Raw genomic sequence first — 144,179 nt, 5'->3', positions numbered from 1 at the left:
CTATAGACCTTACCATAACTCACACAACCTCAACCAAGACACACCACCCTCAACTATGCAACCATGTGAAATTAAGAGCAACTTTGAGAGGATGGAGGCTGCAATAGCACAACTGTCATCACAGATTACAGGGGCAGTCTCCACCCTCATGGACAAACAAGCACAAACTAAAAGAAGGATAGACGCTAATCAAGAGGAATATAGGTTAAATCTGAAAAATCAAGGTGCAGCAATCTCAAAGTTGGAAGCACAAATGGGGATTTTATCCAAGCAAACCCCACTTCCCACACACACATTTCTCAGTGATACCATGGCTAACCCAAGAGGGGAATGCAAGGCCATTACACTAAGAAGTGGGAAGGTTGTGGAGGAAGGAACTCCAAGCAAAGACAACCATGAAGAAGTTGCAGAAAAGCATGGGAATAAGGATGAAGAAGAGATCCCTGCTCCACCTCAACCAAAACCAGTCTTGAAGCCTTATGTGCCAAAAGCACCATACCCACAAAGACTGGTAAAAGGTGGCAAGGATGGCCAATTCTCTAAGTTCCTAGAGATCTTTAAGAAGCTCCAAATCAACATACCATTTGCTGAGGCATTAGAACAAATGCCACTCTATGCCAAATTTTTGAAGGAGCTTATAACAAGAAAGAGGAACTGGGAGGCAAAAGAGACCATAGTAGTGACCGAGGAATGCAGCACCATCATACAGAAGAAGCTGCCTCAAAAGTTGAAAGACCCAGGGAGTTTTCGAATCCCCTGCATCATAGGGGATATCACTATTGAGAAAGCTTTGTGTGACTTGGAAGCTAGTATAAATCTCATGTCCATAACCATGATGAGAAGGATGAAGATTGAGGAAGCCAAGCCAACAAGAATGGCACTCTAATTGGCTGACAGAACATTTAAGTTTCCACATGGGGTGGTGGAAGACTTGCTAGTGAAAGTGGAAGAATTCATTTTCCCTGCTGATTTCGTTGTGCTGGACATGGAAGAAGAGGCCAACACGTCAATTATCCTAGGAAGACCATTTCTAGCTACTGCTGGAGCCATCATTGATATGCAAAAAGGGGAACTAGTCTTGAGATTGCATGAAGAGAAAATGGTCTTCAACGTCTTTAAAGCAATGATTTACCCCAAAGAATCCATAGGAGAATGCATGCTAGTAGACACCATGGAACAAATAGTTCAAGGAGTCTTGGAAGAAGAATAATGTGGAGGAACCATTGAGCTGGAACAAGCACGAGATGGAGAACAACCAAAAGCAACCATGAGAAATTCAATCATGTCAATCACTACAGATAACAAAGATGCAGAGGCACCAAAATTAGAGCTGAAAACCTTACCACCCAACTTGAAAGATGCATATCTGGGTGCCAACAATACTCACCCAGTAATCATAAATTCAAGTCTGAGCAAAGAACAAGACGAGGAGCTTATCCAAGTGTTGAGACAACACAAGGATGCCATAGGCTGGACACTTGCATATTTAAAAGGGATCAGTCCTTCAATGTGTATGCATAAAATCTTACTTGAAGAAGAAGATGCTAAACCTTTAAGACAACAACAAAGGAGGCTGAACCCAACTATGAATGAAATGGTTCAGAAAGAAGTGTTGAAATTGTGGCAAGTAGGGGTGATCTACCCCATCTCAGATAGCCCTTGGGTAAGCCCGGTGCAAGTAGTCCTTAAGAAGGGAGGGATCACTATTGTGGCAAATGAGAAGAATGAATTGATACCCACAAGGACAGTGACCGGATGGCGTATGTGCATTGACTACCGGAAACTTAATGAAGCCACCCAGAAGGATCACTTTCCCCTACCTTTCATGGACCAGATGCTTGAAAGATTGGCAGGACATGAGTATTATTGCTTCCTAGATGGGTATTCAAGCTACAATCAATTGTTGTAGACCCCAACGATCAGGAAAAAACTTCATTTACTTGTCCATATGGTGTCTTTGCTTATAGGATAATGCCCTTTGGATTGTGCAATGCACCTGCAACATTTCAAAGGTGCATGCTCTCCATTTTTTCAGACATGATTGAGAAGTTCATAGAAGTATTCATGGATAACTTTTCTGTGTTTGGGAACTCATATTTTGATTGCCTATGCCATCTTGCTCTTGTGCTAAAAAGATGTCAAGAAACTAACCTGGTTTTAAACTGGGAGAAGTGCCATTTTATGGTAACTGAAGGGGTGGTTCTTGGTCACAAGATTTCAAAAGATGGCATAGAAGTGGACAAGGCAAAAGTGGAAGTAATTGAAAAATTACCTCCACCTTGCAATGTCAAAGCAATCAGAAGTTTTTTGGGACACGATGGGTTCTATAGGAGGTTTATCAAAGATTTTTCAAAGATTGCAAAACCCCTTAGCAACCTACTTGTCTCAAATACTCCCTTTGTTTTTGATAGAAAGTGCATGGTAGCCTTTGATGAACTTAAGAAGCTCTCCTCTGCACCTATTATAGCACCACCAAGCTGGGATCTTCCCTTTGAACTAATGTGTGATGCATCTGATTATGCTGTTGGTGCTGTTCTATGACAGAGGAAAGACAAGCTAGTACATGTTATTTACTATGCTAGCAAGGTCCTTAATGAGAATCAAAGGAACTATACCACCACGGAGAAAGAACTTTTAGCCATAGTTTTTGCTTTTGATAAGTTTAGATCATATCTTATTGCTCAAAAGTAATTGTATTCACTGATCATGCAGCACTCAAATACTTGCTTACCAAACAAGAATCTAAGCCCAGACTAATAAGATGGATTCTGCTGCTCCAAGAATTTGATATTGAGATTAAAGATAGGAGCAGAGCAGAGAACAAGGTAGCTGACCACCTCTCAAGGATCCCACAAGAAGAAGAAATGCATCAAGTAGCAGCAAATGAAAGCTTTCCTGATGAACAATTAATGATGATTCGAGTAGCCCCTTGGTTTGCAGACATAGCTAACTTCAAGGCTATTGGGGAACTACCAACTAACATCAATAAGCACATGAGGAGGAAGCTAATCAAGGATGCCAAACACTACATCTGGGATGAGACCTATTTGTTCAAAAAAGTGTGCTGATGGAATCCTAAGAAGGTGTATATCCCATGAAGAAGGGCAGGAAGTGTTATGGCAGTGCCATGGATCCGCATATGGAGGTCACTTCAGGGGAGAAAGAACAGCAGAAAAAGTGCTTCAATCCGGATTTACTGGCCAACAATGTTTAAGGATGCCAAGGAAATGATGTCAAGGTGTGATGAATGCCAAAGAGCTGGTAATCTAACCAAGAGAAATGAGATGCCACAGCAATTCATACTAGAGCTGGAGCTATTTGATGTATGGGGATTGACTTCATGGGACCCTTCCCAACCTCCTACTCAAATAGCTACATATTGGTGGCTGTTGATTATGTCTTAAGGTGGGTAGAAGCCATAGCCACTGCAACAAATGACAATAAAGTTGTGATAAGCTTCTTGAGAAGGAACATCTTCAGCAGATTTAGAGTTCCCAGAGCTCTTATTAGTGATGGAGGGACACACTTCTGCAACAAACAACTCAAGACACTCCTTCTCAAATATGGAGTCAAGCACAAAGTGCCAACTCCATACCACCCACAGACCAACGGGCAAGCTGAAATTTCCAACAGAGAGTAAAACGAATCCTTGAAAAAACTGTTGGAAGCTCAAGAAAGGATTGGTCTAAGAACCTAGATGATGCACTATGGGCCTACAGAACAGCCTATAAGACTCCCATTGGGATGTCTCCATACCAACTGGTATATGGCAAGGCTATCACTTACCAGTTGAACTTGAGCATAGAGCATTTTGGGCTCTAAAAATATTAATTTATGATGAGCAAGCTGCTGAAGAAAAGAGATTAATGCAACTCAATGAGCTGGAGGAGTTTAGAAATCAAGCATATGAGAATGCAAAAATCTACAAAGAGAACACAAAAAGGTGGCATGACCAAAAGATAGCAAGAAGGGAGTTCACTGAAGGACAGAAGGTGCTACTCTACAACTCAAGACTCAAGTTCTTCCCTGGGAAACTTAAGTCTCGATGGTCAGGACCTTTCACCATACTCAAGGTGTTTCCCTATGGTCATGTAGAGCTCATGGAGGATAAGACTCAGAGAACTTTTACTGTCAATGGCCATAGACTCAAACACTACTTGGGAGGCTCCTTAGAGGAGCAGAGAGTGAGCTACACGCTCAACTAAAGATGAAGGAATGTCAAGCTAATGACAATAAAGAAGCGCTAGTTAGGAGGCACCCCAACACTTTATCCTTTTTTTATTTAATTGCCTTTCTTAGAAGTAGTTTAAAATCTATTGCTTTAGATAGTTTAATTTTCAGTCTCACATTTGTGTTACATTACCATATTAGGATTAGATTGCAATAGTAGGTTAGAAAGTTTGATATTAGCTTTGGTAGTTAGAATATTTTTTTACACTCTTCTATTTCTTTCTATTCTGGAATTGCAACTTGATGAAGGCATAACCATTGGTGAGTAACTGGGCTGAGAACTAGCTAAATTGCTAAGTTAGGTGTGGCCACTCACCCACTTAATCTAGGCTTACAACCAATTAGTAGCTTGATTTTGAAGAGTAAGCCTAGAGATTAAGTTTGGTGTGGCCACCACCAAGGATCACCTAGCAGCCCAAGTTACCCAATTGAAAGCACTTAATGTTTTGGGCAAGAATATGAACGTGGCTTAATGAGTTCAGAGAAATTGGAATCAAAAGAAAATAAAAAGATTAGTGTTATTCCATTCTTATGAACACATTAAATACACAATGATGGAACCAATTTATTAAGATGCCAAAGGATTAAGTTTGGTGTCCCAAGGGATACCCATCATTTGCAATCCAAACTACTCTTGATGAGAAGAAATGTGAAGGGGTCTTTTGTCATTATTAATGGGTTTCAGTTTTAATTTCAGGAGAGAAGATGGGGCCCACATGGTAAACAACTCACAAAGCAAGGAAGTCAAAGTGTACTTGCACTTTGGAACTCAACACATGCAGAAGGCACAGTGAGATAAGAGTTAGCGCCTCTTCCCACGCTAGGCGCCACTCCCCAAGTGGGAAAACATTTAACCATTTTTATTTCCCACCTTTCGAACCACACCATTCATCCCTTATAAAAGCCTCACCTCCTCAACTCCTCTCCCACTTCAAAACCCCAATCACACGTGAAAAGCATACATACACCCTTCACCTTCCTTTCTCTTTTCACCTTTTACTATCTCTCTTCCCCTACTTTCTTTCTTCTTTTTCTTGATTGGGACAATCAAGTCCTAAGTTTGGTGTTGGAGCAAAACCTTGTTTTGCTTGCTCTTTCTTGCAACCCCCATTTTTTTCACAACCTCAAACACACTCTCTCAACCTAATGGCACCACCAAAAAGCTCAGCCTCAAAGAAAAGAAAAACCAAGGAACCAACCTCTGGATCCTCAAGCTATTTCAATGACTACAAGCTCCTCTCCGCATTCAACAAAAATCAATTCTATGGTTGGGTGAGTGAGAGGGAGATCATTCCAGAAGTTGGGTTCCAACTAGGGAGGAATGAGCATCCTGAGATCAACATTGAGATCAACAATAGGGGGTTGGTCACTTCTATACAACCCACCAAGGAAGGTGGTAGAGAGCTTGGTGAGGGAATTCTATGCTAATGCAGTACCTCAACCAGGACAACACTATGGCTACATTAGCTATGTAAGGGGGAAGTCCATTGACTATAGTCCCTCTAGCATAGAAAGGATGCTAATGGTGAAGAGGACAAGCTCCACCCGGAGCTATGAAGAAAGAATGAAGCAGCAAGACCCTGGATTTGATGAGATCCTGAATGAAATTTGTGTGCTAAATGTGCGTTGGATAAATGATAAGGATGGGATACCCAACCAATTGAGGAGAAGAGATTTGAGCCCCCAAGCTAGAGGGTGGCTAGAATTTGTGAGGAGGTCCCTAATCCCCACATCCAACACTTCAGAGGTGACCAAGGAGAGAGCTGTGCTCATATACAGCATCATGAAAGGTGAGAATGTCAACGTGGGGGAGATGATTGCCAATAACATCAACAAAGTGCTGAAAAGCACCAGTGACAACACAAGGTTGGCATTCCCCAGCATTATACAGAGGCTATGTGATGAGGTTGGAGTTGAAAAGATCATTGATGAGGTGTTTGTGAAGCAAGACAAATTCATAACTGCCAAGAAGATGGCCAAAGTGGTGGCTGTTAACCCACTTCAAAGGGCCAGAGAACAAAGAGCTCATACTCATGGACCACAACAACAAGAAGAGGAAGAGGCAGAAGAGCAACCTCACTTCCTGGCACTTTAACCACCACCACCACACTACCAATATCAGCAATTTTCAGAGGGATTCAACTGGGAACAATTGCAAGGAGATGTACACCAAATGAAGGGAGACCTACACCACTTGAGGGAAGATGTCAATCAACTCAAAGAAACTCAGCAACAACAATGGAGCCAAGTCAATCAAAACATTCAGCAACTCCAAGGGAATTGGGAGCATATGAGGAAGGAACAGCAAGAGCAATTTGACTGGGGAGAGGTACAAAGTGCACTAGATAAAATATTAGAACAAGGCAAATGGCAACAGAAGAACTTGGCCAAATTCAGAAATCTCTATGATGCCAGAACCATATTCAGGAGGCAGTATGACATCAATACACAAGCGAAGCTGAATCACTTGTGTAACGCCGTGGCCGCTCTAAACCCAGGATACCCAACCTTCATGCAAGGAATGGAGGAGCTAAGTGCAAGACAAGAGGAAATCCTAGCCAAACATAAGGAGGATGAAAGGAATTATATGAGGAGGGCAGGATTTTGGAAGCCCAAGGATGCCAAAGCACAAGAAGGTTCCTCCAAGCCAAATGAAGGTGGTTCCTCCCCTTCCAAGAAGAAGGACAAAGGGAAGGGGCCAATGAACTGAAGATGAAACTGCTCAAGGTTGTTGAGTCCCATGGTTGACAATTTCTAATTTCTGAAATCCTGTTTTAAGCTTTTGTTTGATTTACTCTTTGAATAAATAATCATGCTAGGATAGTTTATGTTTTATGCTTAGTTTTAATTCCTGTTTGAAGTCTTTATGAGTCTTTTAAGTTTACAAGAAAGAAAATGCCATGTATTTTAAGTTTTCATTTCAACATAAATAAAAGTAGAGCTTGTCTCCATAAGAGTTACTGTGAGTTGTGCAAAAACAATAAGAGAGACCAAGGCCAAGAGAGATCATCAAACAAACTAAGAAATAAGAAACCAAGTATAGAACCTTGGATGAACTAAAAAGAAAATGAGTCATGGAGAGCAACTAGTCCTAGAAGGTATAACAAGAGAAGGTTAAGGGGTGTTCCTTAAATATCCATAGAACCAAGAGATAGTAAGCAATAAAGGTCCAAGGCTCTGAGCATCAACTACTGGGATGGAAAAAGAAACATTAAACAGCTTAAAAAGAATTAAAAGATCCTAGTAGATGCTTGTGGTGAAGATGTGTCAAGAAGAGACTTGGGCAAGTAAATTCTTAGGGGTGTTTCAACACCTAGTACCCTAAAACCAACTGGTTTGGGAGTGCTAATTGAAAGCCTAATTAAAGGGTTGTCTTGAGACAAAACACTTAGAATCATGGTCAAGAAAGCAAAATAACCCTTGCTACTTCAAGGTGACAATCAATAGAAAGGACCCCTAAAGCCTGTACCTGAAAGAACCCTCAAGGATCTAAGAGTTTTTCATGACATTAAAACATTCATACATGTGTTGAACACTTAGTTTTACCCTTAGTTGTATTGCGATCATTCAAAGCCAAGGCCTCAAGTTATAAAAGCTTACTCACATTGATTTGCTTGGGACAAGCAAAGCTTAAGTTTGGTGTTGTGATGACTTGCATCATCTACCCTTCTTTCTTGCATAAAGAAGACCATAAAAGAGCATAAATCTCATTTGATCAGTACAATTCATGCATTATTTGATGAATATTATGGTACACTACTTTGAGATGAGTTGTGCTGAATTTTAGGTGAAAAGGGCATCAAAAATGGGTAGAAGACAACAAGAAGCTAGGCGTGTGAAACTGGCGTGCCACTTGGGAGCAAACACCACAAAAATGCACTGGCGTGGCATGCCAGGAGCTAGGCGTGGCACGCCAGCACTAAATTCCAGAGGGGAAGTCCAAGCATGCATGTGGGCATGGCACGCCAGGGACTAGGCGTGGCACGCTAGTACAAAGTTCCAGAGAGCAACAATAGAGGACACAAAAGGGGCGTGGCACACCAAGTTGGGCGTGGCACGCCAACTCACCATTCCAAGAAGAACCTCCACTATGGCGTGCTACTTGGTATCGAAGGCGTGGCACGCCAGCTCCAAGAAGTCACTTGAGCGTGCCACTTAAGAACCCAGGCGTGGCACGCCAAGCTTGAAGAGTTCACAAATGCATGGGCGTGCCACTTGAACAGCATGGCGTGGCACGTTGGTACAATAATCCAAAGAAGAGGCTAAAGGCAATTGAAGACTGGGCGTGCCACTTGAAGACGAAGGCGTGGCACGCCAACCTTTCAATCTCACTTAGGCGTGCCACTTGAACAACCAGGCGTGGCACGCCAATGCACAAAGAGACCAAAAGCAAGGACTGGGCGTGCCACTTGGTATCGAAGGCGTGGCACGCCAACTCAAGCATCCCACTATGGCGTGCCACTTGAAGGCTGAGGCGTGGCACGCCAGCTACTGGAACCAAGGCAAGATCATGGGCGTGGCACGCTGGTATGAGTTTCCAGAGAGGATGAAGGAGGCCAATTACATGGGGCATGCCACTTTGTATCGAAGGCATGGCACGAGGTGCACAAAATTGTGTATGTCAATGTTAATATTACTATTTCTCACAAATTCGCACAACTAACCAGTAAGTGCACTGGGTTGTCCAAGTAGTACCTTACGTGAGTAAGGGTCGAATCCCACGGAGATTGTTGGCTTGAAGCAATCTATGGTTATCTTGTAATTCTTAGTCAGGATATCAATTATAATTATTAGTTTGGATTGCGAAAAATAAAAGAGCATGAATTAAATACTTGTTATGCAGTAATGGAGAATATGTTGGAGTTTTGGAGATGCTTTGTCTTCTGAATCTCTGCTTTCTCCCTGTCTTCTTCTTCACGCACGCAAGGTTCCTCCTATGGCAAGCTGTGTGTTGGTGGATCACCGTTGTCAATGGCTACCATCCATCCTCTCAGTGAAAATGGTCCAGTGCGCTGTCACCGCACGGCTAATCATCTGTCGGTTCCCACTCATGCTGGAATAGGATCCATGAATCCTTTTGCGTCTGTCACTACGCCCAACACTCGCAAGTTTGAAGCTCATCACAGTCATTCAATCCCTGAATCCTACTCAGAATACCACAGACAAGGTTTAGACTTTCCGGATTCTCAAGAATGCTGCCAATGGATTCTAGCTTATACCACGAAGACTCCGATTAAAGAATCCAAGAGATACTCATCCAATCTAATATAGAACAGAGGTGGTTGTCAGGCACGCGTTCATAGGTTGAGAATGGTGATGAGTGTCACGGATCATCACATTCATCATATTGAAGTGCGAATGAACATCTTAGATAGAAACAAGCGTGTTTGAATAGAAAACAGAAATAATTGCATTAATCCATCAGGACACAGCAGAGCTCCTCACCCCCAACAATGGAGTTTAGAGACTCATTCCATCAAAGAGTACAAAGTTCAGATCTAAAATGTCATCAGGTACAAAATAAATCTCTAAAAGTTGTTTAAATACTAAACTAGTAACCTAGGTTTACAGAAAATGAGTGAACTAAGATAGATAGTACAGAAATCCACTTCTGGGGTCCACTTGGTGTATGCTGGGGCTGAAACTTGAGCTTTTCACGTGCCTGGGCTATTTATGGAGTTAAACACCAGGTTGTAACCTGTTTCTGGCGTTTAACTCCAACTTGTAACCTGTTTCTGGCGTTTAACGCCAGACTGCAACATGGAACTGGCGTTGAACGCTAGTTTACGTCGTCTATCCTTGAGCAAAGTATGAACTATTATATATTGCTGGAAAGCCCTGGATGTCTACTTTTTAACGCAATTGAGAGCGCACCAATTGGACTTCTGTAGCTCTAGAAAATTCATTCCGAGTGCAGAGAGGTTAGAATCCAACAGCATCAGCAGTCCTTTTTCAGCCTGAATCAGATTTTTGCTCAGCTCCCTCAATTTCAGCCAGAAAATACCTGAAATTATAGAAAAATATACAAACTCATAGTAAAGTCTAGAAATATGAATTTCTCCTAGAAACTAATGAAAATATACTCAAAACTAACTAAAACATACTAAAAACTACATGAAATTAACCCCAAAAAGCGTATAAAATATCCGCTCATCACAACACCAAACTTAAACTGTTGCTTGTCCCCAAGCAACTAGACAAATAAAATAGAATACAAATAAGTCAAGAAGGAATAATATCTCAGAGTTTTTGAGTGAAGCTCAGATTCTAATTAGATGAGCGGGACTAGTAGCTTTTTGCTTCCGAACAGTTTTGGCATCTCACTTTATCCATTGAAGCTCAGAATGATTGGCATCTATAGGAACTTAGAATTCAGATAATGTTATTGATTCTCCTAGTTCAGTATGTTAATTCTTGAACACAGCTACTTTATGAGTCTTGGCCGTGATCCTAAGTACTTTGTTTTCCAGTATTACCACCGGATACATAAATGCCACAGACACATATGAGCTTGGTCCAGCGTTAGTGACAAAGGTGAGTGTCACTAACGTTGGCCTTAATTCTTTCTTCCACGTTAGAGTTCACGTTAACTTAGTTAACGTGACTCGTAACGTGGGCTATGATGGCTTTCGAGGACGTTATTGGCGATTACTTTTCTCATTAACGTTGCAAGCTAGCTCCCATTCCACGTTAGTGGTCACGTTAGTTAGACTAACGTGGCTGCAAACGTGGCTCTTTCTTGCTTCCTTTGTCCTGAAATCAAGCAATAAAGTGCATCAAAGTTCTAATCCATATCATGAGACATGCATCGTCCAATTTGTCATCTAATTCATGCAAAAATCTCATGAAATCATGTAAAGTGCGCAATGTATGCTTAAATCAAGATGTAAGTGAAATTCTACCCAAAACTTGCTTATTTCCTAAGAAAATGCATGAAACTATCCTAAAACAGTAAAGAAAAGGTCAGTGAAACTGGCCAAAATGCCCTGGAATCACAACACCAAACTTAAAGCTTGCTTGTCCCTAAGCAAGTACTGGAACAAGAGAATGATGAATGGAATGCCAAGAGGAATGAGTCATTATTGTGGAAGTCTTATCCTTGGTTTTATGGTGGTTTCATGCATAGCAACTTAGGTTCATTCCTTCACTGGCTTTCAGACCTTTATCAGGTCCTAGAATACTCACTTGATTGCATCCCATGAGACTCTTATTCATTGATCCTTTTTTTTTTTGTTTTCAGGGCTTATTTGTGTTCTTAGGCTAAGTGCACTGTGAGGGGGCGACTCTTTAAGATAAGCTTTCAGCCAGCACTCCCGAACCAGTTGGTTCAAGGTGCTAGGTGTTAAGACACCCCTAAGGACTTACTCCCACAAGTCTCTTTCCCCCATACATACACACCACAAGCACATGGTTTGTTATTTCCTTTCTTGAGACCTTGGTGTCCAGCACCTCTTTGGGTTACTAAATGTTCTGTAGCAAGGTTGCTCTTGATAGTGGATTTTCAGTTGATAATCCCGGGTTAGTTAACCCAAGTTACCAAGTGATGAAGCACTCCTACAAACTTATTCATCCAAGCAGATCCTTGGTACAGGAGCACCACAGACACATCTCTCAAGTTTCAAACCCTTGGTGCCTAGCCTTATTCTTTATTAACTTTTCTTTCTTTTCCAACTCTTATTGTTCTTTTCCCCTTTTTCTTATTAGGATCTTGTTATTTAGCTAGTCTCATGGGGTGTGTTTCAAGCATATGATTCAGGACAGATAGTTGTCTTCCCACCCTTGTTGGTGAACCAACTTAGCTAACTTATGACCACATCACACACTAAGGAACTTACTCCACAATATGGACTCCAATCTGGTCTTTGATAACACACATTCTCTTTTTGTTAAAAAGGAGACAAGCATACAATAAGCAGGATGGAATTGAAAACAGGCATCGTGGACAGTACACATATGACAAAAGTAATTAAGCAAACATTAAACTCTAATCATCTAAACTAATGAGCAACCATAAATCAAGTTCCTTCGGACTTCCAATTTTTAGCATTTTAAGTATATGGAATTAAGTAACAACATAACCTTCGGGTGATGGTTTCTTGCTGTCCCCTTGTTGTCCTCATCCATAGTTTTTGCTCCTTCACTTCCTTGGATGATGGTGCACCATTTCCTCAGAAGGTGCCTGCAAAGTCATTGGAAGTTGCTTGTTTCCAAAGCACTTGAGACATAGTTAGCTTGCATGTATGCTTGCGAATTTTCTGAACTTAATTTTGTGTGTGAACACCAAACTTAGTTCTTTGCCTAGTACAACAAATTGCATACTTGCAGAGAGCCTCATATGTTGTTATTAACAAAATAACCATTAACTTCAGACTGAACTACTGCCAAGTAGTCCCCTGATTGGTTGGAGCTAACAATTTGTCATTGGAGTGTAGTGTGATTATAACTAATATCTTTGGTGGAACACCAAACTTAAAACTACACTTTCACTCTTGGATTTTGTCTTGGTGTGGAACACCAAACTTAGCTCCTCGCAATGCAGGGGAAACAACTTGTGATTTTTATTGAAATGACAATGAAAAAGAAACTACCTCAGGTTGGGTTGCCTCCCAACAAAGCGCTCTTTTAGCGTCGCTAGCTCGACGATTCCTTCATTACTTGAGATGATACTTCACTTTGGGGTTTTCCCCCATGTTGCCCATATAGTGTTTGAGCCTTTGTCCGTTCACAGTGAAAGTCCTTTCCGAACTTTTATCCATGATTTCTATGTGCCCATATGGCGAGACTTTTGTGACAAGAAAGGGTCTTGACCACCTTGATTTGAGTTTGCCAGGGAACAGTCTCAATTTGGAGTTGTAAAGGAGTACTTGCTGCCCCTTTTCGAAACTCCTTGGTGTCAGATGCAGGTCATATCTTCTCTTCGCCTTTTCTTTATAAATCTTGGCATTTTCATAGGCTTGAGATCTAAATTCCTCCATCTCTTGCAGCTGCAAGATCCTCTTTGCACCAGCAGCAATGCTGTCAAAATTTAGTATCTTGAGAGCCCAGAGAGCTTTGTGTTCCAGCTCCAGTGGTAAATGACAAGCTTTTCCATACATCAGTTGATATGAGGACATTCCAAGTGGAGTTTTGAATGCTGTTCTGTATGCCCAAAGAGCATCATCTAGCTTCTTCGACCAATCCTTTCTTGATGCACCCACAGTCTTTTCCAGAATCCTTTTTAGCTCTCTGTTGGATATCTCAGTTTGCCCACTTGTTTGAGGATGGTAAGGAGTGGCCACCTTGTGTTTTATCCCGTATCGTAGGAGAAGAGCTTCTAGTGGTCTGTTACAAAATGGCTCCCTCCATCACTGATGAGTGCTCGTGGGACTCCAAACCGGCTAAAGATATTCTTCCTAAGGAAGTTCATGACCACCTTGTTATCATTCGTTGGAGTTGCAATAGCCTCTACCCACTTGGAAACGTAATCCACTGCTACCAAGATGTACTTGTTTGAATATGAGGTTGGGAATGGTCCCATGAAATCGATTCCCCACACATCAAACAGTTCTAGTTCCAAAATAAAATTTTGTAGCATCTCATTTCTTTTGGGCAAGTTTCCAGATCTTTGGCATTCATTCTAGCTCTTTACTAGTTCTTTAGCATCCTTGAAAAGGGTGGGCCAAAAGAATCCGCTTTGTAACACCTTTGCTGCAGTTTTGTCCCCTCCAAAATGGCCTCCATAGCATGAGCCGTGGCAATTCCACAGGACCTCCCGTCCCTCTTCTTCTGAGACACATCTTCTTAGGATTCCATCTAAACATTTCTTGAAGAGATATGGCTCATCCCAGACAAAATATTTTGCATCATTTATGAGCTTCCTTTTTTGATGTTTATTGATCTCTGGAGGTAAGGCCCCAGTTGCCTTGAAGTTGGCAATGTCTGCGAACCATGGTGCTTTGTGAACTGTCATCAACTGCTCATCAGGGAAGAGCTCATTTACACTAGTATCATGTGTTCTACCTTCATCATGAGGGATTCTGGATAGGTGATCCACTACTTTGTTCTCTACTCCCTTCTTGTCTCTGATTTCAATATTGAATTCCTGTAACAATAAAATCCGTCTTATTAGTCTTGGTTTTGATTCTTGCTTGGAAAATAAATATTTAAGTGCTGTGTGATCTGTGAAAACAATCACTTTAGCACCAATGAGGTATGATCTAAACTTGTCAAATGCAAAAACTATTGCTAGCAACTCCTTTTCAGTAGTGGTATAATTTCTTTGAGTTTCATTGAGGACTTTGCTAGCATAGTATATCACATGGACTAAGTTATCTTTCCTCTATCCTAACACGGCCCCAACTGCAAAGTCAGATGCATCACACATCAATTCAAAGGGTAAGTTCCAATCAGGTGGGGAAATGATAGGGGCAGAGGACAATCTTTTTTTCAAATTCTCAAATGCTTGCATGCATGTTTCATCAAAGATAAATGGTGTATCAGATACAAGGAGATTGCTCAAGGGCTTGGCTATCTTTGAAAAATCTTTAATAAATCTTCTGTAAAAGCCAGCATGCCCTAAAAAGCTTCTAATTGCCTTGACATCACTAGGTGGAGGAAGTTTTTCAATAAGTTCCACTTTAGCTCTGTCCACCTCAATGCCTTGGTTAGAAACCTTATGGTCAAGGACTGTTCCTCCTGTCACCATAAAGTGACATTTCTCCCAGTTCAAGACCATATTGGTCTCTTGGCACCTTTTCAATACCAAGGCTAGGTGATTCAGGCAGCTAGGAAAGGAATCTCCGAATACCGAGAAATCATCCATAAAAACTTCAATGAATTTCTCTATCATATCTGAGAAGATAGAAAGCATGCAGCGTTGAAAAGTTGCCGGTGCATTACATAGCCCAAATGGCATGCGCCTGTAGGCAAACACTCCATATGGGCAAGTGAATGAGGTTTTCTCTTGGTCTCTGGGATCAACCACTATTTAGTTATATCCTGAATAACCGTCGAGAAAACAATAATATGTGTGTCCTGCGAGTCTTTCCAACATCTGATCCATGAATGGGAGGGAGAAATGATCCATTCGTGTAGCCTCATTGAGTTTCTGGTAGTCTATGCACATCCGCCATCCTGTGACGGTCCTTGTAGGAATTAGTTCGTTCTTCTCATTGTGGACTACAGTGATCCCTCCTTTTTTGGGCACGACATGCACGGGGCTGACCCAGGGGCTGTCTAAGATCGGGTAGATTACCCCTCCCTGCCATAACTTCATAACTTCTTTCTGTACCACTTCCTTCATGATTGGGTTCAGCCTCCTTTGGGATTGAATGGATGGTTTGGCATCATCTTCCAACAGTATCTTATGCATGTATATGGCCGAACTGATTCCTTTCAAGTCAACGAGGGTCCATCCAATGGCATCCTTATGCTTTCGCAACACTTGGAGTAATTCATCCTCTTGATCTTGGCTAAGGGATGAGTTTATGATCACTGGGTAGCTTTCATTCTCTCCTAAGTATGCATATTTGAGAGTGGGTGGCAGTGCTTTGAGTTCAAATTTGGGTGCTTCTAACTTTTCATTCTCTTCCTTTGGTGCACCTCGTATATGAATCTCTGCTGTTGCAACCTCTTCACTAGCCGTTGATCCCTCCTCTATTAACCCTTCAGGTTCTTCTTCTTCAAAACTCTCCTGCATTGCATCTTCCAGTGAGTCCAACCTCATACATTCTCCCCATTGTTCTGGTGGGTAACTCATGGCCTTGAACACATTGAATGTCATCTTTTCATTGTGTAATCTCAAGGTGAGATCACCTTTTTGGACATCAATGATAGCTCCAGCAGTAGCTAAGAACGGTCTTCCCAGGATGGTGGAGGCCTTGGCTTCCTCCTGCATGTCCAACACCACAAAGTCTGCTGGGAAAATGAAATCCCCTACCTTCACCAGCAAATCTTCCACTATACCATGAGGGAACTTGAACGATCGGTCTGCCAGTTGTAGGGCCATTTTTGTTGGCTTAGCCTCCTCGATCTTCATTTTTCTCATCATAGCTACTGACATCAGATTTATGCTGGCTCCTAAGTCACATAGAGCTTTCTCCACTGTGATCTCCCCTATAATACAAGGGATCTGGAAGCTCCCAGGATCCTTCAATTTCTGGGGTAGTTTATGCTGAATGATAGCACTACATTCTTCGGTTAGTATCACAGTCTCGTTGCTCTTCCAACTTCTCTTCTTAGTCATCAATTCCTTCAAGAACTTGGCATAAAGTGGCATTTGCTCTATTGCTTCAGCAAAGGGTATGTTAATCTGTAATTTCTTGAAGATTTCCAAAAATCTAGAGAACTGGCTGTCATCCCCCTTCTTCTTCAGTTGTTGAGGATATGGTACTTTCGGAACATATGGCTTCAGCTCTCCTTCCTTTTGACGTGAGTTGGAGGTGGGGATTTGAACTTCATCTTGTTCCTCCTTCTTTCCAACTGAATCTTTCTCTTGGGGTTGCTTGGGAGTCTCCTTCAATTCTTTTCCACTTCTGAGGGTTATAGCCTAACACTCCTCCCTTTGGTTTGAGTCTGCATCGCTGCGAGGGTTGTGGCTGGAAATTCTCTTGAATAGGTAGCCAATTTGTGTCTCAAGTTTCTTGATGGCAGCATCTTGATTCTGCATATTGGACTGCACTTCTTCTCGAAATGCCTTACTGTCTTGAATCTCTTTACATATGCCCTCAAGCAGAGTCTCAATTTTGGAGAGTCTATCTTCAGATGATGGTGAGTTGAGAGTGGATGGGTGAGTTGGGTCATGTTGGTTTTGGTATGGATGTGGAGAGGTGTTGTTAAGGTGGTGTTGATATGATCTCTGTGTGGAATGTTGGTGAGCTGTATGGTTGTTGGGGTTGTGACGTCTCTGATCTTGGCTTTGATCTTGTTGATTTCTCCACCCAAAGTTTGGGTGATTCCTCTAACCAGGGTTGTACGTTTTAGAGTAAGGATCATGGGTCTGCCTGGGTGAGTTTTCAATGTAGTTGGCTTGTTCTTGCTCCTCCTCTGCCTCAGCATTCACTCCCTTTTGGGTTGCTGATGAGGTGGTGATTGCTGCCAGTTGATTCCTCTCCATCTTCTTGGTGAGGTCAGCCAGCTGCTTGGTAATAAGCTTGTTTTGGGCCAGCAGTGCATTCACATTGTTTAGCTCCATCACTCCTCTAGTGTTGCCTCTTTCAGAAGCATAGAAGTAGTCATTCTCCGCTACAATCTCAATGACATCTATGGCTTCTTCAATGGTCTTCTTCTTGTTTAGAGATCCCCTGGATGAATGGTCTACTGCCTTCTTTGATTCATAAGAGAGGCCTTCATAGAAAATGTGTAGTTGCACCCATTCATTGAACATATCTGGTGGACACCTTCTTGTCAGATCCTTAAACCTCTCCCATGCTTCATATAGAGTCTCACCATCCTGCTGCCTGAATGTTTGCACCTCAGCTCTCAGCCTGTTGATCCGTTGAGGAGGATAGAATCTTGCCAAGAATTTGTTCACCACATCTTCCCAGGTTGCTAAACTCTCCTTTGGGAAGGATTCCAGCCATTTAGATGCCTTGTCCTTGAGTGAGAAAGGGAACAGAAGTAGTCTATAGGTGTCAGGATGAACACCATCAGACTTCACGGTATCACATATCCTCAGGAAGGTGGTTAGATGTTAATTGGGGTCTTCTTGGACACCTCCTCCGAATGAACAATTGTTCTGAACAAGGGTGATGAGCTGTGGCTTTAGTTCAAAGTTGTTGGCATGTATGGTTGGCCTTTGGATGCTGCTTCTACAGTTTCCTGGGTTTGAGTTGATGTAAGAACACATAACTCTTCTCTCTTGTCCAGCCTGATGCGCTGGACCTTCTCTGCCATGGTTGTGAGCCTCTTCTTCATGATGGTTCTCCATGTTTTCATCCATGTCTGGTTCAAAGTACTCCTCCTCTTCCTCAGCACCAACTACTCTCTTTCCTCTTGCTTCCCTCCTTAATCTAAGGAAAATCCTCTCAGGTTCAGAATCAAAGGAAGTTGAAGCCCCGCTTCTTCTCCCTGTCATACAACCAACAAGGCACAAGCAAGGAAATAGATGCAGAAAGTACTCTTGTTAAAATTGCTGTTAGTGTGAGTGATGCAATATATCAAACAGTTAGTGGGTTAGTGAACTGAATGGTAAATAACTAAGAAAAAGGAGTAGGAGGAAGGGAGGAAAATAACTAAAACTGAAAGTAATTAACTCAAACAGAAATTTAAATCAAACAAAAGAAAAATGCTCAATCTAGTTATCCTCCAATTTAGTCATTGTTGATACAAAATCAATCCCCGGCAACGGCGCCATAAACTTGATAGCACGGAAACTTGTCTCTCAACAATTTTCCTTCGGCAAGTATACCGAATTGTCGTCAAGTAAAAACTCACAATAGAGTGAGGTCGAATCCCACAGGGATTGATTGGTCAAGCAACTTTAATTAGAGGAATGTTCTAGTTGAGCGAAGCAGAATTTGGTTTGAGAGTTACAGGAAATTAAATGGCGGGAAAGTAAATAGCAGAAAATGTAAATGCTGGAAGTAAAGAGCTGAAAGTAAATGACGGAAAGTAAATTGCAGAATTGTAAATGGGAATGGGGAAGATGCTCATAAAAGTAAATTGCAGAAATTAAAGAGAATGGGTAAGATCAGAAATGGGGATTCATTGGGCTTAGGAGATGTTGCATTCTCCGGATCAAGTTCATTTTCATCTCTTCCTCAATCAATGCATTCATTGATCTCCTTGGCAATCTTAAGTGATCGAATTCCAATTCCTTGGCAATTCAATCTCTCAAATCTTGATCAATAGCCAATTCCTTGGTCAATTGCTCATGAGAAGAGATGAAGTATGGTCACTGATTATACCACATGCATTCCCAAATCAAGTGTTGGTAGGATTATAGTCACCATATCCAACCAAACCCAATTTGGTCCAACATGAGAAAGCATTTCTAGCATGATCTTTTCATTCCTCTTTCAAGGTTCAGAAGAGATCCAAGTATGAATAGCTTCTTTTCCAAGATAACTACCCAATTGGATGAAGATTGAAAGCTTTCTAGTAAAATCAAGAGAAAAGATAGAAGAAGAGTAATAAAAACTAATATTGATCCATCAAATTACAACAGAGCTCCCTAACCCAATGAAAGGGGTTTAGTTGTTCATAGCTCTGGGAATGGAAAACAAAGATGGAAAATACATTCTGAAAAATAAAACTAGAAGTGCAGAGAAAGTAAAATTATACAGAGAGTAGTTCTCCAAAGTTCCAACTTCCCCCCCCCCCAAAAAAGGTTACTTCCTGATTCAAAACTACCCCTATATATACTACTCTTCTGATCTTCTAGTTGATTCTTCAAGTCTTGGATATGGGCCTTTGGATCTTGAGTTTGAAGCAGTTATCTTCTGCAGTGGGCTTAGCTTTACTTGCAGAGAGAAAGTGTGAAGTAGGAAGGGTCTTTAGCTCAGGACGTTAGTGGCGTTAACGTTAAGTGAGAGTGTGAGTTCGAGAACGTTAGTGACAATCACCTTTTTCACTAACGTTCCTGACCCAGAGATGATCCACGTTAACTTCAACGTTAGTGGTACCAATGTGACCACTAACGTTGCCTCTTGGTCCTTCGCACACGTTATTGGGACTCACCTTTTCCAATAACATTGAGAGTCCTTCCTTCCCCCTACGTTAGAGTCCACGTTAACTCAGTTAACGTGGCTCTTAACGTAGGCTTGCCAATCCTTCGAGAACGTTAGTGACACTTACCTTTGTCACTAACGTTCCAATGTGCCCCTACTTCCCACGTTAGAGTCCACGTTAACTAAGTTAACGTGGCTTCTAACGTGGTAATGATAGCCATCTCCAGCGTTAGTGACAAAGGCGAGTGTCACTAACGTTGGCTTATCATCTCCTTTACCACGTTAGCTTCCACGTTAACTAAGTTAACGTGGGAGCTAACGTTGCTCATAGTGGCTTGTGGTGGTACATCCCAACGTTAGTGACAAAGGTAAGTGTCACTAACGTTGGGAATCACTTGCTTTCTCCACGTTAGCTTCTACGTTAACTAAGTTAACGTGGCAACTAACGTGGCTCATTGTGGCTTGGCCAACGTTAGCGACAAAGGTGAGTGTCACTAACGTTGGCTTCTCTTTAGCTTCCCAACGTTAAAGTCCACATTAACTGAGTTAACGTGGCTCTTAACGTGGCCACTTATGAGCTTGGTCCAACGTTAGTGACAAAGGTGAGTGTCACTAACGTTGGCCTTAATTCTTTCTTCCACGTTAGAGTTCACGTTAACTTAGTTAACGTGACTCTTAACGTGGGCTATGATGGCTTTCGAGGACGTTATTGGCGATTACTTTTCTCATTAACGTTGCAAGCTAGCTCCCATTCCACGTTAGTGGTCACGTTAGTTAGACTAACGTGGCTCTTTCTTGCTTCTTTTGTCCTGAAATCAAGCAATAAAGTGCATCAAAGTTCTAATCCACATCATGAGACATGCATCATCCAATTTGTCATCTAATTCATGCAAAATTCTCATGAAATCATGTAAAGTGCGCAATGTATGCTTAAATCAAGATGTAAGTGAAATTCTACCCAAAACTTGCTTATTTCCTAAGAAAATGCATGAAACTACCCTAAAACAGTAAAGAAAAGGTCAGTGAAACTGGCCAAAATGCCCTGGCATCACTTGTCTTTTGGTTTTAAGGGCTATTGGCTTTTTTTGCTTGCTTTTTCTTCTTTTTTTTTTCTTTTTTTTTCGCTATTTTTTTTTCTGCAAGCTTTTTGTATTCACTGCTTTTTCTTGCTTCAAGAATCAATTTTTTTATGATTTTTCAGATTATCAAATAACATTTCTCCTTTTTCATCATTCTTTCAAGAGCCAACATATTTAACATTCATAAACATCAAATTCAAAAGACATATGCACTGTTCAAGCATTCATTCAGAAGATAAAAAGCATTGCCACCACATGTAAATAATTAGAATTTTTTTTATTAAAAACTCAAAAAATATTGCCTCCTTATTCTAAAGAAAATCTGCTATTTTATTCATGTTTAATGATGATGAGAAAAATAAATTATAGCTATTGCCTCCTTATTCTAAAGAAAATCTGCTATTTTATTCATGTTTAATGATGATGAGAAAAATAAATTATAGCTTAATTGGAGATAAAATCAAAATATAGATACTAATTACTACTACTTATATATAACTTCTAAGGTAAAACTTAAATAAGAACAATGATCATAGAGTTAAGGCTAAGATTAGAACTCAACAACTTTGAATTTAGGAGGTGGATGCCTCTTTAGTCTGTGGAGTGCTTGGCCCTTCAAGAGATAGTTTCTGACACTTTAATTCCTTCAGTTCACGCCCTTGCTCTTCTTGTTCTCTAAGCAGTTTACAGAGCATGCTGTTTTGATTTTGCTGTTCTTCCTTCAGTTGATCCACAGCTTCTTGCAACTTGGTGACAGATGCTTCTAGGCGCTCCCAGTATTCAATTTGAGGGATTTCCGGGAGGAACTCCTCTGCTTTTCTCTTGAGGGGGTCGTCCTGCACTTGTTGTCCTTCCATAGACTTTTTGGTGATTGGTTGCTCAACTGAGATATACTTATCTACTCCCATCTTTATCCCAGCATCTTTACATAACAGAGAAATTAAGCTTGGATAGGCCAATTTGGCATCTTTGGAGTTCTTGTTTGCAATTTTGTAAAGCTCACAAGCAATCAGCTGATGAACTTCCACTTCTTTTTCCAGCATAATGCAATGAATCATCACTGCTCTTCTGATGGTGACTTCAGAGCGGTTGCTAGTGGGCAGTATAGAGCACCCAATGAAGTCCAGCCAGCCTCTGGCAACTGGTTTGAGATCTCCTCTCTTGAGTTAGTTCGGGGCACCCTTTGTGTTGGTTGTCCACTTAGCTCCAGGGAGGCATATGTCCTCTAGGATTTTATCCAAGCCCAGGTTTGATCTCATCATTCTCCTATTAAAGGAGTCTGGGTCATCTTGCAGTTGAGGCAGCTTGAAGATTTCTCTTATTGTATCAGGGTGGGTGTGAACAATCTTCCCTCTGACCAAAGTTCTATAGTCATAGAATGCGGTTCTAGCTATTCTCTGCCTGTCCGTCTGCCATAGATTAGCATAGAATTCCTGAACCATGTTTCTTCCCACCTTTGTTTCAGGATTAGCTAGGACTTCCCAGCTCCTGTTTCGAATTTGCTCTTGGATCTCCGGATATTCATCTTCTTTCAGATCAAATTTAACTTCTGGGATCACTAACCTTAGACTCATTATTTTGTAAAAATGGTCTGAATGTTCTTTGGTTATGAACTTCCCTTGATTCCAAAGTGGTTTTGGAATATTCTCTTTCTTGCCTCTTGAGTCGGTTTGTTTTCCCTTAGGAGCCATGATCTTAGTGGGTATTGGTTTAGTGATCACGGATAAACACACCAAACTTAGAGGTTTGCTTATCCTCAAGCAAAAGAAAGGAGAGGAGAGGGAAAGAGGGAGAGCCAAGCGCAACTTGTGGAGGAGAGGCTGAACCAAAATTTAAAGGGAAGGGGGGTAGGTTTCAAAAATTATTTGAAAAAGATATGATAGAAAAAGTGATTTGGAAAAGATAAGTATGATAGGAAAAGATGTGATTTAAAATTGAAAAGATATGAAAGATATTTGAAAAAGATAAATCTGAATTTTGAAAAAGATGATGTGAAGATTTGAAAAAGATATTGATGAGTTGAAAAGATTTTAGAAGGAAAAGAGATAGATTTGTTTTGACAAGGATTTGAAAATAATTTGAAGAGGATTAAGGAAAAGGGTTTATAAATTGAGATACATTTGATATCTTTTGAAAAAGGATTTGAAAAATTAGGATTTGTAACATGTTTGTGTAAGAAATCATGAATTGAAACATAAAAAATGGAAAAAAAAATTTTGAATTGAAAACGAAATTGCCTACTCCCCACAATCCTGGCGTTAAACGCCCAACTGCTGCATGTTTTGGGCATTTAACGCCCAGTTGGTGCTTGGTTTGGGCGTTTAATGCCCAGCTGTTGCTTCTAGCTGGCGTTAAACGCCAGGAATCCCTTTGTCACTGGGCGTTTTTCTAAACGCCCAGATGGCTATCTTTACTGGCGTTAAACGCCCAGTAGATGCTCCTTTTGGGCGTTTAACGCCCAATTGTGCCTCTTACTGGCGTTTTCTTGCCAGTGAGCTTCTTTTTCCTGTTTTGTGCTCTGAATTCTCCTGTAACCCTGTGGACTTATGCAATTGATTCTTTACCTTGTTAATATTAAGCTCATATATTTTAAGAATGAAGAATAAAATAAAATGAAATAACAGAAAAAGTTTTGCTAATGGCTGGGTTGCCTCCCAGCAAGCGCTTCTTTATTGTCTTTAGCTAGACCTTGCTGAGCTTTTAATCTAGCCTCAGCCTTGAGCATTCTTGCTCAACATTGCCTTCAAGATAGTGCTTGATTCTCTGTCCATTAACAATGAACTTCTTATCAGAATCGATGTCTTGAAGCTCCACATAACCATATGGTGATACACTTGTAATCATATATGGTCCCCTCCACCGGGATTTCAGTTTTTCGGGGAATAGCCTGAGCCTAGAGTTAAACAACAGAACCTTTTGTCCTAGTTCAAAGACTCTAGATGACAGCTTTCTGTCATGCCACCTTTTTTATTTCTCTTTATAAAGCTTGGCATTCTCGAAAGCAGTGAATCTGAATTCCTCTAGCTCATTCAGCTGGAGCAATCTTTTTTCTCCAGCTAATTTGGCATCAAAGTTTAGGAATCTGGTTGCCCAGTAGGCCTTATGTTCCAGTTCCACGGGCAGATGACAGGCCTTACCATACACAAGCTGGTATGGAGAGGTCCCTATAGGAGTCTTGAATGCTGTTCTGTAAGCCCACAGAGCATCATCCAAGCTTCTTGCCTAATCATTTTTACGGGTACTTACAGTCCGTTCCAGGATTCTTTTTAGTTCTCTGTTAGAAACTTCAGCTTGCCCATTTGTCTGTGGATGATGTGGAGTCGCCACCCTGTGGCGAATCCCATACCGGACCATGGCAGAGTAAAGCTGTTTGTTGCAGAAGTGAGTGCCCCCATCACTGATTAGTACTCTAGGGACACCAAACCTGCTGAAGATATGTTTCTGGAGGAACTTCAGCACTGTTTTAGTATCATTGGTGGGTGTGGCAACGGCCTCTACCCATTTTGATACATAGTCGACTGCCACCAGAATATAAGTGTTTGAGTATGATGGTGGGAAAGGTCCCATGAAGTCAATTCCCCATACATCAAATAACTCAATCTCCAAGATTCCTTGTTGAGGCATGGCGTAACCATGAGGCAGATTACCAGCTCTTTGGCAACTGTCACAGTTACGTACAAACTCTCGGGAATCCCTATAGAGTGTAGGCCAGTAGAAGCCACATTGGAAGACCTTGGTGGCTGTTCGCTCACCTCCGAAATGCCTCCATATTGTGATCCATGGCAATGCCATAAGATCCTTTGTGCTTCTTCTCTAGGCACACACCTACGGATTATTTCGTCTGCACATCTCTTAAAGAGATAGGGTTCATCCCACAAGTAGTACTTTGCATCAGTAATTAATTTTTTCTTTCGTTGCCTGCTGTACTCCTTGGGTATGAACCTTGCAGCTTTATAGTTTGCAATGTCTGTGAACCATGGTGTTTCCTGAATGGCAAACAAATGCTCATCAGGGAAGGTCTCAGAGATCTCAATAGAGGGGGGAAACTCCCCTTCTGCTGGTTCTAGCCGGGATAGATGATCAGCCACTTGGTTCTCTGTCCCTTTTCTGTCTCTTATTTCTATATCAAACTCTTGCAGAAGCAACACTCATCTTATGAGCCTGTGTTTTGAATCCTGCTTTGTGAGTAGATATTTAAGAGCAGCATGGTCAGTGTACACAATCACTTTTGATCCTACTAAGTATGATCTAAACTTGTCAATGGCATAAACCACTGCAAGCAATTCTTTTTCTGTGGTTGTGTAATTTTTCTGGGCATTATTTAAAATACGGCTAGCATAATAAATGACATGCAGAAGCTTGTCATGCCTCTGCCCCAGTACTGCGCCAATGGCGTGGTCACTGGCATCACACATTAGTTCAAATGGTAAAGTCCAGTCTGGTGCAGAAATAACTGGTGCTGTGACCAGCTTAGCTTTCAGAGTCTCAAACGCCTGCAGACACTCTGTGTCAAACACAAATGGCATGTTAGCAGCTAGCAGATTGCTCAGGGATTTTGCAATTTTTGAAAAATCTTTTATAAACCTCCTGTAGAATCCTGCATGCCCCAGAAAGCTTCAGATTGCCTTAACATTAGCAGGTGGTGGTAATTTTTCAATTACTTTCACTTTAGTTTGATCCACCTCTATTCCCTTGTTTGAAATTTTATGCCCAAGGACAATTCCTTCAGTCACCATAAAGTGACATTTTTTCCAGTTTAAAACTAGGTTGGTCTCTTGGCATCTTTTCAGAACAAGTGCTAAATGGTCAAGGCAGGAGCTGAATGAGTCTCCAAATACTGAGAAGTCATCCATGAAGACTTCCAGAAACTTCTCTACCATATCAGAGAAGATAGAGAGCATGCACCTCTGAAAGGTTGCAGGTGCATTACACAGACCAAAAGGCATTCTTCTGTAAGCAAATACTCCAGAAGGACATGTGAATGCTATTTTCTCTTGGTCCTGAGGATCTACTACAATTTGGTTGTAACCTGAATAGCCATCCAAAAAGTAGTAATATTCATGACCTGCTAGTCTCTCTAGCATCTGGTCTATGAATGGTAAAGGAAAATGATCCTTTCTGGTGGCTGTGTTGAGCCTTCTGTAGTCAATACACATGCGCCACCCTGTAACTGTTCTTGTAGGAACCAGTTCATTTTTTTCATTATGAACCACTATCATGCCTCCCTTCTTGGGAACAACTTGAACAGGGCTCACCCAGGGGCTATCAGAAATAGGATAAATAATCCCAGCCTCCAGTAATTTGGTGATCTCTTTCTGCACCACTTCCTTCATGGCTGGATTTAGCCGCCTCTGTGGTTGAACCACTGGCTTAGCATCATCTTCCAATAGGATTTTGTGCATGCATCTAGCTGGGCTTATGCCCTTAAGGTCACTTATGGACCACCCAAGAGCTGTCTTGTGTGTCCTTAGCACTTGAATTAGTGCTTCCTCTTCCAGTGGATTTAAAGCAGAGCTTATGATCACTGGAAAAGTGTCACCTTCTCCCAGAAATGCATATTTCAGGGATGGTGGTAATGGCTTGAGCTCGGGTTTAGGAGGTTTCTCCTCTTCCTGAGGAAGTCTCAGAGGCTCTTTCAATTCCTCTGAACCCTCTAAATCAGGCTGAACATCTTTAAAGATGTCCTCCAACTCTAATTTGAGACTCTCAGTCATGTTGACCTCCTCTACCAAAGAGTCAATGAGATCAACTTTTATGCAGTCTTTTGGTTTGTCTGGATGTTGCATGGCTTTGACAGCATTCAACTTAAACTCATCCTCATTGACTCTCAGGGTTACTTCCCCCTTTTGGACATCAATGAGAGTTCGTCCAGTTGCTAGGAAATGTCTTCCTAGAATGAGAGTAGCACTCTTGTGCTCTTCCATTTCCAGTACTACAAAGTCAGTGGGAAAGGCGAATGGCCCAACCCTGACAATCATGTCCTCAATCACGCCTGATGGGTATTTAATGGAGCCATCAGCAAGTTGGAGACATATCCGGGTTGGTTTAACTTCTTCAGTTAAACCAAGCTTTCTGATAGTGGATGCAGGTATTAGGTTGATGCTTGCCCCAAGATCACATAAAGATGTCTTGGTGCAATTACCCTATAATATGCATGGTATCAGAAAGCTCCCGGGATCTTTAAGCTTTTTTGGAAAGCTTTTCAGAATGACTGCACTGCATTCTTCAATGAGGAGAACTCTTTCAGTTTCTCTCCAATCCTTCTTATGACTCAAGATCTCTTTCATGAACTTGGCATAAGAAGGTATTTGCTCAAGTGCCTCTGCAAACGGAATCTTTATTTCAAGGGTCCTGAGATAATCTGCAAAGCGAGCAAATTGCTTATCCTGCTCCTCTTGGCGGAGTTTTTGAGGATAAGGTATCTTGGCTTTATATTCCTCAACCTTAGTTGCTGCAGGTTTATTTCCTACAGAGGTAGTTGGAGAAGCCTTTTTAGAGGGATTGTTATCAGCACTTGTGTGTGTCTGATCGCTCACTGGCATTTGAATGCCAGGGTTAGAAGCTGGAGTGGCGTCGGACGCCAACTCCTTACGTGTTCCTGGCGTTTGAACGCCAGAACTGAGCTTCCATTGGGCGTTTGATGCCAACTCCTTGCTTGTTTCTGGCGTTTGAACGCTAGAGTTATTCCTCTCTGGGCTCTTACTATCCTCAGAGGGATTTTAGATAGCAGCTTGTTCATTTCTTGGCTTTCTGCTGCCTTGAAGTGAGGTATTTAGTGTTTTTCCACTTCTTAATTGAACTGCTTGGCACTCTTCTGTTATTTATTTTGATAACTATTGTTCTGTTTGCTTCAACTGTACCTTCATATTTATATTAGCCATTCTTGTGTCTTGTAGTATCTCCTTGAATTCGGCCATCTGTTTTGTTAGAAAGTCTAATTGCTGATTGAATTCAGTAATTTGTTCTGCAGGACTGAGTTCAGCAGTTACTATTTTAGCCTCTTCTTTCATGGAAGATTCACTATTTAGGTACAGATGCTGATTTCTGGCAACTGTATCAATGAGCTCTTGAGCTTCTTCAATTGTCTTTCTCATGTGTATAGATCCACCAGCTGAGTGATCTAGAGAAATCTGAGCTTTCTCTGTAAGCCCATAATAGAAGATGTCTAACTGCACCCACTCTGAAAACATTTCAGAGGGGTATTTTCTTAGCATCTCTCTGTATCTCTCCTAGGAATCATAAAGAGATTCATTATCTCCTTGTTTAAAGCCTTGGATGTCCAGCCTTAGCTGTGTCATCCGTTTTGGAGGGAAGTATTGATTCAGGAATTTTTTTGATAGCTGTTTCCATGTCCTTATGGTGGCCTTAGGTTGGTTATTTAACCACCTCTTAGCTTGGTCTTTTACAGCAAATGGAAACAGTAATAATCTGTAGACATCCTGATCTACTTCCTTATCATGTACTGTGTCAGCAATCTGTAAAAGCTGTGCCAGAAACTCTGTAGGTTCTTCCTGTGGAAGACCGGAATACTGGCAACTTTGCTGCACCATGATAATGAGCTGAGGATTCAACTCAAAGTTACTGACTCCAATGGAGGGTATACAGATACTACTCCCATATGAAGCAGTAGTGGGGTTAGCATATGACCCCAGAGTCCTTCTGGACTGTTCATTTCCACTTAGGTCCATGATGGAGAAAGGGAGATGTTGTGAATTGGAGATTCAAATAGTATTAAAATTTTTTTATTTTTTTATTTTTTATTTTATTTTTTTTTTTTTGAAAACTGAAACAAAAAATATAAAATAAAATAAAATGAAAAATGGGTGAGGATTTTCGAAAAGTGAAGAGAGAGAAAAAATGGTTAGGAGGTTTTGAAAAAGATATGATTTTTAAACAAAATTTTAAAAAAATAGATATGATTTGAAAAAGATATGATTGGCAACTAAGATATGATAAGATAAAATTTTGAAATTGAAATCTGAATTTTTATGAAAAGTTTCAAAATATTTGCTTAAAAATAGTTTGAAAAGATTTTTTTTTATTTTTGAATTTTATGATGAAAGAGAAAAACACACAAAAGACACACAACTTAAAATTTTTAGATCTAATGCTCCTTATTTTCGAAAATTTTGGAGGAAAAACACCAAGGAACACCAAACTTAAAAGTTTTAAGATCAAACACAAGGAAGACTCACAAGAACAACAAAAACATGGAGATAGAACACCAAACTTAAAATTTTTAACAAATCACAATGAAATTTTCGAAAACTAAAGGAGAATTAACAAGAGAACACCAAACTTAAAAATTGATACTAAACTCACAGAAAAACTAAAAATAAAGAAAAATAATATTTTTGAAAAATTTTTGAAAAGAAAATAAAAGACTCTGACCCAAAAGACAAATTTCCTAATCTAAGCAACAAGATTCACCGTCAGTTGTTCAAACTCAAACAATTCCCGGCAACAGCGCCGAAAACTTGGTGCACGAAATTGTGTATGTCAATGTCAATATTACTATTTCTCACAAATTCGCACAACTAACCAGCAAGTGCACTGGGTCGTCTAAGTAGTACCTTACGTGAGTAAGGGTCGAATCCCACGGAGATTGTTGGCTTGAAGCAATATATGGTTATCTTGTAATTCTTAGTCAGGATATCAATTATAATTATCAGTTTGGATTGCGAAAAATAAAAGAGCATGAATTAAATACTTGTTATGCAGTAATGGAGAATATGTTGGAGTTTTGGAGATGCTTTGTCTTCTGAATCTCTGTTTTCTCCCTGTCTTCTTCTTCACGCACGCAAGGTTCCTCCTATGGTAAGCTGTGTGTTGGTGGATCACCGTTGTCAATGGCTACCATCCATCCTCTCAGTGAAAATGGTCCAGTACGCTGTCACCGCACGGCTAATCATCTGTCGGTTCCCACTCATGCTGGAATAGGATCCATGAATCCTTTTGCGTCTGTCACTACGCCCAACACTCGCGAGTTTGAAGCTCGTCACAGTCATTCAATCCCTGAATCCTACTCAGAATACCACAGACAAGGTTTAGACTTTCCGGATTCTCAAGAATGCTGCCAATGGATTCTAGCTTATACCACGAAGACTCCGATTAAAGAATCCAAGAGATACTCATCCAATCTAATATAGAACATAGGTGGTTGTCAGGCACGCGTTCATAGGTTGAGAATGGTGATGAGTGTCACGGATCATCACATTCATCATATTGAAGTGCGAATGAATATCTTAGATAGAAACAAGCGTGTTTGAATAGAAAACAGAAATAATTGCATTAATCCATCAGGACACAGCAGAGCTCCTCACCCCCAACAATGGAGTTTAGAGACTCATACCGTTAAAGAGTACAAAGTTCAGATCTAAAAGGTCATCAGGTACAAAATAAATCTCTAAAAGTTGTCTAAATACTAAACTAGTAACCTAGGTTTACAGAAAATGAGTGAACTAAGATAGATAGTGCAGAAATCTACTTCTGGGGCCCACTTGGTGTGTGCTGGGGCTGAGACTTGAGCTTTTCACGTGCCTGGGCTGTTTTTGGAGTTAAACATCAGGTTGTAACCTGTTTCTGGCGTTTAACTCCAACTTGTAACCTATTTCTGGCGTTTAACGCCAGACTGCAACATGGAACTGGCGTTGAACGCCAGTTTATGTCATCTATCCTTAAACAAAGTATGGACTATTATATATTGATGGAAAGCCCTGGATGTCTACTTTCCAACGCAATTAGGAGCGCGCCAATTGGACTTCTGTAGCTCCAGAAAATCCATTCCGAGTGCAGAGAGGTTAGAATCCAACAGCATCAGTAGTCCTTTTTCAGCCTGAATCAGATTTTTGCTCAGCTCCCTCAATTTCAGCCAAAAAATACCTGAAATTACAGAAAAACACACAAACTCATAGTAAAGTCCAGAAATATTAATTTCTCCTAGAAACTAATGAAAATATACTCAAAACATACTAAAAACTACATGAAATTATCCCCAAAAAGCGTATAAAATATCCGCTCATCAGCACGCCACTCACTATTCTTCACTTAGGCGTGCTACTTGAATCCCAGGCGTGGCATGTTAGTGTCATTCAGAGAGCAAAGAAGCATTGGGACGTGCCACTTGAGTTCGTGGCGTGGCATACCAAACAGAGAAACCACTCACTCACAAAGGGGCGTAGCACGCCAGACCCTAGGCGTGCCATGCTAGTTCAAGTTTCCAGAGGCAAAGAGAAATGGAAAAAGACTAGGGCGTGCCACTTGAGATCGAAGGCATGGCACGCCAAGGTTGTTAGTGAAGATGACCGTGCCACTTGAAGGGCTGGGCGTGGCACGCCAAGCTAAAATTGAAGAGCACGTGATATGCCACTAGATCGCCAATCACACGCCAGCTGGAAGGTCACACTTATTGAGCTTCTTTTCCCTCCAAAATGTAATTTTTATTTTTCACTTTTGTAATTCTTTTATTTTACTAGGAGTAGTATAAATACCCCCAAGGAGTACTGAAGAAGGGGGTTAAGCAGTTAGTTATAGATCCACTTTTACACTTCACTTTTGAGTACTTTTCCTTGAGCTATGAGTAGCTAACTTCCTTCTCATTGAGAGAGGGAGCTCTGTTGTACTTGATGGATTGATAATAGTGAAATTCTTCTTCTCTTCATCTTCTCTTTGATTTGCTAGAAGAAATTTCATTCTTAATGCTTAGTGTTTAATCATCTTGGAAAAGAAATTGAATGCAAAATGGGTTTCATGGGAACCTTGGGAAAGGAAACATGAAACCATGCTTGAAATCCCTTCTCACACTTGAGTAGAATCTGGGTTTTGGTGTTTGGATATGTGACATATAATCCTCCCTCTACATTTATGTCATTTACAATTCTGCACTTCACAATCTTATTGATCCGCTTGACTAATTCATCAATTAATTAAAACTGCTCGAATTTGCCAATCTCTGTGGATACGATCTCACTCCACTGTGGGTTATTACTTGACGATAATGTTGATGCACTTGCCAAAAGAACTAATTCACCAATTTTTGATTGGGGTGTGAATTGGACTCATCAGAATCCATGTTAGAGTACCCCTAAAGAACCAAAATCACAATATTTCAACTCAAACACTTATCAAAATTGCGAAATTGAAGGGAACAAAGAAATAGAAAAGGTTTTCGAGATTGCTTACCACAATATCGAGATAGAATTGAAGAGAATTCTCAGACGAACACGTGACCATAAATGACTCGTCAATCGGAGCTCCGGAGCAAAAGTTATAGACGATGGAAGGTGAGAGTGAATAGTGCTCCAAGGTTTCTCTTCTCCTCTCTTCTCTCTTAGGGCATGCTGAATGCTTTAGTGAAAGGGGGAGGAATGAGCTGAACTTGGATGAATTGTGAGCTTGCAAATATGGTCTTGGCCCGGTGAAGGTCCAAGTCCATTTTGGGTGCGTTTAGCCCAACTCTGAGCCAAAACCTTTAAGATAAATATTTTAATTTACATTATAAACATTTTTACTTCTCCAAATTATAAATTCTAATCTCTTAATCTTCTTGGCTCATATTTAATTTCTCTCGCTTGCAGTACTGGACAGATTTAGGCTGGTACAGTTGTTTTTATAGCCGGTATGCGCTTTTTCATAATCAGTTATATTTTTACACTCAATTTTATTTTCTAATCTAAATTCCCACCGGCAAACCTCCTATTTATAAATTATTAATTTTTTAACCCTTTTACTCACATTTAATTTATTAATTAATTATTTTTTATTTTTCCAGGTTTTACAATTACCGTCGGATTCATCGTCAAATAAATCTAACAGTACCTCATTGCATGCCACCAAAACATAACGTTTAACTAAAACGTGTTACTGTCAGAACAATCCGATGATAAATCCGACGAAAAAATTTTTTCCAATTCCATACCTTTTTTCTCTAAATATTACCCAAGAATTTACCATTGGATAAGTGAATCCGCCAGTAACAAATTGACGTAACGAATTTCACGACAAAACCTCCATAAATTCGTCAGTAAAACCGATGGTAACTTGAGATGCTAAATCCGACGGAAATATGTGTTTTCCTTGTCATGAATGAAATCAAACAAATTTAAACAAATTCCATTTAAAAAATCTGAAATAAGAAGAACTTGCTTGAACATGAGCTAAATGATGAAAAATGAATACAAATACTAAAAATAAATTGAAAAAACGGGCAAAAGAAATAATAATAACAAAAAAGAATTGACTTTAAACACTCACTTCTATTGGCATTCCATTATCTTTATTAGCGTCATTGTTACTAGAAATTCTGCACAGATTTAGTATGACTTGAGATGTTGGAATTGAAGTCCCTCTAATGTCTTGAACTCTCTTATTTATAGAGAATAAATCTATATTGCCCTGAGTCTCTTACTCACGTTCTTGTTTTTAGTTAATCTCCAAGTTTAACTACCCCGCATGTTTACCACATCTTGATAGTCAAGTAATAATAGTCCCCACGTTTATTTCCATCTATCTCCCACGTGTTACTTGCGTTTTTTCTTAGTTCGACTCAAGATTCTCCTTTTTTACTCTAGTTAATTGTCGATGAAAACACCTTTGTATTGTTTACCCATGGACCATAGTCGAACCAAATGTGGTTCTTTCTTCTTTTCATGTGATGACTTGTTTGAGTGTTTACTTCACGAGACTAGAAGAAAACCTTTAGATCTTAACAATTTGCTTTATGCTACAATAAAGAGAAAATATTATTGAAAGGGAGCAGTTTTGAGGGAGGGATAAAAGAATTGGAATTTACTAAGGTTAAGAATGAGATAGATTTGAGAAAAAATTAAGATTAAAAAAAGAGTAATTTAAATTTTTTAATATTTAAATAATTTTATAATTTAGATCACATTTTTTATGGGTATAACTTTATTTTTTTATGATTAAATTTGTGAGCGTTCAAAATATTCATGGTTAAAAATAGTAGTTTATTCTATTTTTTTATATCTAAACTTCTAATTTTGAACCACAACTGACGATCATATCCGAGAGCATCCATTCCATGATTAATAATATTGTTAGATTATATAAAATTATCATGTATTTTATTTGACGATTTACATTTTTAAAATATATAGTTTTTACTGTATAATATATTTAAAAAAATTAAAATTTCGATTTTTATTATCCCAAAGGATATTGCTAGACCAAGAACCACTAATATTCGACTGCATGGCTACAGACTCAAGGCATGGATTGGCTTCCATGGTGAGCTTGTTCCTAGGAAAGACCCGACCTTCTAATATTCCATTTTTTTTATCGCAAATACTGATAGGAATAAAACACACAATTTTCTACTTGCAAGAATTAGAGGAGCAACAATATCTACTCACAACAAGTATTAACACCAGCACAATAATACTCAATAGCAGCAAAAAAATTACATAAACCAGAAATTAGAGACAAGCTAACACACCAAGATTTTTAACGTGAAAAACCTCCTTAATGTGAGAAGTAAAAATCACGAGTCGTCATGACCAGGAAATAGCTTCACTATGATGAAAAGTAGGGTACAAGAGAGTCACAAATTACTGCACAAAATGTGGAGGTAGCAGCCACTTCAACTATTCATAGGCTTGGATACTAACATTTGAGTTTTTTCTCCACATAAGAAGGGATCCCAAAAAATCCAACAAATCTCCCCCTCACAACTATGTGGAGGTAGCAGTCAATCCGGCGATTAAGCAACAAACTTCAAACTTCCATCTTGGTAATGTCTTGGTCATTATATCAGAATCATTCTCATCAGTATGAACTTTTTCAAGTTCCAACAACTTAGCATCCAAAACATCACGTATCCAATGATACCTCACATCAATATGTTTGGATCGAGAATAAAAAGTAGAATTTTTTACCAAGATATATAGCACTTTGACTATCACAAAACAACACATACCTCTCTTGAGTAAACTCGAGTTCCTTCAAGAATTTCTTCATCTAAAGCATCTCCTTGCACACTTCAGTAATGGCAATAAACTCGCCCTTGGTAGTAGACAAAGCAACACATTTTTGCAATCTAGATTGCCAAGACACATCTCTACCCGCAAAGTTGATCAAGAAGCCTAAAATGAACCTTCTAGAATCAATATCCCCTGCCATGTCTGAGTCAGTATAACCAACTAGAATAGGCTTATCACTTCCATAACATAACTTCATGCTAGAAGTACTACGAAGATATCTCATTATCCATTTTACCGCATTCCAATGCTCTCTTTCTGGATTTGAAACAAAATGGCTAACACAACTAATAGTATGAGCTATATCCAGGCTTCTGCACATCATAGCATTGGTGCACGAAATTGTAATCCCTGGTAATGGCTCCAAAAACTTGGTGCTCTAATCTTAATTCATAATTTGTCACAACTTCGATACAACTAACCAGCAAGTGCACTGGGTCGTCCAAGTAATAAACCTTACGTGAGTAAGGGTCGATCCCACGGAGATTGTTGGTATGAAGCAAGCTATGGTCACCTTGTAAATCTCAGTCAGGCGAATATAAAATAGTCATGGAGTTTTCGAAAATAGATAATAAAATAAGGATAGAAATACTTATGTAGATCATTGGTGAGAATTTCAGATAAATGCATAGAGATGCTTCGTTCCTCTGAACCTCTGCTTTCCTGCTGTCTTCATCCAATCAGTTTTACTCCTTTCTATGGCTGGCTTTATGTAAAGGCATCACCGTTGTCAATGGCTACTTCCCATCCTCTTGTGAAAATGATCCAAATGCTCTGTCACAGCACGGCTAATCATCTGAGGTTCACGATCATACTGGAATAGGATTCACCCTCCTTTTGCGTCTGTCACTACACCCAGCACTCGCGAGTTTGAAGTTCGTCACAGTCATTCAATTCTAGAATCCTACTCGGAATACCACAGACAAGGTTTAGACTTTCCGGATTCTCATGAATGCCGCCATCAATCTAGCTTACACCACGAAGATTCTGATTAGGAGATCCAAGAGATAATCATTCAATCGAAGGTAGAACGGAAGTGGTTGTCAGGCACGCGTTCATAGGGAATGATGATGATTGTCACGTTCATCACATACATGTTGAAGTGCGAATGAATATCTTAGAAGCGGAATAAGTTGAATTGAATAGAAAAACAGTAGTACTTTGCATTAATTCATGAGGAACAGCAGAGCTCCACACCTTAATCTATGGAGTGTAGAAACTCTACCGTTGAAAATACATAAGTGATAATGGAGTTCATTGGTCTCGGCCCCAGAGGGGAACCAGAGTAACCAAGACTTGATCCGAAGATGAAAATACAATGATAAAAAGTTCTATTTATAATAAACTAGTCACTAGGGTTTACAGAAGTAAGTAATTGATGCATAAATCCACTTCCGGGGCCCACTTGGAGTGTGCTTGGGCTGAGCTCGAAGTCTACACGTGGAGAGGTCATTCTTGGAGTTGAACGCCAGCTTTTGTGCCAGTTTGGGCGTTGAACTCCACTTTGCAACTTGTTTCTGGCGCTGAACGCCAGAATTAGGCAGAGAGCTGGCGTTGAACGCCAGTTTGCGTCGTCTAAACTTGGGCAAAGTATGGACTATTATATATTGCTGGAAAGCCCTGGATGTCTACTTTCCAACGCAATTGGAAGCGCACCATTTTGAGTTCTGTAGCTCCAGAAAATCCACTTTGAGTGCAGGGAGGTCAGAATCTAACAGCATCAGCAGTCCTTCTTCAACCTCTGAATCTGATTTTTGCTCAAGTCCCTCAATTTCAGCTAGAAAATACCTGAAATCACAGAAAAGTACACAAACTCATAGTAAAGTCCAGAAATGTGAATTTAACATAAAAACTAATGAAAACATCCCTAAAAGTAACTAGATTCTACTAAAAACATACTAAAAACAATGCCAAAAAGCGTATAAATTATCCGCTCATCACAACACTAAACTTAAATTGTTGCTTGTCCCCAAGCAACTAAAAATCAAGTAGGATAAAAAGAAGAGAATATACTATAAATCCCAAACTATCAATGAAACATAGCTCCAATAAGATGAGTGGGACTTGTAGCTTTTTGCCTCTTGAATAGTTTTGGCATCTCACTTTATCCATTGAGGTTCAGAATGATTGGCATCTATAGGAACTCAGAGTTTAGATAGTGTTATTGATTCTCCTAGTTCAGTATGATGATTCTTGAACACAGCTTCTTTATGAGTATTGGCCGTGGCCCTAAGCACTTTGTTTTCCAGTATTACCACCGGATACATAAATGCCACAGACACATAATTGGGTGAACCTTTTCAGATTGTGACTCAGCTTCGCTAAAGTCCCCAATTAGAGGTGTCCAGGGTTCTTAAGCACACTCTTTTTTTTGCTTTGGACCTTGACTTTAACCGCTTAGTCTCAATTTTTCACTTGACACCTACACGCCACAAGCACATGGTTAGGGACAGCTTGGTTTAGCCGCTTAGACCAGGATTTTATTCCTTTAGGCCCTCCTATCCACTGATGCTCAAAGCCTTGGGATCCTTTTTATTACCCTTGCCTTTTAGTTTTAAGGGTTACTAGCTTTTTGCTCTTGCCTCTTGGTTTTAAGAGCTTTTGGCTTTTTTCTGCTTGCTTTTTCTTTTTCTTTCTAAATTTTTTTTTTCGCTATTTTTTTCTTCTTTTTTTTTCTGCAAGCTTTGTTCTTTGCTGCTTTTTCTTGCTTCAAGAATTATTTTTATGATTTTTCAGATTATCAAATAACATGTCTCTTTGTCATCATTCTTTCAAGAGCCAACATATTTAACATTCTTAAACAACAACTACAAAAGACATATGCACTGTTCAAGCATTCATTCAGAAAACAAGAAGCATTGTCACCACATCAATATAATTAAGCTAAGTTCAAGGACAAATTCGAAACTCATGTACTTCTTGTTCTTTTGAATTAAAATATTTTTCATTTAAGAGAGGTGATGGATTCATAGGACATTCATAACTTTAAGACATAGTTACTAACTACTAATGATCATGTAATGAAGACACAAACATAGATAAGCACATAACATAGAAAACGAAAAACAGAAGAAATAAGAACAAGGAATGAATCCACCTTAGTGATGGTGGCGTTTCCTTCTTGGGGAACCAATGATGTCCTTGAGCTCTTCTATGTCTCTTCCTTGTCTTTGTTGCTCATCCCTCATTGCTTTTTGATCTTCTCTTATTTCATGAAGGATAATGGAATGCTCTTGATGTTCCACCCTTAGTTGTCCCATGTTGGAACTTAATTCTTCTAGGGAGGTGTTGATGTTCTCCCAAAAATTCTGTGGAGGAAAGTGCATTTGAGGCATCTTCGGGATCTCATGGTGATGAGCTTCATGCGCCTCTTGAGCTCCATGAATGGGCTCTCTTGCTTGCTCCATCTTTTTCTTAGTGATGGGCTTCTCTTCCTCAATGTGAATGTCTCCTTCTATGAAAGCTCCAGCTGAGTAACATAGATGGCAAATAAGATGAGGAAAAGCTAGCCTTGCCCCAGGAGAGGGCTTTTCGGCTATTTTGTAGAGTTCAAGGGAGATGACTTCATGAACTTCTACTTCTTCTCCAATCATGATGCTATGGATCATGATGGCCCGATCCACAGTAACTTCAGATCGGTTGCTAGTGGGGATGATGGAGCGTTGGATGAACTCCAACCATCCTCTAGCCACAGGCTTGAGGTCCAATCTTCTCAGTTGAACCGGCTTGCCTTTGGAGTCAATCTTCCATTGAGCTCCTTCCACACATATGTCCATGAGGACTTGGTCCAACCTTTGATTAAAGTTGACCCTTCTAGTGTAGGGGCGTGCATCTCCTTGCATCATAGGCAAGTTAAACGCCAACCTCACATTTTCCGGACTAAAATCTAAGTATTTCCCCCGAACCATGGTGAGATAATTCTTTGGATTCGGGTTCTTACTTTGATCATGGTTCTTAGTGATCCATGCATTGCATAGAACTCTTGAACCATTAAGATGCCGACTTGTTGGATGGGGTTTGTTAGAGCTTCCCAACCTCTTCTTTGGATTTCATGTCGGATCTCCGGATAGTCATTTCTTTTGAGCTTGAAAGGGACCTCGGGGATCACCTTCTTCTTGGCCACAACATCATAGAAGTGGTCTTGATGGGCTTTGGAGATGAACCTTTCCATCTCCCATGACTCGGAGGTGGAAGCTTTTGTCTTCCCTTTCCCTTTTCTAGAGGATTCTCCGGTCTTAGGTGCCATCAATGGTAATGGAAAAACAAAAAGCTTATGCTTTTACCACACCAAACTTAGAATATTGCTCGCCCTCGAGCAAGAAAAGAAAAAATTAGATGAAAAAGAAGAAGAAAATATGGAGAAGAAGGGGTGTTTCGGCCAAGAAGGGAAAGAGAGGGTTGTGTTGTGTGAAAATGAAGAAGAATGGAAGGCTTTATATAGGGAAGGGAGGGGGGGTTAAGGTTCAGCCATATGGGTGGGTTTGGGTGGGAAATTGATTTTGAATTTTGAAGGTAGGTGGAGTTTATTGGGTAGGTTTATGGGGAAGAGTGGGTGGATGTGAGTGGTGAAGGGTTAATAGGGAAGAGGGATGGAGGTGATAGGTGAAGGGTTTTGGGGAAGAGTGTTTATTGGGAATAGAGGATGATTGAGAAGAGAGAAGAGAGTGAGTGGAGGTAGGTGGGGATCCTGTGGGGTCCACAGATCCTGAGATGATCCTGTGGGGTCCACAGATCCTGAGGTGTTCAAGGATTTACAACCTTGCACCAAATTAGGCATGTAAAATGCCCTTGCACACAACTCTGGGCGTTCAGCGCCAGGTTGGTGCCCATTTTGGGCGTTCAACGCCCATTTGTTGCCCATTTCTGGCGTTGAACGCCAGAACCATGCTTGTTCTGGGCGTTCAGCGCCAACTCTTCTCCAGGGTGCAATTCTGGCGTTCAGCGCCCAGATGCTGCCCATTTTGGGCGTTCAGCGCCCAGATACTGCCCATTTTGGGCGTTCAGCGCCAGAACCATGCTCTGTTCTGGCGTTGAACGCCAGACAGGTGCTTCCTCCAGGGTGTGATTTTTCTTCCGCTGTTTTTGATTCTGTTTCTAAATTTTTCGTTTATTTTGTGACTCCACATGATCATGAACCTAAGAAAACATGAAAAACAAAAATAAAATTAGATAAATAAACATTGGGTTGCCTCCCAACAAGCGCTTCTTTAATGTCAATAGCTTGACAGTGGGCTCTCATGGAGCCTCACAGATGTGCAGAGCTTTGTTGAGACCTCCCAACACCAAACTTAGAGTTTGGATATGGGGGTTTGACACCAAACTTAGAGTTTGGTTGTGGCCTCCCAACACCAAACTTAGAGCTTGACTGTGGGGGCTTTTGTTGACTCTGCTTTGAGAGAAGCTTTTTATGCTTCCTCTCCATGGATGCAGAGAGAGATCCTTGAGTTGTAAACACAAGGTTGTCCTCATTTAATTGAAGGATCAATTCTCCTCTGTCCACATCAATCACAGCTCTTGCTGTGGCTAGGAAAGGCCTTCCTAGGATGATGGATTCATCCTCTTCCTTTCCAGTGTCTAGGACTATGAAATCAGCAGGGATGTAAAGGCCTTCAACCTTTACTAACACGTCCTCTACTTGTCCAGAAGCCTATTTTTTCGAATTGTCTGCCATCTCTAATGAGATTTTAGCAGCTTGCACCCCATAGATTCCCAGTTTCTCTATTACAGAGAGGGGCATGAGGTTTATCCCTAAACTAAGGTCACACAGAGCCTTTTCAAAGAGCATGGTGCCTATGGTACAAGGTATTATGAACTTTTCAGGATCCTGTTTCTTCTGAGGCAATGTCAGTTGATCCAGATCACTTAGTTCATTGGTGAACAAGGGAGGTTCATCTTCCCAAGTCTCAATACCAAATAATTTGGCATTCAGCTTCATGATTGCATCAAGGAACTTGGCAGCTTGCTCTTCAGTGACATCCTCATTCTCTTCAGAAGAGGAATACTCATCAGAGCTTATGAAGGGCATAAGGAGGTTCAATGGAATCTTTGTGGTCTCTAGATGAGTCTCAGATTCCTTTGGTTCCTCAGAGGGAAGCTCCTTATTGATCATTGGACGTCCTAGGAGGTCTTCCTCCTTGGGATTCACGTCCTCTCCTCCCCTTATAGGTTCGGCCATGGTGATCAATTCAATGGCCTTGCACTCTCCTTTTGGATTTTCTTCTGTATTGCTTGGGAGAGTACTAGGAGGGATTTCAGTGATCCTTTTACTCAGCTGGCCCAATTGTGCTTCCAAATTTCTAATGGAGGATCTTGTTTCATTCATGAAACTCACAGTGGCCTTAGATAGATCAGAGACTAAGTTTGCTAAATTAGAGGTATTTTGTTTAGAGTTCTCTGTCTGTTGCTGAGTGGATGATGGAAAAGGTTTACTATTGTTAAACCTATTTCTTCCACCATTATTAAAGCCTTGTTAAGGCTTTTGATCCTTCCATGAGAAATTTGGATGATTTCTCCATGATGAGTTATAGGTGTTTCCATAAGGTTCACCTAAGTAATTCACCTCTACTATTGCAAGGTTCTCAGGATCATAAGCTTCTTCTTCAGAAGATGCCTCTTGAGTACTGTTGGATGCAGCTTGCATTCCATTCAAACTTTGAGAAATCATATTGACTTGCTGAGTCAATATTTTGTTCTGAGCCAATATGGCATTCAGAGTATCAATTTCAAGAACTCCCTTCTTCATAGGCGTCTCATTACTCACAGGATTCCTTTCAGAAGTGTACATGAACTGATTATTAGCAACCATGTTAATGAGTTTTTGAGCTTCTGCAGGCATTTTCTTTAGGTGAATGGATCCACCTGCAGAAGTATCCAATGACATCTTTGATAGCTCAGATAAACCATCATAGAATATATCCAGGATGGTCCATTCTGAAAGCATGTCAGAAGGACACTTTTTGGTCAGCTGCTTGTATCTTTCCCAAGCTTCATAGAGGGATTCACCTTCTTTCTGTCTGAAGGTTTGAACATCCACTCTAAGCTTGCTCAGCTTTTGAGGAGGAAAGAACTTGGCTAAGAAAGCCGTGACCAGCTTATCCCAAGAGTTCAGGCTATCCTTGGGTTGAGAGTCCAACCACACTCTAGCTCTGTCTCTTACAGCAAAAGGGAAAAGCATGAGCCTGTAGACTTCAGGATCTACTCCATTAGTCTTAACAGTATCACATATCTGCAAGAATTCAGTTAAGAACTGAAAGGGATCTTCAGATGGAAGTCCATGAAACTTGCAGTTCTGCTGCATCAGAGAAACTAGCTGAGGTTTCAGCTCAAAATTGTTTGCTCCAATGGTAGGGATGGAGATGCTTCTTCCATGTAAATTGGAATTTGGTGCAGTAAAGTCACCAAGCATTCTCCTTGCATTATTATTATTTTCGGCTGCCATCTCCTCTTCCTGTTCGAAAATTTCTGAAAGGTGCTTGCTGGATTGTTGTAATTTAGCTTCTCTTAATTTTCTCTTCAGAGTCCTTTCAGGTTCTGGATCTGCTTCAACAAGAATGTTCTTGTCCTTGCTCCTGCTCATATGACAAAGAAGAGGGCACAGAAAAATAATAATAATAATAATAATAACAAGGATCCTTTATACCACAGTATAGAGGTCCCTCTGTGAGTGGAAGAAAGGAAGGGGACAAAGAATGTAATGTAAGGAAAGAAACACAAGGGTGAGGAGAGCGGAGATGTGAGATGAGGAGATGTTGGTAGATGAATAAATAAATAGAATAAGATGAGAGAGGGAGAATTTCGAAAATAATTTTTTTAAAAAAGGAGTTAGTGATTTTCGAAAACAGTTTTTTGAAAAAGGTTAGTAATTTTCGAAAATTAAGATAAAAAATTAAAATAATTAGTTAATTAAAAAAATTTTTGAAAAAGAGGGAGATATTTTCGAAAATTAGAGAGAGAGAGAGAGAGTTAGTTAGGTAGTTTTGAAAGAGATAAGAAACAAACAAAAAGTTAGTTAGTTAGTTGAAACAAATTTGAAAGTCAATTTTGAAAAGATAAGAAGATAAGAAGTTAGAGAAGATATTTTGAAATCAAATTTTTGAAAAAGATAAGATAAGAAGATATTTTTTTGAAAAGATATCATTGAAATTAGTTTTGAAAAAGATTTGATTTTTAAAGTCACAATTAATGACTTGATTCACAAGAAATCACAAGCTATGATTCTAGAACTTAAAGTTTGAGTCTTTCTTAACAAGTAAGTAACAAACTTGAAATTTTTGAATCAAAACATTAATTGGTGATGTTATTTTCGAAAATTAAGAGATAAAGATAAGAAAAAAATTTTTGAAAAATATTTTTATAATTTTTGAAAATAACTAAGAAAAATAAAAAAGATTTGATTTTTGAAAAAGATTTTGAAAAAGATAAGATTTTTAAATTGAAAATTTGATTTGACTCAAAAAAACAACTAGATTTTTTTTAAAAAATTTTGAAAAAGTCAATTCAAATTTTCGAATTTTTAAGAGAGAAAAAGGGAAAGATATTTTTTTGATTTTTGAATTTTTATGATGAGAGAGAGAAACATGAAAATGATGCAATGCATGAAAATTTTTAGATCAAAACAATGAATGCATGCAAGAATGCTATGAATGTCAAGATGAACACCAAGAACACTTTGAATGTCAAGATGAACACCAAGAACATATTTTTGAAAAATTTTTAATGCAAAGAAAACATGCAAGACGCCAAACTTAGAACTCTTTAATGCTTAGGCACTAAGAATTCAAGAATGCATATGAAAAACACCATACAACACAAAACAAGAAAACATCAAGATCAAACAAGAAGACTTACCAAGAACAACTTGAAGATCATGAAGAACACTATGAATGCATGAATTTTTCGAAAATTTTATGCAAACTTTAAAACATGCAATTGACTCAAGACTCAAACAAGAAACACAAAATATTTTTTATTTTTATGATTTTCTATTTTTTTTTTTTTTTTCGAAAATTAATTTGAAAAAGAAAAATAAGGATTCCAAAATTTTTAATATGAATTCCAGGAATCTAGCATTCTTATTCTAAAGCTCCAATCTGAGGGTTAGGCATGGCTTAATAGCCAGCCAAGCTTTAGTATGTAACTCAGACATGACACGCCTGACATTCCCTATCCAAAAGAATTAGACATGGCTTCACAGCCAGCCAGGCTTCAACATGCTTCATGAAACACTAGAATTCATTCTTAAAAATTCGGAAGAAAAATATATTTTTGAAAACATTTTTTTAAAAAAAAAAATTTTCGAAAACAAAGGAGAAATTTTTGAAAGATTTTTGAAAAATTTTTGAAAATAAAACAAAAAGAAAATCACCTAATCTGAGCAATAAGAAGAACCGTCAGTTGGCCAAACTCAAACAATCCCCGGCAACGGCGCCAAAAACTTGGTGCACGAAATTGTGATCCCTGGTAATAGCTCCAAAAACTTGGTGCTCTAATCTTAATTCATAATTTGTCACAACTTCGATACAACTAACCAGCAAGTGCACTGGGTCATCCAAGTAATAAACCTTACGTGAGTAAGGGTCGATCCCACGGAGATTGTTGGTATGAAGCAAGCTATGGTCACCTTGTAAATCTCAGTCAGGCGAATATAAAATAGTCATGGAGTTTTCGAAAATAGATAATAAAATAAGGATAGAAATACTTATGTAGATCATTGGTGAGAATTTCAGATAAATGCATAGAGATGCTTCGTTCCTCTGAACCTCTGCTTTCCTGTTGTCTTCATCCAATCAGTTTTACTCCTTTCTATGGCTGGCTTTATGTAAGGGCATCACCGTTGTCAATGGCTACTTCCCATCCTCTTATGAAAATGATCCAAATGCTCTGTCACAGCACGGCTAATCATCTGAGGTTCTCGATCATACTGGAATAGGATTCACCCTCCTTTTGCGTCTGTCACTACGCCCAGCACTCGCGAGTTTGAAGTTCATCACAGTCATTCAATCCCAGAATCCTACTCGGAATACCACAGACAAGGTTTAGACTTTCCGGATTCTCATGAATGCCGCCATCAATCTAGCTTACACCACGAAGATTCTGATTAGGAGATCCAAGAGATAATCATTCAATCAAAGGTAGAACGGAAGTGGTTGTCAGACACGCGTTCATAGGGAATGATGATGATTGTCACGTTCATCACATACAGGTTGAAGTGCGAATGAATATCTTAGAAGCGGAATAAGTTGAATTGAATAGAAAAACAGTAGTACTTTGCATTAATTCATGAGGAACAGCAGAGCTCCACACCTTAATCTATGGAGTGTAGAAACTCTACCGTTGAAAATACATAAGTGATAATGGAGTTCATTGGTCTCGGCCCCAGAGGGAAATCGGAGTAACCAAGACTTGATCCGAAGATGAAAATACAATAATAAAAAGTTCTATTTATAATAAACTAGTCACTAGGGTTTACAGAAGTAAGTAATTGATGCATAAATCCACTTCCGGGGCCCACTTGGAGTGTGCTTGGACTGAGCTTGAAGTCTACACGTGGAGAGGTCATTCTTGGAGTTGAACGCCAGCTTTTGTGCCAGTTTAGGCGTTGAACTCCACTTTGCAACTTGTTTCTGGCGCTGAACGCCAGAATTGGGCAGAGAGCTGTCGTTAAACGCCAGTTTGCATCGTCTAAACTTGGGCAAAGTATGGACTATTATATATTTTTGGAAAGCCCTGGATGTCTACTTTCCAACGCAATTGGAAGCGCGCCATTTTGAGTTCTGTAGCTCCAGAAAATCCAGTTTGAGTGCAGGGAGGTCAGAATCCAACAGCATCAGCAGTCCTTCTTCAACCTCTGAATCTGATTTTTGCTCAAGTCCCTCAATTTCAGCCAGAAAATATCTAAAATCACAGAAAAGCACATAAACTCATAGTAAAGTCCAGAAATGTGAATTTAACATAAAAACTAATGAAAACATCCCTAAAAGTAACTAGATTCTACTAAAAACATACTAAAAACAATGCCAAAAAGCGTATAAATTATCCGCTCATCAAGCATACATTAAACTACCCACGGCTGATGCATATGGAACTTTTTCCATGTCTTTCTTTTCTTCATCACTTGACGGACTTTGCTTGTGACTCAATTTGAAGTGTGTAGCAAGAGGAGTACTAACGGCCTTTGCTTTCTCCATTTGGAACTTGTGCAACATTGTCTCTATATATTTCTCTTGTGACAACCAAAGTTTTTTTTCGCTTTTCTATCATGCTCGATTCTTATACCAAGAATCTCCTTTGCCGGCCCAAGGTCCTTCATTGCAAATGACACTACAAGTTTCTTCTTTAACATATCAATCCTAGAAGCATTCTGACCAACAATAAGCATGTCATCAACATATATCAAAAGGGTAATAAAATCATTACTAGCAAACTGTTTAACAAATACACAATGATCATAAGTAGTCTTTTTGTAGCCTTGTTCTGCCATAACAAACTCCAACTTCTTGTACCATTGTATTGGAGCTTGCTTCAAGCCATACAAGCTCTTCTTCAGTTTGCAAACATGATCCTCTTTGTCTTTTACCATGAAACCTTCAAATTGTTCCATGTAAATTTTATCCTTAAGATCACTATGAAAGAAAGCAGTTTTCACATCCATCTGCTCTATCTCTAAATCAAGACTTGCAGCCAAACTCAAAATAGTCCTAATAGAAGATCTTCTCACAACCGGTGAAAAGATTTCATTATAGTCAACTCTCTTTTTCTGCCTGTAGCCCTTGACCACCAATCTAGCCTTGTACCTTGGACACTAAGAATTTTCTTCATGCTTCAACTTATAAACCCACCTATTCTGCAAAGCTTTCTTCCCTTTTGGAAACTTCACAAGCTCAAATGTTTGATTATCATGCAATGATTTCATTTCATCTTGCATTGCATCAAACTATTTCTTATTGTCATCGCCTTCCATAGCTTCCGCAAAGCATTCAGGTTTTCCCCCATCAGTCAAGGTCACATATCCATTAGTAAATATCACATACTCATTAGAAGGATACCTCATTGAAGGTCGTCACTCTCTAGTAGACCTCCTAGGATAAAAACCTTGTGGATCTTCAGGTAGCTCAGGTTGATTATCAGCATCATCATCAACTGGAGCATCAATCGGATCTCCCATCTCCTGGTCATCAAGAACCAAAGGCTCATTTTGCTGCATATGCTCCTGGTCTTGATTCTCTACTAGTTCTGACGAAGGAGGAGGCTGAATTGGATCTACATCAGTCAAGTCACTGCTCTCTTGTGATTGACTCTTCTCTACCTTATCAATGTCCTCAATGGTCTAGTCTTCAATAAACTCTACATCATGGCTTTTCTTACAAGCTTCTTTTCAACTGGATCATAAAGCATGTAACCAAACTCATCTTGACCATACCCAATAAAAAAACACTACCTTGTCTTCACATCCAACTTGGACCTCTCATCCTTTGGAACATGAACAAATGCTTTGCATCCAAAGACTCTCAAGTGACCATACGAGACATCTTTGTCCGACCAAACTTGATCTAGAAGATCAATGTCCAAAGCAGTTATAGGACTCAGATTAATCACATGAGCCGCTATAAGTAGCACTTTACCCCAAAAGACTTTAGGTAGCTTAACTTCAGTAAGCATACACCTAACTCTTTCAATCAATGTTCTATTCATCCTTTCTGCCAAATCATTCAACTGAGGTATTTTAGGAGACGTATTTTCATGCCTAATGCATTGCTTCTTGCAATACTCATCAAATGATCCACAATACTCACCACCATTATCAGTGCAAATACATTTAAGCTTTTTACGTGTTTGTCTCTCAACCAAAGCTTGGAATTGTTTAAACTTTTCCAAAGCTTGGTTCTTTATTTTCAAAGCATAAGTCCAAAGATTTCTTGAATGATCATCAATAAAAGTAATAAAGTAAATAGCTCCACTAAAAGACCGTACCTTCAAAGGACCACAAATATCGGTTTGCACCAATTCCAAGAAGTTTGATTTTCTTGAAGGCTGATTCTTCTTGAAGGATAATCTTCTTTGTTTGCCAACCATGCAATGAGAATATTTCTTCAACTCTTCATTCTTCAAACTGGAAAGAGTATCCTTTTGAGCCGAACAATTAAGTCATTTTTCACTAATATGACCAAGTCTTATGTGCCACAAGCTACAAATTTCTTTATTTTCAACCTCATTCACACTACCTTTTGCAATCATGGCATGCATCACATACAAATTTGAAGTACCTTTTTCTCAAGCCACCACTAATTTACCTTTAGTAAGCTTCCATTGTCCACAGCTGAAAGTGTTTACAAAACCTTCATTACAAAGCCTTATAACTGAAACCAAATTCAAGCGAACATCTGGAGCGTGTCCAACATCTTTGAGTAGCAGCTTCATTCCCATATTAGTCTCAAGATAAACATCTCCTACACCAATAACCTTGGCCAATCCATTATTACCCATCTTAAGCACTCCAAAATTACCTGGAGTATAAGAAGTGAAGAACTCCTTCTTCGGTGTAACATGTATTGAGGCACCACTATCAATTACCCAGCTGAACTCATCATCAGAAACAAGATTAACCTTGTACTCATAATCAACAATATCAACAGTATGAAGATCATCTGAAATAGAAGATACATGATCATTACCACCATCATCCTTCTTTTCTTGCTTACCTTTGTTCTCCTTTTTCCAAAGAAAGCAATATTTTTTAACGTGACCCATTTTGTGACAATAATGACACTCAACATTCTTGTATCTTGACTTGGATTTACTCCTGCTTTTACCTCTACCCTTTTGACCTCTATTCTGATTTCTCTCCCTGGTTTCAGTGACTAACATTTTAGAGTGTGACGAAGAATTTTACGTCTTCATTCTCATCTCTTCATTTAAAATGCCACCTTTAACAAGTTGCATGCTTACTTTACCATTTAGAGCAGAATTAGTAAGAGAGATACAAAATGTCTCCCAAGGTAGAGTATTTAGCAACCACAATCCTTGAACTGCATCTTCAAACTTGATTTCCATGCTTGACAACTGATCTAGAACCCTTGAAATTCATTCAAGTGATCTAATACTTGTGATTCCTCCTTGTATCTCAAATTCATCAACATATTCAACAAGTACAATTTATTATTGCTAGACTTGGAAGCATACAAGGATTCAGTTTGATTCCACAAAGCCATAGAATGAGTCTCATTAGCAATGTGATTGTAAACATTATCATCCACCCATTGCCTAATAAAACCACAAATTTGTTGGTATTCAAATTTCCATTCTTTTCTATTTTAGATTCTGGTTTTTGTGTAAAAAATATGGATAAATGTAGATTTTTGACAAACAACAAATCCTTCATTTTGCCCTTCCATAGATGGTAATTAGTGCTATTCAAACTTATCATCCTAGTAAAATTATTTGCCTCCATCTTTCGAGCAAGTTATAATCAAATACCCAAAACTAAGCTTTGATGCCGATTGATAGGAATAAAATACACAATTTCCTACTTGCAAGAATTATAAGAGCAACAATATCCATGCACAACAAATATTAACACCAGCACAATAATAGCTAATAGTAGCAGAAAAATCACATAAACCAGAAATTAGAGAAAGCTAACACACCAAGATTTTTAACGTAGAAAACCTCCTTAATGTGAGAAGTAAAAATCACGAGTCACCAAGACCAGAAAATAGCTTTACTATAATGAAAAATAGGGTACAAGAGAGTCATAAATTACTGCACAAAATGTGCATACAACAAGCCAAACAACCCAAGTTTCAAAGCTTTCAAAACAAGAACAAGAAGATGAAAATATCACAAAAATAGAGCTTCTGTGCGTGGCAAATATCTCCCACTACAGATATCAAGTTAAAGATCCGAACGGTGCAAACAAAAAACCAGGTATGTAAAACACACTGTTCAAATTTGAGCTCGATCCAACGGTTAACAAATCCGAAGTGACCAATTTATAAAGACAACTTTGTATTTGTGCGAAAATGGCTTTCTCTCTTCTCTTCTCTCTAGTGTTTGGTGTTCTTCTTGCAAATAGAACATCTCTCCCTCAACCCTAAGTCCCTAACTCACCTAGCCACTTCAACTATTCATAGATTTAGATATTAATATTTGGATTTTTTTTCTCTACATAAGAAGAGGGCCCAAAAAATCTAACAAATACAAGCTTACATTATTTTAACTATTACCATTGTTTTTTTTTTTGGGATTATATAGCCTTTTATATCTTCAATTCGAGGTCGTTGCCGGATTTTAGATTATAGGAAAAATAGACAAAAGTACACCCGGATTTTTACACGGAGTACAGATGTACTCCTCAATTTTTTAATGAGTCATTTGCACACATGAGTTGCAGCCATTGTTCCAGTTCTACTTGCTGATTTTCTTCCACTGCTTCGGATCAAGCTTGTTCAGATACTCCCATGCTCCAGTATTGATCCGTTGTAGCCTCAACATTGCAGCATCAAATTCTTGAGTTGTGGTGGCTCGACAACACTTCCACACTGCTCCTTTGAGTTGTTTGCCCTTCTATTTATTTGTGAAATTATTCCAAATATGCATAGCACAGAAGCGATGATGAACTCCAAGCATAACTTGTTGGATAGCCGGAATCAGACCCTGTTCAATTAATATGTCAGTGGTTAATACAATTGAAGTTCCAACCATGTTAACAACAACTAACTACATACCTTTTGTTGGTCACTAATGAAGTTCCAACCATGAACCTTGTAGTTGCCCAAGTCATTGTGTAAATGCTCCAAGAACCATTTCTATTTATCTCTAGTTTTTGAATCCACCACGGCATAAGCAATTGGGAAAATCTGGTTGTTTGCATCTTGACTTATTGCAGTGAGTAGCTGTCCTCCATAGAAGCCCTTTAAAAATGTGCCATTAAGGCCAATGAAAGGTCTACACCCTGTATTAGGGTTCATATGGTTCGAAGAAATTAGAGAAGGAAGAGGATGAACAGTGATTTCATTATTCCCTTTTCTTATATTTATTTCAACAAATTTCATAATGAATATTTCTATTTTCCACAGTGTCACCTCAAATTGGCCACATCATACAATACCGTGCCACCTGGCCTCCACCACTGTCGAAAAATTTACTCAGGCCACAGAAGGGTAGAATTGACAACGAAATTTTATATTCATATGTGCAAATGACTCATTAAAAAATTGAGGAGTACATCTGTACTCCGTGTGAAAATCTGGGTGTACTTTTGTCTATTTTTCGTAGATTATATTACGTAAATATAAATAAGTGATAGCAGTGAAAAAAATGAAAAGAGAATAATATTCTTTATTAAACTTTTAGAGAACCACATGAGAGAGTGAGAGAGAGTGAGAGGTGAGGGAGCAAGGGGGGAAACACAGGGGCAGGTGGGTCACATGACTTTGACAAGGATCCACGGATTTGGAACAGGGAAGAGTATCGACGATTGAAACATGAGTCTTTCTCCATTTTTGTGGATCATCTTCCGGAAGACATCTCAAAGAGAGAGTTGTTTCACTTGTTTAACTGGACTGGATGCATCAACGATATCTATCTATCCCAGAAATAAAAGAATGGTGGCATCTACATGTTTGCGTTCATACGGTACACGACGAGATGAGGGGCTTTGAAAGCTATTGCAGAAATGAATCGGCTGAGACTACGAGGCAAGGTTATCTTGGTGCAAGAGGCAAAATACAGAAGGACTTCCGACGCCACAAATGTCGGAAAGGGACGAGTAGGAGATGATCAGCACCACCGACCGAATCCAAAGTCACGGAGGGAAGAAAGGGACGGGCGCTCTTTGGCAACTGCAAATGAATTACGAACGAAGGTAACTGTAAAGAGCACGCTTGGAGAATGTGAGATAAAAAACGTGGAATGTGTAGTGGCGACAAAAAACTTGGAATGGCTGCGGAAAAGTCTTGTAGGTGTAATGCTGGAGCCTATTGATTTTACTTCGTTGAGGAAAATGGTAGCAATCTCCCTACCTTCTGTCGTCCAAGTCCGGGAGATGGGAGCTTGTAAAACACTTATGACTTTTGACAGTGATATGTATGCGGATGTGATGTACACCTTTCATTTGAATAGCCTACTACAAACTTTTTATAAGGTGTGGAAGTGGAAGGAGTCGGAGCGGTGTGAATCGCGTAGGGTATGGCTCGAATGTTTCGGTGTCCCGTTATCTGCTTGGTCTGCCGATACCTTCAAAATGATAGGAGGCCAGTGGGGAGCAGTTGTTAGATGTGCAAAGGAGACAGAGTTGTGCAGCACGCTCACAGCAAGACGTGTACTGATTGATACGTGTGTCATGGAAGTTATTCAGGAGAGGATCCATATTACTGTTGCTTCGGGGGGCTACGACGTTTTGGTAAAGGAGGTTGGTCTTGATGCGTGTGACATGCAGTGTCGTGGGACATTTACTGACATGGATATTGCCACCTATGAGAGCGTGATCCATGACATGACAAATCTGAGCACAGGAACGGGTGCACGACATAACAGACAGCTGAGTCTAGCAAGGACGGACGGCCAAGATGAGGGGTTGATGATGGTGGTGCAACAGAGAGACGAGGAGGACAAGGACAGACTAGTAATTTCTCACGATATTTTGAATGAGTGGGTTAAATGTGGTGCAAATCAAAATCGCGGAGAATTAGCAACGTATCAATTTGTTAATGGCTATAATCAAGGAATCCCTTATTTTGGAGGTGAAAACGGTGCTACTTATGACGCTGACTTGGACAAAACGGTAACATGTGAGTATGGTCCTTTATGTAATGGGCTGAAAAGGAATAATGGGCTAAAAAGAGCTACCACCAATGGTAAACAAAAAAGGACGGTTGTGCCAAGGAAGACTGGGCTAACGAAAATAAACAATTCTAAAGACAAGGAAGGAATGCTATTGGGCCTGGGTTCAACACATTGTGGGCATGACCCGGTTGGTGAGGGGAGTTCGATGCTGCTCCTTCCTCCTGTACCAACGGACTTGATCGCGGTAAGTCCCTTAGGAGGGAGCGCTGACCCCTGTCTCGGAGATGGCAGCAGTGGGAGTCGGCGGATCGCGGATCTGGGAAGGTGTGCGACCCGAAGCGCTGGGAACGCTGGAAATGGGGTTTTCGCAGGGACTGGGCTCGCCGGTGGAGAGGTTGAGGCGGGGTGCGCGGAGCATCTTCTTTCTCTTGCACAGCGCCCTAAGGACCTAGCTGTGGTGAGGCCAGGACGAGAGCACACTAACCACTGTCTTGGATATGGCGGCAGTGGGACTAGGCGACTCGCAGCCACCGGAATGCCCTTGACCCGAAGCGCTGTGAACACTGGAGATGGGGGTTCCGACGTAGCTGGGCTTGTCAATGGTGAGGCTCTATCATCTGGCCATGCTGTGCACGAGGGAACAGGTCGCGGTGCGATACGGCAGGTGGTTGAAGCAAGCCCAGTTGGGAAGCGGCAGGATGCTGTGGTGGAAGGCGAGCTTGACGAGGCCCTATACCAAGAATTTGATGCGACATCAAGGTGTGGGAAACATGATGGAGACCATATCTGGCTGAGGAAAGGTCGAATGCATGGGCTGGACCGAGGTGAAGGAAGTGGGGCTGTTGGAAGGACAGTAGACGGTTACAGAGGTGCTGGACCAGAGCAGGGCAACGGTGTGCAAGGGGATGGAGACAGTGACTGTTAGTGCCTAGAGGACCAGATTTTGGAGAACAAATTGACTTGGGAGCTGGCAAGAGAATCAGGGGCTGTGCTATGCAATGATGAAGACGATATTATGGCAATTCTATAGGCACAGAATGAAGAAATAGCACGAAAGAGAAAAGTGGCAAAACAAAAGGCAAAGATGAGGTGGTTCAGACCGAAAACTCAAAAACAGGTGTGTAAAAATAGTTATAAATGAATTTTAGTTCTTGGAATGTTAGGGGGTTAAGGGGTGACAAAAAGTTGAGAATGGTGAAGGAGTTAAAAAACAAACATAACTTGAGCTTGATAGGTTTGATTGAGACTAAACGGCAGGTTGTGACGAGGCTTGATGTTGGGAGGATCTGGGGAGGTAGTGGGGCGGGATGGAAATATGTAGGGTCGGACGGTGCATCCGGTGGTCTCTTGATGATTTGGGATGAAACTTTTTTTAAACTAAATAACTGCTATAAGGGGGAAAGGTGGTTATGCGTTGAAGGTGTCTTGCTGAAGAATGGTTTCAATTGTGCTTTTTTCTTGATCTATGGTGCGCATAGTAGAGAAGAGAAGAGTCATGTGTGGGAGGAGCTGAGTTACATTGCTGGCCTATGTCAGGTTCCTTGCTGTTTCATAGGAGATTTTAATGAGATAGTGACAGTGGAAAAACGAAAAGGGACTGCTAGTTTACCTCTGTCTGCAGATGAATTTAGGAGTTGGATCCAAGACATGCACCTAGTGGATCTGCCGCTTACAGATCGCAAGTTTACGTGGTTCTGCGGCCGTTCATGTAGTCGAATTGATAGAGCTATGGTGAGTGTGGAATGGCTGGAGGAGTTCCCTGAGACCCGATTAAGGGGCGGACCACGGGGTTTGTCAGATCACTGTCCTATCATTGTGGAAGATAAAAGGATGAGCAGAGGGCCTATGCCTTTTCGGAGTCTTGATTTGTGGTTTACACATGAAGGTTTTCTTAGAATGGTTAAGGAGGAATGGAGAAGTTTGGGGGAGCTAGATTTCACAGATAAATTGAAGGCGTTAAGGGGCCCTTTGGGACGATGGCATAAGGAGAACTTTGGTAATATGGACAAGAAGATCTCGAAGTTTGAGGACGAGATTAAAAAGGTGGATGATATGGTAAGTAATGGAGTGTATGATGGAACTATTGAGGCTAGGAGAAAGGCACTAGTTACTTGCTGTGAGAGGTGGTACGTGAGGAAAGAAATTCACTGGAAGCAAATGTCTCGGTCTCGGCAAGCAAAGGATATGGACAGAAACACAAGATACTTCCACCATATAGCATCAGCAAAACGGAGGAATAATCAGATTGATACTTTGATAGTCAATGGCAGACTGGTAAGGAACCAAGCTAGGATCAAATTAGCGATTAAAGGGTTTTATAAAGATCTGTATCATCAGGAGAGATCTCATTTGTTGGGGATTAGAGATGGTCTAGTAGAAAGGATAGATGAGGAAGAGGCTGCAAACTTGGAGGTGATACCCTCAGCTGAGGAAATCAGAGAGGCAGTGTGAGATTGTGAGTCATCGAAGGTGCCAGGCTGTGATGGGTACAACATAAACTTCATTAAGAGGTGCTGGGATGAGATTGGGGCTGAATTTACGGCAGCAGTGATGAGGTTCTTTCAGACGTCCAGGTTACCAGTAGATTCCAACATTACATGGGTGGCACTGGCCCCTAAGTTCATTGGCACGAAGGAGATTAAAGACCTCAGACCGATTAGTATGGTGGGATGTGTGTACAAGGTTATTTCGAAGGTCTTAGTGAGGAGGATGCGAGCAGTGATGCCAAAGTTGGTAGGAGAGACTCAGAGTGCTTTCGTGAAGGGTAGTAAAATCCATGATGGGCTCTCATAGCGTGTGAAACAGTGCACTGGCTTAAAAGGAGAAAGAAGGAGGCGACCATAATCAAGTTAGACTTCCAAAAAGCGTATGACAGAGTCAAGTGGAGCTTTTTGGATATTGTGCTGCAAAAAATGGGATTTGGGCACCGGTAGAGGGCGTGGATTATGGAGTGTATGACCACAGCTTCTATGTCGGTCCTGATTAATGGGTCACCATCTAAACCGTTTAAAATAGAAAGGGGATTGAGGCAAGGCGACCCGCTTTCTCCGTTCCTTTTTGTGTTGGTTGTGGATGTATTGCATAGAATGGTTGGTGAGGCAGTCAGGAATGGACGTATTTCTCCTTTGGTGGTTGGTCGAGACAGCGTGGAGCTATCACACCTCCAGTTTGCTGATGATACAATTCTGTTTTGTCCACCTGAAGATGAGACAATGAAGTACTACAAGCGGCTCCTGCGTTGGTTTGAGTTAATGTCAGGGCTCAGTATTAATTTCGAAAAGTCTAGTTTGATTCCTATCAATTGTGAAGAGCAGCGGGTACGTAGTATGTGTAGGATGTGGGGTTGTAAGGAAGATGCCCTCCCTGTGAAATACCTTGGAGTCCCTTTAGGAGCTAATCCGAGGCTGGTTAAGACCTGGATGCCCATCATCGATAAAGTGGAAGAGAAACTAAGTCTTTGGAAGGCGAAGGTGCTAAACAAAGCGAAAAAGTTGGTGCTCATCAAATCAGTCTTGAATAGCCTACCAGTGTACTATTTGAGCCTCTATAAGATGCCGAAGGCAGTTGCTGAGAAGTTGATTTTTTTGCAGAAAAGATTCCTATGGAGTAAGGAGGATGGGAGGAATGGCATGGCGTTGGTGAAATGGGAGTTAGTACAGGCCCCAAAAAAGCTAGGCAGTTTTGGAGTCGGCGATTGATAAACCCATATTTCATGAGTTCTTTTGTGCTTAATTAGAGTGATTTATTCAACTCTTCACCTACTTATTCACATTAATTACATGATTTTACTTTCCCTTCCTTATTATGTGATGTAAATGAAAAACATGTTTCCTAAGCTTTAAAAACATAAATTATTTTAATTACCTTTATTTCCATTCGATGCCGTGATTAGTGTGTTGAGTAGCTTCAGGTTTCCTAAGGCTGAATGACTTAAAGGATGAAAAAGGAAACATACAAAAATGGAAGGAGAAGGCGAAACGGAGCTTTAAGGAAACTGGTATCCACGCGATCGCATGGACGACGCGATCGCGTGCCAGAAGCAAAGAAGCAGCGACGCGGCCGCATGACTGACGCGACCGCGTGCCTTGAGTAGAACACCCACGATGCGGACGCGTGACTGACGCGACCGCGTGGAAAGGAAAAAGCTCCAGATGACGCGACCGCGTGACCCACGCGGATGCGTGACAGAGGCCACGCACCAGAAATTGCAGAAAACGCTCATAGCGAATTCTGAAGCCCTTTTTGGCCCAAATCCAAGTCCAGAAGGCATAGACTAGAGGTTATAAAGTGGGGTAACGCATCCATTCAGAAAGAGCTCGCCAATTTCTAGTTTTCATGATTTAGATTTAGTTTAGAGAGAGATTCTCTCTCTCTCTTAGGATTTAGGACTTCTTCTTGTTTTGGGAGTAACTCTGGATCCAGGTTTTAATGATCCTTTATTTCAATTTTTACCTTTATTTATTTGATTCCAATATTTGAATTGATTATTATAATTTAATTTATGAATTATTCCATGTTACAGATTTCTAATTGAATTAATGATATTTAAGGTATTTTCAGTTTATGATTGTTCTCTTTGATTTAAGTTGCCATTGCTTCCCATCTAGGGACTCTTTTATTATTCCAGCAATTTACTTTTTCCCCTTTTGGTCTTGGTTAAGAAATCAGTGACGCAACATTATCAAACTCAGCATAATTGATAATCATTATCCTGCTAATTGATCTGAACCTCAATAATCCCAACTTTTTCCTAGGAAATAAATAGGATTCGAAGGTCAAACTAATTAGTCCCTTGACTTACCTTTGCTTCATAGGTTAACTAAGTGGAATTAAGATACAACTTTCATTATTGTTGAGAGGGATAACTAAGTTGGACTTCTAATTTCCCTTATCTTGCCAAAAGTTGTTTTACAGTCATTATTTATTTTTAATTGCCATTTAATTCACTCGTCATTTAAATTACTTGCTTCTCACCTTCTAAACCCCGATTACAACCTTTATAACCAATAATAAGAACATACTTCCTCGCAGTTCCTTGAGAAGACGACCCGAGGTTTGAATACTCGGTTAACAATTTTTAAGGGGTTTGTTACTTGTGACACCCAAAACGTTTGTAAGAAAGGTTGATTGTTTGGTTTAGTAACTATACTTACAACGAGAGTTTGCTATAACCTCTAAACCATCAATCTTCAGGTTCTTCAAAATGGCGCCGTTGCCGGGAAACTGCTAACGTGTGCCTTATTATTGGTTATTGTAAATATTTTTCTTTTGCTTGTTTATTTATTTTTGTTTTTCCTTTTTATCTTTATTTGCTACTATGAACTCTCACCCCTCTCGCTTTGAGTTTGGTTCTAATATTGTTAAAGAAAATAGAAGTTACAGCAGGAATGTGCATCAAGGTCAGACCAATCAAGGATGGATGGAACCAAGAGGATCTAATCAACCCTTTTGGCAGCAACACCCTCCGAGATATCCTGGGCAAAGACCATTCTACCGTGCATACCCAGCTGAAAGACATGGTGGACAACCTTGTAACTACCAACAAGCCCCACCCCGTGCATATGAACCATCCTTTCAACATAACCTCGAACCACCACACTCACAAGCTTCTCTTCACCATTCGCCATCATATGATCCTTCCTTACCCCAATACCAATCCAATCGTTCCCAATCATCACCACTTTCCTTTGTATCATGTCCAAGTCCGGCAAACCGCGAAGCAGAGGATCGCCTAAAAGAAACAGTAATTAAATTTCAAACAACCATTCAACAACTAGAGCAAGCACTAATTCAATGGACCACTAGGCGCTCAAATATACAAGGATCAACCACAGCTCCATGTGGACAGCCCGATGAAGAGCGTAGCATGAAAGAAATACTAGAGACTCCAGTGGACAAGACAGAGAATGAATTCATACTAGAACAAGTGGAAGAAGCTGTCATTGTTCAAGAAGAAGAGTTGGTTGAAGATCTAGGAGATGTTGAACTTTCTTGGGAATCCAGAGTTGAGGAAAACTCCGTCTAAGATGCTACAGTTGATGCTAAGGAGGATACCGTACAATCTCCAAGGCAAGTCATTTACGAAGAATTAGACGGAATAATCCAAGAAGCAAATTTCCTTGATGATGATAGTCACAAGTCTAGTTCTCCTAGTGATGAACTTGCGTCCGCAAGTGAATTCTCTGAGATCGAAGAATTTTCCCCAAGTGAATATGAAGATGATGCGGAGGTAGATTTCTCTCAACCTCCAATCTACGACTTGAGTGATGAGGAAGACATAGAAGACTTTGACCAGGATACAGATACAATTGAAGACCTTTGCAAGGAAGTGGAAGAATTCACAGAAGAGCACAAGGAAACGGAACTTGCAGAACCACCAAAAACACCTATCCCAAGGCTATTACAACCTAATACAAGTTTCAAGTGGGTACAATCCTTAACTTATAATTTTACTTATTCACTTGAATATGGTTTGCTTGAGACAGATGGCCAACTTAAAGCTCTCTGCGGCTTTAAGAGTAAGAGGGAAATGGCTCGTGCTCAGAGCTGGTGTACAAGGTTCAATAAGGTTACACGCTTCAACTTGAAGTGCACGAATTGGTATCATGCCCAATTGCATAGATCACGGAGAACGTTTGGTCACCACGGTGAGATTCTACTTTTTAACCCGCCCGAATGAAAACTTACAAATCAAAACGGAGGCGAATCTAAAAACACAGCTTGGGATCATGGATTATATTCTGACATTCGTCATCCCGGGAGGCTGAATATCTGTTTGAAGCTGCTCAGAAGCTTTACATACCTAGTTTGGGACTCCGGAGGCTATTGGCATTCCAAACATTGGTGGAGGTTTCTGGATGAATTTAAACACAAGCCACCATAACAGGATACTCTCCCAATGTCCAACTTAAGGACTTTAACTAAAAGTGCTAGGTGGGAGACAACCCACCATGGTATGGTCGCTTCTTTCTCAATCTATTTCTTGTTTATTGTTTTCAATTTACCCTTTTTTTTTATTTATTTTAACATTAACCTGGAATCATGCATAGCATTCATGTTAATCACTGCATCCTGCATTTTTCAGTTTAAAAAAAAAAGGGGTTGCACGACGCGACCGCATGCCCATGCGATTGCGTCATATCGCGAAAAACACCACCCATGCGACCGCGTGACCCACGCGGCCGCGTGATATATATATCGGCGTAAGGATCCAACGAACAGAAAGTTGGACTGGAATCGTGCGGCTCTTGTGCGTTTCGTACAAATTGGCCCACGCGATCGCATGCCCCATGCGATCGCGTCACTTACCCAACACCAATCCCACGCGACCGCGTGAGCGACGCGATCGCGTCGCATGGATTGCATATCACCCCAAAAAGGAGACAGAGAGTTGCGCTGAAATGGCGCTGGAGTCGTGCGTTTAGCACGAATTCCAGCGACGCGACCCACGCGACCGCGTCACCCCTCTTTCCCCCCCTCTCATGCGATCGCGCGCCCCACGCGATCGCGTCTCCCCCATTTTCACCCCAACCACGCGACCGCGTACCCCACGCGGCCGCGTGGATTCGAAAATATAACCCCCCCAACCACGCGAACCCTATTAGTCGCGCAGCCCCCCCTCCTTTCACCCCCAACCCTCTTCTCCTTCTCTATTCTTCTTCCCCCAGCCACCGCCCGCCAGCCACCACGCCACCACCCCGACACCGCCGCCGCCCAGCCGCTGCCGCCATACCACCCCCTCCCCTTCTCTCTTCTTCCTTCTTCCTCTCTCCTCCCCTCTCCACCACAGCCACCTCCGCGAGCACCGCCCAGCCACCTCCGGCCATCCAACCGCGCCCCCCTCTCCGCCACCCACCCCCTTCAGCCAGCAACAACCACCGCCCTCCCTTCCCCTATCCTCTTCCTCTCTCACTAACCCTAATACCTCCCTCCCCCACTGCCCCCTCAGCCGCCACCGCGACGCCGTGCACCACCACCGCGCCGGACGCCGCCGCAGCCACCTTCTTCCCTGTTCCACCCCTTTCGCTTACCAGGTTCCGCGACACGCAACCCTTTTTATCCGCTCGTCACTTTTCTGTATTTTTTTTTTCCGTTTATGTTCATGATTAGGATAGCTAGACTTGCATGTTGTAGTGGATTTTTAGGTTGTTAGGTAGCTTAAGCTGTGGTTAGTGGATCTAGGTCTGTTTACTTGCACTGTTCTTACTTATGTTTTATCCTATGTGCAAATCTGTTGCTGCTATAATCATGATTCATATGCTGCTTTCTTGTATGTTGCTGCTGTTTACATTGAGTTTTTATGTTTATTTTATATCTATGTACATGCAGCTTGATTTTTTAATTCCTATAAACTGATATGATTGCTGTTTATTTTCTGGGACAATCCAATTTTAGCCAGAATGCTGCCCAAATTTTTTTGAAAATTGTTTTCATTCTTGTTTTGGTTTGGCAACTCTGTTTTACTCTGTTTCCCCCAAACCATTTCATGAATGCTAGGGCCACTTTCTTATCCTCTTTGATTTCCTGGTTCATAACCTGCATTTGTGATTCACTGATTCCAATTTCTGATTTCTTTATTTCTATTCGAATCAGCATCACCCTGTTTTCTTTATTCGATTATGAGTACTTCTATTCTTACCTGTGAATCCGTGTTATATGGAATTTTTTCTATGCCACTTACTTTCCTAACTCACTAGTTTTAATTTACTAATTTCTTTTTACCATACTAACCCTCTTGATCTCTTTTCTGATTACTTTCACTTCCTCTAACTTTCTCACTATGGCATATTGATTTTTTTCTTTTCATTTAACATTAATTCAATCACATTTCAATTACTCATTTTCCTTATTCTATTTCTCCCTTACCGCCTTGAGTTTCCTTTGTTTAAATTGCCTATTTTCTTTCCTATTTTTATCCATTTCCTGGTTTTCTATTTTTCAGGATGTCTGCCTCACAAAGGAAAGGCAAAGGCAAGGCTACTGGCAAGCGCAAGAGAGGAGATTCCTTCCAGTCCATCATTGCTCTAATGCACGATTCCTCATGGCAGGAGAAGAACTTCACACAGCAGGAAAAGCTGACAGCTGCTCCCTTCGACTGATCCTATAAAATTTGCAAACCGGTACTGTGAGCTGAAGTACCCGACTTTTGCAAACTCCAGAAATCTATACCTGGAACGTACCTTGAAGATTCCAGAAGCCCTGCAGCAATACACCACTGAGCAAATCAAGCAAAGGGGCTGGTTCTTTCTGGAGAGACCACTGACAGAGGTCAATGCATCTTGGGTCCGGGAATTCTATTGCAACTACTACCTTACTACCCTAGATGCAGTGAACCTGAGGGAAAAGCAAATTCTGGTCACTGAGGAGGCCATAGAGACCATTCTCCAGCTCCCAGCCAAGTCCGATCAGCCAGATGGTTTTGCACAGGCTGAGGAGGACATGGGCCAGATGCAGTTTGATTGGGATGCTGTGAAGGCACGGATAGCTCTTGACCCTGCTGTTCCTTGGGAGATGGGTCAGAACACCACTATGCCTAGAGGGATCAAGAGAGTATACTTGAATGATGAGGCTCGGCTATGGCATCAAATCTTGAGCAACTATGTGATGCCGAGTACTCATGAGACTGAGATCCCGGCTGCCATGATCACCCTCCTTTGGTGTGTGCTAGAGGGTAAGGACCTGTACTTGCCTCATTTTATCTGGCATTATATGGCCAGGGTCCACGTCCGAGGCACCCTCCCCTTTCCTTATCTGGTTACACGGCTAGGCCGTCAGGCTGATGTGCCTTGGGAGGATGCCGATGAGCGACCACCAGCAGCGGACTGCAGGAAGATCATCCCTCATAGCAGGAACTTCCTTGCTTTGGGCTACAGACCACCATCTGTCATTGCTACTGATGAGACAGCCCCTCCGTCTGCTGGACCCTCTTCATCCACAGCTGCCCCAGCTGCCCCTGCTGCCACCACTGCACCTCCACCCACCTCTGAGCCGGTTTATCGCCTCGTGCACCGTCTATTCTGCCAGCTTGATCAGATGGAGCGCCGTAACAGGCGCCGGTATGAGAGATTGGAGCGCTGCAGCAGGCGACGCTATTCACATCTGAAGCTAATGATCAGACAGGGCGCCGACATCCCCTCCGAGCCCGACACACCATCAGAGCCATCAGAGGAGGAGGAGGATGAGCACGAGGAGGAGCCTCATTCCCAGGCGGAGACTCATCAGCAAGCAGGCACAGAGCACGCTACACCACAGCAGGAGGCCCCACATCAGCTTGAGGCTGCAGATCCGGAGATCCCGATCCAGTCAGTCCCCCCTCTACAGCAGCCAGACTCTCAGCCCACCACCGCCACAGAGACCCCAGCTACCATCCCTACCAGTGATGACACTTCTTCACACCCGGCTTGATTGAGCATCAAGGACGATGCTTCATTTTAAGTGTGGGGAGGTCGCCATCTCTGGCGTTTATTTTGGTGAACTACTACATACTTTTTCTTTTATTTTGGATATTTTTCTGTATTTTTCTCTTTTTCTTTTATTGTTATTTTCTGAGTACTTATACATTGCTACTTGTGTATTTTACTCTATTTTCTGCATTTTGCATTTTTCGTTCATATTTTAGTTATTTAGCTCATTTTAGTTATTTAGTTTAGTTTGCAATTCTAACTTATTAGTGGATCAATTAGTATAGTTTACCCTTTTTACATAAGATAGCTTAGTTATAGCTTAGTTTAAATTGACAAATATAAAAAAGAGTAAGCTAGGAACTTGAACATAACAGATTTAAATCTACAAACCTTGTATATAGCATTACATGATGTAGTTAAGCTGACAATATTTCATCATGGAGGAACATTAAAACTTTAAAAGCTACCCTAAATAATTTTTTTATGAGAATAATGGGAATTTTTAACTAAACCTGCATACAATATATAAATGATATATGATGCTTGAGTTAGAGAACACACAGCATGTGAGTTTTGAGCTTAAACTGTATGGTTGCATTCAAACCATAATTTCATTTCTGTGTGTTACTTTTTATTCTGATGTTCTTTCCTTTGCTTTAATCTATATGTCCAATTATAGAATATAGAATAGATACATACCAAGAGAATGATTGAGGCCATCAATTGATTTTAGCTCACTCACCCCAAATCAGCCTACCTTTTACATCACCCTTGTTAGCCCCCTTGAGCCTTTTAAAACCCCTTTATTCTATTTAGCCAAATTACTAGCCTTAAGCAGAAAAACAAAAGAAAATCCCAAGTGAATCATTGGTTAGCTTAAGATAGAAAATCATGAATAGAGTCAAATGTGGGAAACCTTTTGGGAACATGGATGATAGAAACAAAAAGGTAAGAGAAGTTAAAAGAAATAAAATAAATTTGGGAAGCATGTTCATGAAAAAATCAAAGTGCTTTAATTGCCATGTGCCTTGAAAAAAAAAAGAGAAAAAGAGAGTTATTTTTCAGCATTTAATAAAAGGGGATCCAAAAGAAATTCCCCAATACAAAATAAAAGCAATGCACATGGAATAGAAAAAGCAAAAAGTGAAACATGAGCATGTAACAATAAGTGGGAAATATGGGAAATTAGGTAAAGAGATTTTGTTTTACTAAATATGTATGTTAGGTGAGATCTTAGTCTAATTAAGGATTCACTTATTAGCTCACTTGACCCTATACATAAATCCTTACCTTTACCTTGACCCCATTACAACCTCAATTAAAGACCTCATGACTTTTTGGTATGACTATATTCTATAATTGTTGATTGGTTAGATGAAGAACAAAGCTATAGAAAGCAAGAATAAAAAGAAAATAGAGTGAATAAACCCAATAAACACTGAGTGACTAGAGAGTAAACACAAAATCCAGTGAGGGTTCTATAACTCATCAACATATATCTGTGCTTAATTTACTAATTGTTTTGCAAGTTTGTACAATATTTTCTTTCCCATCTCATTTGCTAAAATGCTTTATTATTTAAGGGTTAGCTATATATATACATGACTCCTTGAGAATGTGAATTAACTTGACTACATGTAAGCTTTATATATGAGTAAATAAATTAGAGTTGCATGATGGATCATTCATTTAGGTAGTTGCATTTAAATTAGGTTGCATTGCATGACATTCCATCACTTTAACCTTAATTATTTACCTTGGATTTAGCATGAGGACATGCTAGTGTTTAAGTGTGGGGAGGTTGATAAACCCATATTTCATGAGTTCTTTTGTGCTTAATTAGAGTGATTTATTCAACTCTTCACCCACTTATTCACATTAATTACATGATTTTACTTTCCCTTCCTTATTATGTGATGTAAATGAAAAACATGTTTCCTAAGCTTTAAAAACATAAATTATTTTAGTGTGTTGAGTAGCTTCAGGTTTCCTAAGGCTGAATGACTTAAAGGATGAAAAAGAAAACATACAAAAATGGAAGGAGAAGGCAAAACGGAGCTTTAAGGAAACTGGTATCCACGCGATCGCATGGACGACGCGATCGCGTGCCAGAAGCAAAGAAGCAGCGACGCGGCCGCATGACTGACGCGACCGCGCGCCTTGAGTAAAACACCCACGACGCGGACGCGTGACTGACGCGACCGCGTGGAAAGGAAAAAGCTCCAGATGACGCGACCGCATGACCCACGCGGATGCGTGACAGAGGCCACGCACCAGAAATTGCAGAAAACGCTCATAGCGAATTCTGAAGCCCTTTTTGGCCCAAATCCAAGTCCAGAAGGCATAGACCAGAGGTTATAAAGTGGGGGAACGCATCCATTCAGAGAGAGCTCGCCAATTTCTAGTTTTCATGATTTAGATTTAGTTTAGAGAGAGATTCTCTCTCTCTCTCTCTCTTAGGATTTAGGACTTCTTCTTGTTTTGGGAGTAACTCTGGATCCAGGTTTTAATGTTCCTTTATTTCAATTTTTACCTTTATTTATTTGATTCCAATATTTGAATTGATTATTATAATTTAATTTATGAATTATTCCATGTTACAGATTTCTAATTGAATTAATGATATTTAAGGTATTTTCAGTTTATGATTGTTCTCTTTGATTTAAGTTGCCATTGCTTCCCATCTAAGGACACTTTTATTATTACAGCAATTTACTTTTTTTCCTTTTGGTCTTGGTTAAGAAATCAGTGACGCAACATTATCGAACTCAGCATAATTGATAATCGTTATCCTGCTAATTGATCTGAACCTCAATAATCCCAACTTTTTCCTAGGAAATAAATAGGATTCGAAGGTCAAACTAATTAGTCCCTTGACTTACCTTTACTTCATAGGTTAACTAAGTGGAATTAAGATACAACTTTCATTATTGTTGAGAGGGATAACTAAGTTGGACTTCTAATTTCCCTTATCTTGCCAAAAGTTATTTTACAGTCATTATTTATTTTTAATTGCCATTTAATTCACTCGTCATTTAAATTACTTGCTTCTCACCTTCTAAACCCCGATTACAACCTTTATAACCAATAATAAGAACATACTTCCTCGCAGTTCCTTGAGAAGACGACCCGAGGTTTGAATACTCGGTTAACAATTTTTAAGGGGTTTGTTACTTGTGACACCCAAAACGTTTGTAAGAAAGGTTGATTGTTTGGTTTAGTAACTATACTTACAACGAGAGTTTGCTATAACCTCTAAACCATCAATCTTCAGGTTCTTCAGCGATGCTATGCTTCGTAACACTGCCTTGTTGTTTAAGTGGTGGTGGCGCTTTGCAAAGGAGGACTTCTCGCTTTGGAAGAAGGTGGTCTGTTTCTGTAATAATCTGAGACCGAATGAGTTACTGTCCACTCAAGTGCTGCCTACTAGAGGAGGCCCATGGAAGGATATTTGCCATATGCAAATTAAGGAGCAACATCTCAGGGAGAAGATGATCACAGGCCTGACAATGGAAATTGGTGATGGACGACGGACTCGGTTTTGGGAGGATGTATGGGTACAGTGTGGATCCTTGAGCGGTTCCCCAGGCTCTTCTCTATTTCATACCAGTTGGGATGGGTTAGAGTGGATTTGGAACTTCCAATGGAGGTGAGAGTTGTTCCAGTGGGAGTTAGACCTTATGAGTCAGCTACATGAGACTTTGAGTCCTGTCAGGATAGTAAATAATAGAGAGGATAAGGTTGTGTGGAAATTTGATAGACTTGGTATTTTTTCGACTAACTCCTTTGTGTAGGTGCTACAAGAAGGAATGCTTTCAGAGGATCTTACTAGCTACAGCTTCACGAAGACCATCTGGAAAGGTCTGGTTCCGCTAAGAGTAGAACTGTTTGCTTGGCTTGTCCTGGTAGGCAGGGTGAATACCAAGGAACGGCTGAGTCGATTCGGGATTATTAGCCAGGACAATACGAGTTGTATTTTATGCACTAAGGATGTTGAGCAGGTCGATCACTTGTTTCTTGGCTGTGATTTTGCTTGGCAGGTGTGGAGTGTTTGGGTATCCGTCTTTGGCCGGCTCTGGTCTTTCCCGAGGGTGATGAAGGACCATTTTCTAAGTTGGACAGAGGAGCCGCGTGGAAAAGAGGCTCAAAAGCAGCGTCTGAGGTGTTTCTGTGCGATCATCTGGCACATCTGGTTGGAGAGAAATAGGAGGATATTTCAGAATCAATCCAAAGGCGTAGAAGATATTATCCATACAACCATGCTCAGTTGCAACGAGTGGAGTGGTGCCCTGTCCTAGTGTTGTTGATGGCTATGCCGGAGATGACACGTGGATCTCCTTTCTTTTGGTTGTTGGTATTTTTTGGAGTTGTTTTTCTTTTTGTGTTGTTTGACGCTGATTGCTCCACCTAGTGTGTTGAACTCTTTACTATTCAAAAAAAAAAAGAATAATATTCTTTAACTTTGTCAAGAAATTAAAAAAAAGAGCCTATCTATATTTTTATACGAGGAGAATTGGTGTTCAATTATTTTTATTATTTTTTATTTAAATTATGAATAACTTGTTATTTCAATTAATTCTATTTTTATTATATTTTTATATCTATTTAATAAATAAAAAAAGTAAATTAATATGCACATTAGTACTTATTGATACACTAGTTATGATAATCAAGATTTTAAAAATTGAATTGCTCATTTAACTATTTTGATTATTGATTCACTATTTTAGTAATTCAACATATTCATTCATAATTTAATCGAAATAATCAAATTTTAATAAAATAATATAAAAAATTATAGATGAATACATTAAAATATAATTAATATTATGATGTACTTATTAAAAATACACATTAAAAATACGACATCAATCAAAATTTTATAATATCATATAAATATAACACAACAATCAAATTACAAAAAAATTATCTAAATATCAAACAAGAAGGATTATTAGCCAAATTATTATTTGCATTGCTATCTACAAGTATTTTTTTTATTGATATTATTATCCCTACCTAAAAAATTATAATTAATTTAAAGCTAATTTTAATAACGAACTGGAAAAAGAAACTAATAGCAAGGACATTTAACTAAGTAACAGCACAGTTTTTACAAAAGATCCAACAATAACAACAGTAACCTTTTATTCATTCAGTAATTATAGTCTTATAGAAAAGGAAAAAAACAATAGTATTAATACAAATAAAACATTTCTTTTTTCAAAGAAAAGTAGATTAAATAATTAGTAAGAGTTGATAAATAAAATAAAATGGAAAATAAAAAATCTCGACACTATATAAATAAAGTATTTATGAGTTAAACGTGTTTTAGGGATATATACGAATATGGCGACGGGCTCAGAAAATTTTTATAATGGAACAAAAATATATTAAAATAAAATTTGTTAAATATCAATATATTTATAATTTAAAAGACACAAAAAAAATATATAATTTAAAACTAAAATTATATATATATATATATATATATATATATATATAAACTAATAATTTTACTTATATCTATAATAATTATGTATAAGAACTAAAATAAAGAATATGAATTAGAATTCAATTAAAAAGTTAATTTTTTTCAACTAATTTCAATTAATATTAGTTAATTTTTTTAAAATTACGTTATTTATCTTAAAATTTAAATCTTTAAGTCTCTAAAAAGTTAAAAATTTTTATAATTAAAAAATAATTAATGTTGGATAACTAAAAGTCAACTTCTTATAATTTTTTATTATTTAATATATAAATAATACTTTTTATCTCAACTAATTTTTGAAAAAAATAAAAATTTTATTTATATTTAAAAAACTAAACATCGGTTATAATTAATTGACTATTTTAAAAAGAATTTTATCACTATCTATTATTTTTTTATTTTTAGTTTTGATACTAAATTAAATTTAATGCAATATATATATATATATATATAATTGCATATTAAATTTAACAAAATATTTTTTTAATATAATTCTCAAAAAAATCATTTATAATTTAAAATAAAAACAAAGATAATATAATAATAAGATCAAATATATTTATTATTATTAATTTTTTATCAACCATTTATATATAATTATTATTAATTTGTTATCATTTAGTGAGGGTAAGTGTCCCTCTCTCTCTAACTTAAGTCCGTCCCTGCATACGATTAAGATTAGTAAAATTCTTTATTTCTTTTATTTTAATAAATATACAATAAATACATTAAAATTTTAATTTTGATATAATTTTTTAATTATCTTTGCAGCACATGTTAATCAAGTATCCTAAAATAAACGATAAAAACAAGAATATTTATCGTTCTCAAAGGACGTAAGAAATTCTCCGCTAAATGAGTCCAAGGAACAACAGAACATATATACGAAACTTGAATAAGCTATAAACTAAAACCCATTAACATGAGAAGATAAAACTCGAAACTAACAACCAAGACTTAAAATAATATATATTTTAGGAGCATTCATCATGGCCTAATAGTTATTACTATTTAATCTAATAATATATGTTAAAACTTATCCATCACCCTCTTCAGTTCCCTTTGTCGAATTGTGGTGTGGGCAGCAACTATGTATAATTCTGGACGGCCATATTTATTATTTTCCAAATAAAGAAAATTATTGTTTATGCTCAGCAAACTATAAGGGCAAAAAACAGAAATAAGCTAAGGGAGAAAATAATTTACGTGAATCAGTCAAAATAAAAATTGTTTCATAAATTCATCAATGTATGTTTATATGTAGTTTGAACCAGCTAAATTTAAACTCTATTTCTACATAATTCGAATCAGCTAGGTTCGAATTATACACAAACACACGCACACACTAATTCGAACTAGCTTGGTTCGAATTACACATAGTAATTCATGGTATAATTCGAATTATGCTGTTAAAAAATTAATAATTTATTAAAAAAATTATTAAAAAATTTATTAAAAAAAATTAATAATTTAAAAATTAAAAAAATATATATTTTATTTCATACGTTAAAAAAAAGCTAACAAAATATTTAATTACGAGACTTTTTTAAAATATTAATGAGCTATCAATTCGAATTCTATATGATACTTTTCTGTCCATTTTTAATAGCTCATGAATATTTTTTAATAAATTTTTTAAATTATACTACAAAAATTATTTTATCCTATGCAAAATAATTTTAAAAAAATGGCTTAAAAAATGTTAGAAGTACTATAAAAATTTGTAATATTCTAATAACTTAGGTAAATATATGCATGTACTCAAATTTTAAATAAAATACTCTACATAGTCAATAATAATTTAGAAATGAAAGAAAATATTTTATTTAATATAAAATAATTAAAAAATATATTTTATTCTATACAAAATAATTTTAAAAAATGGCTTAAAAGATGTTATGAGTACTATAAAAGTTTGTAATATTCTAGTGATTTAGGTAAATACATGATAAAAATATTTTTTCTTTAATTTCTAAATTATTAGTGACTATGTGGAGTATTTCTTTAATGTCTTAAGTCATTAGGACATTACAAATTTTTATAGTACTTCTAACATTTTTTAAGCTATTTCTTAAATTATTTTACATAGAATAAAATATTTTTTTTGGTATAATTTAAATAAATTTATTAAAAATTATTCATGATAATTTTTTAATAAAATTATTTAAATTATATGGTGAGATATTACATGATTCGAATTACGCATGGGAAAGTTCGAATCACTCTGATTCAAATTATATGGTGATCGATTCGAATTCTATACAATACTCTTCTGCCCATTCTTGATAGCTCATGAATATTTTTAATAAATTTATTTAAATTATACCACAAAAAAATATTTTATTCTATGCAAAATAATTTTAAAAATGGCTTAAAAAATATTAGAAGTATTATAAAAAATTGTAATGTCCTAATGACTTAGGACATTAAAGAAATACTTTACATAGTCACTAATAATTTAGAAATTAAAGAAAAAATATTTTTATCATATATTTACTTAAATCACTAAAATATTACAAACTTTGAAATTACTCATAACATCTTTTAAGCCATTTTTTTAAATTTTTTTGTATAGAATAAAATATATTTTTTAATTATTTTGTATGGAATAAAATATTTTTTTTTATTTTTAAATTATTATTGACTATGTAGAATATTTTATTTAAAATTTGAGTATATGCATGTATTTACTTAAGTTATTAGAACATTATAAATTTTTATAGTACTCCTAACATTTTTTAAGCCATTTTTTTTAAATTTTTTTGCATAGGATAAAATATTTTTTATAGTATAATTTTAAAAAATTTATTAAAAAATATTCATGAGCTATTAAAAATGGACAGAAAAGTATTGTATGGAATTCGAATTGATAGCTCATTAATATTTTAAAGAAGTCTCGTAATTAAATATTTTGTTAGTTTTTTTTTTAACGTATGAAATAAAATATATATTTTTTTAATTTTTAAATTATTAATTTTTTTAATAAATTTTTTTAATATTTTTTTTAATAAATTATTAATTTTTTAACAGCATAATTCGAATTATACCATGAATTACTGTGTGTAATTCGAACCTTGGTTCGAATTAGTGTGTGCGTGTATTTATGTATAATTCGAACCCAGCTGGATGTAGAAATGGAGTTCGAATTTAGCTGGTTCGAACTAAATAAAAACGTGCATTGGTAAATTCGTGTAAAATTTTGCTCCCATTAATTTATTATTGTGATTTGCCCAAACTATAACTCAAATAGTCTTTTTATACTCACCTAAACTTAATATATATCCGATTATACGAGATTTCATTTTTTTTCCGTGCGAATTTTATATACACGTATTTTTAATTATATAATAATATATTAATAAAAATAATTATTTTTATATATATTATTATATTATAAAAATAAATATAATTAAATGGACATCAAATTTCAAAAAGTAGGTGACAACTGCAATCATTACACAAGACTAGAATAGGAGCAATGATTAGATATAAAATTATTTACATGTATTTTTATTTAACCGTTAAGTTTTTTAAATTGAGCATTCATAACACAATATCAAAAGAATGTTAAATATATAATTATCTATTTTTTTTATCCCATTTTTAAAAACATGTAGTTTAACTTGAACGTAATTTTTAGCGTAAACTACGTACCAAAACCTTTCCTAATTTTTAAAAATGTTCACAAAAATATCTTTAACTTTTATATTTAGCAAAATACCTATATATTTGATCTAAAATTTTATAAAAATATTTAAAAAAATATAAAAAAATTAGACCAACATTTAATTTTTATCATTTTATTCATTTTTAAAAAGCATTTTTGATAATTAAAAAAAATATAGAAAACAATATACCTGGTATAAAATTATCAAATTTAAGATAAAAATATGTTATTTTTTAGGATAAATTACCCATGTAAATTAAGTTGGACAAAAAATTACATGAATCAACCAAACAAGTAATCGTTACAGGGTCAACTAAGAGGACATTTATATGTAATTTGAATTAGTCTAATTCGAATTACACACACCTACTAATTAGACGGATTCGAACTAGTACCCGGTATATTGACTCATAGTACTTCGAAGCATGCTGATTCGAATTATGGAATATTTTGCTAAAAATATTAAAAAAATATTAGTGAAATATTTGCCAAAAATATTAAAAAAATACTATATGAAGGATTACCATGTGTTTATAACACGCAACGGAAGAAAAAAAGGTAATCCTAAAGATCTATTTTGTGCTTAAATTTTATTCTAGAAATAATACATAAATCATATCTAAATACCTTTAGACACTTTAGTAAAAATCACTTTCTCCTTCGATGGTACCAAGGCGCTATGCGTATTCACACCGAGACCAATCTTTGCTGTCAACTCCTTGACTAATGGACATCTGATCTAAATTGAGAAACCTCTTGCAACTCTTTGCACACCATAAAATTCTTCTCCAAGAATTAGGCTCACATATATTTATGTGTGTAGAGGTAAAGGAATAAAATTCTTGTTATTCTCTCTGTAATTCCTTTACTCTTGGCATACATATATATATTATGAGATTTGTTACTGATTTTAAATTTGAATCTCAATTCAAATTTAAATCATATCTTGAAATTCTAAATCTGAATCCTTCAAATTTATGAATCATATCATAACTCAATTTGAAAACAGAATCAGTTAGGATCTCATCCAAATTTAGAAATAGAATAACTAATTATTCTCAAATCTCATTTAATATTCTCAATCATCATACTATTATTATATTCTTGGTGCTAGCAAAGAATATAATAATATTCCATTTGAATTAATATAATTATTTATTTGATCAAATCAAAATAATAATTAAATAATTCTACAGCAAAGATTAGAACACTCGTTAGTGTGTGACCCCATAGGTTCAATACTAAGCGGGTAGTAAATTAGTCATACTAAATTTACTAATCAAGGTTGGCGTCTAGCAACACTCCTCAACGACCCGATAGTATGAAGTAATATATTTTTACTAAGAACCTTAGAAGAACAAAGTATGATTCCTTCCATCTTTCTAACTCTTGGTTAATTCTTAGAGTATGGTTTAATTGTCAAACTCTAACTTGTTACCATTATTATAATGAACTGTGAATGACTTAAGAAACTCATTTCTTCATTTATTCAATCCCCTTGGCCAAGGTTTTATTCATCTCAGTCATTATAATCATAGAGCTCAAACTCTTTACCGAGAGTTGATGGATTCCTTATTGACTAATCATTAATTCTACAAGTATTTAAATCATACCCAATATCTATTTAACTAGCACCTTAAGATATTAGGTGTCCGGAATCAAAGTATAATAAATACATTGTTAATTACTATGACAGTCGCAGGTCAAAGGAAACTCTATTACCATGTTCATCTTGAGAATATCCTATTGACAAATATGCGGTAATTATAACCATTAGGAATTCTCAAAGTGAGTCAGTTCAATGATCATATATCTATATGCACCATCTATATATATAATTTAATAAATGAGATCTATTAATCTTCATCCAATGAAGACCATTATATATATATTGATCTTTCCGGATTATTAATGTCTTTTTTAATAATCCTATGACCAAGAACAATTTAGAATAAATTATAAAAGATTTATATCTCAATATTATGATCATTATCACAATGATAAATCTCTAAATTTAATCAAGGACCTTATTATATTAATATTTTAATATAATAACAATAATAAATTATTTGATACGTGATTGATTGGATTGTGGTCATACTACTTATTCCCAACACTATATAATATAAAAAAATATACTACAAAAAATATAAAAAAATTTATAAATATTAGTTGAATGTGAATTCTATAGCATAAATTTAATCTATGCAATTATTTCAATACACCAACAATTATATTTATATGGAGCTAATGCTAAATCGAATTCAATTAGTTCGATAATACGAGTCTATAAAAAAAATTACATTTTATAAAGTTTAAAAATTTTTATTATGTGATAGGTTAGTAACGAGTACATTACAAATCTTTTATAGTACTTATCGTAACAATGTTTAATTTAATAATTGTTATTAAAATTTTAATTGTATTCGTTACAAAATAAACATACTTTATTATATTAGGCTGGATAAAAATTAAACTATTTAAATAAATAACTCGGTATTTAGAAGTTAAGCATTATAATAGATTTTTGGGAAGTATTTATTATATTATAAATTCATAATTATGTAAGTATGTGAAGGATTTATTTTTTAAATTACGTTTTTAAATTAAATGGTTTTCAATATTATTAGATTGTCCTATTTTTAAATCGGTCAATTCATTTTATATTTATATATTGTAATTATTTATTTTGTAATGAGTACAACTAAAATTTTAATAACAATTATTAAATTAAACATTGTTATGAGTACTATAAAAATTTGTAATGTACTCGTTACTAATCTATTACATAATAAAAAATTTTAAATGTTATAAAATGCAATTTTTTTCATAGACTCGTATTATCGAACTAATTGAATTCGATTTAACAGTGGCTTCATATAGATATAATCGTTGGTGTATTAAAATAATTGCATGGATTAGATTTATGCTATAGAATTCAAGTTCAACTAATATTTATAAATTTTTTTTATATTTTTTGTAGTATATTTTTTTATATTATATAGTATTTTTCTAATATTTTTTACAAATATTTCACTAATATTTTTTCTAATATTTTGAATCAGTCCAATTCGAACTAGTATGTAAATTTGTGTGTAATTTGAATCACCTTTATTCGAATTAGTGGGTGTGTGCGTGTGTAATTTGAATCAAGTTTGATTCGAATTACATTAAATGTATAATTCGAATTAGCCTAATTCAAATTACATGAAAATGTGCTTCTGGTTGATTCATGTATCGATTATTCGTTTGGTTGATTCACGTAATTTTTTGCCCAGCTTAATTTATATGGGTGATTTGTCCTATTTTTTAATTATATTTTAAAAAAGAAACATCAAAATTTAATATGTAAAGTACTTTTTTAAAATATGTATTAAAAAAATATTAAAAAATTATCAAAATTTATTATTTTTTATCATTATTTTTAATTATTAATTCAATTTTTTTAATTTAATAATCTAACAATATATTTTAGTTTACATTTTTAAGTATTAATAATTACTTAATAACAAAAAATAATAAATTTTGATAACTCTTAATACTTTTTATATATTAATATCATAAAAAATAAAGATATTTTTGTCCATATATTAAAAAATTAGGAACAGTTTAATATTATCAAATTTTAAAAATAAAATATCTCACTCTATTATTCTTTTCTTCCTAATTAATGAGGCGGCTCCCATTAATAATAGAAAAATTTTCTTGTGTGCATTGAGAGCAAATGAATAATTTTGCTTTGTGTAATTTTTATTAGTTTGAAATTAGTTTCTATTTTGTTAATATTTTAAAATTTAAATTAAAAATTACTATAAGTCGGTTGCTTTTTACCAGTAGTTTGAAGTTTTATGGACCAAATCTAAACTTAGATTCGATGCTAAAAGATTATCGGTTCTATTTTAATTCGATTTAAAAATAACTCAAAATAAATTGGTTAAATTAGATTGATTTAATGTAAAATTAATATATACAAATTTATAAATTTTATACATAAAATAATAAAATTTATTTTTAAAAATTAAATTTAATAAATATTATATTATATTTATACTAAAATAAATTATTTTAAAATATAAATCTGTTCGATACTTCGTGTTGTGGACGGGTCGTAGGTGCTTTCGGGGTGCGATGGTAGGAACCAGTTTTGGTTTGGGTCTGGAGGATAAGGGCGGAGACGTAGCAACCTCCCAAGCTACTGCGATGCGAGGGGGGAGTCATTTGCAATGACATTTCGACGCCCAAGTTAGAGTTTCTATAGATGACAGTAAGAGTATGGAGGTAGTGACGTATCCCTTCCCATATATGCTCTGTCAGTAGGGCGGGTCCCAGAGGAGAGGTCCCTTTCATGGAAGCTTCCTCTCCCAGCTGTCGCGTGGCTGGCTGCTAGGGAATTGGTGTCCGGGTCACAATCTGGGCGTACGAGGCCCGTTGGGTCGGCCGCTCTGGTCGGGTCGGACAATGCACCAGCCGAGCTGGGCCGGAACAGTGCCCCCAACGCGTCAGTTACGGCCGTGAGCGTTGTTGTTGGCGCGCTCTGTTCTCCCACATGTGTCGTCGCTTGGTCGGTGTGCCATTAGTCGTGGTAAGGGCGTGCCCCCTACGCACGAGTGAGGCTCGTCGCCTCGAAGGAATGTCTTGCGTCACCTCGATCTTCGCACCGAGCATTTAATGCTTTTGATGGCTGATTCAAACCCTGCGTGAAAAGTCCACTTTGCTCTTGTCTTTCGCGCTTCTTATGCGTCAGTTTCCACTTCAGTTTCCTTTCACCTTTTGCGCTTCTAACTTCCTACTATTACCACGTTTCCTTCATGCCTCTCATCTCCCCTGAAATTCTTCGCTCTGAATTCGTTTATGTGCTGCCTATTTTCCTGAGATTTTCCCAGTTCTTCTTTGATCATCACTCTTTTGGTAAGTTTCCTTTTTTCCTTCTCTTCTTATTTTCACTTTTGCGTTTATGTTGTTTTTCTGCATGTTGCTTCTGCGCCTATATTGCTTGTTTTGGGTTGCATGCTAGGATAGTTCCAATATTATGTAGACATTAGGGGGGTAACCATTTCAGGTTTTTGGTATTTAGGCTTCGTTTTAACCATAGATTTAGCCCTTGCTTGACTGTAGATATTGGATAGGCAAACTGTAGTCTCTGGTGTTAGTGCCGGTTTTCCGACCTCATAGACTGACTCTGAGTGGTGCCCCAACTGTAGGTATGGTCCAACGCTCCGTCGCGAGGGTTCCTGTTGTGAGAGCACCCTACGACCGATATGCCTGGGTGACCTCGGACCTGAAGGACACCCCTAATCAGATGACCTTAGAGGAACTTACGGAGTTTCAACAAGCCAAGTACCTATGCGGGGGAGGCCCTGAGGAAGCTAATTACGAGATGTTTGTTCCCGCTGACCAGGAACAGATATTCCATCTAAACCTACACACTCCTCAGGTTGCTAATTGGATCTGGATGTATAAGACGATGTTTACCAATTTGGGGGTTCGCATCCCTTTCTCCCCCTTCCAAATGGCGCTGCTTAACCGATGTGATGTAGCGCCGTCTCAACTGCATCCGAACAACTGGGCTTCTATCCGCTGTTTCGAGATGGTCTGTGAATATTTAGAGTTGTCGACCTCCGTTGAGGTCTTCTTGTTTCTCTTTATTTTAACAAACCCTTCTAAAGAGGGGAGGGCCAAAAAAGGCTTCATGTCCTTCCAGTCAGCCTAAGGTCGGAGGATTTTTAGCCTGTTTGAGGATTCTTACCATGGTTTTAAAGATCAGTACTTCAAGGTTCACCCTGCTGATGGTCGGCATCCCTTCTGGTTGAACTTGAAGGGGAAACGCCGCATCCCGACTATTAGAGTTTCGGGGCGGGGTATAATGCCTTCACAAAAGTGACATACAAAGGGTTGTCTCCCGAGAATAAGAAAGTTGCCGACGTTTTGTTGGCTATCTTTTGCAAGAATCATGTTAACCCCATCTCCTCATGGGTGATCGTGACATGGCCAGGGGTTATATAGGTGGGTAGTCATTTGGTTGTATGCTCGTGTTTGTTATTATTCATTTATTTCCTTAGCCGGTTTGCCGACTAATGAGTTTTTGTGTCTTGTTTCAGTGTCAATGGATGGCGAGCAAGTTGGACTCGACACTCTATTCAACACATTTCTTTTTGAGGGTAGTGATGATGACTCCACTACGCGTACCAACGAGGTGCCACATTCCTCTGCTGTCGAGGCCGAGGCCCAGTCCCAGCGTACCCAAGGAGAGGTGGCTGGGATCAGCTCTGGTCCGAGTCTTCGGCCGGCGGTCGACGGAAAGGGTGGAGGACCGGAGGTAATAGTTGTTGACAATCCGAGGAAACAGAAACCAACTTCCAGCCCGAAAGGGGCCCTTACGGTAATGGAGAAGAACTTTGATGCAAGTAGTTTTATCGATTCCTAACTTCTACCTGGTACCGAGGACTTCTTCCTTGGGGAGAGACTGGCGTTGTCGCACGCAACCGCCGTTTTCAAATCCCCCCTGATGGATCCAACCGACCCATCATCAGCAACAAACTTCATCATCAGTAGCTTGGTAAAAATCACAGCTCCGAACTCATTGATGGTTTTCCTTCCCAAGATGATGTTGTAGGCCGTGGAGTCTCTTAGAACGATGAACTCTTCCATTACCGACCTCTTCCCCTGACCTCCTCCTATGGAGATCGGTAGGGAGACTACGCCATCAAGATTGATAAAGTTATTGCCTAAGCCGACCACACCGTGTTGGTGGGTTTTCAGGTCGGTGTCTCGGAGGCCCAGAGCATCAAACACATTACGGAACATGATGTTCAAGTCAGCTCTGGTATCTATGAGGATTCGCCTGACCAGGCCAGTTCCCACTCTTGCTGTGATCTCCATAGGAGGGTTCATCTGGCAAGTCATCGAACCATTGATCCTCTGGTCCGAATGATATTGATGGTACCCTCCTGGAGGAAGGCGCAGGACTGGACGATGACACAGACAAGACTTTGGCATCTTTCCTGCATGCTGACTTCGACCTGGGGGCAGTGTCTCTCCCGACCACAACCTCACAATGGTGAGGCCGCGTTCATTGTCCTCCTCGGGTTCTTGTCTCGGTCTCACGACGCGGCTCCTATCGTTGCCAGATCGGTCACGATCCCACCTCCTGGGTTCTCTTATGAGGTGAGAGAACTCTGCCAGCTTACTTTTCGGGACCGCCTGCTCCAGAGCATCCTTCAAATCGAAACAATTTTGGGTCTTGTGGCCGAAGCCCTTGTGGTAGTCGCAGTAGAGGTTTTTGTTCCCTCTAGTTCTATCCTTGAGTTCTCGTGGCTTCGACAGGATGCCTTTGTTGGTTATCTACTGATATACCTCGACGATCGGGGCTGTCAGGGGGTGTAGTTAGTAAACTTGCCTACCTGGGGGAACGGCTTGAAGGCTTTAGCTGGCGCTCCGTCCTTGGAGTGCTCCTTAGGCCTTTCCCTGTTACCGGGCTGACGAGCAGGGTTATAGGCAGGCTGCCGCTTGTTGGCTGCAACGACTTGGCTAACCTCCTCGTCATTGATATACTCCCTAGCCACATTTTGGATTTCTTGCATCGTCCATACGGGCTTGGTGGTAAGGTGCTTCCTGAAATCTTCGTTCAGCAATCCGTTCATCAAGCATAGACTGGTCACCGAGTCGATCAGGCCGTCAATCTCCAAGCATTCATCATTGAACCTATCCAGGTACTTCCTGGTCGGTTTTCCGCTTCTCTGCCTCACCCCTAGCAAGTTGATCGGGTGCTTTGCTTTAGCAATGCACGTGGTGAACTGAGCCAGGAAGCGCGGGTTATGTCCGCAAAGGTTATAACAAAGCCCTGGGGGAGAGCATTAAACCAGCGGATTGTCGGCTCCCCTATGGTTACGGGGAAGGCGCGACACCTTACTTCATCATCCACACCTTCTAGATTCATCCTGGCCTCAAAGGCCGTTAGATGTTCTTGAGGATCTTGGGTGCCGTCATATCTCATGTCCGTTGGCTTATCGAAATGCTTCGGAAGCCGGACCTCGAGAATGGAGTGGTGAAAAGGGGTTGCCCCCATGATCACAGGGCGTCGTGGCATTCTCCTTAGTCTCTCCCTGCTATCCTCTCGGTTTTCCTCCCCAGTGTGTCTCACTGGAGGCCGGTTGTAGATTATAAGGTCTTGCCGTCTCCTCGGCACCTCTCTACTTTCCCCTTGGCTTTTGGGATCGGACCGGTAGGTCGGTGTGCCCCTAGATTAGTCTCTTTGGGGGCTTCTCTCTCTGGTTTCCCTCCTCCTTTGAGGGGATGGGGAACGATGCTGCCTTGGGGCGGGCCAGTAGTGCTCTCTGCTTGCTAGCTCCCGTTCTAGGTTCTACACCCTGTGGCGCAGCTCCTGCATTATCCGAGGATAGTCGCTCCCCGTCCCTTCGAAGGGACACCTTTCCCGAGAGTGGGAGGGAGGCTCCCCTCGGCGCGGGGGCGGGGGGGGGGGGATCTCGTGCGTTCGCGGGAGGAAGCCAAAGATGCTACCCCACTGGTTCGGGGAACCACTTCCTCCCTACGTGGCTCGCCTCCGTCATCTCTTCCCACAGGACCTAACAGGAAATCCATTCAGGCCAGGTCCCCACAGATGGCGCCAATGTTCAGTACTTTGTGTCCCGGACGGGTCGGAGGTGCTCTCGGGGTGCGATGGTAGGAATCAGCCTTGGTCTGGGTCTGGAGGATGAGGGCAGAGACGTAGCAACCTCCTGAGCTACTACAATGCGAGGGGGAGAGCCACCTGCGATGACAATCCGACGCCCAAGTCAGAGTTTGTACAGATGGCAGTAAGAGTATGGAGGTAGTGACGTACCGTGGGGAAGGGGTAGGGCCCTCCCTATATATACTCTGTCAGTAGGACGGGTCCGACAGGAGAGGTCTCTTTTCTGGAAACTTCCTCTCTCAGCTGTCGCGTGGCTGGCTACCAGGGAATAAGTGTCTGGGTCGCAATCCGAGCGTATGAGGCCCGCTGAGTCGGCCGCTCTGGTCAGGTCAGACAATGCACCAACCGGGCTGGGCCGGAACAAAATCATACAATATAGGGTAAAAAATATTAATTAAAATATAAAATCGTAATAAAATATTACTAATTTTATTCAAAAATATATATTTTTATTAAAAAATTTTTTGAACCGAATCAGATAGCTTAAAGTATAATCTGAATTCGATTAAAAAATGATACTGTATAAAAATAATAAATTCAAAACCGATAAAATATGCTTTAGATTCGGATCGGATTGGATCCTAGACAACATACATAGAGCCAGGGACGGATCTATTCATGAAATAGTGGGGGCAAGTGCCCCCAGTGAATTTTTGAAAACTTCTTAATAGTTCTTAATAATATAAGTTAGTTGTCCCACCATAAAATTAAGTTTGCCCCCACAACAAAACTAATATAGGTTATTGGCAACTTTTGCATATATTTTCATGTTTGAAATAAAACTAAATAGTAATTTTAGCCTTTTTGATTGGTTGAAAAAAAGAAAAAATCTACCTCTAAGATAATACATTGGTGCTGTGATATTGGACTTATTAAAATTCTCTAAAATTTTAAAATCTTAAACAAAATTATCTTTACTAATTTTTTGGTTAAATAATCATATTTTATAAATTACAATATTATAATAATTATAAAAATTATTATTATACTATATATATTTGCCCCCACTATTAAATTTTTTTGGATCCGTCACTGCATAGAGCTGGAGACATGCTACCATCATGAGCAGGAGAAGTGAAGGCAGATTCGTGAAAGGCAGAGAGCGAGGCGGGTGCTCGCCTTTTATATTTTCAACACATAGCTTGAAGAGGTGGCAAAATGAGTCAAATTTTTACTAATAAAATTTTGACAACATTTATCCATCAATAATTTAACAGTCAATAAAAGTGATTACTAATAGTCTCCTCGTTAATAATGTATTTTGAAAATTAAGTTGGATTGGTTTAGTAGTTAACTCACTAGTTTATTGTTTAAATAAGTATCGAAAATTTGAATTTTGCTTTATAAATGTAGTAATTTATTGGCCAACAATAAATTTTTAATTAAAATTCAGTACCACAACGAATTAATCCTTGACTTATCAAATAAAAAAATACTGTGAATCATAAAAGAAAAATAATATATTTTAAAAATTTAAAAATAATTTTAATTGATTAATATTGGCCAACAACTAACTATTGATGGCTTGGCGAACTGCGCCTCAATAAATATAAATAGTTGATAATTAGATATTTCGATTTGCGCCATTCAGCATGAACATTTACCATGATATACCGTGTGTTTGGATTATGGTTGATAAATAAAAATTTATATAAATTAATTTTATAAACTTGATTTTGTATAAAATATTTTGATTTATATTTGATAATTTTATATTAAAATAGATTATAATAAAATAAATATTATTTAAATTATATTATTTATAATTATTTTTAAATAAAAAATTATTAAAATAGATATTAATTTTAATAATTTTTGTATATTATTTTATTATTTTAATTTAGATATTTGAATAAATTTTATTAATTAATTTTATAATAAAATTAATATTTATTTATTAAAATAAAAATAATATCAAAATTGGTAAAATATATTTTTAATTAAAACTAAAAAAATATAAATTTTAGAGCGAATTAAAAATAATAAAAAAAATTAAATATTTACTTTGATAATGATTGAAATAAATTAGCAAGTTTTTTATGATATTTTTTATATAGCATATTTTTAGTATTCTTGTACTCTTTTTTGTATGCTATAATTTTTTACTATTATTATTATTTACGACTAATTTTATTTAATTTACTTTATCTAATGGGATTAATAAATTATATTATAAAAAAATAATACACAAAAATCACAATTATAAAGTGTATAATGTCAAACAAATAGTTAACAAAAAATAAAAATAATAAATAATAAAAAAAAGAGTTCATATAAATATAATAATAAGAATTTTATAAATAATACAATAACATACATAAAAGATAAAGTTGGTAAAAAGTAAATAAAGATTTAGTGTTAATGGCTAGAAGTACGTGAAACGCAGAAACTAAAAATTGTTGGGAGCCACTTAGATAAAATGTCAAAAACGTCTTTTTTTTTAAAGATGTTTTTTAAAAATTAAAATTTAACACATATAATCAATTAAATTGTATTATTTTTATTAAAATTAGAGCGGATAAATCAGTTTAGCAAAAAAATTAATAAATTAAATTTTGAACCGATATAAATTAATATTTTTTTATAAAAAATTACTACAATATTCCTATTATAAAAACACAACTAATATATATATATATATATATATTTGAAAGCTTTAAATTCTAACCCTATAACGATAGAGAAGAAAAGAGCTAGAATTTAGGATTCTCAAAATTAATATATATAATAAGAGTATTTTAGTTATTTTATATAATAGAGGTATTGTAGTTATTTTATGATATTTTTTATATAGTATATTTTTAGTATTCTTAGTACTCTTTTTTAGTATGCTATAATTTATTATTATTATTATTATTTACGACTAATTTTTATTTAATTTACTTTACCTAATGGGATCAATAAATTATATTATAAAAAAATAATAAAAAATAATACACAAAAATCACAATTATAAAGTGTATAATGTCAAACAAATAGTTAACAAAAAAAAAATAAATAATAAAAAAAGAGAGTTCATATAAATATAAATAATAAGAATTCTATAAATAATACAATAACATACATAAAAGATAAAGTTGGTAAAAGGTAAATAAAGATTTAGTGTTAATGGCTAGAAGTACTTATTGAAACGCAAAAATTAAAAATTGTTGGGAGTCACTTAGATAAAATGTCAAAAACGTCTTTTTTTAAAGATGTTTTTTAAAAAATTAAAATTTAAGACATATAATCAATTAAATTGTATTATTTTTATTAAAATTAGATCGGATAAATCAGTTTAGCAAAAAAATTAATAAATTAAATTTTGAACCGATATAAATTAATATTTTTTATAAAAAATTACTATAATATCTCTATTATAAAAACACAACTAAAATATCTCATATATATATATATATATATATATATATATATATATATATATATATATATTGAAAACTTTAAATTCTAACCCTATAACGGTAGAGAAGAAAAGAGCTAGGATTTAATATTCTCAAAATTAATATATAATAAGAGTATTTTAGTCATTTTATATAATAGAGGTATTGTAGCCATTTTTTATAAAAAATAATATTAATTTAGACGGATTCAAAATTTAATTCACTGTTTTTCGGTTAAATTAATTTGTCTTGACCTAATTTTGACAAAAATAACATAATTTAAGTGATTATATGTGTTAAATTTTAATTATTAAAAAGTATCTTTAAAAAAAGACGTTTTCTGCATTTTTATGGGAGCATCCCCAAAATTGTTATTTCCTGTAAACGTGATTTTGAGGACAAAATTATTTCTACATTCATGAGTAAAAAATAGGAGCCACTTAGATAAAGACGTCTAAAACTTCTTTTTTTAAAAATATTTTTAGTAATAAAAATTTAATATATATAATAGATTAAACTGTGTTATTTTTGTCAAAATTAGATCAGATAAATTAATTTGACCAAAAAATCAGTGAACTAAATCTTAAATCAGTCTAAATTAATATTTTTTATAAAAAATATTTACAATACCTTTATTATAGAAAATAACTAAAATATTCTTATTTTAATATATACATATATATTAATTTTGAGAATCCTAAATCTATCCTAACCATTCTCTTCTTTCTGTGTCGTTATAGGTTCAGATTTAGGGTTTTCAAAATATATATATATATATAATAAAAATATTATAATTATTTTTTATAAAAAAATATAAATTTAGATCGATTTTAAAATTTGGTTCATTAATTTTTCGACTAAATCAGTTTATCCAATTTAATTATGACAAAAATAACATGATTTAATTAATTATATATGTTAAATTTTAATTATTAAAAAATATCTTTAAATAAAAAAATTTTAAAAATATTTATTTTAATGATTTGCCAAACTAAAAATTAAAACTTTCAAAAAATTTAAATGTCTTTCTTCCATTTTAACGCCAAACATACCCATGATCGTCGTTATCAGTGACACTAAAAAAATTAAAATTTTTAGTCCTTAAATAAACGTGCAAGATAATTAATTAATCAAAATAAGAATATTCTCTCAAAATACCTAACAATTACTCTATATTATATGAGGCAATGGTAGCCATGGAATGCTATCATGCATCCATGGCGCTCTATATATACCCCTTAGATGTTAATTAGCACACAACACACTCCATTCCCGAACAATAAACACTCATAATCATTTATCAAATCGTCACCATGGCTATCTCGAAACCCATTGCACTTGTTGCTTTCATAACCATCCACCTAGTGATGATGATCCACACCGTGAACTCTTCAAAAGAGGTCTCATTCACCTTCGAAAGTTTCGAGCCGGGTGACTTGGATATCGTCCTCGAAGGCGATGCCACGATCTCAAAAGACAATGACATACACCTTACTAAGGTGAACGATGCTGGTGTCCCAGCACATAACAGCGTGGGTAGAGCCTCGTACTCTGCCCCCATCCGTCTGTGGGACGCCATCACCGGAGAGGTGGCAAGCATTTCCACCTCATTCAACTTCTTCATTAAAGCCCCTTACGACCAGAACTCTCCCGCCGATGGCATTGCCTTCTTCGTCGCTCCACACGACTCAACCCTCCCTCCTGACTCCTCCGGCAGATTCCTCGGCCTTGTTGCTGGCACCTCGGTTACCCGCGGCGGCAACTCCACCGCTGCTCGCTTCAAAGCCTCATCAGCGGCCAGCAACAAATTTGTTGCCGTTGAGTTCGACACCTACACGAACCATGAGAACAAAGACCCAGATTACAAGCACTTCGGAATCGATGTTAACTCCATTGTGTCGTCAAAGTACACAGAGTGGACATACTGGGAGAATGGAGCAGTGGAATCAGTGAGCATAACCTATGATCCTGTCGCCAAGAAGCTCAAGGTTGTTGGTGTTTATGGGACCCACGATCGCATCGAATTGTCTTATGACATAGACTTGAAAAGCGTGCTTCCAGAGTGGGTGAAGGTAGGGTTCTCTGCCTCCACGGGAGAAAATACGCAAGTCAACAACCTTCAATCTTGGTCTTTCAGTTCAACCTTAGTGACCGATGCTCCTGAAGGCCATATTGCTACTGTTGTGTGATTCTAATTGAATATTTGGATCCATCCACTATATATGCATGCCTACCTACCTTCCAATAAGGACAACCACTTAAGAACTCAGTCCATTATTATTGTGATTGAGCATGCATGCCTATATTTGTATGTTATTTAATTAAGGTTGTGTTGCCTATATATGTTTAGTTTGTGTCGTCATGCTCTGGATTATTACATATGATGTTCTATAAATAAATTACTTAATTATGTAACCTTTTGTTGTCTCTTATACTTTTCCAATTTCTTTCCTCATTTCCTTTGCCTGCTTTATCTTCTCATGTGAAATTACTATTTTAAGAGACAACAAAACTTAAGCCTCAATCAGCTTAAAATTATTTCATTTTATATTTATTAATTATTACTAAAAAAAATATAAACAATAAACTAGATACTAAGTAATTTTTAATTATAAACAATAAAGTTAGGTAGTCAACTAGTTTTTTTCTTCTTTTTCTTCTTTTAATTATAAACAATAAAATTAGACGGTCAAGTGATTTTTAACCAAATTCCGTTTATCATATGTGTGTTTGTTGTTGATGTCTTTTTTTATATGCTTCTTTTTCAACAACATCACTGCCATCCTCGCTATCTTCTTCTCTTATTTGATTTTCTATCCTCCTTCTTTTTTCTTTTTATCCTTCTTCCTTATTATTATTATCATTGTCATCATCTTGTTCTTCTTTTTCGTTGTTTTATATATTTCAGAAAATTAAAATACATAAATTTTTATTCACGGCATAAAAATTTTGAAGGATTACATGTCCTAAACATTGACATCCAATTAATAAAATACGCATATCACAGAAATTATTGTTGCACAACACAAAAATTTTAAAGTACAACACAATTTTTTAAAAGATCATATGTCCACACACCCAACTAATAAAATATATACAACACATAAATAATTATTACACATCACATAAATTTTGGTGCAAAGAACATAAATTTTTTAAGAACTACATACTTAGAACATTAAAAATTCACAACAAAAATTTGTGCTATGTTAAAAAATTTCAGTACTATGTACAAAAATATATGTGCTGTATACAAAAATTTTTATATTATATTAATAAATTTGTACTATGCTAAAAAATTTCTATGCCATATACAAAAATTTTTGCATATCAATAAATTTTTGTATTTATCTAACAAAAATTTGTGCCAAAAAAATGCAAAATAAGAAAAGAGGTGACATATACATGCACTTTTTTTCTTTTGCTAGCTTAAGTTTGTGTCGGCTTAGACTTAGTTATAAAAACGCTTACAGGTATAATATTACAAAATTATAAATATTATACACACTAAGTTAAAAAATAATAATTTTAGATCTGTATCATTGGTTACCACAGTTTTGCTATAGTATGTACAGTAAAAACTTGATGCTTCAGAGTTCTATTTCACGACCAAATTTAAATTCTAAAACCTACCAAAAATTGACTATATATAGAAATAGCAATGCTATATATATATATATATATATATATATATATATATATATATATATAAGTTTTTTTGACTCTCAAATCCAATTAAGTTGGCCTAATCCTAATAAAAATCAGTTTTATTACCCAGTGCATGTGAACATGCTTTCACTTTTCACCCCCACGATGTTTCAATGCACATTCTTTGACATAAAAGACCGTTTCAAAACCTTATTTTAATATTGATGAACTTGAAACGACTCTAAAAAATTTCTCAACTAACCTCTCTCTGCTAAGTCGAATCATAAAAAATAACACCAAACAAAAAATCTCTCAACGAACTTCTCTGTAGTAGGTTTCAAATTATCAACAACAACACCAAATGAAAAAAATCTGAGCGAAGCTCTTTCTGCATTTCTAAAAAATAAAAAGACGAAGCATTATTGAATTTAACTTGATTCTAAATTGTGCATTTCTGCTTCTATGTAGTTGTAGTGTTTCTTATGTGATTTAAACCATGTTGATGAGTTTTCTAGTGTCATTATTTCAAGTTTCAGTGATTTAGATTTAGTGTGAACCTTGTCATATGCGTAGATTTTGAGACTCTATGTAGTTGTACTATTTCTTATGTAATTTAAACCATGTTGACGAGTCTGTTGGTGTCATCATTTCTAATTTTCAGTGTCATTTTGATTTAGATAAATAGTGTGATTTTTGACAGTCTTAGATTTGGAGTCTCTATGTAATTGTATTATTTCTTATATGATTTAAGCCATGTTGATGAGTTTTCTGGTGTAATAATTTGCAATTTTTGGGTTTTATTATGAGTTACATTTAGTGTTATTTATTACATAGGTTTGGATTTAAAGTCGCTATGTAGTTGTATTGTTTCTTATGTGATTTAAGTCATGTTAATGAGTCTTCTCGTGTCATTATTTTTAATTTTCAGTATTATGTTGATTTAGATTTAGTGTAATTCTTGTCATAAGCTTAGATTTAGAGTCTCTATATAGTTTTATTGTTTCTTATTTGATTTAAGCTATGTTGATGAGTCTTCTCGTGTCATCATTTTTAATTTTTGGTGTCATTTTGATTTAGATTTAGTGTGATTCTTGATATAGGCTTGGATTTAGAGTCTTTATATAGTTGTACTATTTCTTATATGATTTAAGCCATGTTGATGAGTTTTCTGGTGTGATAATTTGTAAATTTTGGGTTTGATTATAAGTTATAATTAGTGTGTTTCATGTCATAGGATTGTATTTGGAGTCTCTATGTTGTTGTATTGTTTCTTATGTAATTTAAGCCATGTTGATGAGTTTTCTGGTGTCATTATTTGCAATTTTTGGATTTTATTATGAGTTAGATTCAGTCTAATTCATCTTTTTTATGCCTTACAGACAAAATGACAAAAAAAAAGTTACTGAAAAAAATATTATAACTAAGAAGGCACCAAAATATGATGTAAGCATATTTTAAACAAAACAACTCTGTTTTTGTTGCATAAATAAATTTTATAACATAATTTTCAATTACTTTATAGAAAACTCATGATTTGTGGTGCTCTATAAGAATTATAGATGATGTTTTTGGAAAAATGAGTAAAAAGAAAAAAAGTTATTATGGATGAAATGAGATTTGGTACTCTGAGCCATATCCCATCCTTAAATGTCACACACAAGCTTCTAAAGAAACTGGCTAATTTCTTCGATCGTATGAAAACACCCTCATCACACGTTATGGGAAAATAACCATAATCTCTGTAAAGATAAGGGATGCCTTGGGCTTAAATACAACAGATAAAACTTGTTTCTCTAGTCTATTCTCATGATCAACTCTTGGTGTTTTTATTATTTGATAATGTTATTTTTGTTTACCTATTTTGGTATTTTTGTAGGGGATACTTTTCCAGACAAGATTATAAATAAAGATATCACTGAGGAGCAAAAGGAAGTTATTGATAGCTTCAAAGGCTTTTCATTGTCTTCTTTGATAAAATCTTTGTTGAAAATGAACGTGGATGGAAGGGAAATAAGCTAAAATCAAGAGGACATTCGTTCTCTTCATCTAAACATGCTTCTTATTACCAACAACCATGAACAAAGTCTTCCCAGTTCACATGCCAGTAATCCTTGATATTGAAAATACACGAAGGCAGAATTGGGCTACTCACGTGATAAACTTCCTAATTAAAGGAATAAAGAGTAACAAAAATGAAGAAAAATACTCAATCAATGGGTGTCTTTTTGCACTCATGATTATATACTTTCATGAGTCCAAATTTGTTGATACCACAGCTAATACGAGACTCGGACCACCGTGAGTTGCCCACTGGACAAGGGAGATACTTGTTAAAAGGATTGAACATGAGGAGAAGGAAGAAATGGTAAAATAAAAGAACTTATTTCTTTCAAATTTTGGTATTATTATTTCTTTACAAAATAACACCAAATATCATTCAAATTAACACCCAAAGTTCTGTCTTATAGCACTAAATATGCTAATTAATTAAATTTTTGTTTTTGAGGATTATCAAAAGAGCAGAGCTTAAGCCAAAAATAAAAGGGTAAAAAGAAGAAGAGTGAAAAGAAGCCTGTTATAGAACTTTCATCTTCAGAAACAAGGATTGATTCTTATAATGAGTAAGATTTAAAAGCTATATATTTATTGATCAAAATTTTTTCTGTTTCAGAAGAGAATAAAGGAAAGAGAAAATTAAAAAAAGAAAATAACCAGAAAGAAGAACAAGAAAGAATGACAAACTTACAAAAGTTAAAAAAAAAATATGTTCCATAGAAAATAATACACAAAAAAAGAAAGATTGTTAAAACTGAACAACAAAAAGTGAAAAAGACCTAATAGAAGCTCAACGTGCTTTTTCAGAACGGTAAAATCAAGATCTTATATTTTTTTATATAATTTTCTAAAAGATGTTCATTTTTTCTTAGAATACTGGCTGTCAACTTGTCGAATAAAAATAATTCTATGTTTCAAACACAATCAAGCATTGAGGAGTCTTTAAATGTGTCAAGTGACCCCATGTAATTTCTCTTACTGTTCTTTTATTTCTTAAACATAAATTTACCGTATTATAATTGTGTAGCTTATATGCTTTTAATATGAATAGCTTGGTTCTTAACTATAATTTTATATCTTTTTTTTAAAAAAAACACAAAAATCCCCTTTAATTTTTTTTTCAAGAAAAAAAAAGACATGAAAAAAAAAGAGTTTATTTCCTGCAGCCTTGTAAGTTCTCATATATAACATAATTTTTTATTCCTATTCAATAATTTTCGTGCTGTCTTAATACAATTTTACTGACGAGTGGTCAGCAGCCTATTATGTGAGTGTAAATTAATCTTAAATTCCAGCTTCATTTGGTTTAAAGTTAATTATTTAAATATTATTCTAATCACAACTAACGTATGTGACGTAGGAGAATTATCAGCAGAGGTTGCAGGCTGTGACCCAGCAATCTCAGCTGCCTGGTGGAGCCAACGAAGCCGGCTCTAAGACCTCAGTCGTGGATCCCGACACGATCTGGTGTGAGACCGCCTATGAACCCCACAAAAATCGCCGCTTCGGGTTGGGCTCGTTCTTCGCCAGCGGCCTCCACTTCTTTGCATTGGCAGTTTCCTTTGCCTCTGCCTCTGCCACCAGCCCTACTAATACCCAAGAGGTTATCAACCTGAGGGAGGAGCTGCAGAAGCCAACATAGGAGCTTTACTAGCAGCAGGAGCAGTATGAGTAAAGGTATCGAGATTCTTGCACGTATTGCTGTCAACTCGGACCTCACAGAGAAGCTGGAGTAGCTCGAGTGGCTGCGACAACAGATAGAGGAGTACAGCTAGCAGATGCACGTTAGAGGCAGCGACGCTGCTAGTGCGGCACCAACGGCAGCTCCTACTCCACCGCCTTAGCAGGGGGACCGCGACGCGGCCGCCGACAACGATTATCAGGATCTCTAGTTGTTAGGGTTTTATACATTTTTATTTGTTTAGGGTACATTACTCTTCTGTGATATTTTATTGTATTCATACCATTTATTTTTAATAAAATAATTTGTTGATTTCTACTGCTTTTAGATTCCTGATAACAATTTTATTAACAAGAGTTTTAATCCGAGGTTAATCCAAAAAAAAAATTAATAATTCTATCGGTGGATTTATCGCCAGAATAATCCGACGGTAAGTTTGTGCCATTTAAAGTAAAATGGCGCCAATGTTACATCCGACGGTAATCATCAACCCCAAACTCGACAATCCATTGAAAACACTAATGAAAAATTTGCCGGTAATTAGTGTCGGACAAAAAAATCCACCAAAATTCTGACAGTAAATCCGACGATAACCTTTTCAACGGCGGAATTATTAGACTAATCTGACGGTACTCAGCGTTTTTTTTTGTAGTGTGTGTGCACTCTAACAAGGAAGATCATGTGAGAATCAAATTAATGAGAATTAGGAAGACACTCATAGAGAGCAAGATCATGGTAATTGAGAACTATAGAGATGATCAAAGGTGCAGAAGATTGATCTCCTGGAAACTTCTAGAGAATTGGTATACAAACTAAATACTGATGGGCCAACGAGCTGTGCAGGAGTTCTAAGGAACAATAATGGTGGATGATGAATATGGACTTTTGCTACAAGATTGGAGAATGCAAAGGCCATAGAAGTTGAAGTAACCGCTATAAATTAAGATGGGGCTAGAAATTGCTTGGAGTAAAGGAATTAAATATTTAATAATGGAGACGGTTTCTCAAAGACCCCTCCCATGTGACATCCAACTCTTTCTCGGCCTCTGTGGAGAATACGGACTATCCTAAATAACAATTGGAGAGTGCAGTTCCAATATGTGCTTCTGAAGGCTAATTAGGTGGCACATGGACAAGGTAACCTGATATTGGATGGTGAAGAAGAAAGTATGTTCTTTGAACAACTTCCTAGAGAAGTTTCAATGCATCTCTTTGCTGATAATTTTCTCTTTTCTTGGTCCTGGGGCCTCTTTTGTTAAAAAAGAAGGTTAGCGTTAAAGAAATTGGTTACTACAGTGGGCTTTCTTTAAATTAGTTTGGCAAATTATTCAAGAAGAAGGTGTAAGAGTTGGGTCCAAATTTTATCAATAAACATAATAACAGTGGTTCAATTTTTGAAGCTCGTCTAAAGCGGCCTCGTCAGACTAAATCAAATCTAAAGTTGTTGCAGTTTTAGGAGATGGTTTTGAGTGGAATTTGAGTTCTATCGATCCATCTTTTCGGTTTGAGTTCATGGTGATTCTTGTTAATAATAAAAAAAATTTAACACACCTAAATATATTTAAATACTAATATGTATCAGAATATCCAATTTTATAGTTAATTTGTATTATTGAAATGAATTTAGAAATAATATATATTATTATTTATTAAAACAAAAACTATTTTATTTATATAATTTAAAAAATTTAAAATAACTAAAATATTAATTTATATTTTAATATCAATAAAATATTAAAATATTTTTATAATTTTTTTAAAAATACCTTTTATATTGTTTCTGCCGAGGATGTTCTGAGCTGTAACTTCATCGTCTGAGGGAATCACTCGAGGTCCTCTGTGTAGTGAGCTCGGATAGTCCTTGGAGCCGAGAGCCGGGACCCGGTCGTAGAACCTGCAAAAAAGACTCAGACTCCCAAGTCAGTATGATATCTACCAGAGTATTAAAAATATCAAGAGGTAAGTACTTTGAGTGTCTTTCGTCTTATATCCTCCTCTATCTTTGGCTGAGAATAGTATTTATAGTCGTTCCAGGTGAATGAGCCGGTGACTATTTTCGAGATCTAAGGGGAGTTCAAGATATCGAGAGAGGGTTGTTTCGGTGAATGATTTTTGCTTTTACCGAGGTATAACTCGTTTTGACTAATTAATAAGGGATACGGTACATAGCCTCTAAGCTTGACTTGCCGAACTTACGTTAGCAAGTTCAAGCTTTTAGTTTGGTAGTTATACCTCAGTTTGGGGTAGCGCTACATTATGAGCCCCCAAGCTCAATGCGTGTCGTATTTGACAAGTTTGGGCTTTTAAACTTGTAATGAAAAATAATTGTATCTTCGTAGATTGTGTTGTAATAAAGGTTGCGAGAACCGGACCGGTCAATGAACCGGTGTATTGACTGGTTTAATGGTTTACTGGTCCAATCGGGGTCTAACCGGGGTTGAACCGGTTTAATTAAATATACAATAAAATTATTAAAAGTTCAATATATAATTTCAAATATTTAAATTTAATGACTTCTAAACTAATAAAATTTAAAATTTCACAATTTCACATAATAAATTATACATAATTTATCATTAAAAGTTCATAATCAAATTCAAATATTAAAATTTATAAATTAAAATGAATTCTCAAACAAGCAATTGGATAAAAAAATGAGAATTTTTTGCATCAATTTATTTACACAGGTATGTGGCATTACAGATTCCACTCCTTTCTCATTTCATACAACAAGAAATACAAAAATGCTATGTGAGGAGGCACCTGTTAACATACCACAGCAAACACAAAGAACCAAAATGAGACTCTTAAAAGTGTTAAAGCTAAATATTCGAGGCACAAGAGGGTGATTACCATAACAATACACCAAATTGAACTTATCCTTATCCCATTAGATGTGAATAGATTAATAAAACAAACACCACCATAGTATCTTATCGTATACCATAAACTAACTAAATAAACTAGCATCAAAGTAACATAGAACAGAACATCATTTTCAACTTGCACAAACTTTGCCTAAATAAATGAAACAAAACAATGATCCGATTACAACTTATATTGTCGGTCACTAAAAGATGAACACGAATCCCAATTAGAAACTAGCTGCATTCAGTGTTTTAGATGAAAGGGTGCCATTGAATAGGCTTCATTATATCCTAAAAGAAAAGTAAACGTTGGAACTTGAAGTGTAAAACCTCAAGGGCGTGCGTATAGCAGCGTCTCCGACAGAGGCATGCGATGAGATCTTGGATTTTTTCCTGAGTGACGGATCAGCCATCTTGAACCCATTGGTTGAGAATGGGGTCACCGGGGTTCTGGGGTCCCGATGGAGAGAGATGACTGCAAGAAGATCAAAAAGCAAAATCACCAAATCAGAAAAATCAGCATAAACTCGTACACAACTCAGAATCATAGCATAAAGTTATAAACAACTCAAAACCAGAAAAAATTCAACATAAATAATGTAGTGAAGCAATGCATCATAGCACCATCAACTGAGAATAAAAAAAATCAGCAACAAGCAAGTGAAGCAACTCAGAAATCAGAATAAATAAAATTAACAAAAAAATAAAAAATCAATAACTCGTTCCAGCCACAACAGAGGAAACAAATCAAAAACTAAAGTGAAAAGGGAGAAAATCAGTGAAAATAAAGAAGACCACAAAGAAGATGTTGATGGACGGCGAAGATTGAAGAACTCACGGCGACGGCAAAGAGTCCACGGCGGCACGGGTACATTCGCACTACGCACAGAAAGTGAGAGGGGATTGGGGTCTTCACGGCGACGGCGAGGATAGAGACGGGCTTCACGGCGAGGACAGAGTAGCGGCGGCTGTTTGCCCTGATAGGGCTAGGGATTTTTCCATTTTGGTGAGACTCAAGAGTGAGATAGAAGGTAGAGGGGATTGGGGTCTTCTGCGCGTTTTTCACTTTTTCTTTTTTTTTTCCCTAACCAAAACGACGCCGTTTTGTGCTGAATAAGGAGAACCGGACCTTCAAAAAACCCGGCCGATTTTTTCACCGGTTTTTTCAGACTGGTTTTAGACGTCAACCGGACCGGCTAACTGACCGGTTCCCAGTTAATCCGGTCGAACCAGCCAGTCCGGTCCAATTTTCAGAACCATGGTTGTAATAAATTCTTGTGTTTTTCTTGAGAAGAGATCACTACCGTTCATCACCAATGGAAAGTAAACAGTTTTTTTAAATTGACCACTAACTTAGTGGGGGCATTGTGTAGTGGGTTTATCTGCCGTTTTTTTTTCTTGGAAAAGAGAAAGCTTCTTAATATGGATCTTTGTCTTGGGTGTTGAAAGAGACATGACATCAAAAGGTTAGTGTTGTTTGTTTGTTTCTTCATTTTTGCTTCGGCAATGGATAGAGAAAATGATAAAGTGGTGGAGGTAAAAAAGGAGGACATTTATAATTGGGTTCATGTTGATGTGAAGTATCGCGCCTCTGCATATTGTGACACTGATTCTTTGCATGAACTTAAAGCTTTGAAGCTTGTAAAGGATGATTGTGATATTGGTGTTGAAGTGCTTCCTTGTAGTAGCGGAGAGCGGGTTTGTGAGAGGGGGGGAGGGGAGACTGGGCATATTTCTATATATATATATATATATATATATATATATATATATATATATATATATAAAAGGCTAAGTGAGCTAACAAAGTGAATTCTTGATTAGTCTAAGATCTCACCTAACATATACATATTTTATATAATTTAAAATGCTTTACCTAGCTACCCAAATTTTTCCCACTTTTGTATTACATGCTCATGTATCAAACTTATTTTTGAATTTTGTTCCATGTGCATTGATTCTTTTTATTTTGCATTGGGGAAATTTTTGTATCCCCTTATTTAATTACTTAAATTTGTTTTTTCAATGCACATGGTAATTTAATTATTTTGATTTCACATGAGCATGCTTCCCAAACCTTGAAATAACTTATTCAATTTAATTCCCTTTTTTTTTATCATCCCATGTTCCCATAAAATTTCCCATATTTAATTTATACACAATATCTATCTTAAGCTAACCAAGAATTCAACTTGGGATTTTTATTTTGTTTTTCTGCTTAAGGCTAGTAATGTGGTTATGGAATAGAGGGGGTTAAAAAGCTCAAAGTGGCTAATAAGGGTGACATAAAAGGGTAGGCTTATTTGGGATAAGTGAGTGAAAACAAGTAATGGCCTCAATCATATGCAAGCATGTAAATACACTGAATAATGGACATATAAAGTGGAACAAAGTAAAGATTACAATTATAGAGAAGAAAACACACAAGAATAAAATATTTATGGTTAAATAATGTAACCATATAATTAAGCTCAAAATTTCACGGGTTGTGTGTTCTTAGCTTTTTAAACTATGTTCCAAATACAACTTCAAACAAATTTAACAAAAAATTTTTCAATTTAAATTAGTGAAATACTATAAAAATTTCTTGAAAAAAAAAATATTACTTCAACCAAGTAGTAACTAAATGCATAAAATCAAACAAATATGCAAATGCAACAATGAACAAATAAAGAAAATAGAGTATTGGTGTTGAAAAGAAGATAACTAACCCTGGAAGTCAGTATCGACCTCCCCACACTTAAAGATTGCACCGTCCTCGGTGCATGCTAAGATGTGCAAGTGGATGGGGGTTGTGGTTCCCCAGTTGGGGCTCTTTTTGTTCATGTCCTTTGGTGCACGAAATTGTGATCTCAGGCAACGGTGCTAGAAACTCTGTAAGCACGTCTTAATAAATCATTTTTCATTCACAACTTCGATACAACTAACCAGCAAGTGCACTGGGTCGTCCAAGTAATAAACCTTACGTGAGTAAGGGTCGATCCCACGGAGATTGTTGGTATGAAGCAAGCTATGGTCACCTTGTAAATATTAGTCAGGCGGATATAAAATAGTTATGGAGTTTTTGAACATAAATAATAAATAGATAGAAAATAAGGATAGAAGCACTTATGTAATTCATTGGTGAGAATTTCAGATAAGCGTATAGAGATGCTTTCGTTCCTCTGAATCTCTGCTTTCCCGTTGTCTTCATCCAATCAGTCTTACTCCTTTCCATGGCTGGCTTTATGTAAGGACATCACCGTTGTCAATGGCTACTTTTAATCCTCTCTGGAAAATGGTCCGATGCGCTATCACTGCATGGCTAATCGTCTGGAGGCATCACCCTTGTCAATGGCTGCATCTTATCCTCTTGTGAAAATGGTCCAAATGCTCTGTCACAGCACGGCTAATCATCTGAGGTTCTCGATCATACTGGAATAGGATTCACCCTCCTTTTGTGTCTGTCACTACGCCCAGCACTCGCGAGTTTGAAGTTCGTCACAGTCATTCAATCCCAGAGTCCTACTCGGAATACCACAGACAAGGTTTAGACTTTCCGGACTCTCATGAATGCCGCCATCAATCTAGCTTATACCACGAAGATTTTGATTAAGAGATCCAAGAGATACTCATTCAATCTAAAGTAGAACGGAAGTGGTTGTCAGGCACGCGTTCATAGGGAATGATGATGATTGTCACGTTCATCACATTCAGGTTGAAGTGCGAATGAACATCTTAGAAGCGGAACAAGTTGAATTGAAATAGAAAAACAGTAGTACTTTGCATTAATCTTTGAGGAAAAGCAGAGCTCCACACCTTAATCTATGGAGTGTAGAAACTCTACCGTTGAAAATACATAAGTGAAAGGTTCAGGCATGGCCGAATGGCCAGCCCCCATGGTTAGGGACAGCTTGGTTTAGCCGCTTAGGCCAGGATTTTATTCCTTTAGGCCCTCCTATCCACTGATGCTCAAAGCCTTGGGATCCTTTTTGTTACCCTTGCCTTTTGGTTTTAAGGGCTATTGGCTTTTTGCTCTTGCCTTTTGGTTTTAAGAGCTTTGGCTTTTTCTGCTTGCTTTTTCTCTTTTTTTTTTTGCCTATTTTTTTTCCTGCAAGCTTTGTTCTTTGCTGCTTTTTCTTGCTTCAAGAATCATTTTCATGATTTTTCAGATTATCAAATAACATGTCTCCTTATCATCATTCTTTCAAGAGCCAACATATTTAACATTCTTAAACAACAACTTCAAAAGACATATGCACTGTTCAAGCATTCATTCAGAAAACAAGAAGCATTGTCACCACATCAATATAACTAAACTAAGTTCAAGGATAAATTCGAAACTCATGTACTTCTTGTTCTTTTGAATTAAAACATTTTTCATTTAAGAGAGGTGATGGATTCATAGGACATTCATAACTTTAAGACATAGTTACTAAATACTAATGATCATGTAATAAGACACAAACATGGATAAGCACTTAAAGAAAACGAAAAACAGAGATTTTAAGAACAAGGAATGAGTCCACCTTAGTGATGGTGGCGTTTCCTTCTTGAGGAACCAATGATGTCCTTGAGCTCTTCTATGTCTCTTCCTTGTCTTTGTTGCTCCTCCCTCATTACTTTTTGATCTTCTCTTATTTCATGAAGGATGATGGAGTGCTCTTGATGTTCCACCCTTAGTTGTCCCATGTTGGAACTTAATTCTCCTAGGGAGGTGTTGATTTGCTCCCAATAGTTTTGTGGAGGAAAATGCATTTGAGGCATCTCTGGGATCTCATGGTGATGAGCTTCATGCGTCTCTTGAGATCCATGAATGGGCTCTCTTGCTTGCTCCATCCTTTTCTTAGTGATGGGCTTCTCTTCCTCAATGGGAATGTCTCCTTCTATGAAAGCTCCAGCTGAGTAACATAGATGGCAAATAAGATGAGGAAAAGCTAGCCTTGCCCCAGGAGAGGGCTTTTCGGCTATTTTGTAGAATTCAAGGGAGATGACTTCATGAACTTCTACTTCCTCTCCAATCATGATGCTATGGATCATGATGGCCCGATCCACAGTAACTTCAGATCGGTTGCTAGTGGGGATGATGGAGCGTTGGATGAACTCCAACCATCCTCTAGCCACAGGCTTGAGGTCCAGTCTTCTTAGTTGAACCGGCTTGCCTTTGGAGTCAATCTTCCATTGAGCTCCTTCCACACATATGTCCATGAGGACTTGGTCCAACCTTTGATTAAAGTTGACCCTTCTAGTGTAGGGGCGTACATCTCCTTGCATCATAGGCAAGTTAAACGCCAACCTCACATTTTCCGGACTAAAATCTAAGTATTTTCCCCGAACCATTGTAATATAATTCTTTGGGTTTGGGTTCTTACTTTGATCATGGTTCCTAGTGATCCATGCTTTGGCATAGAACTCTTGAACCATTAGGATGTCGACTTGTTGGATGGGATTTGTTAGAACTTCCCAACCTCTTCTTTGGATTTCATGTCGGATCTCCGGATACTCATTCTTCTTGAGCTTGAAAGGGACCTCGGGGATCACCTTCTTCTTGGCCACAACATCATACAAGTGGTTTTGATGAGCTTTGGAGATGAATATTTCCATCTCCCATGACTCGGAGGTGGAAGCTTTTGTCTTCCCTTTCCCTTTTCTAGAGGATTCTCCGGTCTTAGGTGCCATCAATGGTAATAGAAAAACAAAAAGCTTATGCTTTTACCACACCAAACTTAAAATATTGCTCGCCCTCGAGCAAGAAAGAAGAGATGATGAAGAAGAAGAAATGGAGGAGAGGGAGAGAGAGATGTGTTTCGGCCAAGAAGGGGAAGAGAGGGTTGTGTTGTGTGAAAATGAGGAGGAATGGAGGGCTATATATAGGGAAGGGAGGGGGGGTAAGGTTTCGGCCATATAGGGTGGGTTTGGGTGGGAAATTGATTTTGAATTTTGAAGGTAGGTGGTGTTTATGAGGTAGGTTTATGGGGAAGAGTGGATGGATGTGAGTGGTGAAGTGGTGATAGGGAAGAGAGATTGAGGTGATTGGTGAAGAGTTTTGGGGAAGAGTGTTTATGGGATTGTGTGAAAGAGGGGTGAGAAGAAGTGAGTGGAGGTAGGTGGAGATCCTGTGGGGTACACAGATCCTGAGGTGATCCTGTGGGGTCCACAGATCCTGAGGTGTTCAAGGATTTACAACCTTGCACCAAATTAGGCATGCAAAATGCCTTTGCACACAACTCTGGGCGTTCAGCGCCAGATTGGTGCTTGTTCTAGGCGTTGAACGCCCATTTGTTGCCCATTTCTGGCGTTGAACGCCAGAACCATGCTTGTTCTGGGCGTTCAGCGCCAGCTCTTCTCCAGGGTGCAATTCTGGCATTCAAACGCCCAGATGCTGCCCATTTTGGGCATTCAGCGGCAGAACCATGCTCTGTTCTGGCGTTGAACGCCAGCCAGATGCTTCTTACTGGCGTTTAAACGCCAGTAAGGTCTTCCTCCAGGGTGTGATTTTTCTTCTGCTATTTTTGATTCCGTTTTTAATTTTTATATTTATTTTGTGACTCCACATGATCATGAACCTAATAAAACATGCAAGAACAAGAAAAATAGAATTAGATAAATAAAAATTGGGTTGCCTCCCAACAAGCGCTTCTTTAATGTCAATAGCTTGACAGTGGGCTCTCATGGAGCCTCACAGATGTTCAGAGCATTGTTGAGACTCCCCAACACCAAACTTAGAGTTTGACTGTGGGGGCTCTGGTTGACTCTGTTTTGAGAGAAGCTTTTTATGCTTCCTCTCCATGTTTACAGAAGGATGTCCTTGAGTTTTAAACACAAGGGAGTCCTCATTCAATTGAAGGACTAATTCACCTCTGTCAACATCAATCACAGCTCTTGCTGTGGCTAGGAAAGGTCTCCCAAGGATGATGGATTCATCCTCATCCTTCCCAGTATCAAGGATTATGGAATCAGCAGGGATGTAAAGGCCTTCAACCTTTACTAACACGTCCTCTACTTGTCCATAAGCCTATTTTCTTGAATTATCTGCCATCTCTAATGAGATTTTAGCAGCTTGTACCCCATAGATTCCCAGTTTCTCTATTACAGAGAGGGGCATGAGGTTTATCCCTGAACCAAGGTCACACAGAGCCTTTTCAAAGATCATGTTGCCTATGGTACAAGGTATTACGAACTTTCCAGGATCTTGTTTCTTCTGAGGCAATCTCAGTTGATCCAGATCACTTAGTTCATTGGTGAACAAGGGAGGTTCATCTTCCCAAGTCTCAATACCAAATAATTTGGCATTCAGCTTCATGATTGCACCAAGGTACTTGGTAACTTGCTCTTCAGTAACATCCTCATTCTCTTCAGAAGATGAATACTCGTCAGAGCTCATGAAGGGCATAAGGAGGTTCAATGGAATCTCTATGGTCTCTAGATGAGTCTCAGATTCCTTTGGTTCCTCAAAGGAAAACTCCTTATTGATCACTGGACGTCCCAGGAGGTCTTCCTCACTGGGATTTACGTCCTCCCCTTCCTCTCCAGGTTCGGCCGTGTTGACTATGTCAATGGCCTTGCACTCTCCTTTTGGATTTTCTTCTGTATTGCTTGGGAGAGTACTAGGAGGGATTTCAGTGATCCTTTTACTCAGCTGGCCCACTTGTGCCTCCAAATTTCTAATGGAGGACCTTGTTTCATTCATGAAACTTACAGTGGCCTTAGATAGATCAGAGACTAAATTTGCTAAACTAGATGGATTCTACTCAGAATTCTCTGTCTGTTGCTGAGTGGATGATGGAAAAGGTTTACTATTGTTAAACCTATTTCTTCCACCATTATTAAAGCCTTGTTGAGGCTTTTGTTGATCCTTCCATGAGAAATTTGGATGATTTCTCCATGATGGATTATAGGTGTTTCCATAAGGTTCACCCATATAATTTACCTCTGCTATTGCAGGGTTTTCAGGATCATAAGCTTCTTCTTCAGAAGTTGCCTCTTGAGTACTGTTGGATGCAGCTTGCATTCCATTCAGACTCTGAGAAATCATATTGACTTGCTGAGTCAATATTTTATTCTAATCCAATATAGCATTCAGAGTATCAATTTCAAGAACTCCCTTCTTCATAGGCGTCCCATTATTCACAGGATTCCATTCAGAAGTGTACATGAACTGGTTATTAGCAACCATGTCAATGAGTTCTTGAGCTTCTGCAGGCGTTTTCTTTAGGTGAATGGATCCACCTGCAGAAGTATCCAATGACATCTTAGCTAATTCAGACAGACCATCATAGAATATATCCAGGATGGTCCATTCTGAAAGCATGTCAGAAGGACACTTTTTGGTCAGTCCTTTGTATCTCTCCCAAGCTTCATAGAGGGATTCACCTTCTTTCTGTCTGAAGGTTTGAACATCCACTCTAAGCTTGCTCAGCTTTTGAGGAGGAAAGAACTTGGCTAAGAAAGCCTTGACCAGCTTATCCCAAGAGTTCAGGCTATCCTTAAGTCGAGAGTCCAACCATATTCTAGCTCTGTCTCTTACAGCAAAAGGGAAAAGCATGAGCCTGTAGACTTCAGGATCTACTCCATTAGTCTTAACAGTATCACAGATCTGCAAGAATTCAGTTAAGAACTGAAAAGGATCTTTAGATGGAAGTCCATGAAACTTGCAGTTCTGCTGCATCAGAGAAACTAATTGAGGTTTCAGCTCAAAATTGTTTGCTCCAATGGCAGGAATGGAGATGCTTCTTCCATGTAAATTGGAATTAGGTGCAGTAAAGTCACCAAGCATCCTCCTTGCATTATTATTATTTTCGGCTGCCATCTCCTCTTCTTGTTCGAAAATTTCTGAAAGGTGCTTGCTGGATTGTTGTAATTTAGCTTCTCTTAGTTTTCTCTTCAGAGTCCTTTCAGGTTCTGGATCTGCTTCAACAAGAATGTTCTTGTCCTTGCTCCTGCTCATATGAAAAAGAGGGACAGAAAAATAATAATAATAGGGGTCCTTTTTACCACAGTATAGAGGTCCCTGTGTGAGTAGAAGAAAAGAAGGAGATGAGAGAGAAAGAGAATTTTCGAAAATAATTTTTGAAAAAGAGTTAGTGATTTTCGAAAATTGTTTTTGAAAAAGGTTAGTAATTTTCGAAAATTAAAATAAAAAATTAAAATAATTAATTAATTAAAAAGAAATTTTGAAAAAGAGGGAAGATATTTTCGAAAATTAGAGAGAGAGAGTTAGTTAGATAGTTTTGAAAAAGATAAGAGACAAACAAAAAGTTAGTTAGTTAGTTAAAACAAATTTGCAAATCAATTTTGAAAAGATAAGAAGATAAGAAGTTAGAAAGGATATTTTGAAATCAAATTTTGAAAAAGATAAGATAAGAAGATATTTTTGAAAAGATATGATTAAAATTAGTTTTGAAAAAGATTTGATTTTAAAAATCACTATTAATGACTTGATTCACAAGAAATCACAAGATATGATTCTAGAACTTAAAGTTTGAATCTTTCTTAACAAGTAAGTAACAAACTTGAAGTTTTTTTGAATCAAAACATTAATTGATGATGTTATTTTCGAAAATTAGGAGATAAAGATAAGAAAAAGATTTTTGAAAAATATTTTAAAAATTTTCGAAAATAAATAAGAAAAGTGAAAAAGATATGATTTTTGAAAAAGATTTTGAAAAAGATAAAAATTGAAAATTTGATTTGACTCATAAAAACGACTAGATTTTAAAATTTTTTGAAAAAGTCAATCCAAATTTTCGAAATTTATGAGAGAAAAAGGGGGAGATATTTTTTGATTTTTGAAAATTTTTTTTGATGAGAGGGAAAAACATGAAAAAGACTCAATGCATGAAAATTTTGGATCAAAACAATGAATGCATGCAAGAACACTATGAATGTCAAGATGAACACCAAGAACACTTTGAACGTCATGATGAACATCAAGACTTATATTTGAAAATTTTTATATGCAAAGAAAACATGCAAGACACCAAACTTAGAAATCTTTCATGTTTAGACACTATGAATGCAAAAATGCACATGAAAAACAAGAAAAGATGCAAAACAAGAAAACATCAAGATCAAACAAGAAGACTTACCAAGAACAACTTGAAGATCATGAAGAACACCATGAATGCATGAATTTTTCGAAAAATGCAAGATGAACATGCAATTGACACCAAACTTTAAATCTGACTTAAGACTCAAACAAGAAATACAAAAAATATATTTTTTTTTTACGATTTTATGAATTTTTTTGTATTTTCTTTTAATTTTTTTTTCGAAAATCATTTTGAAAAAGAAAAATAAGGATTCCAAAATTTTTAATATGAATTCCAGGAATCTTATGCTCTTTAAACTAAAGCTCCAATCAAAGGGTCAGACATGACTTAATAGCCAGCCAAGCTTTAGTATGTAACTCAGACATGACACGCCTGACATTCCCTATCCAAAAGAATTAGACATGGCTTTACAGCCAGCCAAGCTTCAACATGCTTCATGAAACACTAGAATTCATTCTTAAAAATTCTGAAGAAAAATATATTTTTGAAAACATTTTTATTCTAAAATTTTTTTCGAAAACAAAGGAGAAATTTTTGAAAATTTTTTTTTTGAAAATAAAACAAAAAGAAAATTACCTAATCTGAGCAACAAGATGAACCGTCAGTTGTTCAAACTCGAACAATTCCCGGCAACGGCACCAAAAACTTGGTGCACGAAATTGTGATCTCAGGCAACGGCGCCAGAAACTCTGTACGCATGTCTTAATAAATCGTTTTTCACTCACAACTTTGATACAACTAACCAGCAAGTGCACTGGGTCGTCCAAGTAATAAACCTTACGTGAGTAAGGGTCGATCCCACGGAGATTGTTGGTATGAAGCAATCTATGGTCACCTTGTAAATCTCAGTCAGGCGGATATAAAATAGTTATGGAGTTTTTGAACATAAATAATAAATAGATAGAAAATAAGGATAGAAGCACTTATGTAATTCATTGGTGAGAATTTCAGATAAGCGTATAGAGATGCTTTCGTTCCTCTGAATCTCTGCTTTCCCGCTGTCTTCATCCAATCAGTCTTACTCCTTTCCATGGCTGGCTTTATGTAAGGACATCACCGTTGTCAATGGCTACTTTTAATCCTCTCTGGAAAATGGTCCGATGCGCTGTCACTGCATGGCTAATCGTCTGGAGGCATCACCCTTGTCAATGGCTGCATCCTATCCTCTTGTGAAAATGGTCCAAATGCTCTGTCACAGCACGGCTAATCATCTGAGGTTCTCGATCATACTGGAATAGGATTCACCCTCCTTTTGCGTCTGTCACTACGCCCAGCACTCGCGAGTTTGAAGTTCGTCACAGTCATTCAATCCCAGAGTCCTACTCAGAATACCACAGACAAGGTTTAGACTTTCCGGACTCTCATGAATGCCGCCATCAATCTAGCTTATACCACGAAGATTCTGATTAAGAGATCCAAGAGATACTCATTCAATCTAAAGTAGAACAGAAGTGGTTGTCAGGCACGCGTTCATAGGAAATGATGATGATTGTCACGTTCATCACATTCAGGTTGAAGTGCGAATGAACATCTTAGAAGCGGAACAAGTTGAATTGAAATAGAAAAACAGTAGTACTTTGCATTAATCTTTGAGGAACAGTAGAGCTCCACCCCTTAATCTATGGAGTGTATAAACTCTACCGTTGAAAATACATAAGTGAAAGGTTCAGGCATGGCCGAATGGCCAGCCCCCATGATCTAAGAACCAGACGTCCCAAGATGTCTAATACACTAGTAAACAGTCCTATTTATACTAAACTAGTTACTAGGGTTTACAGAAGTAAGTAATTGATGCATAAATCCACTTCCGGGGTCCACTTGGTGTGTGCTTGGGCTGAGCTTGAATGTTACACGTGCAGAGGCTCTTTCTGGAGTTGAACGCCAGGTTGTAACGTATTTCTGGCGTTCAACTCTAGTTTGTGACGTGTTTTTGGCGTTTAACTCCAGACAGCAGCGTAGAACTGGCGTTCAACGCCCTTTTACGTCGTCTAAACTCGGGCAAAGTATGGACTATTATACATTGCTGGAAAGCCCTAGATGTCTACTTTTCAAAGCAATTGGAAGCGTGCCAGTTTGAGTTCTGTAGCTCCAGAAAATCCACTTTGAGTTCAAGGAGGTCAGAATCCAACAACATCAGCAGTCCTTCTTCAACCTCTGAATTTGATTTTTGCTCAAGTCCCTCAATTTCAGCCAGAAAATACCTGAAATCACAGAAAAATACACAAACTCATAGTAAAGTCCAGAAATGTGAAATTAACATAAAAACTAATGAAAACATCCCTAAAAGTAACTAGATTCTACTAAAAACATACTAAAAATAATGCCAAAAAGCGTATAAATTATCCGCTCATCATCCTTGCCGGTGGTTTTGGAGTAGCTTTCTCTTTACCATTCTTGGTGGCCATCCTGAAAAGGGAAAAAGAAAGTAACTTTTAAAGCTAAGGGTTAGAGCAAGGAAGAGAGCGGGAAATGTGGTAATCAATGCACAGCAAGGAAGAATGACGTTAACACATGGTCATGACTACATGTGAAAAATCATCAATGAAAATATAGCAAGTGTATATGATGACAATTAAATGCAAGGTGTTTATTGGCATGCTGGCAAAGGCATGAGTAGCATAGATGAAGCATTCAATGTTCAAGTTAGATTACCAAGTCTTTCAAACTAACAACATGATTGTAATAACAATTATATTTAATTAATAAAATATAAAAAGGGTTTTGTGAAAAGCAAGCATTTAGAGTAGTAGAATAAAAGAAATCTAAAAATAGTGCATAATGCCATACGGGCGTTTTCACAGACACATAGCATGCATGGTAAATAAGTTATTAAATGTATTAAATTAAACATGCAAGCAACCCTTTAAAAAGTAATATATAATTGTCAAACAATTCCTTTAATAATCCACAAGCAAGATATAGAAAATAATGACCCAAATAAATTTCTAACACCAATGAAAATAATGCAATAAATGAATGTATGCAAATAAATTAAATGAAATAGAATGGAAGTGAAGAGGGATGAGAAGTTAAAGAGATGAAGAAGAAGAAAGTAAGAAAAGGAAGAAGATAGAAGAAAAGATAGAAGAAATTAGGATTTAGAAAAGAAAAGATAAGATAATTGGCGCTGATCTGGATAAGTTGTGCGGCGCAGGCGACGCGAGCGCGTGGGTTACGCGTTCGCGCGGATAGCGCTTCTATGAAGTGACGCGGACGCATGGGTCACGCGTTCGCATGGATTGATTTGTGCCATTAGCGCGAGGGCAGCCTCGCGGTCGCGCAACTCTCTGTTTTAAATGTATTTTGTCAAAAATCTGGGTGACGCGGTAGCGTGGTTGACGCGATCGCGTGAATGGCCATACTTTGAAGAACGACGCGGACGCGTGGGGCACGCATTCACGTGGTAAGGCTTGTGCTTTTAGCACCGTTCCAGCCCCATTCCAGCCTAACTTGCTACCAAACACCCGTTTACGTCGATTTTACAGGGCCACGCATTCGCGTGGGTGACGCGGACGCGTGGGAGACGTAATTTCCAAATGACGCGGCCGCGTGGTTGACGCAGACACGTGGGCATGTTTGTGCCAAAGGCACGCCTCCAGCCACGCTTTCGCGTGACTCTTTGTTCAATCTTGTTTTCTTCCCAACGCACATATGACGCGGACGCGTTGCGTGCCATTTTTCTTCTATTTATTTATTTTTTATTTATTTTTTTATTTTTTATTTTTTTTTGTAGAATGCAAAATGCACTGCTAATGTGGATGTTTTGAATAATTCCAGGTTCAGTGAAATAAAATAAGACTAAAAAACAAACAAAACGAAATAAAATTAAAATTGAAAAAGGAACGATCATACCATGGTGGGTTGTCTCCCACCTAACACTTTTAGTTAAAGTCCTTAAGTTGGACATTTGGGGAGTCCTTTGTTATGGTGGCTTGTGCTTGAACTCATCCATGAATCTCCACCAATGTTTGTGATTCCAATGGCCTCCGGGGTCCCAAACTAGGCGCAGAAAGCCTTCAAGCAAGTTAAAGCAAGTGACAAGGCCCCAAGAGTGTTGATTTCTAGACTGAATTCCGGGGTCCCAAATCTTGCTTTTGCACTCGTCTTCTTGTTGATCATCATGATTCCATCCGGGTAGCAAGCAATCTAAATTCTCACTAAAGCGGCCAAACAACTTCCTAGACCCATTCAGTTGAGCTTTATACCAACCCTTGCATTTAAACCTTGAGCACACAACCATGTTGAACCTTGCTTGACAACTCCAACCACTAACCATCTTCCTCTTACTCTTAATGCCACAAAGAGCTCTAAGTTGACCATCCATCTCCAGTAGCCCATATTCAAGTGAAATTAGAAAGCTAAGGGATATGAATTTTACCCACTTGAATGTTGTGAAGGATGATGGCAACTTAGGGGGAGGTATTTCTAACGAATTTGCAAGCTCCACTCCCTTGTGCTCTTTTCTGACAACTTCCACCTCTTTGCAAGTTTCTTCAATATCAACCTCTTCTTCTTGGTAGCTTTCTTCCAATTCAATCTCTTCTTCATTGCTCACCAAGGGCATGGGAGGCTGTGCTTCTTCTTCTTTAATCTCCATCTCTTGACCAACCTCTTCCAAGTTTTCAACTATGATATGCCTTGGAGGTTGTACACCCTCCCCAGCATCAATTTCAATCGCCTTGGAAGGAGGTTCTATAACCTGACTTTCCCATGGAGGTTCAGCATCTCCTAAGTCTGCAACTATTTCTTCCTCTTCAACTATTATGGATTTCTCCACTTGTTCCAGTACAAAGGCATGTTCCTTATTGTCCAGCGAAGTTTCTAGTGTCTCCTTCATGCTACGCTCTTCTTTTGATTCTCCACATGCAGCCATGGGAGTACTTTGAGTGCTCAGATGTTGGGAAGCTAATTTATTTACTACATCGGTTAAGGCAGTAGTGAGTTCCAGTACGTCCCTTTGCATCTTCACTTGTCCTTGAAGAAGAACACGAAGTTTGTCATCCATTGGAGATTGGGGTGGATATGAGGGTTCATTGGTTGGAAGAGAGGGCTCATAATACAGAGGTGGTTCATCTTGATAATGATAAGGAGATGGTGTATATTAAGGTGGTGATTCATGAGAGTAATTGTATTGGAATGGGGTGGTTCTATGTATGGTTTATTTGGCTCATAAAGTGGTTGGTATGGTGGATACGGGTTAGGGTCATATGGAGGTGAATGGTGAAAAAGGGGCTTGTGAGTATGGTGGTCCAAAGCTATTTTGAGGAGGTAGTTCATTGGCATATGATGGAGCTTGCTGGTAACTACAAGGGGGTCCACCATATCTATTGTCTTGGCATGCATTGTAGGATGGTCGTTGTCCATGGTATCTTGGAAGGTGATGTTGCCGAAAGGGTTGATCAGATCCTCGTGGCTCCTTTCATCTCTGATTGTTTTGACCTTGATGCATGTTCCTGTTATAATTTCCATTCCTTGCAACAGCATTGGGACCAAACTCAAAGCGATGGGGTGAGAACTCATAATAGCAAATAAAAATTAAAAACGAAAATAAAAACAAATTTAAAATTTGAAATTTGAATTTTGAAATTTGATTTTTGAAATAAGATAAGATAAGATTTAAAAAAAATATGATTTTTGAAAAAGATTTGAATTTTGAAATTTAAAACTAAGATAAGATAAGATAAAAATTTTAAAATAAAAATCTGAAATTTTTTTTATGCAAATTTCGAAAATTCAATTAAAATAAAGAGAAAAGATATTTTTGAATTAAATGAGGAAAGAGAAAAACAATAAAATGACACCAAACTTAAAATTTTTAGATCAAAACAAAGAGAACAACTAAGAACAACTTGAAGGTCAAGATGAACACGAAAAACAAATTTTTAAAAAAATTTTAATAACTAAAAAAAACCAATAACCTCTTAATTTTTGAAAAAGTAAAAATAAAAACAAAAATAAAAACAAATAAACAAGCAAAAAGTAAATATTTACAATAACCAATAATAAGACACACGTTTGCAATTCCTCGGCAATGGCGCCATTTTGACGAACTGATTTCCTGTCGGTAAAGAAATTCACAAATATATGATCGCGTTGTAAGTATAGCTTCTAAACTAACAGAAAATCCTTTCGTACAAAAGTTTGGTTGTAACAAGTAACAAACCCCTTTAAAATTGATAACCAAAGTATTTAAATCTCGGGTCATCTTCTCAAGGAATTGCAGGGAGGTGTTCTTATTATTGGTTATGAGTCTTGTAAATTGGGAATTTTTAAGATAAGGAACAGGTAATTTAAATGACAAGAAAAATAAATTATTAATAATAAAATCTCTTGGCAAGGTATGAAAATTCGGAAGTCCTATCCTAGTTATCCTTATCGATGGTGATGGGAATTAAGTTTTAATCCCACTTAGTTAACCTTTACTAAAGCAAGGGAAAGTCAAGTGGACTAATTAGTTAGATCCTCAAGTCCTAGCCAACTCCTAAGAAAGGACTAGAGTTAGGGGAATTCAATTCAATTAGCAAAAATAACAATTAACAACCACGATAAGTTTGATAACTCAAGAGTTTCCAGTTAATCAATTAAAGCCAAGAATATAAAAAGCTAAATAAGAATCATAAATCTGAAATATCTCAATTTATATTAAGTAAAGAAAATCCTAACATGAATGGTTCATAAGCCAATTTGGCAACATAAGTAATTAAATAAAAGCATTAAAGTATCTGAAAGTAAAAGAGAAATATAAAGTAAAAGGAATATTGAACCTGGAACTCAGAAGAAATTGTAAGTTGAAATAATAAAGAATCCTAAATCCTTTAAGAGGAATCCTAATTCTAAATCCTAAATCCTAAGAGAGAGGAGAGAACCTCTCTCTCTAAAAACTATATCTAAATTATGAAAATTTGTGTATATTAAAACTTCATCATGAATGAATGGATTCCCCCACTTTATAGCCTCTAATCTGTGTTTTCTGAGCCACAGACTGGGTCAAAAACAGCCCAGAAATCGCTGGAGAAGAAATCTGCCACGCTGATTTTTGTCACTGCAACGCATCCGCGTGGAGCACGCGTTTGCATCACCTAGCGTCAGGAAAACTATGACAAATTATATATCAAATCGAAGCCCCGGATGTTAGCTTTCCAACACAACTGAAACCGCGTCGTTTGGACCTTTGTAGCTCAAGTTATGACATTTTTAGTGCGAGAGGGTCAGGCTGACAGCTTTGCAGTTCCTTCAACTTCTTGTATTCCTTCCACTTTTGCATGCTTCCTTTCCATCCTCCAAGCCATTCCTGCCCTGTAATCTCTAAAAATACTTAACGCACATATCAAGGTATCGAATGGTAATAAGAGAAGATTAATAATTAGCAAATATAAGATCAAAGAAGCATGTTTTCAATCATAGCACAAAATCAGGAAGGAAAAAGTAAAACCATGCAAATAGTATGAATAAGTGGGTAAAGAGTTAATAAAAACCACTCAATTGAGCATAAGATAAACCATAAAATTGTGGTTTATCATCTTTCCTTGTAGCATCATTCAATCTTCTATAATCTATGCACATCCTCCATCCAGTCACTGTCCTGGTGGGGATCAACTCATTCCTCTCATTGGTGATGACTGTCATTCCTCCTTTTTTTGATACAACTTGAATCGGACTCACCCATGAGCTGTCAGAGATTGGAAAGATTATCCCAGTATTCCATAGCTTCATGACTTCTTTTTGAACCACCTCCTTCATGGCTGGGTTGAGCCTTCTTTAGGGGTTGAACTACAGGTTTTGATTATCCCTCCAACAAAATTTTATGCATACAAATGGCAGGGCTGATGCCTTTGATATCATCAATTGTCCAACCCAAGGCTGTCTTGTGAGCTCTCAACACTTCAATCAACCTTATTTCTTCTTCCATGTTCAAGGAGGAGTTTATGATTGCTTCTCCAAGAAACATGTATTTGAGGTAAGGAGGAAGAGGCTTCAACTCCTGTTTTGGCTTATCCTTTTCCTTGTCTTCAATGGAGATCTCTACCACTTCCTCTGCTTGTTCCACCTGGTTGTCATCTTCCAATAACTCATCCTCCACTTCTTCTTCCTGTTGCTCTTGACAATTGGCTTCGAACATTTCTTCTACCAGACTTTCTATCATATCCACCTTCATGTAGTTCTCTTGCTCAGGGGGATGTTGCATTGATTTGAAAACATTGATGATCATTTGCTCATTGTGCACCCTGAAGGTCATTTCTCCCTTTTCTACATCAATAGTAGCTCTTGCTGTAGCTAGAAATGGTCTTCCCAAGATAATTGAGTTGTTTCCTTCCCCTTCTGTGTCCAAGATCACAAAGTCTGCAGGGAAGATAAATTCTCCAACCTTTACTAGTAGATTTTCCACAACTCCATTGGGTGTCTTGATTGATCTATCGGCCATCACCAGTGACATCCTGGGTAGGTTTGATTTCTTCTATGGAAAGCTTTCTCATCATTGAGAGGGGCATCAAGTTGATACTGGCACCTAGATCGCAGAGAGCGTTCTCTAACGTCATCTTGCCTATGGTGTATGAAACCACAAAGCTCCCTAGGTCTTTAAGCTTTGGTGGAATACCCCTTTGGATCACAGCACTGCATTTTTCGGTGAGCATAATGGTTTCTTTCTCTTGCCAGCTTCTCTTTTTGTTAATGAGCTCTTTCAAGAATTTTGCATATAGAGGCATTTGCTCTAATGCTTCAGCCAGGGGAATATTGATCTCCAACTTCTTGAAGACTTCAAGGAATTTGGAAAGTGTTGATCCTTAATTTCCTTGTTGAACCCTTGAGGGTATGGCAAGGGGGGTGTGAAAGCTTTCACTGCCTGCCTTTGTCCTTGAGATGGTTTCTCCATTGCTTGCTTCCCTTTCGTTGAATTTTGTGGCTGGTCGTCCTTCTCTTTAAGCTTCTCTTGAGCTTGCTTGCTTGCTATCATCTCTTCCTTGTTATTAGCTTCATCCTTCTTGTTAATGATCTCGTCACTCTCCATAGGCTTTTTGTTGGCTTTTTTGTCTTCCCCCAAAGTCCTTCCACTCCTTAATTGGATGGCCTTGCACTCTTCTTTAGAATTTGGAATGGTGTTACTTGGGAGTGAGCTTGTTGGCCTTTCAATTACAACTTGCTTGGATAGTTGCCCCATCTGCATTTCTAGGTTTCTTATTGAGGCTTCCTGATTCTTGCTTGTTATCTCTTGGTGCTTCAGCATCTTTTCTATCAATATCTCCAAGTTGGAGATCCTTTGAGTGTCTTGTGATACTTGTGGCTGGTTGTGAGGTGTTGAAGGTGGATGATAGGCGTTTTGGTTAGTGGTTGGGTTATTAGGTGGATAGTAGCTGGAATTTGGGTAGTTATTTTGGGGTTTTCTATATGGATTGTGGTTTGTGTTTTGCTGGTTGTTGTTCTGGTTGTTTCTTGAGTTGTTTTGGTTTGAATTTCTTTGCCATGGTTGCTGGTTTTGATTATGGTTATCCCCCCATCTAAGATTTGGATGGTTCTTCCAAGAAGGATTGTAGGTGTCACCATAAACTTCATTTTGGCCAGAGCCTTGGTTGTGCACATATTGAATTTGTTCTTGCTGCTGATCTTCTTGATTTTCTTCTTTTTGCCCCCATGTGGTTGATGGTTGGCTTGTATTCACTGCTGCAACTTGGAGGCTATCAATTCTTTTAGCCATCTGCTCAAATTGTTGTTGGATTTGCTGCTGCATTACCTTATTTTGAGCTAAGATTGTGTCCACTCCTTCTAACTCTAGCACTCCTTTTCTTTGTGATGGTTGGTGTTGGCTCTGGTGGCCAAAGAAGTATTGATTGTTTGCTACCATATCAATGAGGTTTTGAGCTTCCTCTGCTGTCTTCATAAGTTGCAAAGAACCTCCTGCTGAATGATCTAGTGCCTCCTGAGCCTTAAGAGTTAACCCTTCATAGAAATTTTGAAGGATGTCCCATTCATTGAACATTTCAGGGGGGCATTTTCTAATCAGGGCCTTGTACCTTTCCCATGCCTCATAGAGAGATTCTGCATCCATCTGTGTGAAGGTTTGCACCTCAGTCTTGAGCCTGATAATCCTTTGAGGTGGGTAGAATTTGGCCAAGAATTTATTCACTAGATCCTCCCAGCTAGTGATGCTTCCTTGTGGAAAGGTTTCAAGCCATTGAGCAGCCTTGTCCCTCAATGAAAATGGGAACAACAGTAATTTATATGTTTCTGGATGCACACCATTGGACTTCACTGTGTCACAAATCCTCAGAAAAGTGGATAAGTGTTGGTTCGGATCTTCTATTGGACTTCCTCCATAGGAGAAGTTGTTTTGTACCAGTGTGATGAGTTGGGGCTTCAACTCAAAATTGTTTGCATTGACATTTGGGGTAAGGATGCTACTCCCACAATGCCTTGGATTAGCAAATGTATAGGAAGCCAATACTCTTCTTTGTGGTTGACCATTTTTGTTGGCCACTTCTACTGGTGGATTTGTTGGATTTGTTGAATGTTCCTCCATTTCTTGGAATTCTTCCTCTAAATCCTCTTCTCCAACAATGCCTTTCCCTCTTGCTTCTCTTCTTAACCTTCGAAAATTTCTTTCGTCAGGTTCACAGAAGGTAGGGATCTCTCTCCTTGCTTCTGTCATAAAACCACAACAACAAGAAATACAAGAGCACTCTGTAGCTTGAGTGCAGTGAGAGTTAGTAGAGACAAAGTCTCAAATAGTTAGTGTGCTAGTTAAGAATAAAGGAAATGAACAAAAATAAAGAAAAAAAATTCTTAATCTAGACCACCACCTTACTTAATCATTGTCAATCTAATCAATCCCCGGAAATGGCGCTAAAAACTTGATGGGTTGGAAACGGATTCCAACACCTAAACTCACCGGCAAGTGTACTGGGTCGCATCAAGTAGTAATTACTCACATGAGTGAGATCGATCCCACGGGGATTGAAAGATTGAGTAATTTTAGTTAGGTGGTTAGTTTAGTTAAGCAAACAAGTGATGATTTGAGTGAATTGTAACCAACAGGAGCTAAATTGCATGAAAGTAAAGGGAGAGGGAGAATTGACAGTAATTTAAAGAGCAGAAGAAGTAAAAGTGCTGAATCTTAAAGTGCAAGTAATGTAAATGACTGAAACTTAAATTGCAAGAAATGTAAATAGCTGAAGCTTAGAGTGCAAGAAATGTAAATTGCTTGAATAATAAAGGGGTGTGGGATGTTGGGATTCAGAATTTAACAACAAAAAGTAAAGAAGATGAAGTAAGTGCAGTAGATCTAAACAGAATTGGAAAATTGCAGTGAAGAACAAAACAGAAAGTAAATTCAACTCAATTGAAAGAACTAAGAAAGAAATTCAAGAGCTCAGAGGCTCAATGAGAGTAGAAAACAAGTCTAGATCTCAATTTCTTCCTTGATCCAACAGAGAGCAATTTGTAGAAGAAAAGAAGATGAAAGCAGTAAAGAAGATTAAAATCAAATCCTTAGATCAATTGAGAGGAAGAGTGAAAGATGATTATCAGAATTTGAATCAATGGAGCTCTTCAATCTCAATTCAAGATCCAAGGCAGAAAAGCATAAGTTGCAGAAGAAGAAAATTAACAACAGCCAATGAAAATTTGAATTATGCAGTAGAAGAACAAGATGAATTGCAGATCAAAGATTGAAACAAAATTCCTTTAATCTCAACCCAAAATTCATAAACAGAGAGTAAGAAATGAAAAAGTAAGAACAAGGAGGAGAGAACTCAGCTCTCAATCCCAATTCCCCCAATTCAAAAAGGAGGTTCAAAAGTGAAAAGTAAAAATTTAAAAGTAAGTAAAAAGGTTCTCTCTAACTCAAACTAAGTCCTATTTATACACTTTCTATTTTTGATCTTTAGAATTTGGAGTGGGCTTTTCATTTGGTGAAGAATTGGATCCAAAGTGGCAATTGAATTAAAATTGGACCATGGTGCAGCTCCTAGGGAAGCGTTCAGTTAACTAAACCAACTGAGCGCTCATTTTGCTTGGTCCTTGGCTCATTTTGTCTCGTGCATGGCTCCAGGGGAACGTTCAGTTATGTTACTTAACTGAGCGCTACACATGCTTCCTTTGGCCTTCAATTTTTGGTGCGTGACAAACTCCCTTGGGCAGCCCTCATAGCGCTAAGTTAACAAAGTTAACTGAGCGCCCCTTTTGCTTACATAAGGCTCCAAATTCGAGCCTCCTTGGTTGCATTGTGTGAGCAATTTCCTTGGCCCAAGTAGCGCTCAGTTGAAACTCCTAACGCAGCACCTTTTGTTTTGGTGGGAGCTTCCTTGTTCGAATCATGGTGGTTGCACTTTTGCCAATTTGGTTTCAAGGAGTAGCGCTCAGTTAGATAAGGGAACTAAGCGCCCCTTTGCTTTGTGAAGAAGCTCCAAGTTCGAAACTTGTTGAGGCCACCTTGGCTCCTTAATTGATGTAACTAGCGTTCCTTTTGTTTGCATAAGGTCCAAGGTTTGAACCTTGGCCATTTCATTTTGGTCAATTCACTTGCTTGTAGCGCTTCCTCCATGTCCTCCAAGTGCTTGGTTCGAAACCTGGCTGCCCCCTTCCTTGTTGTTGCGCCTTGCATTTTTCCTTGGGGAGGCACGAAAAAGTGAACAAAGTTAACTGAGCGCTATTGATTTTGCTTGCTTCCTTGGGCGCTCAGTTAACTCTCTTCACGTAGCGCCATAGGCCTTGGTGCTTCCTTGGCCTTGTTTGGTTTGGTGCTGGGCTAGCGCTCAGTTAAGTGGGTTCACTGAGCGCTATGCCCTTTGCCTCCTTGGTTGATGCACCACGCTTTTGTTTTCTTAGGTCATACTTTCCAAGTGTGGCCTAAGGTCCAAAGCGTGCCAAAAATTCCTTTTTCAACCATTTCTTCACCAACAAATAATCAAAACAACCAATTAAAGCATCACCAAATTCACAAGGTTCATAAATTATTCAAAAACCAACTAATCTTAGCTTAAACCTTATGATTTAGTGTCAAATAAAAGATGGTTGATTGATTTAACAAAACCATGCAAAATCACTTCAAATTACTTACTTCTAATGCAAGAAAGTGCATAAAACCTAATGAAACAAGTGAAAAATGCTTGAAAAGCTAGCATAAGATGACTTTTCATCATAGTACAGCTTGACATTTATCGAGGTTTGTTTATATTCCTCGTTGTGTTAGTAAGAACCCAAGGAATTTTCCTCCATGCTCTCCAAATATATTTTTCTCAGGGTTTAACCTCGCAATATATTTCCGAAGTTGTTGAAAAACTTCGAGAAGGTCAGCCTGATGAGTTTCTTTTGAACTTGATTTGACTACCATGTCATCAACATAAATTTCAGTGTTCCGTCTGATTTGGTCTTTGAAGACTTTGTCCAACAGTCGTTGGTAAGTAGTACCTGCATTTTTTAACCCAAAAGGCATAAATTTATAACAGAAATTACCGTGGTCGGTTATGAACGCCATTTTGTCTTTGTCGTCTGGGTGCATTAGTATCTGATTGTAGCTGGAATAAGCATCCATGAAGCTGAGTACTTGAAATGTCTACCAGTCTATCAATGTTCGGTAGTGGATATGAATCTTTTGGAAATGCTTTACTCAGATCTGTAAAATCCACACATACGCCACTTTCTTGAGTCCTTTTTTTTACCATAACCACATTTTCTAACCATGATGAAAATTGGAGTTCTCGGATGAATCCTGCATCGAGTAATTTCTGGGTTTCTGCCACTGCTGCATTTCTTTTTTCTATTCCCAAGTTTCGTTTTTTCTGTCGCACGGGACGAGCATTAGGGTTGACGACGAGTCTATGGCATATGAAATTTGGGTCGATTCCCAGCATGTATGCAAGAATCCATACGAAAAGGTCAGAATTAGACCTGAGTAGTTTGACGAGATTTTGCTTGGTACCTGTGGAGAAAACAGAGCCAATGTTAGTGAATTGATCGGCATCAGTCAGTTGTACCTTGCGTAAGTCGCCTATTGGAGCAAGTCAGCTAGTATTATTTCGCAAATCCAACTCGGCAAAGGTTGGGATGTTTTTTATATTGTAAACATAGTTGACCAGTTGGGTAGCCTCCTTTTATGTTGTTTTTGTCTTTAGGACAGCATTGTAGCATTACCGAGCATCCTTATGGTCGGCATGCATCATTGCGACGATGTTATCCTATACAGGAAATTTAACACAAAGGTGAATAGTAGAAACAATAGCACCAAACGAGTTAAGAGATGGTCATCTCAGGATAGCATGGGCTGATGCAATTAACCACTAGAAATTGGATATCTAGTGTCTTTGAGTATGGGTGTTCTTCCAACGTCGTTTTTAACCATACATAACCTGTTATTGGCACCCTCTCACTGGAGAAACCTACCAGTGCTCTCGTTGAGGGTTGTAAAATATTTTACTGAGTTGCATTTTCTGAAAAGTCAAATAGAATAATACGTCAGCGCTACTTCTGGGATTAAGCAAAACCTTCTTAACCGTTAATTCTTCTATGTGTGCTGAGATTACGATAGGATCATCTAAATTTGGGCTTTCTGAATTAAAATCAGTTGCATCAAAAGAGATAGGCCCGCTTTGAGGTAAGACAGGTTGTGTGCGTGAAGATCCTTCCATGGTTAACATGGCTCGATAGCTTCTTTTTCGAGCTGTGTTTGTGCTACCACCACCTGCGAACCCTCCTGCGATGTAGTTAATAATTCCTCTTGCCGAGTTCCTTTGTCTTTCGAAAGGCCACTATATTCAATACGATCTGTTGTTGGTCTTGTTTCCTCCTTTTGGTTTTGACTGCTAATGTACTTGACCAGTAGTCCTTGCCTTGCTAGCCTTTCGAGTAGATCCTTGGCTACTACGCATTCGTCGGTTGTATGCCTAAACTTCTGGTGGAATACACAGTGCTTACTTTTATCTACATACCTTTGTTCTTGGTAACTTCCTGCTCTGCTAGGTGGCTTTATGAGCTTGGTATGGAGGATTTCTTTTATTATGTTTTCTCTTTATGTGTTGAACTTCGTGTAAGATTTGAATTTTGGTGTCAGCTTGAAAGGCTTGCTTTGGTCTCGTGGTTGGTTTGATCTTCTCTATCTATCCTCGTCTCTTTTTGGCACTTGGGTTGTTTGTTTGTCGACTTTCCTAGCTTCTCTTAACTCCTCGATCTCTATTTGTCCCGATGCTTTATCTCTGAATTTGGCTAATGTTTTGGGTTTTGATACTGCAATGGTTTCCTGAAACCGTCCTAGGCGAATACCACTTTTTAGCGCATGAAGATGCACGTTGGGACTGAGGTCGGGGATTTTCATCGCCACTTTGGCGAATCGCATCATATAATCCTTCAATCTCTCATGTTGACCATGTTTGATGGTGCTGAGGAAATCAGAATCATGAATGTAAATCTTAGACGTTGCAAAATGGTTGACAAACAGGTCAGTAAATTCGTCAAAGCTCGAAATTGATCCTGCAGGAAGACTAGAAAACCATAATAATGCTGCTCCATCTAAAAAGGTTGGGAAAGATCTGCTTAAAATTGGATCAGAAGGACCGTTTAAAAGTAAAATCATAGATTCAAATTTAGTGACATGAATTTTGGGGTCACTAAAACCCTCATATGGTTTTAGTGTAGTGGGAAGTGTGAAATTATTTGGTATTTGGAAATCCATGATTTCTGCAGAGAAAGGATTTGTTATTTTGGAGGGCCGGTCTCCTTCACGGTGTTTGTTTTAGACGTAGGCTCGTCTTCGGGATTCTCCTTATCTGTGTTCTTTTTGTCCCTTTCCTTGTCTGGTCGGCTCGCCAAGAGCTCGGTCATCTTCCTCACTTCTGCCTGGAGGTTAGCGTTCATAGCCACCAGTTCAGCGTGAGTGGGAGTTGATGATTCGTCGGCGATGTTGAGAGTCCTACAGGAGAAAAGGTGAAACGCACAGAAAAATAATGAAATGTGGGGTCAGTTAAAAAATTGGCCCCACGGTGGGCGCCAATGTTACTGCCGATGATGTTTCTGTCGAGGATGTTCCAAGCTGTAACTTTTTTGTCTGAAGGAATCACTCGAGGTCCTCCGTGTAGTGAGTTTGGATAATTCTTGGAGCTGAGACGCGGTCGTGGAACCTGCAAAAAAGACTCTGATGCCCAAATCAGTATGATATCTACCAGAGTATTAAAAATATCGAGAGGCAAGTTCTTTGAGTGTCTTGTGTCTTATATCATCCTCTATCTTTGGCTAAGGATAATATTTATAATCATTCCAGGTGAATGAATTGGTGACTGTTTTTGAGATCTAAGGGGAGTTCAAGATATCGGGAGAGGGTTGTTTTCGTGAACAGTTTTTGCTTTTACCAAGGTATAACTCGTTTTGACCGATTAATAAGGGATACGATATATGTAATCATGTCCTTGTGTCATATAAAAAAAATTAAAATTTGTGTATCTACGTATTTCGTATTGTATTTATATTAGTGTTTGTATTCCATAAGTTCTCTCATTCGAGAATATAATAATAATAGTTGAAAGTGTAGTTGCTGGAAATTTAGGGGTGGCAAAACGGGTTGAATCCGTCGGGCCGATCTGCTAAACCCGCTAAAAAAGGCGGATCGGGCTAGGATTTGGAGCCCGCCAAATTAGAAAAATCCGCCAAACCCGCACCGCCAAATTGGCGGATTTTGGTGGGGCGGGACGGGGCGGTTCGCCGGGCCGAAGATTTTTATTTTTCTTTTTTTTATTAAATAAAAGAGTGATTACTATTATAAAATTAATAATTATAGAATTTTCAAACACTTTTTTTTTGTTTTTATTTTTATTCTTCTTTTAGTTATTAACTTTATTTATTTTATTTTACAATTTCGTGTATTTGCTCAAATTATGTGACTTATTTTTTAAAATAAAGATGATTCTATTGACAAATATTATTTTGAACAATTTTATTGAAGTTAAAAATAAAAAAAATATAGTGAAAAAATTATATTATAATTTGACTATTTTTTATTTGTATTTGATTTTTTAATTATTATTTTTTGGTTAATTTTAATAAATTTTATTTTTCAAAAAAAAAAGAGTCAAGCGGGTTAGCCCGCCGACCCGCCAATCCGCCATAAAATGGGGCGGGCTAGCATTTTGAACCTATCTTAGTTGGCAGGGCAGACCGGTCCGCCCCGTTTATAGGACGGGCCTAGGCGGGGCGGGGCGGGTTGGGACGGGCCGACCCGCTTTGCCACCCCTAGCTAGAAAGGAATTGAGTATTGTATAGCAAAATTATTTGCTATTTGAAGTGTTTTAAATTTAATCATAGCCCAGAAATATGTTTTTAAGAGTCTAGAGTGTGAAAATAATTTTTTTGGAAGCCTTTTCTCTTGGTGTATTCTTAGTGTTCACGCTGAGCAAGACATCATAAGTATGAAGCATCTAAATTCTTGGACTATTCCATTTGGCTTAATCAATCCAACAGGATGCCATGTCTTTGTGTCATACAAAAAAATTAAAATTTGTGTATCGAAGTATTTTATATTGTATCTATATCAGTGTTTGTATTCCATAAATTCTCTCATTCGAGACTATAATAATAATAGTTGGAAGTGTGGCTACTGAAAAAAGCTACCGGAATTGAGTATTGTATAGCAAAATTATTTGCTATTTGAAGTGATTTAAATTTAATCATAGTCCAAAAATTTGGTTTTGAGAGTCTAAAGTGTGAAAATTATTTTTTTTTTTGGAAGTCTTTTCTCTTGGCGTGTTCCTAGTATTCACACTAAGCAAGACATCATAAGTATGAAGCATCTATATTTTTGGACTTTTTCATTTGGCTTAATTAATCCAACGAGAGGCTAATGCAGGAAAGACCTACTTGTAAAGAAAGGTTAAATACAAAAAAAATGAGTTGATTGATTTGTATTTTTATTTTTACTTTTATTTTTATATTTAAAATTTTAATAAAAAAGAAAAAATGAAAATAAAAAGCAAAATGTTATTATTTGTATTCTTTTTCTAAAAATAAATAAAAATATTTAAAATAAAAATGGAAACCAATTTTTTTTCGGTCAAGAATTTTTTTCCACAAAATAGACCCGACCTGAAAAACTAGAAAGTCTAGGGGATAAACTTTCACTTATGATTTTTTTGGCAGCACATTGGAAATTGTAGTGTGGTTATGTTGTTTGTTGGGTTACGTAGGCCCTGACAAAAAAAATGGGTACAATAACTGGCCCTGACAAAAATGTTATATTGAAATAAATAATTTTAAAAATTATTACAAAAATACTTAATTCAGCCTTATTTCGTTTACAAATAAGTTTTCACGTATCTCGTTTACACTGTAAAGGAGATAAGACTGTGCGAGTGACACGTGGGTATCTCGTTTAAAGTGTAAATGAGATACGTGCAAGCTTATCTGTTTACACTGTAAACGAAATAAGGCTGGGTTACCCCTATATATAGAAGTCGTTTACAGCGTGATTTTGGGCACCATTTCCAATCTTTCGACCACTTTCTCCTCTCTTCTATTCTTGTCTGACCATATTATCAACTGAGACGAAGATGACGCACGCAGATGCATGGGATGCGGACATCAATAGGATGAACACGACGTGGCACTAGGCTGGGGCAGCTGACTTTGCGGTTAGTTTTCTTATGTAGACGTTTATATTATGCCATACATGGGTACTTACCAAAAACTAGGATACAACTTGTATCGTTAGCAACAGGTCACTGATAGGGTATAATTCTAGGAATATGGTTCTCATTGTTTTAGTTTATTAGTTACGTGTTTCTTAATTTATTAATTTAGTTATTAACTATCCAAGTGAAAGCTATTTTTTAAGTTTAGTGAAGTATTATGTAAAATTTGTATTTACCTAAATTAAGTTAATAAGTTAAAGTTTGATAATTACAATATTAATATCTTTAGTGAATGTTTTTTAATTTAAGTAACGTATTGAGGAAATCTTTATTAATTAATTAAGTAAATATTAACGTAAACGAGATTTATCTGTTAGTACACAGGTGTAAATTTCTGTTAATGTCGACTGTATACAATATTTAATTCAATCTGTTATGCCGGTGCACGAGTACAAATTTTTAAACATGTGGTCTTTTTCTTTTTGTCAGAGGCCTCGCTTACTTTTGCCTCAATGAGTGAGTCACACGATTTCACCACCGAATGTCATCGTCCCCTATTTGAGGGAGGCTGACTTCAGCAACGCAGTGTGGCCCAAGGACTTCATCTTTGACAACTCCCTAATCAGTGCATTTATGGAGCGCTGATGTTCAGAGACCCACACGTTCTACCTGCCATAGAGTGAGGCCACTATCACCCTATAGGATGTGTCTTACCACCTTAGGGTACATGCGCACAGGGAGCCAGTGGGGGTGCTTCCGTAATTTCTTCAGATGGGATAGCATAGCGACATGAGAATTGGTGGAGCGATTACTCAGTGTCGGGCCTCCGGTAGTTGCACACGCAGAGGAAGGAGTCATTCTCGCACAAGCTTAAATGGATGTGGGACCGTGTCAACCATATGCTTCAGACGGATGATCTGGAGACACTCCGATAGAATGCAAGATATTACATCTTGTTACTGATCAGAGGTTACTTAAAGCGTATAAATGAGATTCATGTTGCTTATCTTGGTTTACAATATCCACTTCTTTTTCCATATGGAGAAGATGGCTACAGAATTGATATTCAACATAAAATCATCGGGAGTTTGAAACCTAACAAGAGGAGCAAATTGACCATGCGATAATTTTTTGCATTTAGGCTTCAAACCAGGAAAACAGAAGCTCCAACAATACTGGTTTCTAAAAAACTTTTTCAGCAATTTGTAGTGGATGCTTACACTATGGTTGAGTCAGAACGTTTGTTATATTTTAGGATTCATCAAAAGGAACTTAGAGCTGATGATTACAAGAGTTTGAAAAATGCTAAATCTACAGGTCAAACAAGTGGCTCAAGTGTAGGAAAAAGAATAGTTTTGCCATCAATTTTTATAGGAGGTAGGCGTTATATGGATGGCTTATACCATGATTGTGTTGCAATTTGTGGCCATGTTGGTTATCCAGATTTGTTCATCACTTTCACATGTAATTCAGAATGGCCAGAGATCAAGCGACTCTTAGACCCTTTACATCTCAAACCAGTAGATCGTCCTGACATTGTTTGTCGAATGTTCAAAATGAAGCTTGATATGCTAATTAAAGATTTGAAAAAGGAAAGATTCTTTGGTAAAGTTGTTGCTGGTAAGTTATACATTAAAAAAAAGTATATACTATTTTAAGAACATCAAGTATATCTATAGTTGCTAATATGTACTATATTATGATTTATGTGCAGATGTTCATACAATTGAATTTCAGAAACGAGGTCTACCACATGCTCATATTTTGATATTCTTGGATTCTTTAAGCAAATTTTCAGATCCAAAAGATATAGATAAAGTAATTTGTGCTGAGATTCCTAATCAATTTGAGCATCCAGAGTTGTACAAGGCTGTAAAAAAATTTATGCTTCATGGTCCATGCGGTTCTGTAAATATATTTTCACCATGCATGAAAGAAGGTCGTTGTTCAAAGTTCTATCCCAAGTCTTTTGTCGATTTAACAACTATTGATGTTGAAGGGTATCCAATATATAGAAGAAGAAAGACTGGTTGTTATGCTGAAAAAGGAAATGTGGCTATAGATAATCGCTATGTTGTTCCTTATAATCCTTCTTTGCTAATGAAATATCAAGCACACATGAATGTTGAGTGGTGTAATCAGAGCAGAGCAATTAAGTATCTCTTCAAATATATAAACAAGGGTTATGATCGCGTCACTGCTATTTTAGATAATGCTGATGATAGTGAATGCTCAAATAAAGTTATTGATGAAATAAAAAACTATCTTGATTGTAGATATATATCCCCATGTGAAGCTGTTTGGAGAATATTTGCATACCCTATTCATTCTAGAGAACCTGCTGTACAGAGATTGAGCTTTCATTTGCCTGGTCGGAATCCAATTCTATATGAAGATGGTGAAGATATTGATGATATTCTGTCAAAACCCGGGATTGATCAATCAATGTTTACTGCATGGATGGAGGCTAATAACAATTACTCGGAGGCTAAAGAGTTGACATATTCTGAGTTTCCAAGATTCTTTGTTTATAATAAAAAAGAAAAAATCTGGTCAAGAAGAAAGTGTGGCTATACTATTGGAAGGCTTTATTATGTACCTCCAACATGTGGAGAGTTATTTTATTTACGAATGATGTTGAATTTTGTTCGAGGTCCTACCAACTATGACCAAATCAAAAGTGCAAATGGTGTTATTCACAATAGCTTTAGAGATGCTTGCTTTGCTTTGGGATTACTTAATGATGATAGAGAATATATTGAAGCTATCAAAGAAGCTTCATGTTGGGGTTTAGGTGATTATCTAAGGAAGCTTTTCACTGTAATGTTGATGTCAAATAGTGTGAGCAGACCAGAACATGTTTGAAAAGAAACTTGGAGGCTTCTATCTGATGATATTTTGTATAATGAAAGAAAATTGTCTAAAAATTCAGGTTCTCCTTTGATTCTAATAAAAATTTATTTTTTAATGATTCATATTGTGTTTCTTACTATAACTATTTTATTTGTTCTTATATTGTTTTTTCTTTTTATTTGCAGATTTATCTTTGACTGATGAAGAGCTAAAAACAAGATGCTTATATGAAATTGAGATGATATTGCAAGATAATAGGAAGAGCTTAAAGGAATATCCTCATATGCCTTTTCCAGAATATTTTGTGAGGCTGAAATTTCAAAATGGTTTAATTTATAAGGAGCTAAACTATGACAAGAATAATTTGAAAAATGAATTTTAAACATTATTCTCATCCTTAACACAAGAACAACAAGGTATTTTTGAGAAAATTGTGGAAGCAGTTTCTAAAGAAGATGGTGGAGTATTCTTTGTATATGGCCATGGAGGAACAGGTAAGACTTATCTCTGGATAGTTTTGACTTCTTTTTTAAGGTCACAAGGAATGATTGTTCTTACTGTTGCATTGAGTGGAATTGCTGCTTTGCTACTACCTGGAGGTAGAACAGCTCATTCTAGGTTTGCTATACCATTAACGGTGCATGAGGATTCTGTATGTAATATTAAACAAAATAGTGAACTAGCTGAGTTGTTAAAGCAAACAAAGCTTATCATATGGGATGAAGCATCTATGGTTCACAGATATAGTGTTGAGGCAGTTGATAAAAGTTTAAGAGACATTATGTCATCTACAAATAATAATAATGCTAATTTGCCTTTTGGTGGGAAGGTAGTGGTTTTTGGTGGAGATTTTAGACAAATTCTTCCTGTCATTCCTGGAAGTGGCAGGACAGAAATTGTTAATGCAAGCATATGTTCCTCTTACATATAGGACTATTGTAGTGTTTTGAGACTTTCAAAAAATATGAGATTAGAGGAATCTTCACATGCTGATAATGATGAATTGGCTTTGTTTTCACAATGGATCTTAAATGTTGGAGATGGCAATATAGGTGGGCCTAATGATGGCATCTCTGAGATTATGATTCCTACTGAGTTGCTCATATCAAATTTTGAAGATCTTCTTAGTTCTATTGTGGATTGTATATATCCAAATCTTCTTGAAAATCACTTGGATTCTAATTGGTTGCAATCACGAGCAATTCTTTGTTCTACGCTTGATGTCGTTGAGAAGGTAAATCAATATATTATCATGAAAATTTCAGGAGATGAAAAAATTTACTTGAGTTCAGATAGTGTTGACAAATCTTATGGAAGCGGACAGTATGCTACTGAAACACTTACTCCAGAGTTTTTAAATAGCCTCCAATGTTCAGGATTACCTCATCATGCTTTGAAGTTGAAGGTTGGAATTCCTATAATACTTTTAAGAAATCTAGACCAATGTGCAGGTTTATGTAATGGCACCAGGCTAATTATAACAAGGTTATCTAATCATGTTATAGAAGCAGAAGTATTAGTTGGAAGCTATCTTGACAAAAAGGTCTTAATCCCACGCATGTGCATGTCTCCTTCTCAATCACCGTGGCCTTTCAAATTGGATAGGAGACAATTTCTTATTGTTGTCTCATATGCCATGACCATCAATAAAAGTCAAGGACAATCTCTTAGCAATGTTGGAGTGTATCTTCCTAAACCCGTGTTTAGTCATGGACAACTTTATGTTGCTATATCTCGTGTTCGAAGTAAGAAGGGGTTAAAAATTCTTATTCACAACAAAGAAGGGCATGTTTTAAGTAGCACAACAAATATTGTATTCAAAGAAATTTTCTCAAATTTAAAATAGCATGTTATTTTTTATTATTACTATTTTTATTTTTTTATTATTTTTATTCTACATTACAATTAAACATTTTAGATATTTTTATTATATTTTATCATAGTTAATTTTATTCTAAATATAATTCACGGGTAAAAATACTAGTTGTATCTATATCAGTGTTTGTATTCCATAAATTCTCTCATTCGAGACTATAATAATAATAGTTGGAAGTGTGGCTGCTGAAAAAAGCTACCGGAATTGAGTATTGTATAGCAAAATTATTTGCTATTTGAAGTGATTTAAATTTAATCAAAGTCCAAAAATTTGGTTTTGAGAGTCTAAAGTGTGAAAATTATTTTTTTTTTGGAAGTCTTTTCTCTTGGCGTGTTCCTAGTGTTCACACTAAGCAAGACATCATAAGTATGAAGCATCTATATTTTTGGACTTTTTCATTTGGCTTAATTAATCCAACGAGAGGCTAATGCAAGAAAGACCTACTTGTAAAGAAAGGTTAAATACAAAAAAAAATGAGTTGATTGATTTGTATTTTTATTTTTACTTTTATTTTTATATTTAAAATTTTAATAAAAAAGAGAAAAAATGAAAATAAAAAGCAAAATGTTATTATTTGTATTCTTTTTCTAAAAATAAATAAAAATATTTAAAATAAAAATGGAAACCAATTTTTTTTCGGTCAAAAATTTTTTTCCACAAAATAGACCCGACCTGAAAAACTAGAAAGTCTAGGGGATAAACTTTCACTTATGATTTTTTTTGGCAGCACATTGGAAATTGTAGTGTGGTTATGTTGTTTGTTGGGTTACGTAGGCCCTGACAAAAAAAATGGATACAATAACTGGCCCTGACAAAAATGTTATATTGAAATAAACAATTTTAAAAATTATTACAAAAATACGTAATTCAGCCTTATTTCGTTTACAGATAAGTTTTTACGTTTCTCGTTTACACTGTAAAGGAGATAAGACTGTGCGAGTGACACGTGGGTATCTCGTTTAAAGTATAAATGAGATACGTGCAAGCTTATCTTGTTTACACTGTAAACGAGATAAGGCTGGGTTACCCCTATATATAGAAGTTGTTTACAGCGTGATTTTGGGCACCATTTCCAATCTTTCGACCACTTTCTCCTCTCTTCTATTCTTGTCTGACCATATTATCAACTGAGACGAAGATGACGCACGCAGATGCATGGGATGCGGACATCAATAGGATGAACACGACGTGGCACTAGGCTGGGGCAGCTGACTTTGCGGTTAGTTTTCTTATGTAGACGTTTATATTATGCCATACATGGGTACTTACCAAATACTAGGATACAACTTGTATCGTTAGCAACAGGTCACTGATAGGGTATAATTCTAGGAATATGGTTCTCATTGTTTTAGTTTATTAGTTACGTGTTTCTTAATTTATTAATTTAGTTATTAACTATCCAAGTGAAAGCTATTTTTTAAGTTTAGTGAAGTATTATGTAAAATTTGTATTTACCTAAATTAAGTTAATAAGTTAAAGTTTGATAATTACAATATTAATATCTTTAGTGAATGTTTTTTAATTTAAGTAACGTATTGAGGAAATCTTTATTAATTAATTAAGTAAATATTAACGTAAACGAGATTTATCTGTTAGTACACAGGTGTAAATTTCTGTTAATGTCGACTGTATACAATATTTAATTCAATCTGTTATGCCGGTGCACGAGTACAAATTTTTAAACATGTGGTCTTTTTCTTTTTGTCAGAGGCCTCGCTTACTTTTGCCTCAATGAGCGAGTCACACGATTTCACCACCAAATGTCATCGTCCCCTATTTGAGGGAGGCTGACTTCAGCAACACAGTGCGGCCCAAGGACTTCATCTTTGACAACTCCCTGATCAGTGCATTTATGGAGCGCTGATGTTCAGAGACCCACACGTTCTACCTGCCATAGAGTGAGGCCACTATCACCCTATAGGATGTGTCTTACCACCTTAGGGTACATGCGCACAGGGAGCCAGTGGGGGTGCTTCCGTAATTTCTTCAAATGGGATAGCATAGCGACATGAGAATTGGTGGAGCGATTACTCAGTGTCGGGCCTCCGGTAGTTGCACACGCAGAGGAAGGAGTCATTCTCGCACAAGCTTAAATGGATGTGGGACCGTGTCAACCATATGCTTCAGACGGATGATCTGGAGACACTCTGATAGAATGCAAGATATTACATCTTGTTACTGATCAGAGGTTACCTGATGATGAAAAAGTCGAACAAGCTAGTCGATCTTCTGTGGCTGCTACTTCTTGCAGACTTTGAGAAGTGTCATGGGCTATCTTGGGACTTGGCAGTGCTTGCATGGACATACCAGTCACTGTGCTTTGCAACAAACCGAGGCACAACAGCCATAGCTGGCTACATGCCTTTGTTGATGTCTTGAATATACCAGCGATTTTCACAGTGGTGTCCACCTGACCGAGGGGGTATACTATGGCAGCGAGGTAACTAGTGTTTATATGTTGTTTGTGTTTGAGTTTTGTAATTGTATATGCCATTCCATAAATAAAATTCGTGTTATTCTTGTAACGGTCAACAGGTTGATAGGGTTGACGCAGTAGAGCAGGGACCAGCACGGGACGAGGGTCCTTCGATGGCGTCTATCGCTGGATCAGTTGTGAATGTATGAGGTTAGCACTAAGAATTTGCTTTCAACAGTTGTTTAACAATTAGTTAATAAGAATATTGATTCATATATATTTTAGTTACACATAATTAGTTAATAATTATTTCAAAACTATCCTTTCTGTTTCGGTGGATGTCGTATGATGATCCTGCCCTGTAGGCTCTATGCCTGCCATGGTTTCTGGATGAGGCAGAGTAGGGGAGATGGATGTCTGTTGTCCCCCTCATCTACTTTAACATTGTCCAGTTCCACCAGGTTGATCGAGTGTAGTGCCAGTTCAATGGAGAGCAGCCGTGTTGGGGACCCTGGTGAACGTCGACAAGTTCTTGACATCCACAAGACAAGGCGAGGATGTCTGGTGGCCTGACAAACTTTTCGACTGGTATGACGATTGGAGGGCATGATTTGAGGAGGACCGTTGGATCTCTATCCAGCCACGCTTCGACTATAGGCCGACCCAAAGGTATTCGGACTAGTATCGGGGCACTTGTCGGGTCAGGCACCTATCTGGGCAGGATGTACTTGACGATCCGAGGCTGTTCAATTTACCTGCTGACGTCCACCCTACTGCCAGTCAACCAAAAGATGTTCTTCCCCTTCTTATGAATGTCCCCGATCGGCATCGGCGTGCACGAGAGGTTTGGGAGGACACTTAGCGGCTTGCTAGGAGGGAGAGGGGTGCCAGAGATCGGGGAGCAGCCGAAGGGGGCTAGCAGGGATAGGGTCCAGCCTCGGCAAAAGTAGCTGGATGTGGAGTCTGAGGAAGAGGCTGAGCTTGACTGGCATGAGGAGCTCGGTGACGTCCTTGAGACAACCTCTTTGAGTATGTCCGACTTGTCTGCATAGACCACACCTCTTCTCCTTTCGCTCGACCTCAACCATGTCATTTTAGAACCTAGTAGAGACAGGTCTTTCGGTAGCCTTCCTGCACATGAGTGGGTTAGGACGAACCAGAGTCCCATACCACTCCAGCCAAAGCGCTCGTCGGGTATCGGTGGAAACTCCATCTCATATACCTTGAACACAACGTCTTGCTTGTACACCGGATGAACATATGGAGCCCACTCGATGCTTGCGGTGGCACAAGCGGTAAGTGCATGTCAGCATGGGTAGTGGAGAGATTGGAAAAGTCCACAGTCGCACATTCCCGCTGTTAGCCAAACACGAAAGGAACCTTGCGACCAACCCTCGAACGGCTCTAACTCTTCAACGACAAACACTGAAGCCTGTCTATCAAAAAAGTAACATGCATCTTCGAGATACCCTCTCTGTTCTTGTCAACAGCTGCCATCAGTCTTTGGGAGAAGCAATTTTTAGCCGCCAGTTGTGCCCGTGCCTGTGCCTCCCTTTCCTTCGTGACGAATAACTTCTACAGCCTATCGTACGTGATGTGCACGATGGTAGAAATCGGCAAGTACCGTGTACCCTTTAGCACTACATTGATGCACTTCGATAGATTCGTTGTTATGTGCCCAAACTGGAGATTGCTGTTGCAGTGTTGTAGCCATATTTCTTTGTTGAATCTACCAGCCTAGTCCGCCATCTCTCGCGACAAACCTCTCAAGACATCCATGTACCACTCCGACTTGGCCTTGCTTGGACCGTAAGAAGCATTTATGAGGTATCGCTTGCCCTCAGTGGACTTGAAACGAGACATGAAGTTTGCGACTGATGAGCGGATATTTTATACGCTTTTTGGCATCACTTTCATATAGTTTTTAGTAGTTTCTATTTAGTTTTTATTAAGTTTTTATAGGTTTTAGTGTTAAATTCATGTTTTTGGATTCTAATATGATTTTTCTGTGTTTTTGGGCAATTTCAGGTATTTTCTGGCTGAATTTGAGGAGTTGGAGCAGAAGTCTGATTCAGAGACAGAGAAAGCACTGCAGATGCTATCCAGATCTGACCTCCCTGCACTCGGAAGAGATTTTTTGGAGCTGCAGAAGACCAAATAGAGCATTATCCATGGCTATGGAAAGCTGACTTCCAGAGCTTTCTAGCAATGTATAATAGTTCATATGTTGTTTCGAATTAGAAGGCCGAAAACTAGCGTCCAACGCCAACTTCCTACCTTTTTCTAGCGTCCAGCAGCCAAGGAAGCGGAGCCCAATATCTAAAAGCCCAGAGATGACTCCCTAGCTGGCGTTCCACATCCAATAGACCTCATATCACTTGGATCTTATCAAGCTCAGCCCAAACACTTACCAAATGGGCCCTAGAAGTGAATTTTAGCACTAAAAAGACTGTTGTACCCTTACTAGTCATTAGCTTAGTATCGAAGAAATTTTATTCATGTCATTCGGACAACATAAATCACTTTTCTCATTATACACGTTTATCATTGTTTTCTACCTCAGTATGAGTTTCTAAACTTCCTAGGTTTAGGGGAGGAGCCCTGCTGAGTCCTATGAATTAATAAAAGTACTATTTCTTCTTCTTCGATCCGTGTCTGATCCATTTCTAAGAGGTATATCCGATCTTCATCGTGATGAACAGGATGATCTAACAAATTAGCTCTGTTCATCACACTAAGACGAACGTGCCTGACAAACACCCGCATCAAGTGACGGACCCAGAAAATTTTAGAAGTAGGGGCAAAAATATATATACTAAAATAAATTTTGTTAAACATTATTAATTATATGAAGATATAAAAATTAAAAAGAATTAGTGAACACTTTCTTTCTTAACATACTATTCATGATGTATAATTTATAAAAAAATTAACTTTTTATTTCTAAAACTTGAACTTAAAATATTTTAATTAAATTATAGATAATTTGTTATCCTAACTAATTTTTTTATACGCATTTAATAATAAAGACTGAATCAATTGGCACATTAGGGCCTAACGATACACTAGTATTTATAATTTGAAATTAGAATTATATATAAATACTAAAAAAAATTAAATCTTTATATGAAAAGTATGTTTATATAAAATAATAGAAACTAAATTTATAATTTTTTTCTTTTTTTCTTTTTAAAATAATTAAATTTGTTATATAATTTTTGATTTAATTTTGATATAATGTTAGATAAAAAATTTTATACATCTGTTTAATTATGTATTGTAATTAAAATATTTTTTATTACTATTTCTAAAAATAAAAAATCTATTTTAAATTATTAAATTAAACAATTCATTTTAAAATTGTATATGCGACATAAGTACATATAATAGAACAAAAGTAAAAAAAAAACAAGTAATAAGGATGAATAAATTGAGAATAAAATAAAATATATAAAGTCATGAAGAGAATAAAATATTAAATTAATACTTAAACTATAATTGTTTGAATTCAAAATTTCAATTGAAAATATCCAAAAGAGAAACAATGAAATTAGAAAATACATACATAGAGTCATGGAGAGCTATATAAAAAACATAGAGAATTTGAAATTTACCTTTTGATAAAGAGAGGATGACCACTAGACAAAAAATAGAAAAAAAAAGTTGAAAATATAAAAATAAGAGGAGGGTTTAATGGAATAAAAGAGTGATGACACAAGAACTAAATTTGATTAGGTTAAATAATAGTCAAAATGATAGAAAATAAAAAAAAAATGAATTTAAGACTTTGGCCAATTGAATTTAATTTATTTGTAGTGGGGTCATTTAAAATTTGAAGTGGGATCACATTATGTATAACTATTTTTTTTAAAAAAAATGAAAACACAGTGGGGGCAAGTGTCCCCTCACTGTTGTGCCTAGGTTCGTGCCTGCCCGCATCTACTTGGGTTTGTGTGAGTACCTGGAAGAAAAGCACGAGCCAATAGTTATGTTTATACATCTCTTAGACGGTTAATCTACGATTTCGTTGGGGACTTCTCGAGACACCAGTTCAGCCGATCTCCGGGGAGATTAAGGTCTCCGTGGTATAGGCTAGAATCCAAGAAGCAGTGTTCTCTAATCCGGAAGATTCGACCTTGTCTTTGGCATTTTGAGTAAGATCGCCAAGAGAATGACTTGCTAGCGCTTCACCCTCCACTGGATTGAATGACCAAGGGTCCTGGCGTTCATTCTGTAGCAGAGGAGATCAATGACCATGGGCAATGGCTTTGATCACTTACAGCCTGCCATAGAAGAAGATCATTCACAAGCAAAGAAGATAATAGTACCAGAGTTACTTCAGAAAGACAAAGTAACTCCAACTCTCAACTCTATTCCCATTATTGCTTTTCAATTAGAATAACAAGTACTTATACAAAATTCTAAACATAATCACATCTACAACCTTCTGATTCTGCCTGACTAAGACCTGAATGACAACCATTGCTTGCTTTAAGCCACAACCATTTTGTCCTAGGAGGTTTACAAACTCATACTGAAGTAAAACAATGATGAAAATGTGTATAATGACTGAAAGTGTCTAAGAAATCTCTGAATTACATAAATAAAATCTCTTAAATACTAAACAGATGACTAGTAAGGGTAAAACAGTCTATTTAGTGCTAAAATCCACTTCTGGGCCACTTAGTGAGTGTTTGGATTGAGCTTTGATGAAATCCACGTGCTTAGGCTCCCTTGGGCGTTGAACTCCAGTCCTGGCACCTTTTCGGGCGTAGGACTCCAGCATGGAATCCCTTTCTGGTGCTGCACTGATAGACCACAATTTTTTTTGTTTATCTTGTATTGAATTCATTGAATTTTATCAACTTTTCCTACACTTATTCATTAAAATAGCATGGTTTTGTGGATTTCTCCTAATTGTGCTTAAGAATGAAAACATGCTTTTTAGGCCCTTAAATTGCTAAATTTAATTCACCTTCCTCCCATTCGATGCTTTGATATGTTTTTTTGAGTGATTTAAGGTTTTGAAGGCAAGGATGGCTTGAAAAAAAATGGAAGAAAAGCATGCAAAATGGGAAAATTCATGAAGACATGAAGAAATTGCTAAGTTGTCAATCCTGACCTCTTTGCACTTAATCGATCATAACTTGAGCTACAGAGGTCCAAATAAGGGGGTCTCAGTTGCGTTGGAAAGCTAACATCCAGGGCTTCAAAATGATATGCAATTTTTCATAGTTTCCAGGATGTTTGGTGACGTGTACGCGTCGTTCCACCCGCACGCATTGCAGGATCAGCATGGGCCATTTTAAACAACTCGTGGCCAGCGATTTCTAGATCATTTTGGGCCCAATCCAACTCATTTCTGATGCTATTGAACCCAAGGATTAAAGGGGGAAGAACCAAGTAGTCATAGTTGAGTTTTCACCATGTCTTAGGCTAGAATTCTAGGGAGAGAAGCTCCCTCTTTTCTCTAGAATTAGGTTAGGATTAGGTTAAATTTTCTTAGATCTAGTTTTAATTGTTGTTTCCATTTACTTTTCCTTTCAATTCTTTGTTGCTACATCTTTGCTCTCTTAGTTCTTCTTGTTAATTTCTTCTATTTTGATACTTTCACGTCTATGAGCACTTTGTTGATTTTAATTTCCTTTAATACAATTCATATTCTATGTTCCTTTATTGTTTAATTTCTTTGTTATTGTTATTTCCTTGCAACTGGTAGTGTTATATTTTATATTTCTTGTCATTTTATTATGCTTTCTTTTTATGCCTTCCAAGTGTTTGATAAAATGCTCGGTTGGATTTTACAGTAGATTTTTGTGTTCTTGGCTTGGGATGGTAACTTAGGTGACCTTGAGTTGCTAATGTCCAAGTGATTGATAATTGGTGTCCATTGACACTAGCTTTCACTAAGTCAATTAGTGAGTGGCTAGGAGTTATAGATTGGGATTGATAAAGCTCATTTGACTTTCCTTCAATTGTTAGAGGATGACTTAATGAGATTGATCCTTGCAATTATCATATTGTGGTTAGTAACAAGGATAGAGATCCTTAACCATCAACCCTTGCCAAGATCTTTTTATCATTTGAGTTTCATTTACTTTCTTGTCATTTACATTTCTTGTCTCTTATTCCAAAACCCCAAAAATACTTATCCCATAACTAATAACATGAACACTTCCATGCAATTCCTTGAGAGACGACTGATAAACCACTATTTTATGTTTATCTTGTGCTAATTTGAGTGGTTTTTATCAAGTCTTTGCACACTTATTCATACAATTTGCATGATTTTACAATTCCTTCCCAATTTTGTTCTATGGTTGAAAACTTGCTTCCTAAGCCTTTAAATTACGTACTTTGATTCCCCTTTATGCCATTCGATGCCGTGATCTATGTGTTAAGTGTTTTCAAGCTTTATAGGGCAAGAATGGCTTAGAGGATGGAGAGGAAGCTTGCAAAAATGGAAGGAGCACAAGAAATAAAGTAGATAACCAGCGAGGATCGACGCTCACGCATGGCTCACGCGTGCACGTGATTTGGAGATTATCACAGCGAGGCGTGCACGTACCTGACGCGTACGCGTGATAAGCGAGATTGCACAGAGACGCGTGCGCGTGATGTATGCGTATGCGTGACATGCGCCACATGTAGAAATTGCAGAAGACGCTGGGGGCGATTTCTGGGCTGTTTTTGGCCCAGTTCCAAGCCCGAAAAACACATATTAGAGGCTGCAGAGTGGGAGAATCATTCATTCATTCACACAACTTTTATTCACATAATTTGAGGTTTTAGATGTAGTTTTCTAGAGAGAGTCTCTCTCCTCTCTCTAGGTTTTAGGATTTTAAGATTAGTTTTGCTTAATTTCAAATTTCTACTTGCTTTAATTTAGTTTTCTTCTACTCTTATTTAGTCTAGCACTTTATTTCTCTTCTCTTGATGATTTAATGCAATTTGAGGTATTTCATATTTATTACTTCTTCTATTTTTTTGAGTCATTGATGTTTGCAATTGGTTGTTTGGATTTAATATTCCTTGCTAGTTTTCTATGTTTTTATGTTGTGCCTACCAAGTGTTTGATAGAATGCTTGGTTGGATTTTAGAGTAGGTTTTTCTCCTCTTGGCTTTGGTAGAGTAATTGGAGACTCTTGAGTTATCAAACTTTTTTGTTGATTGATAATTGAGAAGTTGCTAGTTTATTTGGATCCCTCTAAAGCCAGTCTTTCCTTAGGAGTTGACTAGGACTTGAGGAATCAAATTGATTCATCCACTTGACTTTCCTCCATAGTTAGAGGTTAACTAAGTGGGAGCAATGGACAATTCTCATCACAATTGATAAGGATAGCTAGGATAGGACTTCTAGTTCTCATACCTTGCCAAGAGCTTTTCTAGTTATTAATTTACTTTCTTGCCATTTTATTTCCTTGTTCCTTATTTCAAAAACCCAAAAAGATACTTTTCCATAACTAATAGTAACATACTTCCCTGCAATTCCTTGAGAGACGACCCGAGGTTTAAATAATTCGGTTTAATTTTATTGGGTTTATTTTAGTGACAACCAAATTTTTGTATGAAATGATTATTGTTGGTTTAGAAACTATACTTGCAATGGGAATTTATTGTGAATTCTTTACTAGCAAAAATCCGTTCATCAACGACCCGAGGTTTAAATACTTCGGTTATTTTTATTGGGGTTTGTACTTGTGACAAACAAATTAATTTTTTATTAAGGATTCATTGTTGGTTTAGAACTATACTTGCAACGAGATATTTTTTTCGAATTGGTAGGGTGCCCTAAAATAGTTTTCTTGGAAAAGAAATCATCACTCTTACCAAGTAGTCCTAACATAAAAAGAAGTGGTAAAATATATACAAATTCTACCTGTCATGCAATCTATCATGCAATGCAATAACTAACTAACAAAGAAAATAAAAAATTGGTGTTGGAAGAAATTGTTACCCACGGAGATTGGTTGGACGGCATTCCCACACTTGAAGATTACACCGTCCTCGGTGCATGCAAAGAAGAACAAGGTGAACGGGTTGCTACAACTGATGAGCTCCTCAAAAGATTGTGCAGAGAAACTTGTTTGTGCCCCCATTTAAAAGCTTTTTCTTTCTCCCTTCTTGCTGGCCAGCCTAAAAGGAGAAAAAAGGAGGAAAATTAGGCCTACAACAAAGATAGCAAAGCAAATAGAACATAGGCGGGGGCTAATGCCAAATAAGAATAGAGTTCTCAACTACATGGTAGCTACAGCATGTGAGTGAGAAAACAATATAGGCTAAGACATATCAATTCACACTTGATGCAAGAGTAAAGTTAAAACATAAGTAAATACCATGAAGAGCATGTTGAGCATCAAGTTCAAACAAGAAAGAATGGGTCATGAAAGACGAGATGAGGTCATATTAATGCACAAAGAATACCAGAGTCAAAAGATTAGGCATTAATTTAAAAGTTTCATCACCCAACAATATCAAACAAGTCAAGAAGCACCAAGCTAATCCAAGAAATTCTCAATAATTGAGTATGAGAATTCAACACCATTATTAAAATAAGAACTTAGAAAAGAAAATAGAACAAGCTATAAAAACAAAATTAAAATACAATGGATGATAATATGCAAATGCAACATATAAAAGAAAATAAAAATAATAAAAAAATAAAAAATAGAATTTTGAAAGGAGAAGAAGAAAGTAAGAAAGGAAGAATAGAGAAGAAGAAAGGTATAAAGAAAGAAGAAGAAAATAAAAAGAAAGAAGAAGAATAGGGGGAAAAAAACAAGGCGCGAGGCGACGCGTAACCGTCACCCACGCGTGCGCGTGGGAGGCATCAGGGGCAAGCGACGCGTAAGCGTCATCCACGCGTACGCGTGGAACACAGAAAGTACAGGTGACGCTGATGAGCGGATAATTTATACCCTTTTGGCATTGTTTTTAGGTAGTTTTTAGTATGTTTTAGTTACTTTTTATTATATTTTTATTAGTTTTTGTGCAAAAATCACATTTCTGGACTTTACTATGAGTTTGTATGTTTTTCTATAATTTCAGGTATTTTCTGGCTGAAATTGAGGAACCTGAGCAAAAGTCTGATTCAGAGGCTGAGAAAGGACTGCAGATGCTGTTGGATTTTGACCCTCCTGCACTTGAAGTAGATTTTCTAGAGATACAGAAGCCTAATTGGCACACTCTCAATTGCGTTGAAAACTAGACATTTTGGGCTTTCCAACAATGTATAATAGTCCATACTTTTCCCGATATTTGAGGGCCCAAACTGGCATTTAAACGCCAGCCAGAGACCCTTTTACTGGCGTAAAACGCCAGAACTGGCACCAGAACTGGAGTTAAATGCCCAAACTGGCATCCAAGCTGGAGTTTAACTCTAGAAAAGGGCTATGCACGTGTAAAGCTCTATGCTCAGCCCAAGCACACACCAAGTGGGCCCCGGAAGTGAATTTCTGCACTCTTTGCACTTAGTTACTCAATTTCTATAATCCTTAGTAACTAGTTTAGTATAAATACTAGTCTTTCCTATTGTATTCGTATCTTTGGACTTTTATCATTTTATGCCATTTTTCACATTGGGAGGCTGGCCACACGGCCATGCCTAGACCTTTTTCTCTTATGTATTTTCTCCGGTGGAGTTTCTACACCTCATAGATTAAGGTGCGGAGCTCTGCTGTTCTTCATGAATTAATGCAAGTACTATTGTTTCTCTTTCAATTCACGCTTACTTCTTCTCCAAGATATACTCTTGTACTTAATTTAGTTAAGTCAGAATGAAGGGGTGACCCGTGACAATCACCCACTATCTTCATTACTCGCTTAGCCAAGATCCGCGTGCCTGACAACCACAAGCGGTCTACATGATGTTCAACGTAGTCATTGGACGACAGCTGGAGTATAATCTCTTGGGTTTTTGATCCACGTATTTGACTTGCCTCTCCTGACAACAGATCATTCGAATCCGTGAGATTAGAACCTTCGTGGTAAAGGCTAGAACCAATTGGCAGCATTCCTGAGATCCAAAAAGTCTAAACCTTGTCTGTGGTATTTCGAGTAGGATCTGGGATGGGATGACTGTGACGAGCTTCAAACTCACGAATGTTGGGTGTAGTGGCAGTGTGCAAAAGGATAGAGAGATCCTATTCCGACACAAGTGAGAACGACAGATGATTAGCTGTGCAGTAGCTGTGCCTGGTATTTTTCATTTGAGACGAGAGATCCGACAGTTGATTAGCCATACAGAAACTGTACCTAGACCATTTTCACTGAGAGGACGGATGGTAGCCATTGACAACGGTGATCCACCAACATACAGCTTGCCATGGAAGAGAGCACGCATGATTGGATGAAGACACTAGGAAAGCAGAGGTTCAGAAGCAACAAAGCATCTCTAAACGCTTATTTGAAATTCCCACCAATGAATTACATAAGTATCTTTATTTTAATTTACATTTTATTTATCTTTCAATTATCAAAACTCATAACTAACTGAATCCGCCTGACTAAGATTTACAGGATGACCATAGCTCGCTTCAAGCCGGCAATCTCTGTGGGATCAACCCTTACTCGCGTAAGGTTTATTACTTGGACGACCCAGTGCACTTGCTGGTTAGTTGTACCGGAGTTGTGAAAAGTGTGATCACAATTCCGTGAAACAAGTTTTTGGCACCGTTGTCGGGGATTGTTCGAGTTTGAACAACTGACGGTTCATCTTGTTGCTTAGATTGGGTAATTTTATTTTATGTTTAGGCTTTTTATTTTTATTTTCGAAAAAAAAATATACACAAAAAAAATTTAATAAAATCATAAAAACCAAAAAAAAAAATTTTGTGTTTCTTGTTTGAGTCTTGTGTCAAATTTTAAGTTTGGTGTCAATTGCATCTTTTTTTTAATTTTCTTAAAATTTTCAAAAATTCATGCATTATGTTCTTCATGATCTTCAAGTTGTTCTTGATGATTTTCTTTGTTTGATCTTTACATTTTCTTGTTTTGTGTCTTTACATTTTCTTGTTTGGTGTCTTGCATGTCTTTCTTTTCTTAAAAATTTTCAAAAATATGTTCTTGATGTTCATCATGATCTTCAAAGTGTTCTTGGTGTTCATCTTGACATTCAAAGTGTTCTTGCATGCATTATTTGTTTTGATCTTAAATTTTTATGTTTTGTTTCATTTTGTTGTTTTTCTCTCTCCTCATTAAAAATTCAAAAGTAAAAAAAAATATCTTTTCCTTATTCTTCTTATAATTTTCGAAATTTTGAGTTGACTTGGTCAAAATTTTTAAAATTTAGTTGTTTCTTGTTAGTCAAGTCAAAATTTCAATTTAAAAACTTTATCTTTTCAAATATTTTTCAAAATCAATTCTTTTTCATTTTTTTTATGATTTTCGAATTTCATTCTTAAAATTTTTCAAAATCTTTTTCATTTTTCTTTTAATATTTTCAAAAATTTTAGAACTAATTTTTCAAAATCTTTTTCTTAATTTTATTTCATATTTTCGAAAATCCTTGCTAACAATTAATGTTTTGATTCAAAAATTTCAAGTTTGTTACTTTCTTGTTAAGAAAGGTTCAATCTTTAAATTCTAGAATCATATCTTTTAGCTTCTTGTTAGTCAAGTCATCAACTTTAATTTTAAAAAAAATCAAATCTTTTTAATTTCTTTTTCAATTCTTTTTCAAAATAAATTTCAATCATATCTTTTTCAAAATTTTAATTTCAAAATCTTTTTTTAACTTCTTATCTTTTCAAAATTTATTTTCAAATCTTTTTCAACTAACTACTTGACTTGTTTGTTTTAATTTTAAAAAGTTTACTATTTCTTATCTTTTTCAAAACTACCTAACTACTTTTCCACTTATAATTTTCGAAAATCACTAACCACCTTTTCAAAATTCTTTTTAATTAACTAATTGTTTTAAATTCTAATTTTATTTTATTTCTTTTAATATTTTCGAAACTAACTTAATTAATTAATAAAAATAAAAATGTTTTTCTTTTCCCTCTTCTTAAAATTCGAATACTCTCTCTTTCATCTCTTTCTATTTATTTATTTAATTACTAACACTTCTCTTCTACTCATAATTCGAACCCCTCTCTCTTCTCTTTATTTGAATTACTCATCTCCTCTCTCTTCTCATTCTTCTATTCTTCTATTCTTATACTCACATAAAGGAATCTCTATACTATGATATAGAGGATTTCCATTCTCTCTTTATTCTCTTCTTTTTCATATGAGCATGAACAAGGATAAGGACATTCTTGTTGAAGCTGATCCTAAACCTGAAAGGACTCTGAAGAGGAAGCTAAAGCACAACACTCCGAAGAGGACCTTACAAAAAATTTCGAAAAAGAAGCAGACATGGCAGCCGAACCCAACAACAATGGTGGAGATGTAAGGAAGATGCTTGGTGACTTTACTGCACCAACTTCCAACTTCTATGGAAGAAGCATCTCAATTCCTGCCATTGGAGCAAACAACTTTGAGCTTAAGCCTCAATTAGTTTCTCTAATGCAGCAGAATTGCAAGTTTCATGGACTTCCATTGGAAGATCCTCATCAGTTCTTAGCTGAATTCTTGTAGATCTGTGATACTGTTAAGACCAATGGGGTTAATCCCGAGGTCTACAGACTTATGCTTTTCCCCTTTGCTGTAAGAGACAGAGTTAGGATATGGTTGGACTCACAACCTAGAGAAAGCCTGAAATCTTGGGAAAAGTTGGTCAATAGTTTCTTGGCCAAATTCTTTCCACGTCAAAAGATGAGAAAGCTTAGAGTGGAAGTCCAAACCTTCAGACAGAAGGTAGGTGAATCCCTCTATAAAGCTTGGGAAAGATACAAGCAATTGATCAGAAGGTGTCCTTCTGACATGCTTTCAGAATGGAGCATCTTATGTATATTCTATGATGGTCTGTCTGAATTGTCCAAGATGTCATTGGACCAGTCTACTGGTGGATCTCTTTATCTGAAGAAAACACCTGCAGAAGCCCAGGAACTCATTGAAATGGTTGCAAATAACCAGTTTATGTATACTTCTGAAAGAAATCCTGTGAATAATGGGATGACTCAGAAGAAAGGAGTTCTTGAGATTGATACTCTGAATGCCATATTGGCTCAGAATAAAATATTGACTCAGCAAGTCAATATAATTTCTCAGAATCTGACTGGAATGCAAGCTGCATCCGGCAGTACTAAAGAAGCTTCCTCTGAAGGAGAAGCTTATGATCCTGAGAATCCTAGAATGGAAGAAGTGAATTACATGGGAGAATCCTATGGAAACACTTACAATCCTTCATGGAGGAAACATCCTAATTTCTCATAGAAGGATCAACAGAAGCCTCAACAAGGCTTCAATAATAATAATGGTGGGAGAAATAGGTTTGGCAATAGCAACCCTTTTCCATCATCTTCTCAGCAATAGACAGAGAATTCTAAGCAGAGCCTCTCCAACTTAGCAACCATAGTCTCTGATCTATCTAAGACCACTCTCAGTTTTATGACTGTAACAAGGTCCTCCATCAGAAATTTGGAGGCACAAGTGGGATGGCTAAGTAAAAGAGTTACTGAAATCCCTCATATTACTCTCCCAAGCAATACAGAAGAGAATCCCAAAAGAGAGTGCAAGGCCATAGCGATATCCAAAGTGGTCGAACCTAGGAGAGAGTAAAAAGGCAGTGATTTCCAGTGAGGAAGACCTTGCTGGACGTCCACTGACCAATAAGGAGTTCCCTATTGAGGAACCAAAGGAATCTGAGGCTCATATAGAGACCATAGAGATTCCATGGAAC

At 37.5% G+C, this 144,179-nt stretch overlaps 4 protein-coding genes, 3 non-coding genes and 1 pseudogene across 7 annotated transcripts; 7 read left to right on the top strand and 1 right to left on the bottom strand.

Annotated features, from left to right (window-relative positions):
• The first annotated feature begins 17,588 nt into the window (after positions 1-17,588).
• On the top strand, positions 17,589-17,695 carry LOC148546592 (small nucleolar RNA R71). Its single transcript, XR_015901114.1, has one exon. It is a non-coding gene; the product is annotated as a small nucleolar RNA R71 (small nucleolar RNA).
• A 24,189-nt stretch (positions 17,696-41,884) lies between these two features.
• On the top strand, positions 41,885-41,992 carry LOC148546591 (small nucleolar RNA R71). The gene has a single exon (XR_015901456.1). It is a non-coding gene; the product is annotated as a small nucleolar RNA R71 (small nucleolar RNA).
• Positions 41,993-53,922: 11,930 nt separating this feature from the next.
• LOC107615991 (uncharacterized) lies at positions 53,923-55,182 on the top strand. The gene has a single exon (XM_016318001.1). It carries the CDS (start codon positions 53,923-53,925, stop codon positions 55,180-55,182), a length of 1,260 nt encoding a protein of 419 aa, XP_016173487.1.
• A 635-nt stretch (positions 55,183-55,817) lies between these two features.
• LOC107615992 (uncharacterized) lies at positions 55,818-56,429 on the top strand. Its single transcript, XM_016318002.1, has one exon. It carries the CDS (start codon positions 55,818-55,820, stop codon positions 56,427-56,429), a length of 612 nt encoding a protein of 203 aa, XP_016173488.1.
• A 22,286-nt stretch (positions 56,430-78,715) lies between these two features.
• Positions 78,716-80,360, bottom strand: LOC107615993 (uncharacterized). The gene is made up of 3 exons (XM_016318003.1): positions 80,205-80,360; positions 79,696-80,088; positions 78,716-79,609 (listed from the first exon to the last, which is right to left on the bottom strand). Exons 1-3 carry the CDS (start codon positions 80,358-80,360, stop codon positions 78,716-78,718), a joined length of 1,443 nt encoding a protein of 480 aa, XP_016173489.1.
• A 5,254-nt stretch (positions 80,361-85,614) lies between these two features.
• On the top strand, positions 85,615-86,817 carry LOC107619700 (agglutinin-1). The gene has a single exon (XM_016321995.2). The coding sequence runs from the start codon at positions 85,678-85,680 to the stop codon at positions 86,551-86,553; it is 876 nt and encodes a 291-aa protein (XP_016177481.1). The 5' UTR covers positions 85,615-85,677; the 3' UTR covers positions 86,554-86,817.
• Positions 86,818-102,899: 16,082 nt separating this feature from the next.
• Positions 102,900-103,007, top strand: LOC148546590 (small nucleolar RNA R71). Its single transcript, XR_015902003.1, has one exon. It is a non-coding gene; the product is annotated as a small nucleolar RNA R71 (small nucleolar RNA).
• Positions 103,008-124,471: 21,464 nt separating this feature from the next.
• LOC148546589 (uncharacterized) lies at positions 124,472-127,947 on the top strand (annotated as a pseudogene).
• Positions 127,948-144,179: the final 16,232 nt, after the last annotated feature.

This window comes from Arachis ipaensis, chromosome B9 (assembly GCF_059453495.1).
Source record: "Arachis ipaensis isolate K30076 ecotype BB chromosome B9, ASM5945349v1, whole genome shotgun sequence".
Classification (NCBI taxonomy): Eukaryota; Viridiplantae; Streptophyta; class Magnoliopsida; order Fabales; family Fabaceae; genus Arachis; species Arachis ipaensis.
This window is presented reverse-complemented; position numbering and strand designations above follow the sequence as displayed.

What these genes read in the sequence shown, in the direction of transcription:
- LOC107619700 (XM_016321995.2), top strand. Translation starts at nt 85,678, where the DNA reads ATGGCTATCTCGAAACCCATTGCACTTGTTGCTTTCATAACCATCCAC.
- LOC107615992 (XM_016318002.1), top strand. Translation starts at nt 55,818, where the DNA reads ATGGTTGGTGAGGCAGTCAGGAATGGACGTATTTCTCCTTTGGTGGTT.
- LOC107615993 (XM_016318003.1), bottom strand. Translation starts at nt 80,360, where the DNA reads ATGGGGGCAACCCCTTTTCACCACTCCATTCTCGAGGTCCGGCTTCCG. An exon ending in TAGAAGGTGTGGATGATGAA is followed by an intron (nt 80,089 to 80,204) that starts GTAAGGTGTCGC and finishes TTCCTGGCTCAG; the next exon opens with TTCACCACGTGCATTGCTAA. An exon ending in CCTTCAAGCCGTTCCCCCAG is followed by an intron (nt 79,610 to 79,695) that starts GTAGGCAAGTTT and finishes ATCCTGTCGAAG; the next exon opens with CCACGAGAACTCAAGGATAG.
- LOC107615991 (XM_016318001.1), top strand. Translation starts at nt 53,923, where the DNA reads ATGGTGAAGGAGTTAAAAAACAAACATAACTTGAGCTTGATAGGTTTG.